General features: G+C 37.8%; 5 protein-coding genes across 7 annotated transcripts in view; 2 read left to right on the top strand and 3 right to left on the bottom strand.

Moving 5' to 3' along the window:
• Positions 1-4657, top strand: part of WDR38 (WD repeat domain 38) — a 22375-nt gene extending 17718 nt beyond the window's left edge. The window contains exons 6-9 of the mRNA XM_044659748.1: positions 2183-2311; positions 2403-2552; positions 3717-3764; positions 4248-4657. Of these exons, the coding sequence (XP_044515683.1) occupies positions 2183-2311; positions 2403-2552; positions 3717-3764; positions 4248-4526 (606 nt within the window). The 3' untranslated portion in view covers positions 4527-4657. The remainder of the gene's footprint in view (positions 1-2182; positions 2312-2402; positions 2553-3716; positions 3765-4247) is intronic.
• A 53-nt stretch (positions 4658-4710) lies between these two features.
• RPL35 (ribosomal protein L35) lies at positions 4711-8875 on the bottom strand. Its single transcript, XM_044661479.1, has 4 exons — positions 8817-8875; positions 7665-7801; positions 6975-7056; positions 4711-4898 (listed from the first exon to the last, which is right to left on the bottom strand). The coding sequence occupies exons 1-4, from the start codon at positions 8817-8819 to the stop codon at positions 4749-4751; spliced, it is 372 nt and encodes a 123-aa protein (XP_044517414.1). The 5' UTR covers positions 8820-8875; the 3' UTR covers positions 4711-4748.
• Positions 8876-12725: 3850 nt separating this feature from the next.
• Positions 12726-28267, top strand: ARPC5L (actin related protein 2/3 complex subunit 5 like). Of its 2 annotated transcripts, XM_044664247.1 has the most exons (5): positions 12726-13036; positions 14428-14431; positions 20649-20729; positions 22566-22742; positions 27395-28267. In XM_044664247.1, the coding sequence occupies exons 1-5, from the start codon at positions 12876-12878 to the stop codon at positions 27455-27457; spliced, it is 486 nt and encodes a 161-aa protein (XP_044520182.1). In that variant the 5' UTR covers positions 12726-12875; the 3' UTR covers positions 27458-28267. The 2 variants fall into 2 exon arrangements, with proteins under 2 accessions (XP_044520182.1, XP_044520181.1); XM_044664246.1 differs by lacking the exon at positions 14428-14431 and having other exon boundaries at positions 12726-13039; positions 20657-20729.
• Positions 28268-31721: 3454 nt separating this feature from the next.
• Positions 31722-96791, bottom strand: GOLGA1 (golgin A1). 2 transcript variants are annotated; one of them, XM_044664244.1, is made up of 23 exons: positions 96760-96791; positions 94343-94654; positions 91873-91963; positions 88084-88158; positions 86329-86426; positions 84241-84273; positions 80755-80883; positions 80476-80645; positions 79893-80004; positions 65595-65720; positions 64207-64302; positions 62699-62794; positions 62512-62607; positions 61435-61584; positions 60538-60633; positions 54015-54104; positions 52938-53040; positions 51092-51273; positions 36837-36995; positions 36258-36317; positions 35559-35729; positions 32781-32867; positions 31722-31956 (listed from the first exon to the last, which is right to left on the bottom strand). In XM_044664244.1, exons 2-23 carry the CDS (start codon positions 94475-94477, stop codon positions 31876-31878), a joined length of 2436 nt encoding a protein of 811 aa, XP_044520179.1. In that variant the 5' UTR covers positions 94478-94654; positions 96760-96791; the 3' UTR covers positions 31722-31875. The 2 variants fall into 2 exon arrangements, with proteins under 2 accessions (XP_044520179.1, XP_044520180.1); XM_044664245.1 differs by lacking the exons at positions 86329-86426; positions 88084-88158; positions 91873-91963; positions 94343-94654; positions 96760-96791 and adding an exon at positions 86002-86084.
• An 11724-nt stretch (positions 96792-108515) lies between these two features.
• Positions 108516-144179, bottom strand: part of SCAI (suppressor of cancer cell invasion) — a 109248-nt gene continuing 73584 nt past the window's right edge. The window contains exons 10-16 of the mRNA XM_044659747.1: positions 143327-143405; positions 140264-140363; positions 136799-136880; positions 116997-117069; positions 114902-115075; positions 114590-114690; positions 108516-108662 (exon numbers count right to left, since the gene is read on the bottom strand). Coding sequence (XP_044515682.1) covers positions 108516-108662; positions 114590-114690; positions 114902-115075; positions 116997-117069; positions 136799-136880; positions 140264-140363; positions 143327-143405 — 756 coding nt within the window. The remainder of the gene's footprint in view (positions 108663-114589; positions 114691-114901; positions 115076-116996; positions 117070-136798; positions 136881-140263; positions 140364-143326; positions 143406-144179) is intronic.

The following is a 144179-nucleotide window of genomic DNA, read 5'->3' as shown; positions in this document are numbered from 1 at the left end:
CTCAAGAGTAAAGGAGGCTTGAGTTCAAGTCCACTCTTTGACATAGACTGGCTATTTCACTCTGGGAAAATTACTTCAACTTCTCTATGCTCTAGCTTTTAAGTTATAAATTACAAAGAAGAGGAGTCAAGAGGATCTGGGTTCAAATCTGGCCTCAGGCACTTCTAGAGTGACCCTAGGCAAGTCACTTAACTCTGTTTGCCTAGCCATTGACTTTCTGTCTTAGAGTTGTTACTAGGATAGAAGGTAAGGGTTAAAAAAAATTACAAAGAGGGTCCTGATGAGGAAATCACAGGCTTAAGGTGCGATGTTTCAGTTCTTTGTTACACCAATCCTGCTATTTTAGTTTATGTGGGTCCTTCCTCTGTCTTTGCCTTCTTTGAGGTAGATACAAAGCAGGTATATTGCTGAGTCAGAGCATAGTAACTTTTTGAGTACAGAATGGCTGAACCAATTCCCAGCTCAATTAACAGTTCATTACTGGGCATGCCAATCAAAAAACTAGAAAGGGAACAAATTAAAAATCCCCAGTTGAAGACCGAATTAGAGATTATAAAAATTAAAAGAGAAATAAATAAAATTGAAAGTAAAAGAACTATTGAATTAATAAATAAGACTAGAAGCTGGTACTTTGAAAAAACAAATGAAAAATCAATTAACAGTTTATTAATGAGGCCTGCTACTACTCTACTCTGCCTTTCTCTGCCAACCCCTCATAGCATTTTCTTTTCTTGTCATCTTTGTCAACCTGAAAGGTATTGGGTAGAATCTTAATGATTTGAATGTGCATTTCTCTTGATTTGGAGCATTTCCCCTTATAGTGGTTGAAAGCTTGCATTTCTTCTTTTGCAAACTGCCTATTCCCATCTTTTGTTCATTTATCTTTTGGGGAATGACTCAAATATTTTCCCTAATTTCTCATATATCTTGAGTCTTTTTCAGAGAAATCTGCTAGCGGGTCACCCTTTCCAGTGGTTTCCCCTTTGAATTCTGCTTTGTTAAATGTGCAAAAGCTTTTTCATTTTTATGTAACCAAAATTACCTATTTTATCTATGATCTATGATCGTCTCTATCCCCAGAATTCTTTTGGCCACAGCTGTGAACTTTATTTCTTTTCCTTCTCTAATTTGCTTCTTTCATATTTAAATCCTGTATTTATTTGGTGTTTTTGGTGGTAGAGGGTGTGAAATGAGACTTTTCCCAGTTTGGGTCAAGCAAGGAGTTCCCCCCAATTTTCTTACCAGAGTTGGTAATCTTGTGATTTTATCGAACATTGGGGCACTGTTGGACTGCCTCTAAGTCTTATTTACCTCATCTGTTCCATTAGTCAAATTTTCTATTTCTTTTCAGATATGATTATAGTTTTTTCCTTTTCCTACATATTTAGCTCAAGACCTGGTACTACCCCCTTCTTCCTTCCAATCTCCCTTGAGATCCTTCACCTTTTGTTCCTTCAGATGAATTTTTGTCTGGTTCTAGTGGTCTTTAGGTTTGCTTTGGCAAACCAAAGTTTAATTGGTATGCCATTGTCTATAAATTCATTTAGATAGTAGTTGTTTCTATGTTACTACAGCCTAGCCATTAACAGTATCTCTTCAGTTGTTTTTCTTAATTTCTGCATTTTGAGATTTCATAGAATTCCTGGGTTGTGGAACATGAAGTACCTTAGCTAATGCAGTCTTTTACTAGGCTAGGGCTAGTATCCATTTTTCAGTGTGAACATGGTTGGATGTGACCAAATAACTATTTGAAGCCTGGCTATTTGTGATGGCCTCAAACTCTGACTTGGATCTCTTTCCATCCCACCTGCTATATTTTTGTCTCTAGGCAAGACAGCTAAGTTAGGCTGGCCACATGCTCTCCTGGAGTTTTCAGGAAGCCTCAAGTCATGCTAACAAGACGGTATAGCCTTAAAAAAGGTTCTTCTGCATTTCCTTCATCTCCTAACAGGGGGGTGGCTATCTTCCTGTGTTGCTATGGTGTGCTTCTGTGCAGGAAAAGAGCCGCTCTGGCACTGAGGGAAGGATTTGGAACAATTTTCACCCTGTCACTTTATGAAGCTCTAGCTCTTCTCTTTCCTAGTCACTGGCCAATGGCAGCCTCTGCCTCATTGAATGTTAAATCTCAGTAAACCCTTTGTCCAAAGCTCACATCACAGCTGCCCATTTCTTTTTGAGACAGGCAACTGGCTCCTGGGATTCCACAGTCAAAGTCTGGGATCTGAGAATACTGGATAACATTAAAAAAAAAACACTGGAAGGCCATCAAGGAAATGTCAGCTGTGTGTGTTTCTCCCCATCTGGGCTCCTGGTAAGCTGGGATTCTCTTCCTCCCTCTTAGGAAGGGAGGGAAAGGCACCTCAAGAAGGCCCACTGCCAAAGTACTTCCATTTGTCCCACAGGCCTCAGGTTCCTGGGACAAAACTATACGGATCTGGAATCCTGAGACAGGGAAGCTCCTCATTCAACTGTTAGGACATCTGACCTGGGTGAAGAGCATGGCTTTCTCTCCTGATGGGAATCAAATGGCTAGCTCGGAATACTCTGAGATGGTAATCCTGAACTCTTTTCTCAGCTCATAACACCTACAAATGGATGAAGCCCAGCACCTGGGGTTGACCTTGGTGACCCTATCCATAGGTCTCGGGTACTATAGCAAGTGCTGGTTTTGGAGACAGAGGAATTGAGTCCAATTCCTGGCTCTAGCTATTTGATCCTCAGGATTCAAACTGTAAAATAAGGGAGTTTGAACTAGATCAGAGCTATTAAGTACTCATGGGGCCCAAACCACATTAAAACATAATTATTTTATAAGATAAAAACGAAACAGATGTGGTTTTTCTTTAAGTCAATAAGTGGCCTTCTTCCCGAGTTTGGCATCACTAGGCTAATGACCTCAAAAAGCAACATCTACCAGGCAGCTGGGTAGCTCAGTGGATTGAGTCAGGCCTAGAGACAGGAAGTCCTAGGTTCAAATCCAGCCTCAGACACTTCCCAGCAATGTGACTCTGGGCAAATCACTTGACCTCCATTGCCCACCCTTACCACTCTTCCACTAAGGAGCCAATACACATAAGTTAAGGGTCTTAAAAAAAAAAAGCAACATCTACCCTAAAGCTACATATGACCCAACATAAATTGGGAAGGTAATGTACCAAGTTTGTTGCAAGGGAAAATCCTTTGGATCTACTGTGAATTGTGGAAAACAGGTAGCTACACACAACCGCCTAAATATGCCTTCCATCTTGTCTACCATCTCAACTGCTTTATTCCAGATTGTTGGCAAGTATGGATAATCAGGGCAGGCTGGCCCACTGTACTAAAGCTTTCAGGCTTCCTCTAGCCACAGAACATTTCAGGGTATCAAAGGTAAAGGAGATCTTAAGAAATATCTAGTCCAGTTGATTACAAAAATAGGTTCACAGAAAAGAAATGACCCAGGGTCACAGTTACTATATTAAACCAGACCCAAAGAACATTCCATTACCTTACTTCTCCATAAGAACTACATGTAGTTTGTCATAGACTTGGCCTATTACCTTAACTGACTTGTTCTTCAATGTTCAGATTACTATAATAAGCACCTAAACTTAAAAGTATGTACACCATATAATAAAAGTGCTTTATACATGATTTCACTTAGTCTTCCTGTAGGACTCTAAGCCAGTCCCCCGAGTTCAAAACATTCTGTTGATTTTCCCCCCCTTTTTAAATAGGTCAAAATCTGGGACTGCAAGACTGGAAAATGCACAGAGAGCCTGAGGGTAAGACACAAGGAAAGGGTAAAAAAAAAATATATGGTTTAAGTTTGCAATTAGATTATACATACTCGGCTAATCAGTTTCCTAGAACAGTGATGGGTAAACTTTTTAAAGAGGGGGCCAAAGGAAAGGAAATGCTCATCTGTCAGTCTGTTTCTAAGGCATCTCTTTTGAAGTTTCATTGTATTCATCAGATTAGGAATAATGTTGCAGCCAGATAGAACATTTCAGGGGGGGCCGTGGGCCGTAATTTGCCCACCACTGTCCTAGAGCACCAAAACACCATAGTAAAACAAGATAGTGGTATCTTTACAGAACGGTAGATCTAGAACTTTCAAGGTCATGTAGTTCAACACTCATACAGAAGAATGAATAAAATATGAGAACTGCCTTTGCCAGGATCACCCAGCTGCTTAGTGGTAGGGCTGGGATTTGAAGCCAAGCCTTCAGGCTCCTAGCCCAGTGCTTTCTCTTCTTTTTTGGCAGGGAGTCTTAGAAGTGGCCCATGTCTGCGCTTTCACCCCAGATGGGAGGTTGCTGGTTTCAGGGTCAGCTGATCACCGAATATTTGGAAGAGATGCAGCAGATCGAAAAGTATTTGGAGAATATTCCAGGCGCTATCAGTCAAGCCAGCTACCCATTCAGAAGTCAGCTCTAAACAGCTGCTTGAAGGCCACTAGAATACACAGTCCAGGTGTACGTATGCTGGAACCAGAAGCTTCAATGAAAAGAACTGTGATCCAGAGCCCCATTTCTACCTCATGATGAGAATGTGGAAAAGCTAAGACCCAAGCCAAGTGATAAGTTAAAAAGAAACATCACAGTTAACCTTAAATTCTGACTATCAAGATAAGTACCTTACACAGTAACCAATAAAGAATCAACACACTCCAACCTCAGCTTCTTAAAAAAGGATTCATTATCAGTCTTCCTTAGTACTACACACAGGTTATAAGAATTTGTCTTTTTATTGAGAACCTTAACAAATTAGGCTTTAACAGCAAATTTCCGAAGAGGGTACAGGCGTTCCTTCCTCTGCTGTTTTTTGGTCTTCAGGCTTTCCTCATGCTTATTTAGCCTGCGGCGCATGGCACGGGTCTTCTTGGGCCGAAGGTCCAGAGGCTTGTATTTCTTGCCCTGTGTTTTTGAGAAAATAAGACATGAGCCTCTGAAGGTACCCACAAGCCATCAACACATAAAACAATGAGAAGATAGACTCCAAAATTAGGTGACCAGAACTATAAGAACAATAGAAGGTCTAATGTAAAATCTGTTTTGCAAATGAGATCCAGGTCCTAGTAGCAGAACCAAGAGTTAAACAAAGGCATGCTGGCTTGAAGAGGTCAACTAGTCAAAGCCCTTGATAGGCAGATAGAGAATTTGAACCCAGGTCCTCTGACTCTAGTCAGATTAGAGAAAAGGGGCCTAGAAGTGACCTGAGTTCATATAGCTAACTAGAGCCAGAGGTTAGGGTCTAACAGAAAGCAAGAGTAAAGGGTCCCCTAATTCAGCTTTTCCTCTTAACACCAGGGCTTCTGCCAAGCACATTGGACTGGGCCATTCCTTTAATGTGCCCATTCCACATCTAAGAAGCTTAACCAAAAAACCTCATCCTAGAAGCTCTTTCTCTTCTAGCTCCCACATTTATCTGATGGGACTGGGAGCTTCATAAATCAATGGTATAACATGGCAGTCAAAACAAAAACCAAACAACCCCTACAGATGTCTGTCTTAGCCAAACCCAATGTAATGTACATTATTTTAGGAAGAATGTTAAAACTAGAGAACGCCCACATGGGACTAGTCAGATCCAATGACTGGCTTAAAGAGATGAAGACATAAATAACAACATAAATATTTGCTTGAAATGACAAAAGGATATTGTGAAGATGAAATTAATCTCTTCTGCGTGGTCTCAAAAGAACCTACCCCCAAATTATGCTAAGGGTACCAAGTTCAAAGGTTTGTAGTCTCAATAACAAACCCTAGCTCATTCCTCTCCCCTTAATCCCTTCCCTCCCTCCCTAGCCAACCAGTTAGTTGCGAAATTCAGTTCATTTTATTACTGTAATCACATATTGATATCCTTCCTACTCCCACTGCCATCAGGCTTCCAACACCTCTCCTTGATCCATCTTCCATGCATCTGACAAAATCATGTTCCCATGGCACACTCAAGAATCTTCAGTAGCTATCGGTTACTTCAAATTCCACAACTTATCATTTAGGACCTTCCACAATGTGGCTCCAGACTAATTTCCTATTATTTCATGCTCATTTTGGCCAAATTGAACAACTGGGCAACTGTTGTCCATCCAGATACTCCAAGCCTTCTACCCATTTAAGCAGTAGCAAGGATGCTGATTTTAGTCAAGGACCTGGGTTCACTTTCTGGCTCTGTCATTGAAAATTTATGTTACTTTGGCTAAGTCAGATGCTTGAGGCAATTAATAAACATTTACTCAAGTTAATTTGATTATAGACTAGATATAAGGGAGAAGACTGACTAAATATGTTCAAGAAGAGGCCAAAGAACCACCTGTTCTTCAGGTACGGATTGAGCTGGATCTGTCTTCCGACAGTGCCCCAGCTATGGTGCAAAAATGACCAGTCTTTGGGGGCAGCCAGGTAACTCAGTTAACTCAGGCCTGAAGACAGGAGGTCCTAGGTTTAAATATGGCCTGAGATACTTCCTAGTTGTGTGACCCTGGGCAAGTCACTTAATCTCCATTGCCTAACCCTTTACCATTCTTCTGCCTTGGAACCAACATATATAGCATTGATCCTAAGAAAGGTAAGGGTTTTTAAAGAAAACACCCCATCATAGGGAATTTATTACATGTGGGAGTTTATCCCATTTTTCTTACTGTTACCAAAACTTGCTTCCTTGGTATTACCTACTTACCTAGTAGTCTTATCTAGCAAACTGGCAGGAAACAAGGTTTCATAAGCACCCATGACTCCTCACTTTCCTTTTTCTAAAAGCTTTTTCAAGTCCCTTAGGCAAAGGACTGGAAAAAAAATGCAAAATGTACCTTCTGGAAAGCCCACTGAGTAATAAAAACACAGTTCATATGCTTTCCAGAAGGAGAATTCTGTAGCAAGATCAAATTCACACTTCCTCTGTAAGTCAGAGCAGTGCTGGGTGTGTGTCTTGCATTTCAAGTCGATTTTAACCACAAGATAGACTAAACTTCTCAAAACTCAACTTACCTTATAGAATTTCCTGAGGTTCTCTTTCTGTGTCTGGTTGATGACAGTCAGGACTCGGGCAATAGATTTCCGGACCACTCGGCTGTAAAAAAGATTTCAGTTTAGGAGGAAAGGAAAAACAGGATCATGGTGCATCCTACATACTTTCAGCTGCCAGCAACCTACCTCAATAAGTGCTCAATTATTTGTTGGCGGAATGTAATTTTACATAGTAAGTGCCAATCATAGAAACATGAACTGTTAGAACCTAAAACACAGACAGCAGAACATGGAAAAGGGTTGGAAGAAACCAGGTCAATGTAGTGGAAGAAATTGAAACCCAGAGTAGAAATGGTTTTGCTCAGGGCACATAGCTTTTTAGTGGCTGAAGCCAATAAAGAACAGATTTCTCAACCTGTTCATCAGATTTTAGAGGACAGCATCTAAAGATCATTTAAACCTCTTTATTTGAAGGAAAACGAAAGCCCTAAATGGGCCAAGTGATCTAGTGGCAAAAGCAAGATTCAACCACAGGTTTACTCCAATGCACTCTAAAAAGACTATGTTCTAGAGGCCCTTTCCAGCTCTAACAACTTATATTCCATAATTCAGGTCACAAGCTAGAGTTTCCAAAGCGTACTTTGAAAACTGGAAAACTAGCACACTACATCAATCAACAGCACTGTTTCTTTAGGAATGGAAGATACTCACATCTTAGATAGCTTGGATGCAGCTCCTCCAGTAACCTTGGCCACTCTCAATTGGGAAAGTTCCACTTTTAAGTCATCCAATTGTTTGAGTAGCTCCTCCTTCTTCTTCCCTCGAAGATCCCTGGCCTTGATTTTTGCCTAATGCCAGAAGTAGAAGAGGTAGGAATTTTAAGCAGCTCTCTGAGGGGATCAGACTAAAAGGTTTGAAGAAAAGCATTAGACTCACAATTAGGGGTAAGTGATTACATTTACTGGGGAAAAGAGAGGCCTCACTTCATATTATCTGTCGTTTGTGGTTATCCCACCATAAAGCTACAAAATAGGAATGCAACAGGAATAATCTCACTTCTTTTCCATTCCTATTTTACATACAGATGAAACCCAAGATCTCCCTCCATTTGTCATATAAGCTAAATTAATTAATGCTGCAATCATGCTTTGGACTTGGGTCTCCTCAGCCCAAATTCATGGCTCCATCAAAATAAAGAACACAACTCGGGTTTCCCCAAAAGGGCAAGAACACGTTAGCAGGAAAGGACTACGTAATTACTAACCGGGCATAAAAATGGGCATGATCACGTAAAGGTTAGAGGCAGCACGGCCCAACATTAACACAGCCTTGAATGTGAGTTCTGGTTCTGGCTCTGCCTCTTACTTGCGCTATGCTTGGTCAAATCCCTTAGTTTGTAGAAGCTTCCCGTAGGCTGCGGCCGGCACCTTGCCGCGAGAATCTCCCCACTCTCGTTCCTTGACCGAGATATGTCAGAGCGGAAGGGGCCATCAGGGCCCGGGTCGAGCTACCCGCCCCTCCTTTTTTCCGAGTAGGGAAACAAGGCCTAGACCAAGCCGCAACCTAACCCCCGAACCCCCAGGAGGCCGTCAGTGGCAGCCACCGGTTCCCAGAACGAGCCCAGTCGCTCGTTCTTCCTTTCCTGCCATCCACCCCGTGACCGGAACCGGCGCAGAGGCCAAAGAGCCCCGATGCCGCAGCTGAAGGCTCGTCAGGCGCCTGCGGATCCCCGGCCCGCGGCTCCAGAGCCTCCACCTCCCACCACTGGAGCCTGGAGGTCTGGGCAGGAGGGAACTCGGTGTGGCGCGGGCCGGGGAGCTCCAGGGCCCGAGGATGGCGACGGATTCCTACCGCAGAGCTCACCATGATCGCAGATCCAACACACCACCACCGGATCCAAAGAGAAAGAGGAAAGGGGTGGGGCTGACCCCGGGAACTACTACCGGGTTATGGGCGCGACCAAAGCACACCAAATTACGGGGGAGGGAGAGTGATATGTGCGGAAAATGGTACGGTCCGACCAGAAAAAGAGGAGGGAGCAGAAGGAGGGAGGGACCAGGCCGCAGGAAGGCACACCCACCCACAGTTAACGCCTGGGCTGCGGTAGAGCTGCTGACATTTTTTTAGTCCCAGTTTAGGAGCTTTCTCCAGGGAGTCCTCTTTGGTTCCCCACCCCCCATCATCGAATTTCTTTGAACAACTTGGATCTCACTTTGGAACATAACATAGTGGCACAGCAGGTGGAGCACCAGGCCTGGGGGCAGGAGGACCCAAGTTCAAATTTGACCTCAGACACCACCTCACTGTTAGACCCTGAGCAGGTCACTTAACCCCATTGCCTCGGCTTTAGCACTCTTTTGTTTTAGAACTGAGACTAAGACAAAAGATCAAGATCGATTTAAAAAAATCACCATAATATACAGTCTGTTTTTTACTTCTGGTCAATCAATCCTGCCTTTCCAGTAACTCTACATATTCCTGACCTGAACACACCTTGCAGTCTAGTCTTACTGGTCTAAGAATTATTCATTTCTAGTCTCCCTGCCTGAAATACAGGCCTGCAACAGCCCACACACTTTTCAAAATCCCTTCAAGATTAGTTCACACCTACTTTTTACATGGAATCATTGATGGATCTCAACAGTAGCTAAGGCACCATCACCCATAATGACCTTGTATTCATTTTGTATTTAAATATTTGTGCACATATACATATATACTTATATAGAGAAACTTACATATGTACATGTTGTCTCCCCCATTAGAATGTAGCTCCTTGAGGATAGGGACTGTTTCATTTTTGTCTGTATTTCCAGAGCTTAGCACAGTGCCTGAAACACAGTAGGTACTTAATAAGTGTTTGCTGACTGATTCATTTAGGGGAACAAGGATAGCTGTCTACCTTACTAGTGAGGCTCACAAGAAATAATAGTACAATAGCATCAAATTTAAAGCTGGAAAGAATCTTAGAAATAATCTAGTCTAATTACCTTTTTATAGATGTAGAAACTGAAGGCCAGGGAAGCTAAATGGGCAATGATCATGCAAACAGCAAGTAGGCAAACCAGGATTTCAAGATATGAACTAGACAATATGTGTGGAATTAAGGAACATTAAAATACAGAATGTTAAGCCATTGAATAAATATTAGGGATGGAAAGGCTCACAGGATATGGATATTAGAACACAGAATGTTAGAACTGGGAAGAACTTTAGAGACCCTTTACAACTTATCCCTTTATTTTTGAAGAGGAAAAAACAGGTTGAGTAAATGATAATAAATGAATTCAAATCTCAGTTTTTTGAAATCTCCCAGAAAGCTTCAAGCCAACAAAATTGTTGAGGATAAAATCCAGGATTTCTGACTCTCAGTTCAGTGTTCTATCCATTCCATTATAATGCCTCCTTGTAACTATAAAGTTTATCATACATAACTGTTTGGTGTAACAATATTTGCTTTAACTAGACTAATTTTAGTAGGAGAAGGGCCAAAGTTCAAGGAATTGGAAAGATCTTGGTCTTTCCTTTTTTCTCCCAAACCCACTATTTAGAGATGTGGAAAAGATAAAGCATGTTTTTTGAAACTCTCTGGCTGTATCCTCTTACAGCATCACCCTATGTCTGGAACCTGATTTAGAATGCCAGCTTCACTCCTTTCTCCCAATATAAAATTGGGCAAGTCACTTCTTTCTCTGAGTCCCAGTTTTCTCCTCTCTGAAATGAAGGGATTGGATTTAAAGTGTCTAAATTCCTTACTAGAAATGATCTTTTGATAATGCTTCATTCCTGGAAATTGTTTGGTTATATCTAGTTCACATACAGAACCTGTCAGCAATTAACATCTCTAATATGTAGTTACCAGTTGATGCTAAGCAACAGAGGTAAGGGCAGGGATTGTTTCTGTATCTGGTACAGTACCCAGCAGGCTGTGGGCGCTTCATGAATGTCAAGTGACAATAATAACTGTTCCTTCTACCGAGGATGTCAATCCCTAGCCCCTGAGATATGAATTGCTTAATGTGCTTTTTGGAGCTGGGGAATGGAAAGTGAATCCAACAACAGTAATGTAGCTCTATAACATTTTAAGATTCCCAAAATACTTTCTTCCTAACACTACAACACAGGTAGGCCAAGCTACCCATAGCCTTCCTGGAACATAAAAGAAGAAAAGTCAGTTGTTGATACCTTTGGGTCAGATCAAGTGGGGATTTGGGGGCTTTTATAATATTTCTCAGGTGTTACTCACATAGTCCTACCCTTCTCCCAACTCTCTTGTATTAATTTCTTTTTGCCTCCCACACATCTTGTAATATTACTAGATGATTATGACCTGAATTTCAATTTTGCCTCCTGGCAGGCTGAGCTGTTGTATGGACTGATGGAAAAGATCCTCCAGGGAAGTAGAAAACTTAAGATTCTAAGCTGGATCTACTTGTTAGTCAAAAAGGGAACTGGATTTGGAGTCCAAGGACCAGGTTTTATATCTCTACTTTTCCAGTTACTAGATTATTAACTTTGGTCTTTCATTGGGCAAGCCTTTTGTTTCACTGGGCCTCAGTTTCTTAGTCCTCATTAGAAGGGAATTTTTGACTAGGTAATCTCTAAGGTCTCAACCATCTCTAAATCCTACATGACCTTGAGCAGGCCATTTCTCTTCTTCCAGCACTTCTGGCCTTCTGTAAGGTTCATTTATTGGACTGGTACTATCTAACTATCTATTTATCTATCTCTCTATATATAGTGATCTGATTCATTAGTGTTGAAGGCAAGGCAAAGTGCTTGCCTCATGGAGTTCTAATCAAATGATCCATCAAAAGAGATTATTTATAAATCTCTTAGCAGTCAGATTCCATCAGGCATCTCATTATCCTTCAAGATAATATTAGCCTTGGCAATGGAACCGCATGGACCCACTGCCTCTGGGATCCCTCTGATTGAAGGGGAGAACTGACTCCCAAGTCAAGAATTCTCTCTCTTCAACTCTACTTCGTGGCTTCTCCTTATTTCAGGTCCATTGTAAACTCCTTCAGAACAAAGGCTGCATTTTGCCTCTTATTTATATCCCCAGTATTTAGCAAAGTGCCTAATAAATAAATGCTTAAGGAATGATTGAAGTCTTGCCCTTCTGCAGGAAGCCCTTTCCTCACCTCCCTCCTAGTAGTGCCTTCCCTATGGGATTATCTCCAATTTACCCTCTTTATGTTATTTTTCATAATTGTTTGGCTGTTGTCTTCCCCAAAAGGCAGCTTCTTGAGCAGAGGACTTTTTTTTTTTTTTTTTTTTTTTTTTTTTTTGCCTTGGCACAGTACCTGGTGCATAGAAAGCACTTAATCCATGTTTGCTGACTGACAGACTTCCTCTGCTAGTTGGGCAAAATCACTACAAATTTTCATACTACTAAATCTGGAAGGGACCTCAGAGATGCTCCAGGTTCCTTTTCTAGGCCTCGGGTTACTCATCTGCAGAAGGGAATCCTTTCGTACTTCCTCGGAGATGGAGAAAGTGCTCCGTAATTCGTGAAGCACGCACAATAAGGACATCAGTTTACAATGATAATTCACCACCTCGCCCCTCACACCCCTCACCCCATCCCAGCACCGCCGCCGCCACCGTCTCCACCTGGGAGAAAGAACCTGGGGGAAAGAACCTGGGGCCAGCCTCGCGAAAGAAAAGCAGCCTCCTTGCCTCCCCAGTCCAGCCCCGCCCCGCAGGTCCCGCCCCTTCGACGGATCCATATCCGCTTCCGGTACTTGCCGGAAACGGGCGTGCGTCGCGGCGCGGCGCGCGGCGCGGAGTCGTCTCCCGGACCGTTGCCGGGGCCGTTGCCGGGCTCCGAGCGCCGTCCCTGCGGGTTCTCGTTGCTCTGTCTCTCTCGCTCTCTCCCAGCGCTGCGCGGGGCGGAAGGCGGAGGCAGCCGCCACCATGGCCCGGAACACGCTGTCCTCGCGCTTCCGTAAGGTGGACATCGACGAGTTCGACGAGAACAAGTTTGTCGACGAGCAAGAAGAAGCAGCGGCCGCCGCGGTAGCAGAGCCGGGCCCAGACTCGGACCCGGACCCTGGGGAGGTGGACAGTCTGCTGCGGCAATATCCTTCCGCCACCCGCGCGGGCCCTGGGGAGGGAGAGGAGGAGGGGTTGCATGGACGAGGAGAGGGAACGAAGGAGAGATGGGGTACAGTGGTGTACACAGGAGGAGGGGAAAGGGAAGAGGGACCCCGGAAGGTAAAGGATGTCCGTCTTTAAATAACTAAGCTCCACCCTCAGCCAGCGACCCCTCCGACCCCAGTCACCCCTCAAAGCCTTCCAAGGCCGCCCCCCGTTTCGGACACCCTAAGCCACCCAACTCCATCCCTTAGGTTCTACGGTTCTGCGAGTCCCCTCTTCCTCTCCTTGTAATTCTTTCGTGCAGATTTAGCTTATCCCATACATTGTAGAGTCCGCTAAAGCTAGGGATGGTTTACTCGAGAACCCTCCCGTCAGGTGGTCAGCACCCCTTTTCCCCCCCTTTCCGGTAATTTACATCCCTTGGGGTAAAGAGATTGGAAGTCTCTGGGAACTTGTTCCCGAAGGGTTGGGACTCTGGATTCTCTTAAGCCATGATTTCCCATCCCACCGGCCAAGGACCGAATACTAATACAGGTGTGAGGGCTGGAGGGATGGGCCAAGTTTGGAAAAATGTGGAGAGGTTGGTTTTACCAGTTTAGAAATAGAAGGGATGGATGTCTTTAACCGTGTGCCTACCCCACCCTTCAGAGTGGAAATGTGGGGGGAAATGGGGCAGGAAATGGAGCCCTTCTCCGCCTCAGCCTGGGGAGTGCCCAAGGTGATCCAGTGCTGAGTAATAGATGGGGTCAGAGCAGTCCCGGATACAGATCTGCATTCATTAACCATGCTTCATACCCTCTTGCTGTGACACGGATCGAGCCTTGTTAAAAATAGGTGTGTAGTGGGGGAGGGGAAGTGAGGGGGGAGCAGTTTTAGAAGAGAAGATAGCCCCATAGATTTGAGATTTTGCCCCTGCCTGGAAATAGAAAGGAAAGCTTGAAGAGCAAGTGCTTATTTTCATTACCTTAAATTGTGGCTTTCATCCTCATTTCCCCAGAAATACTTTTTATCTATTGCCTATAATGTTTGGTTTCCAAAAATAGCTTCATCTCATTTTCTGTTAGTACATTTTTGCAATTTCAACAGCTATCTTTTACTTTTAGTGTTCTGTTTGGCATATCTTTTCTCCATATTGTTTCCCTCTGAGGTTGGAAGAAACAGTTTTAGCAGTTGTTTTTTTTTGTTTTGTTTTTTTTAAATAAGGCAGCTTTTCATAAAGGCCAGAAATAGGGTCCTTAAACTCTGGAAATGGTCTTATTTCTGATGATAGAAACAAAAATCTTTATATAAACAGGAGGGTTATCTCATTGTGTCCAGCTATTCATGATTCCAAAAAGAATATTCATCATATAATGATGGTTACAGTCAGCCATGTCTATCTGGTACAACTTTCAATATAATAGTTTGACATTTGTACCTTGCATCCTTCATTTACCCAAGGATCCTTTAATTGGTTGACCCCATCCCAGAAAATAGGGATTACTTCTGGGAGCAGTCTCAGGTAGGGGAAATTTGACACCCTGTTGTAGCTCCCATTTTTATGTCTAAAGTTTACAACAATTCTGGGAGGGCATTTCTGCATATGTATTTCTCCTTTGGTCTGTCTATAGCTTGATCGTACATTGCCTTCATTAAATCTGACTTGCTAAGAACATGAATATGACTTGTAGTTTGTATTATTAACATAGAGACAGGGCCTATGATCTCACTAGTGTAGGCAATTGTCAAGACATTCACTCCATTGGCTACACCTTCTCTGCCACTTAGTGTCTTAGAAAGTTGCCTTTAGCCCTAAGAGGTCAAGTGACTTGCCCAGGGTCACAGAGCACCCCTAAGAGTCAGGTCTTGTCTTCAAGGTGAGTTCCTTATCTACTGTGCCATGCTATCTTTAATTCTAATTGTATATGCTTTTCCCTTTAAAGAATTTTGAGATATAATGTAGTAAAAAGAACTCTGAACTTGAAGTAAAAAGATCTGTATTAGAATTCCATTTCTGCTTCTTATTGTCTTTGTGACCTTGGACAAGTCATTTAAGTTCTCAAATTTCTGTAAAATTTGGCTAATATATATTGGAATATAGCCTGCATTCCTCAAATGAAACTCTAAATCATAGGAAATTATATGATTTTTGAGCTAGCAGAGTCTGTTTTGGCTCAGGAACCCTTTATAATTTTTTTTTACCCTTATCTTCCATCTTAGAATCAATACTGCGATTAATATATAGTATTAATAATTTATATTAATATAAATCAATATAGCTAGGAAGTGTTTGAGGCAAGATTTGAACCTAGGACCTTGTATCTCTAGGCCTGGCTCTCAATTCACTGACCCACTGAGATGCCCCCCAACCCTACCTTGTAACTCTTAAACATTATTAAGGATCCCAAAGAGTTTGTTTCTGTGGGTTTTAGGTATTGATATTTACCATGTTAGAAATTAAAACTGATGATTTAAAAAATATTTGTTTATGTAAAGTAATAGTAAGCAAGTTACTGCATGTAAATATATTTTTCCAAAAGGAAAAAAAAATAGTGAGAAGAATGGCGTTATTTTATATATTTTTGCAAATCTCTTTAATGTGTAGTTTAAAAGAAGACAACTGAATTCTCCTTATGCATTTGATCTGTTACGTTGTTTTGGTTTAAGTAGGAAGAAAATCAAGTCACAACTATCTGGTTGGGAAAAAAGTATTTTAGTAGATAAATAATATATTAGTTAATATCATGAAAATAGTTTTGACCCTCTAGAAGAGCCTTGGAAACTTCTTGGGGTCCTCAGACCACACTTTGAAAACCAGTAGTCTAATCACATGTCTTCATTTTGCAGTGAAGCTAACAAACCCAGAGAGTAGTGTCTTAAAGTTTAATCTTAGGGAGTTAGGCGTGGAGGAGCACGGGTTTAAAGCAGACTCTGGTTTCTAAGTTCAACAGAGTTTATGTTAAATTTGTATTAAATTATGCTACTTTGGGTATTACCCTATATTCTAATGAATACTTAAAATTTTTTGCTTTTTTAGTCTGAATAGAAACATTCTTAGAAATGGGAACTTAAAAGACTGTATTCAAATCCTTGTACCAGCTAGAGCTCTGCTATCATATCAGTAGAGTGGAGGCAGAAGTGAAGGTTATTAACTATCACCTGAAAAAAGCTTTTCTATTGGGTTTTTTTTTTTCTATTGGATTAGACCTTTAGCAAGGTTGTGGTGTAGAATACATGATGTAGGAGTTAGAAGGGACCTTAGAGGCCAAATAGTCTGATCCTTATGGTAATAAGAATCCCTTCAACAACATCCTTGATAAGGAGTCATTCAGCTTTGGCTTGAAACCAGCAGTGAGAGGAAACGAATAGTCAAATGATTGTTTGGTTGTTACAGAGACTTTGTAACCATCAGTACAGATCGGATATGAGGTCTAATGACTGAACATAAAATAATTTGAATGTTTTGAACCTTTGCAAACACATAATATAGGTAGAGTTATACCTGTATTAACATAGATATAACAAATTGCAGCTGGGTAGCCCAGTGGAAGAAAGCCAGCCTGGAATTGGGAGGTCCTGGGTTCAAATGTGGCTTCAGACACTTGCTGGCTATGTGACTCTGGGCAAGTCACTTAACCCCAGTTGCCTAGCCCTTACCATTCTCCCTTAGAACTAATAATACCTAGTATTGATTTTAAAACAAAGTAAAGTTTTGTTTTTTTTTAATCATTGACAGGAACTATAGACATGATAGCAGACATTATAGTACATTCTGGAATGAATCAGGAATGAGGCAGGGGAATATAATAGTATGACATTAAATACCAACTAAACATTAGATAATTCAGGGACTTGGGGAGTGTTTTGGTTAGAGAAGCTGGAGAGAAAAGGGACCTATTGCAGACTTCTTGCCTGAGGTAGAGTGAACTTGTTTAGTGTAGTGGATAGAGCTAACCTAGGAGTCAGGATGATCTGGATTGAAGTCCTGCCTCTGATCCATAATGGCATTAGGACCCTGGGCAAGTTACTTAATTCCTTAAGGTCCCCAAGCAACATCCTTACAACTGTAAATTGTAGAACTGTTGCTGATCTGCTTTGGAACAGTTAGTTACTGAGGAAATCAGAGTTGTAGGTCAAAAAAAATGAGAAAGGGGTGAGTTCAGGGGACCAAGGAATAGGCTTTCTGGCAGCACCTGGCTCAGTCTGCCTTGGGGAGGGGCCAGAGAACTCTGATAGTGTATCCTTCACCCTGTTCAAATCACCTCAAAAGGCCTGGATTTCACACTTGGAACTTCAGGCCCAGTGTAGTAAAAAAGTGACTTCAGGATTCTTTCCAAATTTCTTTGTATTAGACATCCTAAGATCATATGTAGATTTACACCTAGAAGAGTCCTTGTGTACTAACTGTCTCATCTATAGTTGTGCAAACAGACCCAGAGACACTAAGTTAACCTAGAGTCACACTAATAGTAAGGGGCTGAAGTGGCATTCTAGCTTGATACTCTTATCACTGTTCCATCCTTAGCAACAAAGTATTTAGAACTGGAAGGGAACCGGATCTAATCTACCCCCAAACCAGTATTTTATAAATGAGAAAGCCGAGGCTCAGAAAACTTAGGAAGCTTGCTTAAGATCACATAGGTAATATTAGCTTATTCCTTATGTGGAATTATTCCTTACATATTCCTTATATATTATTCCTTATGGGATAGCTTGTATTCCATACTTACTGCCTTGCATTATAAAATACTAATGGTATTTTAATATTTCTTTCCTCTTACACTTATTACTCTGTGTGTTTAAGGTAGGGAGCTAGGGACTGCTTATACATGTTTTACATAGTAAAGAAAACTGAAATTCAGAAGAGTGAAGTGATTTGCTCAAGGTCACATGACCAATAAATGGAAGATGTGGGACTCAAGCAAAAGTAGTTTGACCTCCAGACTTCCTTTTCTTAAAATAACAATACCTAACATTAATGCGTACTACAGATATCTCATTTGATCTTTGTAGACCATCAGCTGCTGTCATATTAGAGATACAAGCTTGAAAATTCACATGTTTGATTGAATTCCATGATGTTTAAAGCATAAAGAGAATAAATGAGTGTCAAAACAGTATAGACTTAGAGTTAGATATGACTTGTATTTTTTTATTTTTGAGAAAAGTTCTTGATACATTTTGCTTTCTTGTGTCAGCTCAACAATGGGGAAAATGTTGTATTTAGAGTCAAGAAAACTTGGGTTCAGACAACATTCCCTGACACTTAACTGAGTAGCTATGGGCAAGCTATTTAACCTTTTTGAGCTGCTTTCCTTATCTATAAAATGAGGATATTAACTATAGTATCTACCTCACAGGGTTTTTTAAAGGCTTAAATGAGACAATGTACCTAAAGTGCTTTGTAAACCTTACATGACTTTAAATGTCAGATGTTATTGACAAGTCATACATTCCACATCAAAGCCTCTGAAAAAGTTAGTTTACCAGTTAACAGAAAATATGGATGTGTCCTTTAAATTTGATGGTAAGGGGGCAGCTGGGTAGCTCAGTGGAGTGAGAGTCAGGCCTAGAGACGGGAGGTCCTAGGTTCAAACCCGGCCTCAGCCACTTCCCACCTGTGTGACCCTGGGCAAGTCACTTGACCCCCATTGCCCACCCTTACCACTCTTCCACCTATGAGACAATACACCGAAGTATAAGGGTTAAAAAAAAAAATTTGATGGTAAGGCATTAACACTTAACATTGTATTTGCCTTAAGATTTCTTAGCCCCACATAGGGACTTTAATTACATTGTTGTATTCTTTTTGACCCTGCCACCCTGCTCTATATCTCTTCTGTCCACTCCTCACATTTTATACGTGAGGAACTAAGACTCTGAAATGGCAGATAATTTGCCCAAAGTAACAAAAACAGTAAGTGGTAACTGGAATAGAACCCAGATTTTCTGACCCAGATGTTTTCCCTACTAGACCACAGTGCTAACTAGATCATCTAGCCATAGGCATGAAAATAATTTTGAGTTGGGAAATACCTTTACCTGTAATAAGATTTATTCAAATGCCTTTAAGATATGCCCTAGCTAAAACTCATTTACAATAAAGTATAATTTAAACAAGAGGAGTTATTGATCATTTTGATAGAAGAGATAACACAGGGGAGGGGGATATGTTGGGGGTGGAAGGATGGAGAATTATGGAGGGGAAAATTAGACAAAAATAAGTTTAACATACTCATAGCATATTAGAACTGGGAAAGGATTCTAATCCAACTCCTTCATTTTATAGACAAGGAAAGAGACCCAGAGAAGAATGTCCATAAGACATCTCAGAATTTCAGTTGGAAGGGATGCCAGAGGTCATAACACTAATTAATACCTCTAGAATATGTGAGCCTTGCTTGAAAACCTTGTTGCAGGCCAACTCATTTGTTGACAGCTTTAATTTTGAGGAAGGTTTCTCTTCTGTTAAAACCATTACTCCTTCCCTTCCCACATACAGAACAAGTCTAATCCTTCTATGACGATTCTTCAAGTACTTCTAAATAGCCATTGTGTCCCTCCTAAGTTTTCTCTTAGCTTAGACATCCTCAAAGCCAGCAATCATTCCTCATTTGCAAGTTGACAGAATCAGGCTTTGAACTAGTTTCTGTTCTGACTCCAGATCAGCCTTCCCTCCTCTCTCCCCCCACTGTCCCATCTTGCTCTTCTTATCTAGTGTGTTTGGTGATCTGCCTAAAGAGCAGATAAATAGTTGTTTGAAGGGAGTTTTTGAGTGTCTTCAGTTAAGCAGAGAGTTGTATAAAAATTCAAGTGCTGCTTCATTAGATTTAGGAAGACTGCTTTATACATCTACCTCAGAGAATTCATTAATTTTGAAGTTTCATTGGTTTGAGCCATGGAGGGACTTGACTGAGCAGAAATTATGTATGTACTTGGTCTATATTTGGATTTCTTAAAGGCCACACCATGTTTTAAAGTAAGAAATTAAGACTAGCAAATGTAATGTAGCTAGAAATAAGTATTACCTTTGGGAATGTAACCTAAATTTCTTCTAATGTACTTTGTTCTGAATCCAGAACAATGTATGTGTATGGAATACTGTAATTGAGTTTGGGAGCAGGAAGGTTCTGATCTGCTATGAACTATTCACTAGATTAATTTTGAAATATTAATCAGTGCTTTGGGATTTCACCGGTTCAGGCTAGGCTTGGAGGAAGACAATGAAAGTTTATAGTTTAATCTTCATTTCTATGAGAGTTTGACTGAAAAAGCCTCTTTGAATATAAGTATGTATGCTTACTTTGGAAATAAAATTATTTTGTTGATGAAATTAAATTATCTGAGATACAAATTTGTAGGCAGGGAGACTAAGGGTGAATAAATAAGTAATTATTTTTTCTGAATAAGTAGTTCTTTTTATAGCACTTAAGACTTACAAATCACTTTCCTCACAACAGCACTGGAAAGAAGTCAGCTAGTATTGTTTCTAGGTGTTTTTCACAAATGAAGAAACAGGCTCAAAGGAGGTAATAAATTTGGCCCTACAGGATTAAATCAAACAAAAAACATTAACTATTCTGTCCCATCCGAGTGATCCTTGACTGGCAGTCATGCACAGGTGACATGCTCAGAGCATTTCATGCAGCTTTACGAAACTCTCCCGTCAATGCGAAGAATCAAGCAGTAAAGGTAAACAGGATAGTAATTTTGGAAATGGGGTTTGGGGTTCATATTTTCATAGCTTGGAACTTGAAAACTACCCCCCGGCCATCACACACCATCTCAAAAAAGAATTTCTGTGGGTTTGCTCAAAGAGTTAAAGTTTGTTTCAGAGTGGAGCTTCTGCCATTACTACAGATTCTTTTAGTCAGTTGTGAAAAAATTTTTTTATGTATCAGCAAAGGACAAGAAAATTGTAGGGCACAGACTGGAAAAAACATAGTTGATGTTAGAAGAGACTTGAGGGTATACAACAGGGATTCTTAATTTGTGGCTGTAAATTGTTTTAAAAATATTTTTGTAACTATTTCATTATATTTGGTGCCCTTTGGTTATCGTATCTTTATTTATTTATTTATTTAAGAAAATTATCCTGAGGAGGCCACAGACTTTACCAGGCAGCCAAAGGAGTCTATGATACAAAAAAAACCTTAAGAACTGGGACAGGGAACTTAAGGCATAGAATATTGGTGCTTAGAGGGACCATGAAATGTTGGTGCTAGAAAGGACCTCAGGAGCAGTATGTAGAATTTTGGCACTGAGAGGAGTCTCAAGCTTTAGGATTTCAGCTTTGGGAGGGGCTTGTGGTTGGATTTTGGCTAGCCCTAGAAGGAACCTGGAAAGGTTGGATGTTGATCAGGGAAAGGTCCTGAGGGCACAGGATGTTGGTCTTAGAAGAGCCTTAAAGAGGGTAGGATGTTAGAAATGTGAGAGAACAGAGAAGGTAGTTATCTAGGGAAATTAATCTAGTAGTGTGAAGGGAGCATATGAGTTAGCAATGGAAGAGATCTTAAAAGATCAAGGAAGAGGCTAAGGCTCTGAGAGGGAAAGTGACATGTTGAATGCCACACACCCGCTTAATGAGGAGACTAGATGCCAGGCCAGGTTTCCTGGCTCCAAGTTCAGTGCTATTTCTAAGACATGAGAGTGCCACCTAGATAATTTTGTGCATGACATACAGTATGGCACTTACAATCTTATGGGCAGGGTAATAATATCTTTAAGAGCTTTATAAAAAATGCTTTTAGATACCAATTATTCCAAAAAAAGCTTTCTGAGAATAGTTTTCATCCCTAAGATGCTACTACTATATACAATGTGATCTCCCAAAAGATAAGAATAGATTGGGATATCAGATTGCTCTTATTAATGCAGCCATAGGGCCCCATGTAAGACATAGGAATGCAAGAAAACCAAAAAGGGACCGCCTGCCTTTCTTTTGACTTCTGATAAAGTAAAGATGTACATTTTACTTCTCTGCCTTAGTTATTGTCAGTCAAATAATCTGAGGCTGCATCTAGACTGTATACTGAGAAGTGTTTAACTTTCAATAAATAACAGTGATAGTTCACACTGCTATAGTGCTTGTTTACAAAGTACTTTATGCTTATTACTTAATTTGATTTTCACAATAGCTCTGTGGGGAAGGTAGTACAAGATTTATCGTTATTTTACAGACAGGAAACTAAGGCAAAATGATTTGCCAAGGTCATATAGCTAGCAGCTGGTAGACTTTGGACTTCAACCTGGAGGTTTGGTTTGCAAATCCAGTGCTGATTCCCAGCACTAGACTGCTACTTTTAATCAGTGTGTTGGGAGAGTGAAAGCATTTGCTCCATTGTTTTAGGGATGGACATAAGTTTCTCAGGATTATCTTCTGATCCTGTAAGAAAAAAGGAGTCGTGTCTAAACACACTGAGAAGAATGGAGTCCCCGCCTGCTGTGTGTGTGGTCACCTTGTCATGTCTGCTGCTTGCCCTAGAAAGGCCCCTTGGATCTCACTACTCTTCTCTTTTGTTTTTGCAGGAACGGGCCCAAGGAGTGGTGCTGAAAGTGCTCACGAACTTTAAAAGCAGTGAGATAGAGCAGGCTGTACAATCATTAGACAGAAATGGCATTGACTTGTTAATGAAGTACATTTATAAAGGATTTGAAAAACCCACAGAGAATAGCAGTGCTGTGTTACTTCAGTGGCATGAGAAGGTATGTGTTTCTTCCTTCACAGGGGTCCGTTTACAAAGCAAGTGCCAGGTGCACAGCTGCTGTTTCCGCTCTATTTAAAGGTGTTTTGTTATTGCTTTTGTACTTCCTAAGCCCTCACTGAGGCCCACCATCTCCAAGATTTAGTAGATGTGGGTTTTTTGGTCATTCTTGTTTTTTTAACCCCATACCTTCTGGCTTAGAATCAATATTACATATCTGTTCCAAGGCAGAAGAGTGGTAAAGGCTAGGCAGTTGGGGCTGAGTGACTTGCCCAGAGTCATAAGAGCTAGGAAGTATCTGAGGCCAAGTTGATGGTTTTTATGATGGTTGTGGCTAGTGTTCTAGTGATGAGCCTGTCTCATTTAGCAGGGTGGATACCTTATATGATAGATAACTAGTCTGTCACTAGGTATGTTCCTTAAAGATTTCCCACTTTATATAAGACCTTCCAGAACTAGGACACTGTCTTTAAGAGCAGAAGACTTCAGGCTTTAATTAGGAATCAGAGGAAGACTTTAGTAGCAGTATTTTACAGGTGAGAAAATTAAGGGTCAAAGAAGATATTGTCCGAGGTCAAATACATAGCAGCAGAACTCTCCTTGAAGATAGGGAATGTATTTTGTTTCTTCAAATCCTTCTGGAAAAATTCCCAGGAACGTCTTTTTTTGAAGTGAGGCTCTCCCTTTAATGAGTTTAGTTGCATTCAATAATAAGGTGTTACAATATAATAAATACTACAGCTATACATATTAATGTGATTTTTATGTCTTGTTTCTATAGCACTTAATGATTTACAAGGTGCTTTCTTCTCATAATTCACACAGTATCCCTGAGAGATGCAGATCAAATGGCTTGAAGTTTTGAATAACATGTACTCTTTGGCATATAGGGATGGGAATAGCACACCCCAACTAGGAACATCTGGCAAGCTTTGCCCGTGGAGACCTGTGCACTGGGTCAGGTTGTATTTTAGGTACACGCAGCCCTTCCTGCTCTATTAACAGTAAAGTGTGGCATTTCAGTACCTATAGTAGCAAAATTTGTGAGGACCTTTACTTGCTCCCTTACAGACTGAATTATTTATAGAGGTGAGGATATAGCAAGTATTCTTTGGTTCATTTAAAAAGGTGGCCAATGTGACAGTTTTGAAGATAATTTCAAGAATAAGTGGTGGAGTCCTAATACTTTGCCATGTGGGCTATTCCTTTTAAGCTCAGTGTTATAGTTTTCCTTTCGAAGTAGTTAAACAGGTCAATCTATTGTCTAATTTAACCCTGTATCCAACTCGTTGCTGGCCTGGGATATTCATTGTGTGAGATAGTCTTTGCTATTTCTAGTACTATGATACTCTGAGATTTCTTTGTGACTCCACAGTACAGAATTAGGATGTATGTGTGTGTTTGCCTGTCAGTCTGGGTTTGGAAGGACGGTTTGGGGTAAGCAGATTTCTGGAGAGTCTTAAGGCATTTAGAAGTAGACTAGTTGGCATAGTGGAGCAGAATGATCGATGGGCATGAAATCAGATGACCTAGGGTCACTCGGGCTTTGCCCTTTATTAGCCATATAATGAGAGGCAAGTCACTGTACCTTTCTGGGCTGTGATTCCTTCATTGGTAAAATGAAGTTCTTGGATCAGATGATTCCTTTCAGCTTTGACATTCTATGAGTCTTTATTTGATAGCGAACTCACTCTCAGGGAAGGTGTTCAGATAGGGGCCTGAAGACAGCTTGGGGATGCTGCAAAAGGAATTCATATGTACTAGCTCATCCCAGTCAACAACAACAAAAATTTTTTAAGTACTTGCTGTGTGTAGGGCACTGATAGAGGTTACAGAAAATACCAAGTTTAGAGAAGATAGATGGAGTCAGCGTGGATAATGGTAATAATCAGTATCTGGACAAGCACTTGAGAGAAGTATACAACAAAGTGCTTTCTGAGGTCCTGGAAAGGTGGTTCAAAGAATAAGGCTTTTAAGGTGACAGTGGTATTTAGGATCCTAGATTTTGTTTTTGAAGGTTGGATAGAAGTTTGACAAGTGAAGAAAAGGGGGGGAGAGATTTCCTATAGTACAGGAAGGAAGGCATTGAGACAAGACATCACAGGACATGTTTAGGGAACAGAGTCCAGTTTGACCAGAGTGTAGATTGCAAAGAAAGTGGAAATGACAGAAGGCTAGAAGCGTAGTGTCGTCCCGGATCATGGAGGACTTTCAGAGTCAATGAAGAGGGGATTGCATTTCATTTTGTAGGTACTAGTAGGGATCCAATTAAAATTTTTGAGTAGATTAGTGACATGACTAGATTATGACCAAGGTTATTCATGCCACCTTCTGGAGGATAGATTGGTGAGAATGAAGAACAAAGCGACTTGTAAAGATACTATTGTAGTAGTACAGTAAATGTGGTACATTATATAGTACAGTAATACAACAATAAGGACTTGCATTAGGTGGGGGAGTGAGAATAGACCGAAAGAAACAAATACTGAGAGTTTTAGAGTTGGAATCAATTAGGACCTGGCGGTAACGGAAAGATGATGGAAACATGAACAACTCAGTTATGTGGATGGAAAACAAGGTGGAGGGTTAGGGATAAAGAGAATCAGATCAGCCTGGAATAGATTTCTTTTGGGATGCTACATAGGACATCTAAGGGGAGATATCTTTTCGATGGCTAAGTGTGCTGGTGTGGAACTGAGACATCAGGATTGGGGGATGCAGATTTCAGAATCTCTTGCTTAGATATGGTCATCGAAACCATGGCCTGAATGAGAATGCCATGGGAGAGTAACTAGAGAAGAAGACCAATGACATATTTGGGAACTACACGCAATGGTGGTAATGCAGGAAGAAGCTGGAAAACCAGTGAAAACAGCTCAGGAGCAGGAACAGTCCAGAGGAGATACGGTATATAGTCTCTGAAGCAAGAGAGGAGAAAAGTAGCCAATATGTGTATAAGGTATTGAGCTCTAAGGCCATCAGACATGTTCTAGAATGAAAAGAGGCCACTGGGTTTGCTAATTGGAAAATCATTGGTTCCATTGGAATGATGGGGACGGGGTTGAAGAGAGACATAAAAGAGACTTTTGTAAGCAGTTTACCTGTAATAATACCCTCTATTGCATCCAGCTTTTTTTCCTGTTTGGAATAGGCAATAGTTCTTTCTGTTACTTAATGAATGTGTGCTACACCTACCCCTCATCTAATGTGTTTCCATAAAACCATTCCAGTTAGGTGAAGCAGTTAATTATATACAAACAGTCCTCAGACTGGCACTATAAAGAAGAGTCATGTATGCTCAGAGGTTTTCACATACCCTCTTGGCCTCAAGGGCATAGCTTTGGTGAGTCTTAACAGATGTCTGATCTTTCTGTGCTTTGGCACATGAAATCTTAATGGAGTTTGGTTGTGGTGGTGGTGTTGGTTGAGGCAGCACTGTGTGGAGGGTGCTTGAAAATTGATTTTTCCCTCTTTAAGGAGTCAAGGCAAATTTATTTTAACCTAGAATCAATACTATTATTATCTACCATGGAAGCCTGCAAGTGTTTTTATGTGGCTGCCCACAAGGGGTCTCTGCATTCCTTATCAGAAGATTAATGGAGCATTTCTGCTCAGTATTATCCTATCATAATAGAAAGTTGCAGTAGGTAGGTAACTTACTTCCCCATCCCCAAGTTCTTACTATAGTGCATTCAGTTCAATATGATGTCCTGAGGAAAATCCCCTGGAGGATATCAGTAAATGACACTACTCCTCCAGGTTGTTGGAGTAGCCTCCTAAGCAGATCTTCCCAGCATTCTTTATCTTTTGTAATCAGTCTTTCAAGATATAGTGCTCTGATCATGGCACTCTCTTGCTCAGAAACCTTCAGTGACTCCCATTTGCCTATGAGATAGTCCAGACTCCAAAGCCAGACTTCTGACACCAACATATCTTTTCAGGCAAATTAGATCAGACTATTTCTGGATATACCCCCAGATTTAACTCAGAAGCCATTTTGGACATAGAAATCCCTTCTCATTATGGGCAGTTATTAACTAGGTCAGGGGTCGGCTACCTTTTTGGCCGTGAGATCCATAAATGCCACATTTTTTAAAATGTAATTTTGTGAGAGCCGTACAGTGCTCACAGTGCGCACTCCTGTAACAGCGCCTGAAAAAAATTGACTTTATGGCTCCTGCAGAAAGAGCCATACCTGCAGAAAGTTGCCAACCCCTGATTTAGGTGAACCCTGTAGGAGTAGGACATCCCCAATGAATGGTCATCCAAATTCTTATCTAAAAACAAACAATGGTGGGGGAGGGGGGAAGCATAACTAACTTTGTGAGGTGACCTTTTTATTCAGACAGGTAAGGCTTAATAAAGATTAGAACTTTCGCAGTTGGATATAGTGGGAAGAATACTATAAATAGGAAAGTAAGGGTTGAGTCCCAATAGTGATCCTGGCTAATGGAACTGTGCTTCTTTAAAAAAGGATTAAGACTTGTTCTCCTCTTGAGACAGTATTGCAAAGAAAAGAAAGTGCTCTGTCAATCCTCAAGTGCTATAGAAATGTGTTCATGTTAACTGAAGTTAATGAATTGGGGAGGGTGATGGGGTTTGTGGCTAAATGATCTAACCTGTACTATTGGTCTCCTTTTCTCACTCCAATAGGCATTAGCAGTGGGTGGTCTAGGTTCCATAATAAGAGTTCTCACAGCAAGAAAAACTGTTTAAAAAAAGACTATTTACTTGCATTGAGAAGACCAGAAGAGTTTGGGGGACCCAGGACAAGGAAGAAGGAATAATGGAATGACACTGGCCCATCTTCCCCAAAACTACAATGAATCTATTTCAGACCATTCATTTGTTGAAAATACTTTTTATTTTTGAGGTGGAGGGGGGGGAGGGGAATCCCATGTTCTGCTGCTGTCTTTTCTGAATCCTGCACATGATCTGACATTCTCCTTCGCCTGGGAGTAACAGAATTGCCGCCACTGCAATTGGATACTGGAGAGAGGAGGAGGAGGAGGATTCATTCTGCTGGTGGGTGCTCCTGGGCACTGCTGATGTAGAATGTTGGGATGCCTTTGGCAGGTGTAGAATTTTTGCTGCTTGGAAAGGGAGTGCTTGGTTGGTGTTCTATTTTCAAAGAATCTGAGGGTTTGTACAGAAATAGTCTTCCTAGAGGAGGGAGGCAGACTCTGGGGCTGATTTTTATTGTAAAGTGCCTGCTGGATCAATAAAACTCTTCACTCATTAGTATATTACTTTTTTGGTGTGTTTCAATCAGTAAAACAGGAGAGTGATGCTAACTGGGCAGGGGTTCCGAGTTGCTCAGGCTCTTAAGCCACATGGATGGATGGAGTTTGGGGGTCTGATCTACAAACAGCTCAGGCCATTAGCTCTGCATCAACTTACTTAGCTGGTGGATCACAAGAAGGCAAAAATGTTTGTTGTTTAAATATTTATTGTTTCATACAACTTCAAGTTTACCTTGTCTGTACATCTTGGATCTTAAGTTAATAAAGTACAAACCACATTTAATACTTTGTCCATATATTTTAAAAGTGTTTTTGTATGACTTTCTCAGGAGGGTGGTGTATGCTTACATCCGTCAGATGGGAATGGAGGTGATCAGTGTAGAATATCATGGAATTTCTTCCCATACACAGAGAATGTAATTTTGTTACTAACAGTCTGGTTTTCCTTTTGTTTAAAAAAAGAGAGAGAGAGAGAGAGAGATGGGGAGAGGCCAGTCTTTTAGGTAAGAAAATAAGATGGGGTAGGGGGCACAAACAGCATGGCAGTGTGCCAGATCAGTTTGAGACTGATTATACCACCTACTAGTTGTGTGACCTTGAACGAGTAAGTTTCATCAGTAAATTAAGGACGCTACTGATTAGACTCTGAGATCATGAGGGTGGTAAACAAGGAAAATTATAAATTAGTATTAGAAGAAATAAGCTGTTATTTAACTACTTTCTCAACACCAAGGGGTGGTGTTATTAAATAAAAATAAACTTCGTTCTGCACCATTATGAACTAAATTTTCTTTAATGAACAACTAGGGAGAAAATACAATTTTCTAATTATTGCCTTTCTCTTTGTCCAGTATCTTATAAAGCCACAATCATTTGTCAGCCTGGTGAAACTAGACTAGGTGTAGATGTCCTTATTTTATAGATGAACAAATTAAAGAACAGGGAGAGAAAGGGATAACTTTGGCTTGAACCCAGGTCTCCTTTCTTGCCTTTTGCACTATACCCAAACTGCTAACATGACCTGTTGAAAATATCTGGCATGTGTGTACATTTTTGAGTGTGAGAACTATTCTTAGTATGTGCTGGATGGAGATTTTGTAAATCGCCACTGAAGTTGAAAGTTTCTTGACTCATAAAGCTCTTCGAGAACTCAGTGTAATTAATTATATTGAGCAATAAAAATGAGCTGTGCTTAAAAACTGAATGACAGCCTGCAGAGCCACCCTTCAGTTATCATGTATGCACATACTACTGGTACCAGGAAGTTGTCTTTCTTTTCCTAAAAGGCCAGATGCACAGAGAGGTTGAAGTGGCCTGAGAAACTTAATAAGGCCAACCTTCTTTTACAGGTGAGGGAATTGAGGCTCAGATAGGATAAAGAATTTTGGGGAAAGTAGTAGAATCAGGATTTGGACTCTTGACTCCAAATGTCCAAGTACTTTATCAATGAAAGGGACTGCCATCAATCATCTAGTCTAGGCCAAATCTCATCCTAGAGCGAATGACTTTAAATGCCTTGTCCATGGTCACATAGCTACTAATAAATTGGCTTGGCTGAAACTGAATTGCAAACAAATCAAGATCCACCAGAGCCTAGATTTAAGAGCTTTAATTAAAAAAAAAAATTATTGCACCACAAATGAATTCAACAGTTTTACATAATACAGTGAATGTTTACAACATGAAGGGAAAGAAAGACCCAGAGCCAATGCTCAGATAAAGGATTATACATATGGAGCATATGTGTTACCACAGTAGTTTTGTTTTTTAAATACACGTCAAAGTGTGTCCAGTCAATCAATCACTCAGTATATTTACACCACTCTTGCTCTTAAGTTAAAAATCAACATGCAGGGAAGCCTTAATCAGTTTAGTTGTAAAATATTTAAGTACCCAGAGACTTAGTAGCTTCCAAAAACTGATATCTAATTAACCTGCACCAAGGGAGAGAGGTGGTGCGGTTGGGTGATTCAAGCAGCTCTATACCCTAAATCAGCAGGAAGGAGCAGGGCCTGTGTGACTCCTTTCTAGAGTGTGTTGGAGCCAAGTTTGTAGCTGCTCAGACCTGCCTGACATAACCTCCACCTTGGTAGTTCCTTTCTCTTCCCCCTGGGCAAATCTGTTGAACATCCCTATGCGAGAAGTAAAAAAACTTAGTTCTGTGCAGCGGGCCTCTTCCTCAGGAAAAAACAACAAAATTGCCTCTAAACATACCCAGGTCTAAACATATATTTCAGCTCACCGACCTGGCAAGAATGTCCGCCTTTTAGAGCTTTAACCCCCTTAGCTGAGGGGTGATGATGAATGATGCTGTCCCGTTCTTTGGGAACATCAGGCACTGCTGCACATGCTTAAGAACTTAGGACGAGCAATGCAAATACTTTACTGTGAAAACATCTTTTCTTGTTACTTAGCAAGAAGAAATAACCATTTGGTGAAACCAGCTTGAGAAAAATTGCATATGTGGTCCGATGACTGATTCTTAAGTCAGTGGTTAACCGTGGTGAGGCCTTAGGCAAGCTATACACTGTTGGGAGAGGATCTTTCCAAAAGAGTTTGAAGATCCTACTGTGCTGAATACATGCTGACTTTTCCTTAGAGGTCCCCAACATGCACAGCCAGAGCATTTCAAAGTAGCAGCATTTTATAAAGCCTTTATAAAGCCTATCTACATTACAGATGATCTGTAGTGTGTTCACACCTATTAGAGGCTTAGTGTTTCCACAAACAAGGCAATCGAGGCTGTGCTGCTGCAGTTTCTGCCATCTCCAACTGGGCCTGTGGACTGAGGGCAGCAGAAGGGGCAATGTATTGGGTCCTTACCATACCAAAGTTCGCTCAGAGTCTCGGCTGAGCATAGAATTGGGCGCAAATCCAGGGTTCTGCTATAAAGGAGATACTGATACTGATTTCTCAGAAGACTGTCCAGAGTGCTATGGAATTGGAGGGGGGAAGAGGGAGAATCTAGGGTGGAGGGAGGCATTTCCTTTTTACTCTCTGATTTTTCTCTAAGAAGACTGGTAAACTTGACTGCAAGACAGAAGAAATGCTTACAAGCAAATTTGGCTTTAAAAAGTATGCTTTAAAATGGTTTACCAGCAACCTGTACAAGACATATATGAGTTTAAAAAGGTAACTGAGTATATTCAGTACTGTATTAACACCTTTTGTAAGATTTTTTTTCTTTAAGAAAAGTAAAACGAGATCCTTCCAGACAGTTGCGTAGCCCTCATTGACTAATACTGGCCCCCTATCTTTGGACAGGCACACGTTCTAAAGTTAGGACATACCCAGCTTGAGGAGTTAGTGGGAGGGATTGAGGACATCTCAGTATTTTCCCTAGCCCAGGATCCAAACCACCAGAAGGGAAATGTCTTTATGAAACATGTGAGGAGACCACGTGGGGGTTTTAAGATATTCGGCAAGACACAACTTGGAGGAATCAGGTTGTCCTGTACCACTAATGTCAGTCACTTTCCTCCCTCCCAGCACTAGCTGTTCCACTGACATTTAGCCTCCTGGACAGACACTAACAGCTATGACTAAGTGCTAGCACTAGGGGTTAGAGGACTCCACTTGCAAACCCTCTGGGGCCCAAAGGAGGGATTTATAGCAGCATTGTGTGAAATTGGAGTTTCCCATTTAGCTACTTGCCATCCCACCCATGACCCCTTCCTTTTGGGGCTGGCCCAATCTCTAAAATTGGCCCAATTTTGTGGCTGTCAGTTTGCAATGACGGAAGTTCTAACCATTATTTGTCTTGTAAACAATGTTTCAAAGCTTGTACAAAATACTGCAATTACAGTGATAAAAAACCCACCCAGACTGGTGTGCTGTGTTCTTTTCATAGAAAAAGTGGCTACACATGGAATTTCCATTCTCAGGTTTCTTTTAAGACCATGGCACCCTGGGATTCGAGATGGATGGCCGAATGCTACCTCTGGGAGATGGCTTGGACCCAAACCACGACATCTATCATTTAAACAGAAGAGTGACAAAGGATTAGGATAATAAAGTCTATGGGGAGAAGGAGGGAATATTTCCCAAAGGCCATTCATCCTCTGCAGAGGAGAAAATAGCTATAGCAACTTATCACTGGCTCCTCTGGTCTGTATGGGCCTTTTGCTGCTCTAGCAGGACGATGAGTTAACTTAAGACGGCCATCAGACAGCTGGGAGGAATTGTAGATCGGCTACTTCAGCCAATGCTGGGCTGACAGGTTGAGACCTGAACCAAGGTCAGGGCACCTTTGGCCAAACTGTTGTTTGTGGCTCTAGGTAAAAAGCCCCTAAAAGCCTTGCCTTTTACATTTACAGGCCTAGATAATGTGTAATGTTTCTAGGTCTGGGTAATGATCTAGAACCAGACCAAGTTTCATTTCATCTGATGATTACAGAAGCAGATTTTGACAAAAACTCAGACATGCTCAATGATAAAAGCTGCTTTAATAGCTAAGTTCCCCATTGTTAGAGGGATTTTTTAGAAAAAAATTGTAAAAAAAATTGTTTGACCTTTACCTCCTTAGTATCAATTCTAAGACAGAAGAGTGGTAAGAGGTAGGTGATTGGGGTTAAGTGACCTCTCAGGGTCACCCAGCTAGGAAGTATCTAAGGCCAGATTCAATCCCAGAACCTCCCACCTCTAGGCCTATCTAGCTTTCCCCAAGATTCAGTCTTTAAAAAGAAACACAGCACCTCTCACTGGCTCGTTAGATCGCAAAAGGTTCATTTTTACCCCCATTCTCCTCTGAGCTTTTACTTTCCTTCACTGCTCTGAAGAACAAAAGAAACATCTACCTTATACTCCAAGGTCTCTTTGAGCATGTTTTCTTCCTCTTGTGAAAAATTCAGTAGCACAGACACGGCTTTAATGAGATGAAAAGCCTGAAACAGAAAAGATGTTGCTTGCTTTAAAGAATGCCTAGCACGGTGGCAGGTGGGAGGAGGGTGGGGTGAAGGAACTGCCTTGACGTTCCAGAATTGGGCAAGGGTCAAAGGGAGAACCCTGATGGGCTTGCAAAGAGCCAGTTTGTGGTGAAAATCTGGGTGGCTGCTCCAAGCCAGGAAAAGCTTGTAAGGTTTGTTTTTAACCTTTGCTGTCTTTACTGATGAGAGCAGTGAATGGCCATTATGTTAATGACACAAATGCTCCCACGGGTATTTTGGGCTTTCTTCACTGCTGATTTCCCCTCCACACCAAAGCACATGACCTGCACGAGTTGGTGTGACTAGAGAGATCTGTTCTCTGGTGGCCCACTTTTGGGTTGGGGGAATCTCTTGGGCCATCAAGAGGCCCACAGCTGTTTCCTTTTCACTCTGGAAGGATCTGCCTGAGCCACAGGCACACTGCTGCATGGCCTCTGTCACCCTGGGGACACAGCCATAATACAATGATGTATCAGACGGGGGAGAGGATGGTGGTGTAGCTATCATTATGACCACTTCTAACAAAGGCAGCTTAACATCCATATAGCCCTTGTCAGTTACAAAGCATTTTCACATACATCTTATTTGATTTCCACAAAGATTTCAGATAAATATTAATAATAAATTAATAATGTACTAATTATACATTATAATAATATATGATAATTATTATTATTAATCAACATTAATAATAAAAATTTTCAGATAAATATCAGTGTTCGAGGCACTGTAAGGCAAGCAGGGTGGTACAGTGAATAGACAGAATGCTGGGTCTGAAGTCAGGAAGACCTGAGTTCAAATCTGACTTTAGACAAGTCATTTAACCTCTATTTGTCTCTCTTGTAAAAAAATGGGAATGATAATTCTACCTATTTCTTAGAGTCATGAGGATTAAGTGAGAAAATCATTGTAAAGCACTAAGCACAGTGCCTGACACTGTATATAAATGATATACTATTATTATAAATAATAACTTATGATTATGACCAGTTTTTACTATACTGGCCTAAATACAAGGTACCTTTTAAATAAAGGTCAGATCCCTAAAACGATATCTCACAGAAAGCAAAAAAATAAGTATATACTGAAATGAAATGCGCACCAACTTCCCTTCAACTCTTTTTCCTGTGAAATTTTAAAGAGCGCTTCTTTCAAAACAAAGATGTTTTATTTCATGTTATCACCATTATCTTAATCTCTTACCCTTTCATTATTGTCAGGAGTTATTTATAAGCTTCTCTGGGGGAGGGGAGTCAATAAGGTAGATGTGGAAAAAACTATCATCTTCTACACAGCCCAACATGGCCTGAAGTGTATATTGTTATAAAAATCAAAGAATGTATACAGATAGATGGAGAGGGAGACAGGGTAAACTAAACTGGACACTACCACTGGTAATTGTGTGACAGCAGCGGAGTACAGATAGGTGGCTGAGGCTTGCCACCTAGCTAGATGATGTGACACCTCCCTCCTTTATAACAGTGCCCAGGCAGGATCCTTCAGGTCTATGGAAGGTATCCCTTCAGGTCCCACCTGGGGTTGATTGATAATGGATATGGGCTCTATTAGCTTGGTAACGGTTTATCTGACTGCGTATCTCCCTTTCCAGAGAAGCTATGAAATAGCCACTCCAGGAAGGTACTTGAAAGGCTTTATCTATAATCAGCAAAGATAGGGTATTGGGGATGGATAGAGGAATTGGGAAACCCTAACTAATTTGGTAATGCTAAACCCTCAGAGCTGTAGGCAGGTAATTGCTTCAGGATAGTTAGCTTCTCTGGCTCAGCCTGGCCACAGCCAAACCAGAGTAAGCAAGCTGCTGCTTGATGTCTTTCAGCTTCTTCTTCTTTCTGCTAGATGTTATGCCTAAACAGCCTTCAGGTATACCACCCCTTTCCACCCACTTTTTCTTCTCCTGCCCACTTCCCGGATCCCTCCTGGGCCTTGGGATACCTAGATAACTACAGATGATTTGATTTCCTAATATTTAGGGGCAGTAGAATCAGAGGAGTGATGGTGTGGGTACAGGTTGACAATGCTAGTCAGGTAAAAGACAGGAGGATCTTGCAAGGTTGAGCCAAGCAAGTCACCAATCCCCAAAAGACCAGGATCCACAGATCTCAAGTCCAAGGGAAGTGAAAGGAACCAAAAGCCAGGGCTGCCAGGGTATTTATACCCCCCTGGGCCAACCGCTTTCTCCCCTGTCCTCACGGCCCCTGGGAACATTCTAAGATCCAACAGACCTCACCCATCAATCAAGGGTGAGACTCTCTACTCCCAGAGTTTCAATATAACAATATATGGGTACATCTCTTCTATGCTTATCCCCCTTTATGAGTGAGAAAATTAAAGTTCAGAAAGACATGAAGTGATTTAGCCAAGGGCTCTGAAATGTGACAAAAGGACTCTGTAAACTTAATCTTAAATGCTATAAAAATAAGCTACTCTGATTAATGTGAGAAAAGAAAAGCAGAGTTTCCATTTAGAAAATCTGTTAAATGCTAGTCTGCCTCATTTCCTAAGCAGTAATTCAGCTATTAAACCTAAGGTCAGGAGAGAGACAGAAAGAAATGGAATGAGACGGGGACCTCACTGGGCAAACTCATACAGGGATAAAAATCTAGGGCACACTGAAACCAGTGTTTTTACCTCTGATTCCCGACAGGACATGAATTTTAAAACCACATGCTTGAGGTATTCAAAATTTATCTCTCGAGAATCATTTAAGTCTGAGTTATTGGTGACAGTTGTGGAAGCAGTAGGCACTTCAGGATTGGGTTTCTCCCGAACTTCAAAGATATCATTTTCAGGCCGAATTTTCTGAAAGAGAAAAAAAGAGAGAAGGGAAAAATACTGAAATATGCTACCTTCTTCTCTCCTAAGAAAAGTAGGTCAGATGTCTTAACATTTCTCAGACAGAATGGAAATATTCCAAGTTTTAAACCTTTCCTCCCATCCCTTCTCCCTACCTGCAGATAGGGTAAGGAAGTAAGTAGTTAGAGCAAATGGAAAGTTGATTCTTAAGATATCATAGGATTTAGAGCTGAAAAAAACCCTATCACTTTACAGGAGAGGAAACTGAGGAGCCTAAAAGGGGGAGTGACTGGCCCAAAGCCAGACAAGTTAGTAAAGGTAAAAGCTGGGATCAAACCTAGGTTCTCTGCCTTCACATCCAGGGTTCATTCCATATGCTGAAGCAAACATGACTGGTAGAAAGCGTGATAAGCAGGCAAGGTCTAGGGATGGGTTTTTTGTGGCTAAGGAGGAAGAAAGCACCAAAGAGAAACATTCGCACACCCCTCAGCCCCAACAGCCCAGTCTCAAAACTTCATCTGGATGATTGCTCACCAGTTCCTTCTGGAGGGTCTTCTTGAGTTCTAACATTCTCTGCTGCAGCTGCTTTATAGTCTGTGGAACAGATGTCACAGGGTCAGAGATCAGAGTTGGGTTGGACTTCTGAGACCGGCCAGCCTCAAGTCCTTTCCCTCTCCAATTCGTAGGACTGCCAAAGGGGCTGTCTGAAAGCACAGATCTCACCGTGTCACTCTCTTGCTCCATCCTGGCATTTTAGGCTCATTACACATTATTTCCCTCCATACACAATTGTCCCTCTTGTCTGTAATCTAGTTCCTTCTCACTGCCACTTTTTAGGATCCTGATGAAAGCAAAGCTCCAATTTCCCTCTACCTCATTCCCTTCCAAAAAATTTCCTTGTAATTAACTTCGTACATATTTTAATTTAATACTAATATAGACATTTTGCTATCCATAATAGACTCTAAGCTCCTGGAGGGCATGGACTGTCTCACTTATAATGATGTCCTTCCTTAGTTACTAGGCCAGTACCTGGTTCACCACTGACACTTTATAAAGTTGACTGGCTGAATGATTTGGGGGGCTGGTACCGTAAGAAGGGCCCCTTGTTACCTTGTTTTTCTCTATGATCTGCTGCTCCAAGTCTCGGTTTTCTTTTTGTAGTTGTACCATACCAACACAGTCTACTTCTCCATTCAGTGTCCTTTGGTCATTTGAGAGGGGGTATAAATCATCACTCAATTCCTTTGCTGGTTCTCCATAAACGATTACCTGTCAGAGTAGAGAAAGCACAGCTCAGAGCCTCTCTTGCTATTGGTCTTGAGCTTATTCTTAGGTAGAAAAGGCATAAAAATAAACCACAGAATTCCCCCCCCCCCCCCCCCGAGATAGGAATGTCTGCTTAAATTATAACTTGATTCAACACACAGTGGAATTCCAGTCGGAAATAACTGCCAATTCTTTGTGCAAAGACTCAGAGAGTTGGGATTTATTTCAAACAGGAAAAAAACCTAAGTGGGAAATTTTTTTCTATAGACCAGTCTCAAAGTAAGTGAGTAGAAATTCCAAATACAATCCAATAAGCATTTCCCAAGATTTATCTCAGGACACAATTGATTTCTGTTATTGTAATGTTAATCTGCCTAATTGTTAAAAAACCCTCACCTTCTGCCTTAGAATCAATGCTAGGTATCAGATCTAAGGCTGAAGCATGGTAAAGGCTAGGCAATTGGGATTAAGTGATTTACCCAGACAACCAGAAGTGTCTGAGGCCAGATCTAGACCTAGGACCTCCTGTCTCCAGGCCTGGCTCTCTATCTACTGTACTACCTCTAATGTTTTTTGTTGTTTGTTTGTTTGTTTTTTTAAACCTTTACCTTCCGTCTTGGAGTCAATACTGTGTATTGTGAGTGGTAAGGGCTAGGCAATGGGAGTCAAGTGACTTGCCCAGGTTCACACAGCTGGGAACTATCTGAGGTCAAATTTGAACCTAGGACTTCCGGTCTCTAGGCCTGGCTCTCAATCTACTGAGCTACCCAGCTGCCCCACCCCTAATGTTTTTAATAGTACTTATTTGCTAGCAATGCTCAGGTTTTCAAAGGTGATCTAGCTTTCTGTCCTCTTCCTATTTAACCTTGAGCCGAGATCACAGTCCATTTCAAGGACCTCTCCAAGCTACAGGAAGTGACAGATTCAGTGGATTAGCATCCAAATGCATGTTATCTATTCCATTCAATAAGACTTGCAAGCCATCTGCTACCTTAAAAATCAAGCCAACAATTATTCATTTAAGTACCTACTATGCAAAAGGCACTGGACTAGGGGCAGCTAGATGGCTCAGTGGATGGAAAGCCAGGCCTAGAGGCAAGAGGTCCTGGGTTCAAACATGGCCTCAGACATTTCCTAGCAAGGCGACCCCGGGCAAGTCACTTAACCCTCATTGCCTCACTCTTACTGCTCTTTTGCCTTGGAACCAATACTTAGTATCTATTCTAAGATAAAATATAAGAGTTTTAAAAAAGAAAAATAAAAAAAAATATTAAGGCACTGGATTGGATAATGGGGATATAAAGACAAAATTAAACAATCTCTGTCCTCAAGGAGCTTCCATATTATTTGGAGGATAGACATATATACAATTAAGTTTATATAGGATAATCTGAGAACAACATTAACAATTGGGGAGGTGATGAGGAAGGGCTTCCTGTAGGAGGTTGACCATAACCTGAGCCTTCAAGGAAGATCAGGATTCTGAGAAGCAGACCTGAGGAAAGAGCACATTCCAGGAATAGGCACAGACTGGGAAAAAACAGCAAAAAGTTAGGGACCACAAATAGGCCAATATGGATGGAATACAGAATAAATGAGAAGAAATACTGTAAATTCAGTCTAATAAGATTGGTTGGAGTCAGGTTTGGTGAAAGATTCTAACTGCTAAGCTGGGGAGTTAGTATTGTTTGCATTTTATCATAGAGGCAAGAGGAAGCCACTAGATTTTCTAGATCAGGAAAATGATGGGGCTAGCCTAGTGATGGGCAAACTTTTTAAAGAGGGGGCCAAAGGAAAGGAAATGCTCATCTGTCAGTCTGTTTCTAAGGCAACTCTTCCAAAGTTTCATTGTACTGTATCCTACTCATTGTATTCATCAGATTAGGAATAATGCTGCATGGCAGGATAGAACATTTCAGGGGGCCCGTATCTGGCCTGTGGGCCAGTTTGCCCATCTCTGCGCTAGACTCGTGCGTTAAGAAAGTCTATTTTGGACTGTGTGAAGGATGTAATGGAGAAGGAAGAGAATGAAAGCAGGAAGCCCAACTAGAACGCTATTGTAAGACTACAAATGAGAAGTAATGAAGACCTAAACTAAGACCTTATAAGTGCAGAAAAAGGTATAGTCACAAAGGATTTTAAGGAGATAGAATTGAAAAGATACTACAAATATTGAGAGTGAAGGAAAGAGACAGGACAAACATAATTTGGAAGTTATGAATGTAGGGAACAGGTAGAAAGGTAGAAAAATAGGAAAGGAAGAATTGTGGTTTGAGATGATGGAGGAAACAATGATTTGTGTTTTAGAGAAGAGTTTGGGATGCCTATGGGGCATCCAGATAGAGATCTTCACAGGCTGTCCATGCTGTAGGCCTGGGGCTCAGGAGTCAGCCTACAAAAATGGTCACTGAATCCAGCAAAGCTCATGAGATTGCTAAGATAGGGAGTGGATAATGATCCAGCAAAGGAGACTTAAGAATAGTCACAGAGGGAAGAGGAGAACCAGGGAAAAGCAGTATCCTGAAAGCCCAGGGAACAGAAAGTATCGAGGAGGAAGGAGTGTTCAATCATGTCAAATGATGGAGATGAGTTAGAAGAAAAGGCCTTCATACTGAGCATTTAAGAGACTGACGGCAATCTCACAGAGTGGTTTCAGTTGGTTGGTAAAAGAGAAAACTAGATTATGTAAGATTAAGAAATGGGTGGAAGAGAAGTATTATTTGGCTATGAGAGAGAGAGAAAGAGAGAGAGAGAGAGAGAGAGAGAGGAAAGATAGAAGTTGGTAGCCTGAAGATGTAATGGGGTCAAATGAAGATTTTTCAAATTAGAGGGTATACCAAAGTGTATTCTTGGCAGCATTTATTAAAGGCTTGTTGGGTATCAGGAATTGTACCAAGGATTGGAGATATAAATACAAGCAAAAAGTAAGACAATTCCTGTGCTTAAGGAATTTACATCCTAGTGGGGAAGGCCATATGGAAAAGGGAGCTGAAAGGGGAGTGGAGGGAGAGAGAAGACACTTCTCAAGGGAAGTGAGAGCATGGCCAGGAGAGAATATGATCAGCCTAGGCCATCCAAAAAGGAACTCCCCAATGGGAGAAGAGGTAGGTATAGTGTATTGCTAATGGTCTTATCCATGTGACAAATGGAATTAAATGACAGCACTAAGCACATATGTCCTAAAGACACAGAGAAGGAAGTAGGCCATGCAGCAAGAATAAAAGACAATAGAAGGATAGCCTGAGCGATGAAAGAGCACCTATGAAATATTAAGAGAACTATATCAAATCTTTCAACGCAATGGATAGATGCTCTATGGAAGATTTATGGGAAAATGTGAAAAAGAACTGTATAGGACAGTGATGGCAAACCTATGGCGCACATGTTAAAGATGGCTCACAGAAAACTCTTTGGGCATGCAGACTTGCCCCACCCCCCCTGCAATTTTGTTACTAGAAAGTAGTAGAGGGACTCAAGTGGAGCTGCTCCTTTCCCCCTCTCCACTGTGCCTGACATTTTTTCACACCCCTCCCACCCCTCTGCCCAGCAGCCCAATGGGAGCACACAGGGTAAGGTGGGTGGCTCACAGGTGGCAGAGCTGGAGAGGAGCAGAGAACTCAGCCATTCCCCTACCCCTCTCTACACTCACTGAGGACATTTCTTTTTATTTCCCCTACCCTTTCTCCCAGCAGCCCAATGGGAGCACTTTCTCTCTCCCCTGCCTGGAGTAAGGGGGAACAGGGTGTGCCTGGCAGTCGGTGGGGGGGGAAGACACTGCTCATGGTCTGGGGGGTGGGGACAGCACTAGATCTGGGAGGTGGGGGCAGGGCCCAGAATTCTAAAAGGTCCTCCATCATTGGTATATTGATATAGCATGAGGTGTGCATGGAATGGGATCTGCCTCAATGAAGAAAGCAGCCACACTGATACATTCATTACTCTTAGCTTAATTGCTTCCTCCTTCAAAAGGCTTTTCCTAGTTTCCCTAGTATAGTCCCTCCCACACCTTTTAAACACTGGGTGCTTATTTTGTGCACATTCCTTATTTCCTGAATTGTGAACATATTATATTACCTAGAAGAATGTAAGCTACTTAAGGGTAAGGACTTCTGTATCTCTGACACTTAGCACAGAGCTTGTTGCAAAACAGGAACTTAGAAATCAAATGCCAAAAATTGCTTTTACATGTAAGTGGGGGGAAAAAAGACAAAGTAGGAACTTAATACATATGTATGGATTGATAGATATGTCACTTGAGGTTACTGTTCTGTCATTTTTCAGTCAGGTTCAACTCTCTGTGACTCCATTTGGGTTTTCTTGGCTAAGAGACTGGAGTGGTTTGCCATTTCTTTTTCCAGTTTTTTTTTACAGATGGGAAACTAAGGAAAATGCTTAAGTGATTTCCCTTGGGTAACACAGCTAGTACGTGTCTAAGACTAGACTTGAGTTCAAAAGATGGGTCTTTCTGACTCCAGGCCTGGCACTCTATCTAGTGTGCCACCTAGTTGACCTCATCACTTGAAGTATTAAGCCATAATTATTTGATAGAAAATGTGAAAATACAAGCACACATTTCACAGAATCTTATGTTTGGAAGAGTCCTGATAGTTACCTAGACCAAACTGTATTAGAAAAAGAATCACCTTTACAAGAAACCTGACAATGCACCATCTGCCACTGATTTGAAGAATTCCGATGTACATGAATACTGCCAAAGGCAGTCCACTTCACTTCTGACAGTGCTAACTTTAAAAAGTTTTCCCTTGAAGTGGCAAAGTTGGGATTCTAATGCATTGCTGGTGGAGTTGTGAATTGATCCAACCATTCTGGAGGACAATTTGGAATCATGCCTAAAGGGCCTTAAAAGAATGCAAGCCCTTTGATCTAGCAATACCATTTCTGAGTTTATATCCCAAAGAGATAAAAAAAAATCTGGGCAAGGATCTATTTGTACAAAAATATTTATAGTTGTACCTTTTGTGGTAACAAAAAATTGAAAAATGAGGGGGTGTCCCTCAATTGGAGAATGGCTGAACAAACTGTGGTAACTAATGGTGATGGAATATTATTGTGCTATAAGGAATGATGAATTGGTGGATTTCTATATGAACTGGAAAGACCTCCATGAACTGATGCAGAATGAAATAAGCAGAACCAAGAGATCATTATACACATAAACTGTAACATTGTGGGATGATCAAAGGTAATTTACTTTGCTACTAATAGCAATGCAATGATTCAGTACAATTCTGTGGGACTTATGAAAAAGAATGCTATCCAAATCTAAAGAAAGAACTGTGGGAGAAGAAATGCAGTAGAAAACATATGACTTATCACTTGTTTATATGGGTATGTGATTTGGGGTTTTGGTTTTAAAGGATTACTCTATTACAAAAATGAATAAAATGGAAATGGGTTGAAGTGATTACACACACACACACACACACACACACACACACACACACACACACACACACACACACACCCAGTAGAATTGCTTATCAACTCCAGGATGGGAGAGGGATCAAAAACTTTATATACATAGCTTTTGATATTTTGATTTTGATTTTAATGCCTTTCCTTTTCAAAAATTTCAATTTTCTTCTATTTAATTTTTTATATATTTTTTTCTCTTCTTTTTCTTTTGAATTTACTTATACAACCCCATGATTCAACCATATATCTTGAGCTGATCTGGGTATTTCTTTCTAAATACCCATGCCAGGGGGGATTGTATTTTTATAAAATCCAAGATTTAATTGTACTTTTATTATATCCAGGATTTAATTTTTTATTTTGTTTGAGAAAAATTCTCAGGGAAAGAAACTTGCTGATTCCTTAATCCAGAGAATGAACTGTTTGCAGAGAGATGCCTGAAGAACCTACATTTAATCAAGAGATCCAGAATGAACTTTGGGTTGCAATTGATTGAACTAATGGGGTTTGGTGCATCAAGCGATCCAGAATGAACTTTGGGTACTAATGAATGGACTGATGGGTTTTGAACAGCTACTTTAATTGTACATATTATGCCAAAAGGGGACTGCCCCCAATTGGTTTCTTGTCAATGCACTTAGCAAAACATTGGTTTTGCTTTCTCTCTTTTCCATTTCCCTCTTATCTCTAACTATTGTAGTTAGAAGACCTTTGTGGGTGTAAAATGATCACTTGGGGTGACTAGGCACCCAAAATGATCATCAGGGGGGATTGTGTAAATAAAATTAGCTCTAGTCCATTCTATAGTCAAAACTCTACCTACCTGAGATGAGGTCACTCCCACCTCCCTTAGTGGGGAGGGGAGACGAGTTACCCACACGTGACAATAAGTAACAAATCAAGAACAAGGGACTGCCCTTTGGGCAGTCCAAATCAGTGTAGAGGCTGCCATTTGTCCATTTGAATTAGAGGTGGACCCACGGGAAGTGCTGAAAGACATTATCTCTTTAAGTATGTTGGTTACTTCCTTTGGTGGGAATTTCCGCCTTGAACTTGGTGCTGACGGATCTCTGAGGAGACTTCAGGCAGCTTCTACTCTGAATGATCACGTGGGTAAATTAGGCTGACTTCCATGGCCTACCTGGGCCGCTTCCAAACTCTGCCTTAAGTAGGCACTAGCCTATCTGGTTGCTGGGCCTTGTGGCTTGCAGCCTCATTTTATTTAGCCTTTTAACCTTCTCTCTTGTCCAGGCCTCCGCAGGCCTGGACTAACCTCTCCCTTTTTCTTTATTCCTATACCTTTACCTTCCTGATTGTAAATAAAGTGCCTTAACCAGATGCTGACTTAGGCCTGATTTAATTACGGAATCAACCTGAATTGTTGATCCCTGGCGGCCACACTTTAAATACATATCTATAAAATACCTAATTTTCCCTCCTACAGGGAGAAAACATGAATCATGGAATTATGGAAAAAATTTATCAAAACTAGATTTCTTTTTGTACCTTCTATTCATTACTTACAGTTTTGTGTTCTGGAGGTGAAACAGACTCTCTTTCTATTATTTACTTATTTTTCCAATCATTTAATTATTTATTTTGGGGGGAGCCTTAACTTCTGTATATTGGCTCATAGGTAGAAGAGTGGTAAGGGTAGACAATGGGGGTCAAGTGACTTGCCCAGGGTCACACAGCTGTGAAGTGTCTGAGGCCGGATTTGAACCTAGGATCTTCCTTCTCTAGGCCTGACTCTCAATCCACTGAGCTACCCAGCTGCCCCCAGAGACTCTCTTTTTAATATGATAGCCCTTCAAATACTTAAAAGCTCTTAATATGTCCTTCCTAAGCCTTCTCTTTTTCAGGCTAAACAGCACTAGTTCATTCAACCAATCCTCAAATGGCATGGCAATGAGGCCCATCACCCTCTTCTGGATACTCTCAAGCAAATCAATATACTTCATAAACTATAGGCCCCAAATTGAAAACAATACACCAAACATTTTCAAATCAAGACAGAATACAGGGACAGTTAGGGGCTCAGTTGAAAGAGAGATCCAAGTCTGGAAAGATCCTAGATTCAAATCTGGCCTCAGACACTTCCTAGTTGTGTGACCCTGGGCAAGTCACTTAACCCCAACTGCCTAACTGTTATCACTTTTCTGCCTTATAACCAATACTTGGTATCAATTCTAAGACAGTGTTTTAAAAATAAAAAGACAGAATATAGAAAGACTCACTACGTCTAAAAACTCAGGCCTCTCTTAATGCAGCTTAAGATAACATTTTTCTGTATGTAAGATTTTACCTTTATCTTATTAATGTGTCACTTTATTATATTTGTCCCAAGATTTTGGCTTAAGATCTTTTAGGATCTGATTCTAACAAGTGAAGATGGGATTAATCCTATCCTGCCTATTTTTAGATTAAATCACCCAAAGTGTAAACACTACCACTTAATCTTCAAGTGGGGGAGGTCTGTGACCCACAGGTGCAAGGGTGAGTGATGAATCAGAATTTACTGTCTGCCCCCGGGCAGTCCTAAGCAAAGCCTTTGTTGAGACTGGTACATGTAAAATAGAAGGAATGCACAGGAAGTGATGCAAAAGAAGCCCCTTTAAAAGGGAGTTACGACTTCCTTAGGGACAGTTCTTCATTCGTTAGAGTTGGAGACTCTGCTTACTGGACCTAAGACCCTGGACTTGGTGAGACTGTTCTTAAATCTCTTGAACTACCATGTGGTGAGTGAAAAAGACTGACTCTTCCTGGATTTTTCCTGAAGGGACTCTCCTTTTGAGAGAGACTTCGTGGCTGAAGCCTTTGCTTTGATTCATCCCTGGTCTCTCGGCTCAAGGCTGAGGCTTCTCTGGCTGAGGGATAATTAGCCATGCCTGGGTTGAGCCAGGGGCCAGAGCAAATTACTTAGTGTATTAGGTTAGATATCTTAATCTCTCCTCTCTCTGATTTTCTTACGTTCACTCTCTCTTCCTAATTGTAAATAAACCACCATAAAAGTCATTCTGACTTGAGTTTTTTTCATTTTGGAAATGAGTAATCAATTCCTGGTGACCAAAATTTTTAATATTTAGTCCAACCATAATTTTTTCCCTTTTACAATCATCCAAATTGGCTTTCCCATTTCTTGTCACTGACAATTTGGGGAGACATACCAACTCTGTCCTTATTTAAATCACTGAGAAAAATGTTAAAGAACACTCAGATCTCTTGGACATTCCACTGGAGCCTTTTCAAGATGACATCAAACTCCTAATAACTTTTTATTGGTTTATGGATTCAGAATTAGAAGGGATATTAAGAGATCTAGCCCAACTTCCATTTTACAGAAAAGGGAAATGGAGCACAGAGGGTTTAAGAGACTTGCCTAAAGTCAAACTTTAGTATTCCTCTGACCTATCAGACTAGTTATCCTGTAAAAAAGATTAGGCTAGTGTGGCATGGTTTGATTTTATTAATGCTTCCTTTCCCCCACATCACAGTCAACTTTAAATGTGCCCCAACAACCCCAATCACTCCCCCTCCCCAGGTCCACTATACTCTCCCTAGTAACAAAGAGAGAGGCAAAACTGATCAACAAAGTAACTGCATCTGACATCATGAGTCCCAATTCTGCCTTAGCCCCTATCTGTTATAGGAAAGAAGGAACTCTATATCTGCTTTCTGAGATCTAGAGTGAACATTACAATTAGTCTGATTTTAGTTCCTTTTTATTGTTTTCATTTATATTATTACAGTCACTATAGTGGCTCCTGGTTCTGCTTTCTTTGAGCTTACCATCAGTCTTCCCATATTTCTATGAATTTCTCCTATTTGTCCATTGCTTATGAAGCAATAATATAACATTTTATCATCAAACCACAATAATATTCAGTTGTTTCCCAAACTACAATGACCCATTCCACTTGCATTTTTTTTTTTGCTTACATAAAAAACTGCTATGAAAAGTTTACTCAGGGTAGGATCTTCCTTTCTTTTTAATCTCTTTGGGGGTCTATGTCCAGGAGTGGGATCACAGCATCACATGGGATATAAACAGGTAAATTTCCACAGAAATTTCTAATTGTTGTTCAGAGAAGCTAAACTAATTTAAAGCCCTATAGCAGATTATTAGTGTGTGTTTATAATCCCATAGTGCCTTCAATCAATCAATAACTACTTATTAAGAGCTACTCTGAGCAGGTACTGGGGGTACAAGTACAAAGAATAAAACAATCCCTACCCATGAGGAGTTTACGCTAATTTTTCATCACTTATTTATTTACCCCCCCCCCCCTTTTTTTTAAACCCTTAAATTCTGTGTATTGGCTCCTAAGTGGAAGAGTGGTAAGGGTGGGCAATGAGGGTCAAGTGACTTGCCCAGGGTCACACAGCTGGGAAGTGTCTGAGGCCAGATTTGAACCTAGAACCTCCCGTCTCTAGGCCTGACTTTCAATCCACTGAGCTACCCAGATGCCCCCTAATTTTTTAAAACATGTACATTTTTATTTGAACTGGTCCTAAGTCTGGGTGCAGGTAAGATTCCTCCTCTCCCCCAAGTACTGGAAGCAATATTACTGAACTCTCGAAGAAACTATAAAAAGCTTTCGTTCCCATTTATGTTGTGGGGTGGAGAGAGAAAAGAGGGGTCCATTATAACTCTGATAATTAAAAAAAACAAACAAGAAATATTAAGGCAGAAGATACAAAAAAGTTATTTTACAGGTTACATAATTTATGAATAAGCAATACTACTACCTCTTCTCTTCCCTTCTCTTATCTGGATCACTATAAATAGCAAGGAGCTAATGTTTTAATGGCAGAGACAAGTTCACATAAAAAGATATACAGAATAAATATAAAGTTAATATAAAGTAAATAATAATAATACAAATATATAGAAAAGAGTTCAAATTAAGGTAGTTTGGAAAGGAGGGCACTAGTGGTTTGGAGAATCAGGGAAGACTAGGCAGAAGCAGAGAAAAGTGTGGCAAGTGGGATGGCCTATGCAAAGGAAAAAAGATAGGAGGTTCATGTGTGAGGAGCTGAAAAAACACAGAATATTGGAGGTGGATTAATATCCAAAGAGGCAGGATAGATAAATTAGGGTCAGGTTGGGAAGGGCTTTAAAAGTTAAACAGAGGTTTATAGTTTATCCTAGAGGCAATAGGAAGCCACTAGAATTTGATTTCTAAGAGTCATATGGTCAGATTTCTGTTTAAAGAAAATTACTTTAGCAGGAGAATGTAAATGGACTGGAGTAGTGTTAAGACTTGAAACAGAGAGGCCAATGAAGAAGCTATTATAATAATCTATGCAAAAGGTGATAGCTGTAAAAGGAGGGCAGGAATCAGTTGTAAGAGAGGTGATATCAACTATTCCCATCTTTGATGGCATTCTCTTATTAATAGTGACTTGGCACAGTTTTTACACATAGTTGATAGTTGCCTTTCTTCTTTTGAAATTTCTTCATATTCTTTACCCATTTTGCTAAATGGATAATGGTTCTTGGGGCATGACCTGCTCGATAAAATCGGGCTGGCTCCTTTTCCAGATGTTCATGGTTTTTCTTATGTTTTCTGGATTTTATTCTCAGGAATCAAAGCTAAGCTTAATGGTCTATGATTTGCAGACTCTATTTTTCAGTTCCAAAGCATCTTTCCTGTTTTCTACAATCATTCGCAAATCATTGGTAGAGGCAGCTAGGGAGCATAGTGAATAGAATACCAGGTCTGGAGCTGGGAAAACCTGGGTTAAAATCTAGCCTCAGACACCCCCTCACTGTGTAACCCAGGGCAAGTCACTTAACCCCAATTGCCTAGCCCTTAATGCTACTCTTCTGTCTTACAGTAGATAAGGCAGTATCAATTCTAAGACAGATGGTGAGGGTTTAAAAAAAAATCACTGGCAGTGCCCATCTTGTTACATCCACCAGTTTTCTTAGAACACTTGATGTAGTTCATTTTGGCCTAGTGACATCAAGGTCAGCTAGGTATTCTGTTACTCTCCTTATTCATCATGGGTACCAAATCTCTTTTAGGCATTTTACATGTTTGTTTTTTTCACTCCAAATATCATTCTCCTTGGTAGAAAAAACAGGCAAAAAAGGTTAAGTAGCTTGGTCTTCTCTTTCACCAGTTATCATCTTCCTTTACATTCAATGAAGTAGTCCTATTACTCCTTTGATAAAATTTCCTGCCCAACAGGAAATTGTATATTCCTTATGGAAAAAAATCACTTTTACTCACATAAATCAACAGAAGTGGCTAGTGGTCATCAAGTTTGTTAAGGCTTGGGAGCTTCTCGATCATGTCCATGAGAGATCTCTATTTTCTATCAGGTTGAAAAAATAGCTAACTCTAGATTCATTTTTCTTCCCGGGACCCTTCCCAGAAGATGTCTCACCTGATGGTAACTGCTCAGTGGTTTCCCTTCTTCCTTTTCTCCTCTATTACTGTTTTCCATTCTCTAACCTACCAGGGAACAAGTCAGAACTCCCCTTGCTCCTCCAAATCTTTTTGTTTTTACAAGGAAATCATTTTTCCAGTTTTGGAAAAATATTCTAATCTCCCTCGTATCCAAGAGGATAGAAGTGATAATTGAACCCTTCACCATTTTGCCTAGAAAGGAAAACAAACTTGCACTTTAAGTATAGATGACAATTACCCAACCACAGCAAAAAGATCAAAGGGTGTGAGTTATATGTAGATTACTGGAAGCCTCCACGCACTCCATATTTTCTAAAAGCATGATCATGAGTCCACTGTTAATTCTACTTGCTGTTATCAAGATGTGTGTCTTTGGAATCTTATTGGGAATCTAAAATGCCATAATGGTTCTACTATGGCATAGAGGTAAGGGAAGTAGACAGGGTAATTTGCCAGATCATTTGGAGCCATCATCACCAAGCCTTACCTCAAATCTCAGAGTGTTAGCTCATTCTTTTCTAGGGACTATAGGGATTTAGTCAAGATTTGAGAGAAAGCGTATTTCTTTTAATCACGATTCAAATTATACACCACTTTTCTTCAGCTCTCCTTGTATTCTCCTATTCCCACAAAGCACACCAGAAGAAATTTGTTTCCTTTTCCTGCTAGGACCAGCCCCATCTTTCAGCCTCAACTGCTTTTGTTTTAACACCTCCATAACCATCTCAACTCTGGGGTGGTTCTTGGGGCATGTGTAGTTACTCCTACAGAGTTTTTATAAGAAGAATTAAATGAAGAGAATTAATTTCATTCCTTAAGCCACTACTCTACTTACTTAGAACGAATGAATGAAAAGTAACATTTTGGAGCTAGAAGGGCCTGGATAACCTAACTCCTTCATTTTACAGATGAGGAAACTGAGGCCCAGGGATGTAAAAGATCTTACCCAAAGTTACACAATTGAATAATGACAACTCTCAGACTAATTTTGAAGTCTCTCTACTGATAGCCGCCTCAAGCTCTTCACTAACCTTTGTCTCCCTACTCCTTGGCCAAATAAATGTGTTAAAGGATAATCAAACCTCTTAGTGACTGCCCTATCTCATACAAAGGTATTATTCATATAGATATTGAAAATGAAGGAATTTTCCCAACTAAGAAAAGAGTAGACAATAATGAATGTATGTGGAAGAGACTTGAATTAAAGGGACAATCAGTCTTTTATGGGGTAACTTTTAGGGTTCTAAAGGCTCTTGTTCTTTCTCCCATTGCCTTGGCCACATGCATGCTCTGATTCCTCTACAAAGCATTGGCAAAGACTACTGGGTCAACTGCATGTTTGTAGCAGGGAGGTAAGAAGCCTCCTGCATTGTGTCACTGCTTCTGCCTCAGCTCCGTCCCTGGGAATCCCTTTCTTTCCTCTCCAATTCAGTTGCAAAGGATATCTCTGTACAGTGGAAAGTGCACACCATATCTGGAGTCAAAGGACTTGGACTCTAATTTCAGTGGTTCTGTTTATTACCTGTTTCAACTTATGTAAGAGACTAGCTCTGTGGGACTCAGTTTTCTTATCTGTAAATATCTACAAAAAGAGGTAACTGGACTAGATCAGAGGTACCCAACCTATTAGCTGAAAAAGCTTGGAGTGGCAGGGAGCTACTAAAAAGGGTCTTTAAGTCTATATGTGTGCTAAGCATTATTTTTATTGACCTCCAACAAAACAATCACATAACATAATATAATAAGCCAATACACTTTCTATTGACTTAAAACACTGTAACATCTTGCTTGTATGAAATGATGCAAAATGAGGGCCAAGAGAACAATATATATGTCTACAATAATCCAAATGAAAAAACACTAAGAGACATCAGAATCGGCTTACATACAACAAGCAGTCTTGGTTGAAGAAGACTTATGAGAACACTTACCTCTTTTCTCAGCAGAAAGATAAAGAGAAATATAGTGTGGAATATTGTAAATGTTGTCAAACATAATTTTACTTATGTCCCTCTGATATAAGGGAGAGTTATGTGATTGGGCAGAATTTTATTGGGCAGTGACTATGTTACAAGCAAGAAAATATCAAAATGTTATCATTATATATTACTAATTTTCAAATGTAAATAGATAATAAAGAAAGGAACAAAATATAAATTTACAATACAGTCCCAAAATACACAAATATCAACCCTCCCTTGCTGAAGGGGAACATGTGTTTAAAGCACTTGTCAGAGTACTCACATTTGGCTCACCCTGGGCTTGAAGGGTTTCCTCCTCCTCCTCCTCTTCCTCCTCTTCATCTATCTGCAGCCTCAACACATTCATCTCTTTTCCTTCAGACTCATCCCTTTTGGCTTCTTTACACCTGCAGGCCTCCATGTCACTCTGCAACTGGTGCATTTGTAGCAGGACAATGTCATGCCCTGGACAAGAACACACAGAGACACCAACATAAATCATCTTATTTCTCTTAAAATACTGAAAACCATCCCAGTAGCAATTTTCTGGCACTGCATTTCCCAGACTCATTTGTCCACAGAATACTTTTAGCTTTGCTACACAAGAAAACAAATACCTATTCTAGGGTGGGTGGCTCTGAACTATAAAATATTCTGGGGATAAAAGAGTGAAAGCAATTCCAGAGCAAAATGAGAGAAAAATCTTATCTATTTTTATATGAAAAACTGTTGCACAAAACAAATGTTTTTGATAATAATTTCCTACCTAGTATTTGTTAATAGCATAGCTTTTCTTCCTAGACCAAGCTCAAAACATAAGAGGCGACTTTTTCTTTGCTAGCCTGCTCCATACCCAATTATCTCTTCTGAATCTGTTTTCATTTCGTTATTCCCAGAGCTACCATCTTAGTCCAGGCCTTCATTATTGTCCTTATGTACTATCATATGGACCTCCTGAAGTAGTTCTACACTGAACTACTTGCCCCGCCATCTCTGTGCCTTTAGTTAGCCACGTCTCCATGCCTGGCTGTCCTTTCAGAATCTTCCTTTTCCTCTTAGGCTCAGTTCAGGTTTCATTCATTCACAGAAGCTTTCCTCATTACCTTTATCTAAGAGAATTCTCTTCCTTTGAAGATTTTCTAGAAAACTTTGCATCTCTCCTGCCTCTACTATCATTCTATCTCATATTCTGCTTGTTTTCATACATATAATTTATTCACTGCAGAACATAAGCCCCTTTAAGCTAGGATCTGTCAAATTTTTTATTTCTTTGCATAGATAGTAATCTTGCATATAGGAGGCATATAAGAAACAGTTTTTTAATTGACTTGAGAAAGAAATAGATCTATTACTGAAACAAACTCTTCTGCCCATCACCCAAGGCTACCTATAGTCTGGTGCCACTCTACTTGTTCATCATTATTTCATATGACCCCTCACCTCACACTCAGTGCTCCAGCCACAGTGGAGGACCCTCTGATGCCTGCATTTTTCTGTCTCTACTTTTGCTCACACTGCTCCTTATGCTGAGACTACTTCCTCTGCTTACACCTTTTGCATCAGATGTCATTGCCTTGGGAAAGCAATCCCTGATTTTTCTGTCAGTAACAACATTTTTCTCTAGAATTCACATTGCTTTTAGTTTTGCACCTACCAAAGCATTTATCATGTAGAATTGTTATAGATTCTGTGTTGGTGTTTTAAAATTCCTACTAGGCCAGCAGCTCCAGGAGGCCAGGAATCATGTCTCAGCTAATCTATGCTTTGCCTAAAAGCTGGTGAATAACACAAGTTCTACATGTTCTTCCAAGGAGACTGGTAACATGTCTATTGTAGTGTATCACAAAATCCTTATACTCACATCATATGGAATTCTAAAGGTTCCCTTGACACAATCTGAAAAATGCAGGTTTTGAGCTTTCCCTATTTCTAGGATGTAGACTGAGGTAGTAACTATAGTAATTATCCAGAGTAATTTTGTGAATTATTTAATTGAGTTTATGTCTCCAGATGGAAGACTAAGGACTAAGCACTTTGTGTGAATCTGTACTTCAATGATGTTCCAATAAAGAAACAAACGTATAGAAAAGCACACTTCAGGCACAGAGGACAGAGTTGGTGAGTCCAACCTTTTTTCATTTGGACAATTTCCTCTTCTTTTTGGAGGATAGCTTCAGTTTTCTCACTGAGAGACAGTTCCTTCTCATTTATTAATGCTGTCAGGTCCACAACCTTGGTCAAGACATAAATCAACAGGTATCAAGAGTAGTAATTCTTACACTGAACCACCACTCTACAATTTCCCACTGTAACTATTCCAAAATATCCCCAGAAATTTCATTAGTACTTTACTTCAAATCTGACGGATTAATTCTTTTTCAACTGCAGATTCTGTGAAAATTATTTTTTACTCTCACTCTGGCCAACAAAGAAAGTCTGGCCAAATCTCTGAGCCAAAAAGAGGCTATCAACAGGAACTCAAACTAAGATACTTTAGTAATCCTAGCTTGAATTGCAGGGCATTAATTTTCAGGAATTCATTTCTCAAAGGCTTAATAATTCAGAGATCAATTGGCAACTGAATGTAGTTATTTTTACAAGACCATCACTGACCCTCCAATAAGGAAGAGCATGGGACCAGATGTGGAATTAATTGGTGACTTGTTAGGTAGTAATATGAGTATCTACTCATACTGAATGCCCCACTGAGGCAAGGAGGTAACTCTTATGTTCTTGAAAGCTATGCTAGTACAGAATAACTTAGCATAGCTCCTAATATAAATGGAAAAGCTTCAATCAAGAATAGGCCTTGGCCATTAGGTGGAAATGAACTTTTTGGACAACATTCCAACTGTCTACTAGGAGGGGCTCAACTGCAGGAATGAATGGAAGTAGTTGAGCTTACAAAGTCTTAGCTCATTTAGAATACTGAGATAATACTCACTGGAACATAATTTCCTTTGGTGACTAAATTTGATAATTGCAGGATATAGCATTTTTGGGACCTTCTTCCATATCCCTCTAACCTTGAGATAAGCAGCAAATAAATAACAAAGATCATATACTTAATGGAGCCAATTCCAAGAGCTAAAAATGCCTTAATTAGCCTATCTAAATTTGACAGACAAAAATGCTGCCAGGCCATTAATACTATGAATACTAAGATAGAAGCAGAGGCCTGAATAAGTAGCTACAACTGGACAAACCTGCTGCTGAAGATCTTCCCTTTGTTTCCGGGTTTCTTCCAGGGCCTTGGCAATTTCCACATTCACAGTTTCTCTCTGGCCCCATTCTTCCTACAATGAGATTTTAATGCTAAAATTCTAGTTCACATCCCTTTGACAATAACATTATCATATTACTACTAAACACAGCAACATAAGAAACGCCTCATTGGGTGAGATCAGTAGATCTCTGTATCAGTGTAGCTAAAAACCCCTCAATGGATGTTGAGTCAGAGGAGCAGGTTTGGATCCTAATATGACCTTTGGCAAGTCAATTCCTTTTGTAGGCCTCAGTTTCCTGTGGGTAAAATGAGGGATTGGACTAGATAACCTTGAGGGTCCCTGATCCTCAATTCTATTATCTAATGAGCTGTTACTAAAAGAAGCACTAATGAACCTTCTAAGGGTAAACCTTCTATAATCAAAGTAATTTTCCTTAAAAAAAAAAAAAAAATCTAACCACGTGACTCCAACTGAATCAACTCCAATAGTGCCCTATTGCCTCTATGATAGACTATAAACTAGTCTGTTTAGCTTCTAAAACCCCATCCAACCTGGCTCTAAGCTATCTTTCTAGTCTCTTTGCTCTCTGCAATCCTTTAGCACTCTGCAATCCCACCATGCAGACCTCCAATCAGTTCCCTGCACACAACACTTCATCTCCCATTCTGTGTCTTTGCACAGGCTGTCTAAATGTTAGGAATGCCCTCCTTCCTTACCTTAGCCTCAAAGTCTCTCTCTTCCTTTATGATGCAGCTTAAACATCATCTTTTGTCAAAAGCTTAACAAACACCAAATTTCCATATACAATACATTGTGGAAAGGAGGGAATTATACATGAAACTGCAAATCTCTATTCTATAAATTTAATAAATACAAATATATAAACTATCGAAGGGAAGGCAATAGTGGTTGGGGGAATAAGGAAAGCATTGATGCTTAATATATAAAGGAAGGAAGAGATGTGGGCAACTAGGTGGCTTCGTGGATAACCCTGGAGCAAGTCACTTAACCCAACCCCAACAGCCTTAGCCCTTATAGCTTCTTCTGCCTTGAAACTGAGACTTGGTATCAATTCTTTTTTTTTTTTTTTAAACCCTTAACTTCTGTGTATTGGCTCCTAGGTGGAAGAGTGGTAAGGGTGGGCAATGGGGGGTCAAGTGACTTGCCCAGGGTCACACAGCTGGGAAGTGTCTGAGGCTGGATTTGAACCTAGGACCTCCCGTCTCTAGGCCTGACTCTCAATCCAGCTGTCCCCGACTTGGTATCAATTCTAAGAAGGAAAGTAAGGGTTTAAAAAAAAAAAAGAAGAGATGCAAAGAGGTAGAGGTAATACATTCTAAACATGTGGTACAGCCAGTACAAACACGTGGAAAGAAGTGTTGGGTACACAGAACAATTAAAAGGTTAGTTTGGTCCTTGCTTTTCTTCTTAAATATATGATAAATTTAACATACAAAACTTCCAAAATGTATTCCTTCTGGCCTTTTTTGTTTGGGAAAGCTATCTTTACTCCTTCAATTCCTCCTTTGTCTCCTCCCCTTCCACAATTAAGAAAAGGAAAAAAATCTTTCTAACAAATATACCTTGTCAATAAAAATAAATTCTCACACTTATCATATCCAAAAATGTATGTCTCATTCTGCATATCCTCAGTTCATAATCTCTAGTCAGTAGATGGGTGATACTCAACACTGGTATTGAGAAATCATTGGTCCAAATGCCAACAATGCACCACCTCTTTTTGCCTCACACCTCATCATAGATCCCTTCTCTTCCTTTAAGATAAGGTCATTAAACTGATGAGTTTCAAAGTTGTTTTTCATTTTGTTATTGTACAAACTGCTCTACTGGTTCTACTCACTTCACTCTATATCAGTTAACAGAAGACTTCTCAGGCATCTTTGAAACCAACCCTTTCCTAATTTCTTATGGAGTAATATTCAATTATATTAACATACTATATTTATTCAGTCATTTTTCAAAGATGGGTTCCCCATTAGTTTCTAGTTCCTTTCCCATATCCAAAGAGCTGCTATAAATGTTCTTATAAATATGAGTCCTTTTCCTCTTCCTTTGTTCTCTCTGGAGCTGTTGTTTATCCTTTGCTTTTAAAGAGTACCACTGACATCACAGGGCTCCATAGTGTCTACTTCAATAACCTTCTTGATTGCTGGAACAAATTGTTCTCATTCCTTCATTCCAATGGGAGAAGTCTTCACATGCTTGGAGTAGACATCCCCCTAACTCACCAGTAGGTTTATGGTCCATCAGTTATCTCCAACTTGTTTTAGCCCATCTGCTGAGATGGTTTTATTGGGGTGTGCTCACAGCTTCTTAAAGCCACAGGTGAGAGTTGAGTGAAATATGGAAACCAAAGGTTAACGAGAAGCTCCACGCCAAAGGTACTAGTAATAATTGACCACTCAAATACCTTCTCTGGGATATAGGCCTAGTAATGATATCATTTAGTCAGAGTATGAAAGTTGAATTAATAAGCATTCATCAAGGGTTTACTTCATATCAGGCACTGTGCTTTGTATGGTTTAGTAACTTTGGGGGGGCATAGTTCCAAACTGATTCCCAGAATAGCTGGGATTGTATATGGAAATAATAGTGAATTAATGTGCCTGTTTTCCCATGGTCCCTTGAGCATATCATTTTGCCAGGAGCCCCTCAGAGAAATAAGAGTCTCCATCAGGGTCCATCGATGTAGATGTAAATGTAAATGTAAATGTAAATGGCAGAGCCTTACATTGATCCCTATTGTCTGAAAATCAGGCCATTGGATGGATGGATACCCAATCAGAGCCCTCTGTGTGACTCTCTTCTGATTAATACTTTTTATTATTAAAATTACTACAATCTATATTTTTAGGATAGCCTCAAGTTTTGTAGTATAGATATAAAATTTCTTTAGAGATCCATTTATAGAACTCCCATTATAGAATTCTCCTTAATACTCTATAATAAACCAGCATTTAATGAGTTATTAATTACACCCTCAGTGAAATAGCAGAAGCTGCTCTTTTCTGTCTCAGAGTTTGAAGGCCACAGCATGCAAAACAAAAATAGCTTTTTGACTCAATCCATTCTCATGCTGAATTTAACCCTATGAAACCAAAATATTCTCACACTTTGCTACTTTCCCACGTTAGACTTGTCCCCCCCAATTTGAGAGTTCTCTTAATCTAATCCATTTTTGGAATACGCTGAAGGTCTGTTATCAAAATAATAATTGGATTACCTAAGGTCTTGGTAGTCTTGAAATTTGTTTAGACTAAAACATAATCGATATGAGAAATTGAACTTTGCTTGCCAACTTTCCTGTAACTGTGGGTTCTTCTCTGTTTTGAATTTGAAATGTAAATTTCCCCAGCATTTGTGTGACTGTGAGAGAAAGGTATAAAAATAAAGATTCGAGGGAAGTCTGAGAGAACAGCTTCCGGAAAATCCACTGTGTTTCCAACTCTCTTCCTCCCTCTTGGCTAAACCATCACACCTCTCAAAATAACTGGAAACTGCTGGCTGGTTTCCTGTCATCTTTGCCAATCTGATGGGATTTGAGGTAGAATTTTCAAGTTGTTTCAGTTTACATTTATATAATTATTAGAGATTTGGAGCACTTTTCCTTTAATATAGCTATTGATAACTTGGATTTCTTCCTTCAAAAACTGCCTACTTATATCCTTTCATATTCAAAAATTTGAATAAGTTCCTTCTTCATCATAGAGAACTCTGTTGCAGAGGATTCTCCTTGGTTACCCATTTCCCTTCTAATTTTAAGTACTATGATAATTAGATTAAGTCTACACTGCCCATCTTTAGATTTAATCACCAAAGATGAGAACACCTCTAATTCTTGGAGGTCCATAACCCAAGTGTGCTAGAGTCAAAACTGACTGCCCCCTAGGCAGTACTATGAGAATCGTCTATTGTGATTGGACATGCAAATTAGGAGGGAGGAACAGGAAGTGACACATAAATGATCCCTTTAAAAGGAGAAGGTCCTCAGTCAGGGAAGGTCTTTGGTGGAAGACAGCATCTGGTGAGGACCTCTTCTGGATCATGGAGGACTGTTGGAATGCTCAGACTCTGGTGGGACCTCTGACTGCTTCCCTTTGAATTGTCACATGGTTAAGTTAGGCTGACTCTCTCTCTCTTCCCTTGGTTTTTCTGGAGGCTCTACCCTCAAGGAGGCCTCTCTTGCCTCTCTAATTGTAAAAGGCCTTGTGGCTAGAAGCCTTGTTTAATTAACCTCTGTGCCCCTCTGCTGGGCCACTAAATTCTTATCTGGTCCGGGCCAGAGTTTCTTTCTCTCAATTTCCCTACCTTCAACCTTCCTAATTGTAAATAAATCACCATAAAAGTCAATTTTGACTTGAGATTATTCCTTAATTGGGGAAATTTCCCCTGGCAACCACCTTTTAATATATTGAGCCCATAAAACCCTTATTTCCCCCCTTATAGTACATTTCTTTTGATTGTTTAAAACTTAAAATGTGTGTAATCAAAATTGTTCATTTTATCTTCTGCGATCCTCTCTATTCCTGCCTTAGCCATTGATCCGAAAGGTAATTTTGTACTCTTCTAAAATGTTTATGATGATACTTTTCATGTCTAGGTCATACATTCATCTGGAGTTTTTATTGCATGGTGTGGGTAATGAGTCAACATCTAATTTCTGCCAGACTACTTTCCATTTTTTTTTCAGCAGCTTTTGTCTGATAGTGAGCTCTTAGCCCAGTAGTGAGTTCTTAGCCCAGGAGCTATGGTCTTCTTAAACCTTGAGTACAAAGAAGCTGACCCAACCTTAAACAAGTTGTAAGAGGCAGAGCTGAGATTCAAGCATTGAACCTCTCTGATTACAAATCCATTGTTCTTTTCCACTGTACCACCCAGTACATTGTAAACATTTTCTTTATAAGCATAAAGAGCACTAACTCATTTGACCATACAGAAAGGAATAAAAATTTTGCCAGTTCCATTAACTTTAACTTTGTGATTCAAGCTAACTTGTTGCCAACCACTGATAGTTCAATTACTACAAAGCCCAGGAATGATCAGTTCATCACAACACACATTTCCCTGCTCAAAAACTGAGTATATTTTGGTGAAACCAATTCATGCCTTCAGGCAACATGCTCTAAAAGAAAGTATCCTTGCTCCATACTATTGAAGAGTTGAGGGCAAGGTTTAATAAGCTACATGTCTGACCAAAAATCTTTGATCCTCCTTGTCTTTGTTGTAGTACTCAATGAAAGTTGGACAGGATCATTGGGATTTTATAGGAAAATGGGAGAAGTTTATTCTTCTGCTCCAGTGCAATAAAATGGAAAGAGCATAAGAGTTAAATGACCTGGTTTTGAATCCTGTCACTTCTGCTTACTTTTTGTATGACTTTGCAGAGGTCATTATCCCTCTCTAAACTTCAGTTTCCTCCTCTGTAAATGAAGGAATTGGACTCAGTTTTGTAAATTCTTTTCAGCTCTAAATAAGAACATTATCTTCTTAGGGGAGAGTACCATTTGGGGAAATTACTGAATGTGCATAAGGAAAATACCACAAAAACTAAGAGACAATTATATTTCTTTTTGTCAGCAGTCCTATTGCTGAAATTATCCTAATTAGGAGAAATAACACAATGGTAACTTGATGAGATTATTTTAATTTAACTGAATTCAGTAAATAATTATTAATTGACTGTATGATAAGATGCTGGGCTGGGTACCAGGGATACAGCCATGGCTACTGCCATCAAGAAACTTATGTTCTATTGGAGGGACGTGATATGCATTTACACAATATAAATTAGAAAAGATTAAGTACACAGGAGAGGTCACACAGTGGCCCAGGAAATCTGGAGAGGGAAACACTGGGAAAGGATGAAAAAAGGCTTCATGGAGGAAGTATCTCTGTGCCTATAAAGCAGGTGGGAATAGGGGAGATGAAAGAGGCTATATCAGGAATGAGAAACTCTCTGAATAAAAGCACAGAGAAAGAAGAGGGTGGGATGGGATCAGAAGACATTCATTCCTTTGTTTTAGCAATATTAAAGGTGAATGTTATCCTGTATGTTACAGAAGCAGATTGTGCCAGTAAATAAGCTAAGGAGTAGGACCAATGTCTTATATGATTAAGCTATAGTCTGTACTATCTGATTTTTTTTTTGAGAATTACAAATCATATCTGGATAGGGCTTTAGTCCAAAGACTGTTAGACAGACAGGGCTTTAAAATATAGAACATCAGAATTTAAAAACATAAACTAGACTGTTAGAACCATGGGGACAACCTAGTTTAACTCCTTCTTCTTAACAATGAAGAGAATGAGGCTTAAATGACTTGCTCAGGGCCACAGAAGTAATAAGGGCTTGAACCACTGTCTTATGGCTCCAAGCCCAGGGTTCTTTCTACCTCTGTCCCTGACCCCCCCCCCCCCATTCTGATATCCTTTCAAAAGGATTCACATTGTTGGAAGCACTCTTCCTTAATTCTGTAAATACCTTTAATTTCTTCAACTCAAGTTTGTAGGTTAATAAAGAACTTTCACATTCATTTCTGTTTTCTTTAAGGTTTGCATTTTCTTCCTCTAGCAGTTGCTGAAAATTAGAAAGAACAGGTATTATAAGAAAAACACTTTAAAGGGTAACATTGTTTATCTGCACAATATTGAAATTATTAGTTTTGGGGTTTGTTGTTTTTTCAAACCCTTACCTTCTGTCTTAGAATCAATATTGTGTTTTGGTTCCAAGGCAGAAGAATGGTAAGGACTAGGCAATGGAGTTTAAGTGACTTGCCCAGGGTCACATAGCTAGGACATGTAAAGCTAGATTTGAACCTAGGACCTCCATCTCTAGGCTTGGCTCTCAATGCACTGACTTACCTAGTTGCCCCCAAATTATTAGTTTTTTAACTATGGTGACCTTCAAATCAGCATTTCACACACACACAAAAAAAAGTCACTAAAGGATTACTTCTAAGATCTAGCAGATGGAGGAAGGTCAAGAGCAAAGAAAAGGAACATTCCTAATTATGAACAGTAAATAGCTGGGAGACAAATTCAAGAAGAAAAGGGAATGGGGAGCAAAGACAGGGTGGAAAAGGGAAAAAGAGGGTGTCATGATCAGAGAGCATAAGAGTAAATGACTATCACATTTTGGACACAGAGAAAGGAAACTGACATATTATAATATGAAACACTTTAAATAAAACTCCTCCTCATTCTAAAAATTTACAAACTGCTATTTAAGACATCACAATTCAAAGAGTGACTTTCCTTAACTCCATGGAAACAATTCTAAAAGCTACATTTTGTCTGTCCTTGGCATGTTCAGCTTCCTGGTCTTAAAGAGAGAACCCCAGTGACATTATCCTTGTGTTGCACACTTTTCTCCACTTACTATCTGGTGACTCGCTGCCATCTTGTCAGATTCTCGCACTCTCTCAAGGGCAGCTATTTCAGCCTCCAGTCGGTTACCCTGCTCCACACACTGCTGTTCCAGGACAAGGATGTGCTGCTGCAATTTGTTACTTTCTTCTGCTAAACTAGACTGGTCGAAACCCCAAAGACAATTTGTTATTATCTAATCACTAAGTAGTTAGCATCTGTACAACAATTTAAAGATCTACAAAATAATTTTACTTATAAAGCAGGTACTAGAGCTATTATTTCTATTTTACAGATGAGGAAACTGAAGCTCAGAGACAGTGACTTTCCCATAGTAACATGGCTAGCAAATATAAGAGGTAGGATTCAAACCCAGCTTTTCCTGGACAATAAAGCTGGGGCTCCTTCCATTAGATCCATGCCACTTTTCTTCAAATCAAGTCCAGTGAAGCCATCCTCCACTGCCTCCTCATGGCATGCAAGAGATTCTGGGTCCTCTAAGGTTATAGTGTCTAAGACATGCCTGGTAATAGGTTGGTGTTGCTACCAACTTCAGATCATTTTTGCTGAGTGCAGAGAAGCTCATCATCATGAAATGAATTTTTTTTTTTGATCCTAGAAACTCATGGGGATTGCCTACTAATATGTGGAAAGGTTTTGATCTTTGCCAGTGGAACAGGCCCCCACGCTAATGAAATGACAGGTCCTTTGAAGTCTAAATAAATGTTGAGAAAAAAGGATTTTTAAAGGGATCCTTCCACAGGCCTTGGGTTACTAGCAATCTAGTCTCTCTATAGAGACAATTTATTATCACACTCACTCAATTCAATCCACCTTGCCACCTCTCAAAAAAAAAAAAAAAAAAAAAAGGGGGCATCCATAGAGACAAATATATGTCTTTCAGAAAAACTAAGTATTTGTCTAAATGACAGGTACAGCCACAGAGTAAGGCCAAGGATGATGCTTCCTAATTGACCCAAACTACAAAGTCCAACTCCTGAGACACAACGAAGCCTCCTCCTTGTCCTCCTCATGTTCTCCTGTACTGCCTCCCACCCAGGCAGCAGAGAAACCACCAGAAAACACTTACAAGCCTTTGAATCTGAGCATCTTTTTCAATCATTACTTCATTGCTCTTCCTCAGCTTCTCATCTGAAATCTGCAGCATTTCCTCAAGTTCTTTTACCTAAATGGGGAAAGAAATGAAATACTCTTCCCTATTCAACAAATGCAGACATCATAAGAAAAGAATGCCGCTGCACAGGCTTGACTTTCACCTGAGTAAGGCTGCTTTCTTGTAATCCTTTTATAAATTCTTCTTTCTCTTGAAGTAAAGCTTGGCTGTCAGTTACCTGACTGTTCAGTTTTGTGATCTAGAAATAAAAGAAGAGATATTTTCAGTTCTGAGAAGAAGAGGATGGAGAACCTCAAGCACAACAGCTATTCCCTCTAGCAGGAGGATCCCTCAAAGTGACTGGTGTGTACCATGGCTGACACAGGAAGCCAATAATCCCAAATATGCTTCCAAATACTAGCTGAGTGATTATGGGTCATGTAGCTTCCCCTTCCTGGGCCTCAAGTTTCTTCAATTTCTTCATCTAGTGCCTAAATAAGGCAGTTGTACTAGACTGATCTATAAGATCCCTTTAAGCCTAAAGAGACCAGATGGTACTATTCATTGAATCACTCATACCTCTGGTACTAAAAACAGTGAGATGGAAAAGCATTCCTAAATTTATAATTTTTTTTAAAAACCTTACCTTCCCAATTTGGAACTATGCCCATAGGGACTGCCCGCCCTTTGATCCAGCCATACCACTGCTGGGTTTATACCCCAAAGAGATAATAAGGAATAAGGCTTACACAAAAATATTTATAGACCCGCTTTTTGTGGTGGCAAAAAAATTGGAAAATGAAGGGATGCTCTTTGATTAGGGAATGGCTGAACAAATTATGGTATGGGTTGGTGATGGAATACCATTTCTGAAAGGAATGATGAACTGGAGGAATTCCATGTGAACTGGAATGACCTCCAGGAATTGATGCAGAGTGAAAGGAGCAGAGCCAGGAGAACCTTATACACAGAGATGGATATACTATGGCACAATCGAATATGATGGACTTTTCTACTAGCAGCAATGATCTAGGTCAATTCTGAAGGACTTATGAGAAAGAACACTATTCACATCCAGAGAAAGAACTGTGGGAGCAGAAACACAGAAGAAATACAACTGCTTGATCACATGGTTTGATAGGGACATGATTAGGGATGAAGACTCTAAACAATCACCCTAGTGCAAATAATATTAATAATATGGAAATAGGTTTTGATCAATGACACATGTAAAACCCAGTGGAATTGCCTGTTGGCTATGGGAGAGGGGTGAGAGGAAGGGAGGGAAAGAACATGATTCAAGTAACTTTGGGAAAATACCCTAAATTAATTAAATGAACTTAAAGAAAAAAAAAAAATAAAACTCTTACCTTCCATCTTAGAATCAATAGTGCATATTGGTTCTAAGGCAGAGAGTGGAAAGGGCTAGGCAATGGGGGTTAAGTGACTTGCCCAGGGTCACACATCTGGGAAGTGTCCGAGGCTAGATCTGAACGTAGGACTTCCTGTCTCTAGACCTAGCTCTCAATCTACTAAGCCACCCAGCTGCCCTCCTAAATTCATAACTCTAAGATATTTATAATTTCAGAATAAGTTTTTGTCACACAGACACACTGCCTCATAGACATAAAGCACTTACAATACAAACACAGAACACAGTGGAAATAGTACCTGGGTCTCCAGAAGGCTAACTGTTTCAGCTTGGCTGGTCCTAGCAGCCAACAACTGTTGCCTTGTTTCATCCAATTTCTGTTCTGCAACAGATTTCTGAAAGAATTGAAAAAGAGAAAATCATCACACATGCATTATTAGTTAAATAGTCACTCTCTCTGGCTTTCTACAAACCAGGCATAGCTAACCTGCAGTATAATCTTTTCTTAATAAAAGTCTGTGTCCATAGTTGTTTATCTTCACGCACAGGAGAACACAAAGGGGAGGAGGAACAAGGAAGAAAGAAGAGCATCCAAGTAGCACCGACTGGGCAGCTAAGGTGGTGCAGTGGATAGTGACAGGCCTGGAGTCAAAAGAAGAGCCGAGTTCAAATCCAAATTCAAACACTTTACTAGCTGTGTGAGCCTAGGCAAGTCACTTAACCCTATCTGCCTCAGTTTCCTCATCTGTAAAATGAGGTGGAGAAGGAAATGACAAATTATTCCACTATCTTTGCTAAGAAAACCTCTGGAGTCACAAAGAATCAGAAACAACTGAACAACAACAACTAAGTAATATAGACTGGTACGTATAGTCTATTTGTAAATAGCATGTCATCAAATTATAGTTATCTCTTATTAGTGGCAAGAAAAGTGCTTCAGTTCCTGGGAAAAGACTCTTATTTGAGGATAAGTGCAGGTATAATAAAATTATTATTTCTATGAGAACAGTAAGCTATAGATAAGGAGAACTTTCTTCCTTGATTGGCTGACTTTTAGTGTGTTTTTTTTAACTGTGAAATTCTATGATTATGTAATATCTGAATTCAAATTCAAAAACAAAAGAGGCACTTACAATTTCCACTGTACTAGAATGCTGGAGGAAACACTGATTTTAGATTTTGTGTAGTTTCTGTCTGCTCTCATGGTCATTAGATTCTTATAGGGGATATGAAAAGAACACCAGTAACTATAATATTCAATAGTATACAACAGTGTGATAGTTGGTAGAGAGCCAGCATTGGGTTAAAAAAGAAATGGTTTTAAGTTCTAACTGACAAGACACATACTGGCTCTCTGGCCAACTCTAGGTGCCCCCAGCAGTGCTACAACACTAGAAGCTGCAGAAAAGGTGCTGATAATAGATAAGAGTTCCCAATACCATGAAATCCCAGCTTGTCCAGTCCTAAGACGTGGGTTCACAAGGGATTTACAAAGTGCTACATGAAGGATAAGGGAACAAGCTTTTTACACAATGCAGATTTAAGAGACATCATAAAGATGACTTTAAAAGACTGAACTTAAAAGGATGGGGAAGTATTCAACAGAAGAAGCAGGAGGAAAAATCATATCTCACCACTGCTTCACTCTGACACTAACCAGGGGGAGAATGATGGAGATTAAGATTACCTCTTTGAGCAGCTCCTGTACATGTTCCTCCCCTGATAAGTTTCCTTCTAATCTCTTCTCCAAGGACAAAACCTTTTCCTGCAAATGTTCAATGAGTTTATCTCTCTCTTCAGCTTTGACAGCAGCCTGTTATGTTAAAAAAAAATGTTCAACCAAGCAAATCCTTCTCTCTCAACACCCAAAAGTTCCTCAGAATTCAATTAATTTCATACATCCCAAAAGGATTAACTCCTACTTCACACTAGACCAGGAAATCCTTCACTTGTCCTCATGCCCACAAAAAAAAAAGAGCTTCAGGACACATTCAGTCAATCATATCTTTCTCCCCACTTAAAGCAATCAGGGATCTCGGAAGAAGTAATGGAATTACCTGTCCTGGAAACTGGCCAGGATGCTGGATTGATGCTTCTATTCTTTAAAAGAATTAAATTGTTTTCATGAGTCAGAACCCATTTTAATCATACCAAGTCTATGCTGTTATAATCAAGATTAGTAGTACAGGAATTGTTGAGCCTATGTCCTGAGGTTTGTCTTCATTTAATTAAAAATACTTAAGTATTTAAGACTGCCCTAAAGCAGGGGTTGAGTTTTTTAAAAAGTGAACCATATCATTAGAAATCCATGTGTGTGCAGACTGCTCAAATATTCAAAATAGTTAAGTATATATTGACAATTATTCAAAAATTCACTTTTTTTTTGCAATAATCAGAGACCAACCCCCAAATCAATTTAGTGAAGTTTAATTGTATAGCTGAAACTCTAGTGCTAGTCACTGACCAGTCACCTCACTGAAGAGATTTTAGAAATGACCACAAAAGAATTATGAAGAACTGTGGGATGTACTTGGGGCATAACACAATGTGAACTCCAAGTTTATTTATGAGGGATGTTGTTGAAGGAATTCTTATTACACTATGTACTAGGTGGGATGACTTGAGGTCCCTTATAACTGTGATTCTGTGATCTCTGAAGGTGGCCCTCAGCTTTGATTACAGTAGTTTCATGAAAGTAAATATAATTAAATAGACCCAAAGAAACCCAAACACTGAGCAAAATTTAGTCATACAACTGGAAATGTCTGGTGTTTAGGCGCAACAGATCTATTAATTTCCATGTGTAAGGTAATTAAGTAAAATCTATTTTGCTAATCAACTCAAAAAAATAGAATATTGAATTAATAAGCCAAAATCCAAGACACTAAAAGATAGCTTTAGGACACACACTGTCAATAACATCTACAAGCGTGACTATCACTCCGTAATGGGCTAAGCCAGAGATGGTGAATCTATGGTACAAGTGCAAAATATGACACACAAAGAGTCACTATCTCCTCTTACTTCCTCTTTCCCACCTCCCCAATGACTAAAAATTTGTTACTAGAAAGACAGAGGGATTCAGGCAGAGCTGCTCCCTTCCCTCTCTCCACCATGCCTGATGACATTTTTTCACATCTCCCACCCCTCTGCCTAGCAGCCCAATGGAAGCACTTCATCCCTCCCCTGTCTGCGATAAGGGGTGGGGCTGGGAGCAAGCTAGAGGGGTGGACACAGCACTCTATCTCTAAAGGGTTCGCCATCACTGGTCTAAGCAAAGCAATTTTCCCAAAAAAGATTCAATTGTATAATTTCAGAATAGTTCCAACCAATAAAGTTCAAAATGCAAAAGCATTAAAAATCCCTCAATATTCTCATCTAATCTATGACCACATCATTTATTAACTTCAAAATATAAGGAAAGCCTAAATTAAATTTTAAATTTTTTTTAAAAGAAGAGAATGCTCCCATATATCATATTCACTTAGGTTGTTTTAGTTGGCTAAACAGGAAATAAGACTAGGAAAAATTCAAATCTTTCTCTGACTACAATCAATCACTAAGCCATCAATAGCTAAGCAAGGTTATCTAGTCTCACCCTGGCAATATCCTTCCAGTTTTCAGCTGCTATCAATTCAATTATATCCAACAAGAATTTATTAAATTTTGTTTTTGTGCAAAGCAAGTGTACAAAATACTGAGACCATAAGAATGAAATAAACGAATCCCTGCCTTTTGGGAATTTACAAAGGCTTGCAGAAGTGTGATGATGTCGTTGAGAAAAGAGGCTGGAATTGGGAATCTGGAGACACCCACTTCTGACAATTCCTAACTATGTAACCATGTACAATTCATTTAACCTCTTTGAAAGTCCATTTCTGGACATATATGTAAAATGGGAATAATAATATAAGCAAAACCTGCCCTTATAGGGTTGTTATAAGGGTCAAATGAGATGATATGCTACATCTTTAAAAAAAAAACCTACATATTGTCAATAACTATTCCTATTCTTACTGGTAGTAGCGAAGATATGAAATATATATTGAGGATAATTATATTGGTTATTTTAAATGTACATAAGAAGTCTAAATAAAATTGTAAATGAGCTGGAGATCATTTACAGTTGAAGAAAGTTGAACCTTACCAATAAGTTACTAAGTTACTCATATATGCTGTGTATGAGAGTAACATTGAACTTGTGATTCTGAACATCTGGTTCAAATCTCAGTTCTGACATTTGCTGGCTGTATTACCATGGAATGAAAAGTCAATTCACCTCCATGAGCTACTGTTTCCTCCTCAATAAAATGGGATTAATAAAAAACTATCTCAAATAGCTGTTTGCAGAACACAGTGATTAAAGCCTTCAAGGAGTTATAGATTTGTGAGCTATTACTATTGTTCTTAAAACAAGAGCCTTGCTACAACAATACTTAACTTGCAAACTCTAACAAAGGCCTTTTGTGAAAAATGAAATACTATAGGTGAAGGTAAGTATAGTGGGAGAAAAAAGCATGAAGAGTGTTATTATTCTGCTTCTTATTGGTTTTTTTTTAAACCTTTACTTTTTGTCTTAGTTGCAACCCTAAGACCAAAGGGCAAGGGCTAGGCAAATGGGGTTAAGTGATTTGCCCAGGGTCACACAGCTAGGAAGTATCTGAGACCAGATTTGAACACAGGTTCTCCCCACTCCAAGACTGGCATTCCATCCACTGTGCTACCTAGTTGCCCCTATTCTGCTATTTATTGCTTGTGTGACCTTGGACAAGTCATTTTATCTTTGTGGGGATCAATTTCCCTATCTTTCATTAAAGGTCTCAATTTAACTACCCTTCTCAGACCAAGATAAATCTAACCATTAAGAAAACAAGATAGAAGAATAAAAGTTTAGAAAAAGTTAACTATGAAGAATCTTGTATATGAAGATTACTAACTGGGAACAGAAAACAGTACTTCTATTTCTCAGCTTTGTATGACACCTTCACAAAAACTGACTGTGTATTAAGGCATAAAAGCTTCACAAATACAGAAAAGCAGAAATACTGAATGCATCCTTTGTGATAAAAATTATAATAAAGGGCCTTTGAAATAAATTAAAAATTGGAAACTGAATAATTTAATTCTAAAGAATGGGTGGATCAAAGAAAAAAATCATAAAAACAGTAATTTCATTAAAGATAATGACAACAATGAGACAACATAATTTGTGGGATGTAAACGCACAACTTGGGGGAAATTTATGTCTCTAATTGCTTAATGGAGCAGTTCAACAAACTGGGCATACAATAAAAAAAACCCTAGAAAAACAACAAATTAAAGTCCTCCCATTAAATACCAAAACAGAAATCCTGAAAATCAAAGGAGACATTAACAAAACTGAAAGTTTAAAAAAATGAACTAAAAATAAAACAAGGAATTGGTTTTTTGAAGAAACAATAATAAAAACAGATAAGACATTGGCTGATCTTTTAAAAAAGAAAATCAAATTATTATAAAAAATGAAAAAGATGAATTTATAACCAATGAAGAAGGAAAAATTTATTATTAGGCGCTATTTTGCCTAAGTATATACAAATAAAACTGGCAATCTAAATGAAATGGATGAATACTTATGAAATTATAAATTGCCCAGATGAACAAAATAGAGTGACTATTTAAATAACTCATTCTTAGGAAAAAGATATTGAACAAGCCATAAGCAGACTCCTTAAAAAAAAAAAAGCCAGGACCAAATGAGTTTATAAGCAAAATTTTCCAAACATTTAAAGAACAAATAATTCTAATACCATAAAATACCTAAAACAGAGAAAGAAAATTATAGATCAACTTCCCTAATGAATATTAATGTAAAAATAAAACACTAGCAATGGAACTACACAATATATCATGAAGATCATGCACTATGGGCAAACTAATTTATAACAGGAATGTAGGGTTGGTTCAATATTAGAAAAACTATAAGCATAAATGACCTCACATCAATGAAAAGAAAAATTTTGTGACTATTTCAAGAGATGCTGAAAAAGTTTTTTGACAAAATTCAATACTCATTCAACTAGGAAATAAGAATAAATGGAGCTTTCTTTAAAATGATGATTAGTATCTCTCTAAAACCAAGAACAAGTATTATTTGTAATAGAAATAAACTCAGTAAGATTGGCAAGTGAAATGGACCAGCATGATTGCCAGTTACTGAGTTGGAACACAGAATGCAGAGATGGCACTGAGCTGGCATGAGACCAAAAGTCAGTTGAGATGTGCTTACAAAAGGAAGAAAACTTAGAACATAAGGGTCTCAATTTTGAGATACTGGTGGGAGGGCAGGATCATCTCAGGATTGTCTCTTAGCTAGGTTACTGATATCTGGTAGGATTAGGTACCTAGACTGCTCATTGACTATTCTGGGTTAACAGTGCTATCAGCATCCAGCTTTAGTCATCATTCAATATCCATATACAAATCTACTAAATATCAACAAGAAGATCAACTATAAAATCAAAATCATCTTGAACTGAGATATACCATCAAACAATCAGAGTCCAGCCTCTGGCCTGGCCAGGCAATCTTGCCAGGCAGACTTCAGGATATCAGCTTCTTTAGGAATCTACTGAAGATTTAGCATAAATTCATTATATAGATAAGGTTTAGGATTCATCTTTAATCCCTCTTTCCTCACTATTCACCCCAGCCTTTCCTTTACCTTATTTATCATCATTAAACTAGTTAATATAAAAGAAACTGATACTGACCTGGTTAATTCTCAACATTCCAAGGGGAAGTCTGTCAGTTACCACTTCTCCTGGACATTACTAAAGACTAAAGATGTCTTACTGATCTTCTAGGTTTAAATTTAACATTTGCAGTCAGAAATAGAGTTTAGAATATCATAGTTTATTACTCTTGAATTCATTTTATATCTAATTACTAATTGTGGGAAACCAGTCACTCCCTCATTAGTCAGTGGTAATAGATGGAGACAAGTGAGCAACATACCCTGTCAACTGATTCATCACAAACCACATTCAGCTGCAGGGTCACTATAGCAGATTCAAAGTAAACTCATTTTACCATTCATATAGGAGAGGTTTCACCAATATCTCCTATTGCTCTACCACTCCAAAGGACATTTTTATTTTACATTGTCAACATTCCTATTCAATACAGTACTAAAAATGCTAACAGCAAAAAGACAAGGAAAAGAAATTGAAGAAATAAGTATAGGAAATGAGGAAACAATTATCATTTTTTACAGATGATATATATGAAGGTTTACTTAGAACCTTAAGAGTCAACTCTAACTAAAACTAACCGAAACAATGAACAACTTAAGCAAAGTTGCAGGATAGAAAATAAACCTATACAAATAATCCAGATTTTTTTTTTTTTATATTACCAACAAAACCCAGCAGGAAGAGACAGAGATTTCCATTTAAAAGAAAATGACACTGAAAATGTCTGGGAATCTACCTGCAAATCACTCTAAATAATTGGATAAATGCTATTTGATCTTGGCTATCAATATAATAAAAAAGACAGTACTACCTAAATTTAGTTATTCAATACCAGACCAATCAAAATACCAAAGAATTACTATAGGGAACTAGAAAAAAAAGTCAAAATTCATCAGGAGGAACAAAAGGTAAAGATCATCAAATCAATGAAACTGACTCAATTATTTGAACTGAATCAATGAAAAAAAATTGGAAGAAGACCTAGGCATTCCCTATCTCAAACTATCCTACATAGCTGAAACTACCAAAACAATTTGGTACTGATCAAGAAACAGAGGTTTTTCTGAAACTATTCCTTTTATCACTTATAGTAAATAATATTCCATCACATTCATATCCAAATATTTAATGAACATGACTAATGCAGAGATTTGTTTTATATTACTATACATATTTGCAATAGGTTTTGTTTTTCTTGCCTTCTCAATGAGAGGGAAGAGGGAAAGGGAGTGAATTGGAAATTGAAAATAAAATTTTATTCTAAAAATAAAATGAAGGGTTGAACTAGATAATTTCTAAAATCCCTTCTCTTCAGGTTCTAAATCTTGTGATGCAATGACTATGCCACACTGGCTTCTAGAAATCCTATGGATATTTCTACTTTCCTGAAGCGGCAAAGAATAAAAATAAGAAAGGAGTGGGCTGATACTTTAGGCACTTTTGGGCACAGCAGCAGTTAGGACATAGTAACAAAGAAGCTGGCATAATTGCTGGGAGACAGGGCTATGATTTCTGTAATGAAAGAGAACAGGAAGGAAGAATTTGATGAAAATTCTAGCTGTAGGTGAACAAGAGAATCAGCTGGACGCTTTGGATATTTCCTTTGCATTTGGCATTAATTTTTTTGTCCCTAAAAAGCTGTGTTTTTGGTCAGATCTGGGAGCTGGTATGTTTGAGCCTAGGGGAAAGGACTGAATAAGAAGAATTAGCCAGGGTGAGTAGCTGCTGGGTCCTACTCTAAGCCACTCCCCACCTTAAGGAAATAAAAGTGTAGGCTCTCTGGAGAAATCCAACACTTTGTAACTAGAATGTGCTGTAGCAATATATTACAGTTATTAACCTTCATTTCTATGTAGCTTTCACAAAGTTTAAATTCCTGATGTAGATATTATGGAGGGAACCCAGTTAGACTACAGATCCTAGGATCTAGACAGAGGCCTGAACAACTCACCTAATTTTAGTGCGAAGTGCTAATGCCAACCCCATTTTGTATAAGAGTGTCAAGCAAGTCAAAGGACTAAAGTGACTTGGTCAGTCATACAGTGAAGAAGTCAAAGCCCAAATATGGGCCCAGGCCTTCTGATTATAAATCCAATGTCCTTTCTACCCCAGGAGATTATCTGATCTTTTACTATTATTGCTGCTATTGTTATTATTAATATTATTTCAGTTTTGTCACTCCCTTTGCTATCCTAAACTTCCCTACCTTTTGATTCTGCTGTTCATTGTCAAGCTTCAAAGCCTCATGCTCAGCCTGCAACATGCCCAACCTCTTCTCAGAACAAGCTGCTGTAATCTGGGCCTACAATTTTGGGAAGGAGAATTAGTTTTCTGAATTCTGTATTTTTTAAAAAAATAGTTAGATCCCTTCCGGCTCTAAAATTCCAAGATCCTAACAGTGTAATAAATGCATAATTAAAAACATTGCAGATTCTATTACCTAAAATGTTACAGAATGAATGAAGTGACTGTCAAAATATTTTTGTTAGAGATATGAATACTATAGAAAATGTAGAAATAGGAATGACTTGGTAACACTTTAAGGTAAGAACACACAAAAAAACACCAGAGACATTAGTTTACTAATCGGAATAAATTAATCCTGTACCAAGAAATGTGCTGCATTTCCTTTCCATGCTTGCTAACTAAGCAAATCCGGTTCCAATGAGCATGTTTTAGACGATGATTTTCAGGGAGGTGGGTTTGGAGGTCAGCATAGAATGACCAGAAAAAATGAGTGAAGTCTAGGGAGTAATTCTTGTAGGCTCCACAAGAACATGACTTGCTTGCAAAAAAACAAAAACAAAAACATCAAAGAACCTGGGGGCGGGAGGTAGGCTGTGCCCTTCCTAATGTTTCTACCTGACTACATTCCCCATTCATCTCAATGGGTAGGAAGATTCAGCAGACATGAGAGCCCAGAGCAAAGCATACAAGGGCTCATTCACCTCCTCCTTGGGGACTGGTGTCAAAGCAAAGGGCTGGGTGCTCACATGTTTTTTTCTGGAGCAATAGAAAGGGGTGATAAGAAAGCTGAAGGGGAGACCACAGTAGCCTTGTCTGCCTTTGGGCAGAAGTGGCAAGGCCGGAAGAAATCATGAAAGTAATCTGGAAGTGATTCATGACTTAGATGTGATCACAGCAGCTGTGTGACTCTGGAGCCCTCCTTCACCTCCCTGAATCTTCTTCCTAATGCATACAAGAGGGATCACCATGTTTGTAGCACATACCTCATGGGGTTTTGTTAAGGCTCAAATAATAAATCTATAATAAAACACTTTGTCAGTCTTACCACATTACATAAATATAAGCTATTCCTACTGGTCCTCATCTGGTTCTCACCTTTTTTCATTGGAGTTCAAATAGAAATGATCTCAGAAAAGCTGCTATCTTGAAAGTATTCTTCAGAACTGTGTTGGTGAACCTATGGCATGCCTGCTGGAGCCTGCCAGAAAGGGCTATCCCTCTCCCCCTCTCCATCCACACCTGAGAACATTTCTCATATGACCTGCCCCTCTGCCCACCAGATCAATGGGAGCACTTCTTCCCTCCCCTATCTGGTGTAAGGGGGCTTGGGGACTCACAAATGGCAAGAGGGTTGCAGTATAGGCACTTGGTCTCTAGTGTCTAAAAGGTTCACCATAACTGCTACAGAGTATTCCTTTCTTAGTATTCTTGTGTATTCTACACACTTCTGTGTAGGTGAATAAATAACTGCTCTTTGCAAATGAATGAAAGGATTGAGATGTAAACTTCTTGTCTTTAGACTCAATGAAAGCAATTCAGGACAATCTTAGAAGCAGTCAGGACAACAGGAATTACATGTATTCCATCTTGTTCCTGCATCATTATCGCCTGGTGATTTCTGTTTTCAAAGCTTTCTTTGAATTAGCTTGGAGGTTATGCATATTTTTTTTTTTTAAATTTTAAACCCTTAACTTCTGTGTATTGACTTATAGGTGGAAGAGTGGTAAGGGTAGGCAATGGGGGTCAAGTGACTTGCCCAGGGTCACACAGCTGGGAAGTGTTTGAAGCCAGATTTGAACCTAGGACCTCTGGTCTCTAGGCCTGGCTCTCAATCCACTGAGCTACCCAGCTGCCCCTGTTATGCATATTTATTAACATTAAAAATATTTTTCTTCAAATTTTATGGATTAGTTATGTCTGTTATAGATCCATTATGTCAATAGTGGATAACAATTTTGAATCCAGTAACAGTACACCTCAGTTTAACTGGTGAAATTTCAAAGATTTTGTAAAGTCTGTGCTTATATAACAGGGATGTCATTTGTCAGTTTATGAAAAATAGCAAGCTTCTGCCACTAGGTCATATTTTGCTAAGTAGGTGAGAAGTTTTTATAGACTACAATGACATATTTCCTGGCAGAATATATTTTGATCAGTGTAAAAATGATTGTTTTTGTGATCCTATTCTCATCTTCATTCAATGAAGTTCAAATAGAAATGGGCCTGGAAAGGTCATCATATTGCTGTTACTCTTTTATGTCTAATATTCCAGAGACATTGAACAGGTAAACCGCTTTTTTAAAAACTGAATAAAAGTACTGGGATGTCATATTATTTTCCCCAGGCTCACTGCAAGGAATTTCAGGGTAACTGCAATATCAGAAAAGACAACAGGGAGGATACGTACTTCAAACTTGCTCCAACATGGTTGCAATTTCTTCCATTGGGTTTCTACATAATGAAAACTAATTCCATGCTGTTAAGATATTATGAGTATTTGGTATGACATTAAAAATGTTCTTAAATGCTTATGGATCAGCCTTTTGTCTGAGTAACTAAGAGCAAAAGCTTCCTTTGTCATAATACTCTGGTTTCATTACTATTTATCTCCAGATTTCTGAATTATATTTTGAGGCTTGCATTCATAATAGGGAAACTTCTCATCTATTAGTTTATGAGGGGGAGTAAGCTTCTAATGCAAAGCTCTGACCACCAAGTAGTATATCCCAGGATATTCAGTAGGAAGTCAATTTTTGCAGCTTGTGGTAATGTGGTAATTCATTATCATAAACCTGTTTCTGTAAATAAATCCCTGAGATTCATCAGCCATTTGTTAAATGCCTCTTGTTATACCATTGCTTGAATTCCTGTGGATGTTGCTGACGGTGGGCCTTTTGATTTCATTCTTGGATCGTAGCTATTTTATAGGCCCATTTGGGGATATAAATCATTTTGGATGTATTTGACAACATTGAGTGGCATGTCCCTATTATTAGCCTTTACCAATGCTCTTTGAAATGATGTCAGTTCCATCAATATTTTGGTTAAGTTTTTAACTTGTTAATCACCTCTCTGGAATATTTTTTCATTCATTTTCCTCTTTAATGATGAGGAAGTATTAACTGCTTTATGCCTAACTTGGGGTGATCATCCCCTGTGTTCTGTTCATATTGTGTGAGTTAATATTATCATCTTATTATCTTTGTTGAAAGGGTTGAGAGAAATAGCCCAGAATCAAGTCATCATCCTATTATTCTTCTTTTATATTTGATACTCTATAGACTTTGGAGAGATAGTCAAGATGATTGTTTTTTGTCACTGAATAAAGCACTGTCTTAGCTTAATCACTGAGAGCTTCCTTGGTACATTACTAGTGATAGGCAGAACAACATTAAGATCTCTTTGCAACTTCTGACACTATTCATATTATCTTCTGGATACTCTCTCCTCTCTAATTTCCCTGGACACTGTTCTCTCCTAGTTATTCTGTCAGATGATTTTATGGCTTCTTTTGTTGGATCTTCCATCAGGACATGTTCACTATAACCATGGGTGTTCACCAAGAGTCTATCTCTACACTATCTTGATGTTCTCATCACCGTCAATGGAAAAAATTATCATCTCTATGCAGATGATTGTCTAATGTACTTGTCCAGCCCTAACCTTTCTCCTGACTTCCATTTACACATTAATGATTAACTACTGGATATCACAAACTGAACATTAACTTACTCTCCAAACCCTGCCCTCATCCCAACTTCTCTATTACTGTTAAGAATATGCTCTTCTCACTAATCCCACATTTGAAATCTACTGCTAAGTCTTGTTTTTACCGTATCAACCTCTGCCCTATATGACCTTTTCTCCACTTATAAAACTGCTGCACTGGTACAGGCTGTCATCTTCTCATGCCAGGACTGTGCCAATAGTTTTTGTTTGTTTTCCCTGTCTCTCCATACCATCTTCCACTCAGTTGATAAATTGAGCTTCCTAAAGCGCAGGTATGTATCATCAACCTACTGAGTAAACTCTAGTGGATCCCTATTACCCCCAGAATTAAACATAAAATCCTCATTTGACTTTTAATGTCCTTTACAATCTAGCCTGTTCCTATTTTCCCAGTCTACTTTAGTCTCCTCCACATACTCTATGATCCAGTGACCTGGGCTTCCTTGTTGTTCCTTGGTCAAGACACTCCATCTCCCAAAACCATTTTTATTGACTATTCCCCATGCCCAGAATGCTTTCTCTTCCTCCTCCTTTTCACTTCTCCCTCCTGGTTTCCCTAGCTTCCTTTAAGACTCAACTCTCACCTTTGGCAAGAGTTTAATGCTTGTTTACTCAATAACTATTCTCCTGGTTATAATCCTTTTTGATCCTCGGTCAATATGTTATTTTCTTGTGTACATAGATTTTCTTTTAGTGATATAAGTTGTGAGTACTTTGTATTAAGTATATAAAAATATAACTGGAGTATATTTGGAGGACTTATTTTTGTTCTTAACTTCTGGTAACAGAATGTTTTCTATAAAGGAAGATCAGATCCAAAGGGCTATTAAAAAAAACAAAACAAAACTGTAGATACCCTTTGATTCAGTAATATCATTACTAGGTCTGTATCCCAAAGAGAATGAGAGAGAGAGAGAGAGAGATAAAGAAAAGGACCTATTTGCATAAAAATATTTATAACAGCTTTTTTTGTGGTGGCAAAGAATTAGAAATTTGAGGGGATGCCCATCAACTGGGGACTAGTTGAACAAGTGGTATATATCACAGTAATGGAATACTATTTATTGTGCTATTAGGAATGACAAGCAGGAGGATTTCAAAAATAAAACCTAGAAAGACTTACATGATCTGATGCAGAGTGAAGTATGCAGAACGAGAAGAACATCTTAATAGCAATATTGTATGATGAACAACTGTGAAGGACCTAGCTATTCTCAGGAATACAATGATCCAAGATAATCCCGAAGGACTCATGATGAAGAATGCCTTCCATCTCGAGAGAAAGAACTGATGGAGTCTAAATGCAGACTTAAGTATACTATCTTTCACTTTCTTCGATTTTTTTGTTTGAATTTTCTTCCACAAAATGACTAATATGGAAATATGTTTTACATGATTGCACATATATGGCTTACATTAGGTTACATACTGTCTCAGGGAGGGGAGAAGGAAAGGAGGGAAGGAGAGAATTTGGAGCTCAAATTTTTAAAAACAAAGTTTAAAAATTGCTTGTACATCTAATTGGGGGAAGAAAATAAAATATTTTTTAAAAGTTGGATCAGGTTTGCATGTGACAAGAAGCTGGCTAAATCTTTGCTAGTAATCACTGTGCCACTGTGATACATTTGAGTTGATACTTATGAATCATATCTAGCCTGTCCATATTCCAGCACTGTAGTAAAGCTAAAGTTTTAGTTTACTGCTACTATAACAATGATGACAACAATTACAACTACAACTAAAACTCCATCTACTACCACTAAGAGAAAAGGTAGCACACTGGATAGAGAGCTGGTCTTGGAATTCTTAAGTCAAAACAACCTGAATTCAAGTCCTATCTGACACGTCCTGTCTTTGTGACCCTGAGCAAGTCACAAACTTCTTAGTATCCTGTCAACTCTCTAAGTATCTAAGTTGCAGAAATAAAGACTTGTATTAGCAGAAAGTTTCCTCATCTAGATTTTTCTACACCAATAAAATCATAGCTGTAAACAAAAAATTTTTATTAAAATGGGTATAATTACATTTTTTCTACATTGTAGAAAAAAATTTGCAACCTTGAAACTGCTTTTTTTGTATTTGTCATTAATAGTAACTCAATTTTACAAAGCATTTTTAAAGGTTTATAAGGCCAAATCCCTAATTCTCAAAATTCAAATATTTCATTTCAGCCATTAATATTTCACCTGACTTAACTCACCTCAATTACTGTTGTAATTATTAGTTTCTATGCTACCTGAATGAACAATCAGCCTGGAGAATTCTGCATTCTAAAGCTGTCTACAGGCACCTTTGTTCACTATTTTGAATTCTAAAGATCAGGAAGTTTTCCTGTGCTCCATGTGAGAGGCAGCCAAGTTGCTTTTATTGACATGGCTTTTAGGCAAAAAAGCATCATTCAGGATATCTCTATTAGAACAATCACCATCATGCTACACTCTCCCTCTTCAATCTCTCTCAAGAAAACCATATTTAATTCTTTAACTAGTTTGATCACGTTCTCCCCAAACACCATGGTAGAGGGAAAAGAACACTGAGTTTAAAGGCAAGAGATAAGGGTTCAGGTCTGCATTTTCAATAGATGTGATTATGAACATTAGGTTCCTGATCCACCAAATGGGAAAAAAATAGACTCCCTAGCCCACAGGGCTGGTAAAAAGACTCTATGTAAACACAAAAATACAACATAATGAGTTCTTTTTATCATTCAAAACCAATATTGAATTTTTCACAAATTGCTGGTATAGGTACATACCATATAACAAAAGACCTAAAAAGCACTCTTACACTCACTGCTTCTCCAAGGTTAGCTATGGAACAAATCCATAAGGGACAACGAGGATAACCCCTCAGTTTCCCTGACTGCCAAAGCCCCACACTCTTACCTCTGTGCCTTTGTTCACAATGTTTCCTATTTCTTCCTCTCTACCTCAATGACAACTGAATTTCTCTCCATCCTTTTAAGTCCAACTTAAACACCACCTTCTAAGAAAGCCTTCTCTAATCTTTAATCTCTCCTGTAAATAATCTTCCCTCTGAGACCTCACAGAGCATCCTTACTGCACTTATTCTGTAATACTGCGTATTACAGAAAAAGTATGTTATCCTTGAACTCAAATGTAAGCCTCTCGAGAGCAGAAACTTTGTTTCATAATGACCTATATATCTCCCCGTCGTATAGCACAATACTTTATACACAGTAGATACATAATAATTAAATCTATTGTACTATATTTTATGAATTAGGGAAAGCCAGATTCTTTTCCACAACTCACCTTTTGCAAATCAATAGAAAGCTGCTGAATGAACATTTGTAATTCTTGTTCCCTCTGTTCCAAAGTAGTGATCTTATTTTCTGCACCTGTTTCTGCAGCTAACAAATGATCCCTTCATAGGAAAAGAAAACATACAGAGCATCCAATGAACACATCTGGATAATTCAGCTGAAATAGGTTCTGCAAGCAAAAAACCTCATGTCCAGCTAAAACACAATTAACAGAGAGACGATTCCTTCTGTTTTCCTTAAAGGAGAATATAAGAAGAGAGGGGGCCCAACTAAGCAGTTGTGAGAAATTCTGACCTAGCTTCAATAATAGACACCGATCAAATTATAAGCCATTTGCAGGGAAGGAGGGAGCTCTGCCTGTAGCTGTCCTGTGATCCCAGGCTGAACTAGAACTGCTGTCACAACACTTATGATCAAATGCTGAACAGGCAAGGTACAATGAATTCAGTCCCTTCAGAATGGATTGAATTCAAAGAATATTACAAGATGAAAGTGGGAAAAGAGCCTAGGCCAGACAAGTTCAGAATGGCATCAAAACTAATTCCCACCAACCTCCCAGACAAAGCAATAACCTCTGCTCTTCCAGTGCTGAATACTGTCTCTGCAAAATCTCCAGCTCACAGCTCAAATCTGAAGACCCCCGAACAGAGACCAAGAGCTCCTCTTGTGCACGACTCAATTCTCTGGTTCTCATCTCCAGTTCCTGTTCCATTTTTGCCAGACTTTCCTCCTTTTTCAAAAGCTAGCAAAATACAAAATAAAGAATGTACACAATGCCAACAAAAATAATAATAAAAGGCAGCTAAACTCAATTTAAGTGTGTCCTGGATGTAATTAACAAAGATGCTTACCATGTGCTTGACTTTGGCTAGCTCCTGTTGTTGGAATCCCTCTAATTCATCAATTTCATCCCTCTTTTGGAACAGATTCAAACTTTGGTTCTTCATGTCCTGCAACTGAGCTGTCAACAGCCTTTTATCCTATTTGAAAGAACAAGATACCATCCTAGGCACTAAGATGGAGGAACTGTTTTTGGTTGTTTTGTTTTTCTGCAAAAAGAATTTTTATCTAAAGAAAAGTCCCTATGGGAATATTTTATGTTAATAGCTTTATAATATTAACTGTTTTTTAATATTTTATGTTAACAACATTGATAATAATTATTACTGTGACCAAGACTGAATAATTAGCAATAATATTCAATTAATAAATAAATAGATTTTATAAAACCAACAGAAATGAGGTAGATGAGGACCAAGACTATTAGAAGCACTTAGGTAATTAAATTTGAACATCACCTTCAAATGGTTATTTCCTTTCTCAATTCACGACATCCTGAACTGGTTGACTGTAAATAACAAATTAAGACTGACTGCCTTTAAAAACTACACTATATACCACCTTACACTTATCAAATTGGCTAATATGACAGAAAAGGAAAACCATAAATATTGGAGGGGATATGGGAAATTTGGGGACAGTAATATACCCTGGGTGAAGTTGTGATCTGATTCAACCATTCTGGAGAGAAATTTGGAACTATGCCCCAAAGACTTTAAAACTGTGCTTAACCTTTGATCCAGCAATACCATTACTAGGTTTGTATCCCAAAAAGATTTGAAAAAAAATTGAGGGGGGAGGTCTATTTGTACAAAAATATTTATAGCAGCTCTTTTTGTGGTAGCAAAGAATTGGAAATTGAGGGGATATCCATCAACTAGAGGAAAGCTTAACAAGCTATGATATATTATTATAATGGAATATTGTGCTATAAGAAATGATGAGAAGGATAATTTCAGAAAAACCTAGAATAAACTGATGCAAAATGAAGTGAGCAGGGGGGGCAGCTGGGTAGCTCAGTGGAGTGAGAGTCAGGCCTAGAGACAGAAGGTCCTAGGTTCAAACCCGGCCTCAGCCACTTCCCAGCTGTGTGACCCTTGGCAAGTCACTTGACCCCCATTGCCCACCCTTACCAATCTTCCACCTATGAGACAATACACCGAAGTACAAGGGTTTAAAAAAAAAATGAAGTGAGCAGAGCCAGAAGAACACTGTACACAGTAACAGCAATATTATATGACGAACAATTGTCAATGGCCTAGTTATCCTTAGCAATACAGTGATCCAAGAGAGTCCTTAAGAACTTAGGATGAAAAATGCCTCTCTAGAGAAAGAATTGATAGAGTCTGAATACAGACCAAAACATAGTACTTTTCACTTTCTTTTTTCATATTTTTGTTTGTTCAAGTTCTCTTCCACAAAATAACTAGTATGGAAAGATGTTTTACAATAATTATTGCACATATATCAGACTGCTTGCCATCTCAGGATGGGGAAAAGGAGGGAAAGGAAAAGGAGGTTTGGGCTCAAATTTGGCTCAAAAAATTTTAAAAACTAGGTTAAAAACTATTTTTACATGTGATTGAGGAGGAAGACAAAATATTATTCAAAATAAAATAAAATGAAAATCATGCTACATTCAAGTGGAACTTAAAACTGACAGCAATTAGACACGAAATGGTATCAGTAAGCGAAAATTTATTGAACAAAAATTGCTGTAAAGGATAACAAATGTTATTGGTTATTTTTATCTCTAGTTTTAAAAAATATTAGTCATCTCCAAGATTTACTATTACTTATATTTACAGTGGTTTAAAAAGTCCTAGACAAGCATTTTCATTGTTCTACCTTAGCCCCAAAGACAATTTTTCTTAAAATCAAATGAAAGGAATACAGGTCAGATTTTATTTAACATAGCTTCCTCTATCTTAGGAATATAAAAATAAAGTCCACATCACTAACTTAACTCAGTAGTTTTTAATATTTTTAAGAACCATAGCTTGAGAAAATCTGATCTAAGAAACCTCTTTGCCTGAGGGGGCAATCATCAAAATTTGTGCAGTTTTATTGAGAATATAATTTGCAACTATGATGCACCAAACACTAGTACTTCATGCCATAGAAATTGAGACTCATTAAGAGAATTTTTGTGGGCAATGTTTTTACTCTCAAAAAATTAAATTATGCATTTAGCAAAAATACTGATTATGGGTGGCAATTTTAGGGTATGAAAATATTTAAGACTAATGGGAGGAAGGGAACTCTGGGGATTGATTTCTTCTCTTTTGCTCCAAAATATCTGGACAGGTTTTTATCTCAAGACATAAAGGCCTACATTAATAGGTTACTCCTTGTGCTCTAGGTCTATATTAGCTTAGGAAACATCATTTTAATGCATGAGTTATGCCTGGTAGGGGAAGACATAGGAGAAAACAATTTCAGAAAGCCATTAGCTTAAATGAGTTACATGAAAATTATATAGAATTTAAACATAATTTCTGATAAAAAGGAGTTGCTATGGATGGATTTTAGCTCTCATGCTAGAAGATAAGGGAACATTTCCATCTTTCATTATACTTTGAAGAGAAGTCATGTTCAGTGAGAATGAAGAATGAATTAACAGCAGAATATGTGAATAGCAGAGTGAAATAAGCAGAACCAGGAGAACATTGTACACAGTGACAGCAATACTGCAGAACTGTGAAAAACTTAGTTACTCTCAGCAATACAGTGATCCAGGACAATTCTGAAGGAACGCTTGACCACCTCCAGAGAAAGTACTGGAGTCGGAATGCAGATTAGAGCACGTGATTTTTCACTTTAGTTTATTTGAGTTTTTATTTGGGGTTTTAGTTTTATATGATTTATTCTCTTACAAAAATGAACAATATGAAAGTATGTTTTACATGATAATACACATGTACCAACCAGATCAAATTGCTTGCCAGCTCTGGGAAAGGGGAGGGAAGAAAGGGAGGAAGACAATTTGGATCATATCACTTTAGAAACTTATGTGGAAATTTGTTATTACATGTAACTGGTAAAATAAAATATCTTTATAAAGAAAAGAAAATGTGAATAGTTGATGTTACTGATTATCTGAAGTGAAAAATGCATTTTTTCTATCCTAGCTATGAAAGCAAACTTTGTTCCCATCAGAGAGTTAACAAGCAACTTCTTGAGGCTCACAGGAGACATTTCAGAGCCTGTCCAGAGCTACTAGAATGGTCAATTTTTCTGAATGTTAAGAGTTTCTTTTTTTAGCAGCTTAGTACCAACCTCAGAATGCTCTCAACTCCAGCTACTTCTCTAAGGATTCCTGATTTTAATTAGTAAAAAACAAGAATACAAAGAGATTTTCAAATTGGTTTTATCTCCTACTGTAGTGACTCTACTAATAATACTCATTTCTGTGGTTGTCGGAAGCCAAAAAACAGACTTCTCAAACCCAAAAAAGATAAGTATCTAATGCTGAGAAAAACAAAGTCAAAACTCACTTTTTCAAGTTGAGTCAACTTCTCTGCCCATTCCTAAAAAATACAAGAAAACCACAAAAATGACTATAGTTTTAAAGAACAGCAATAATAAGATTTTGAGAAAAAAATCCTGTTACAAAACATTTAAATTGGCTTAATGTTAAGAAAGCAACAAGTTCTAAATGAAATAACAAAATGAACTTATGAAAGTTTACAAAAGGACAGAGAATATAGATCTTTAGCAAGCTACTGACACCAAGCAAAGCTGTAACATTTAATTCTAGAAAGGCATATCTCACTTAACAATGGTTTGGTCAAAACATGAAATTTGGTGGAACATTATTGGTGGGAAGTGACAGTGCTTAGCCCTACAGGAATTATAATTATAATAATTTTAACAACATTACAAGAGAATTTCACATTGGGTTTGGTTATACAATAACCAATAATACTATTGCAATAATGCATTAGTCAAGGCAACGTCATCTAGAGTGTGCCCATAATATATCTCATCTAGCATAAGTCAAAGGAACAAAGGTCAGTCATATCAGCATTTCACATGCTAATGGAGACCAAAAATAGCTGAATTATCCCTGGAGATACTTCATATTAGCAATATCCATATAATATTTTTTATGTCCTCTTTTCACTTTCCCAAATGGCTAGCATTAGGAAGTAAAAGATTATATAGAGGCAGAGAGGTGGCAGAGTGGACAGAGAACTGACCTAGAGTCAGCAAGACCTGGGTTCAAATTCAGCCTCAGACACTTACTAGCTAACACTTAACCTGTCTGCCTCAGTTTCCTCATTTATTAAAAAGAGGATAATAATTGTACCTTACCTTCCAGGGTTGTTGTGAAGAGAAAATGAGATAATATTTGTAAAGCGCTCTGCAACCTTAAAGTACTATATGTTAGCTATTGCAGAGATGCAAACTTAAAAAAACTAACGAACACCTTAAAAACAGATTTCTTTTTTGTAGAGAAGTAAACTTAAAAAAAAAAAACCAAACAACCAATAGTAGCTATTATTAATATTCTGTCCCAATGGCCCATGATTCCAAATTTCCCATTTTACTCCAAAATATTACCTCCTCTAAAAAATATAGTTGCAACTTATTTACTCAGGTATCACTAATGGAGTATTCCCAAAAAAACTGTCCGGAAGACTAGAGCTGACCATTTTAATTGCCACTTTAATTTTTTTTTTAACCTGTTCTTGAAGAACTTAATTCTACTTCCTTAAAAAGAGTATACTGTGTGGCCATGGACAATTAACTGCCTTATCCACCCTTAAGCTTCAGCATTCTAATTTAAAGCAGAAATAATAATACCTGTAGTTCCTGCCCCTCAAGGTTATTATGAAGATCAGAATAAATAATAGAGACAAAGCACTTTGTAAAACTTTTTTAAAACTCAGTACAAAAAAAAATTCATAATTGAATCTTTCCTTGATGAATCCAAGTTGTCATTTACTTACTTACTTAATTACTATACTAGGTTATGATAAAATATTTTTTGTCTCTTCCTTTGCCACAAAGCAAATGGCTATTGCTCCTCTTGCCAGTGTATCTGCCTCATGTTCTTCCCTTTCTAGTGTACTGATATCATTAGAATGCTGTGTAAATTGAATTACTAATTTTTGAATGATGGCTCCAAGGTTTCTCCTAAAAAAGGGGAACTGCAGGCACTCTACTGCTTGGGTTTAATAGACCTATATAAACTGCTTACTTTCAAGTTTTAGGAGTACAAAAAAACAAAAACAAAAACATACTCATCTCACCAGCATAAATGAAAGTCTGACCTCCAGATAAGTGAGGATGCTACTAGGGTAGTATTTTCTTTCTCCACTCCATAAACCTGTAGCTGGAGATGGAAGAATCTCATTGGTCTTTTAGACCCTGGCACATATTTCACTGCTAAAATCACTTTTTTGTTGTTTTTTACTATTTCCCCAATCCCAAGTCTAAATGATAAGTCATATAATCTGCATAATAATCCTTTTTATTCTTTAACTACTATAAAAACATTTGTCAAAATCATGAAATATCACTAACCCAATTGTAATAAAACAAATCTTTTGGTTGTGCTTAAGTCACATATTCATTACCTGGTCCTTTTTTGCTAGTGCCAAAGCCATTCCTTCTGCCATTTTGGCTCTGTGGGCTTGATGTGTTTCATTCTGCTCTTGTAATTTTCTCATGGAAGCTGTTAACAGAGAGTTTTATTTAAAAAGTGAGACTATTTCAGGACCAACTTGTCTTAGACTGCACCAGAACTTACTTTAAGATATTCATTTACAAAAAGATGAGTACAACACAAAAAGGTCATAGAAAGAGGACAACTAGGTAATTCAGTGGATTGAGAGCCAGGCCTAGAGAAGGGAAGTCCTGGTTCAAATCTGGTCTCAGAAATTTCCTAGCTATGTGACCTTAGGCAAGTCACATAACATCCATTGCCTAGTCCTCACCGCTCTTTTGTCTTGGAACCAATACACAGTATTGATTCTAAGATGGTAGGTAATGGTTTAAAAAAAGTCATTTGAAAGCTGGAACTGAATTGGACTATGCTGATAATTTTATTTACAAACATGATCTCCTAGGCTTAGTAATGCTCAAGATAGGAAGGTATTTATTTCCTCCCCTGGTGGGCACAGGTGGTATATAATCAAGCATAAATTACACTAACATAACACACTACCATTATCTATACTGTATGCAGCACCTCTCTCCTACAGTGCCTAAAGAACTTTTTGAAAATTCTCTTTCATCAGTCTAGGCAAATTTCACATTATCTTGTTAGAGGGAAAGCCATATAGTACTCTGGATTTGGAATGTGAGGTCTTACATTTAAATGATTGCCAGATTGCCTGGGGTAAGTCATTTTTAGCCTCTTTTGAGGAATTTCATCTATTATCATTATTATAAATACTAGAAGCTTCTATGTTAGAAAGCAGGTCACCAGTGGAGCTAAGACTAAAACCCAGATCTCTCTCTCTCTCTTTTAAACTCTCACCTATCAATACTACATTTTGGTTCCAAGTCAGAGGAGAGGCAAGTACTAGGCAAATGAGATTAAGTGACTTCCCACAGTCATCCATCTAGGAAATATCTGAGGTCATATTTGAACCCAGAAACTTCCCATTTCTAGGCTTGGTTTTCAATATCCTAAGCTACTTAGCTGCCCCTAAACTCTAGCATGAAGAGATCTGAGTTTTAATCTCCTGTTACTGGATGGTCAATAACAACTGAGCTAAGTGAATAAACAACTTTAGATTTTAACACACCAATAAAACCGGCTCAGAGAAGACAACCTAAGAATTATTCCCATCTATTTAACATAAGTATAAATTGTACTTTTTGTCTATCAAAGTAAATATTTGTTTTTAAATGTTATACTAAATATATTGCTGGTTATATTACTCTTTCTTTTTTTTTAACCCTTACCTTCCATCTTAGAACTGTATCGATTCTAAGGTAGAAGAGGGGTAAGGGTTACTAGGTAATGGAGGTTAAGTAGCTTGCCCAGGGTCACACAGCTAGGAAGTGTCTGAGGCCAGAATCGAACCCAGGACCTCCTGTCTCTATGCCTGGGTCTCAATCCTCCCAGTTACATTATTTTCAAAGATTTCCATTTTTAAAGGGGAAAAAATCTAGAATATATTTTTTAAAAACTTAATCCTATTTTGAGTCAAAATATTTGTATAATCCAGTGAAATTGCTTGTTAACTCTGGGAAGGGGGAGAGAAGAAGGAAGGGAGACAACAAGAATCATGTAACCATGCAAAATAATTTTTAAATAATAATAAAATGCACCAAAATCCTATACCAATTGGGGGAGAGGGGGACATAAAAAGAATACGTACAATCTTGATGTTTTTCTAATGCAGTTTCAAGCTTCTCTTTTATCTTCTGCAAATTTCGCACCTGTTCAGCATATTCTTGAGAGATGAGGAATGAGAAGTACATATCAGGAATGGACAAATGTTAGAAAGGGAATTTTTTGAAAAGAATGCAAAATGATCCTAATTTTCTGAAATTGAAAATAATTTATTTTAAGAAAAACTAGAAAGACCCTCTGCTTAACAATGAGCAATACAAGCAAACAGTTCTACAACAAACAATTATGGTACAAAACAGTGAATGCAAATAGGAGATAATACTAAGTTCAAGAGATATACAAGGTCTAATTATCATGCTCTGTCACTAAATGCTTAATTTCAAAATTCATGGCCCCACTTCTTTTTTGACCACATAAATGAGATAGCTGGTAATTCATTAAATAACACATTTTCAGCGCACACTTTTACAGTCTTTCAAGGCAACTGCGCAAAACTACATGAGGGTAAGATTCAGGTTCAGCTAATAGCATGCCACTGTGATCTCAGAGTATGACTACTTAATATTGTAGGAATGTGAAACTCTTGGCTCAGAAGAATCTTATTAACACTTGCCATATCCAATGAAAAATGTAATATAAACCTAGATACTCAGAGAGTCTATTTCCCAGCCCCACAATAGAACCTGACTATCCTTCAATAGGTAAACTATTCCTATAAAATCTATGCTGAACATTTATTTTGCCTTTCCAATTTTCTAGAGGTTTATTTTTTTAAAGAGTAGAGCTGAAGTAGGAAGGAAATGGAATAGCATTATTTTGAATTTATTTATTCATTCATTCATTCATTCATTCATTTATTTTTAATGTAAATCTATAGTACAGTGGCTAGAGAGCCAGGATTTCAAATCAGGAAAACTCATCTTCCTGAGCTCAAATCCAGCCTCAGACACTTACTGGTTAAGTGACTCTAGGCAAGTCACTTCATCATGTTTGCCTCAGTTTCCTCATCTGTCAAATGAACTGGAAAAGGAAATGGAAAACCACTCTAGTACCTCTGTCAGAAAACCCCAAATGGGACCAGGAAGAGTTGGACATAACTGAAACAACTGAACAACAACAACAGTATAAAAGACAACTCTTCATTCCTTAGTAGTTAAAGACTAAAAATATTAATCACATACAGGTCAAAAACTTCAAGTGATAAGCTCCATTGCACTCAACTAGGATAGTCCTTTGACAACCGATTCATGATTTCTTTCCTGGGTCCACCCTGAGACCTTCCCAATTTGGCTAGATCCATCAGAGCTTGGGATCTGCTGCAACAGCTTTCTAAAATCTAGGGCTAATCACCTCTACTCTAAGATAAAGTATAAAAGGTAATCTTTAGTGGAGGATAGCCTTAGTAACAATGACACACATATAAATTCAATGGAAACATTTTACTGAGTTCAACAGTCTTGAACTCTAATCCTAATAAAAAGGGTATTAGGCGAATGCCATAAGGCTGAAAGCACAAAAAAGATTGTAAGAGGCCAAAGAAGATATTCCTAGTGCCCAAAGAAATAAATACTTTAATAGCTTCAGTCTACAGTTATCACAACATAAGATACTCCATTTGGAAGGAAGAAATTATGCCTTACCAGACTGGGAAAGCAAAAGGATTCCTAAAAAAATTCTTAACTTCCAAATAAACACTAATAACAGCTACTGCCTAGAGACAGATGTTGGAGTAAGAGAAATACTAGGGGAAACTAAAAGTAGGCCAAATGCCTTATTGGAAATCTGTTACAAAGCTTCATAATGCCATTGATGCTACATGAAAATACTCCCTGTTACCAAGGAATCTTTCTTGACTTCAAGATTTTAGTGAAGGAATTTTAATGAAGGAATTTCCTTTCTTTTCTTGTACAGAAGGTTTATCATTTCTTTTGCTTGCTCCACTGCCTTCATTTACTCTCTTCTTGGGAACTATCTTGGGCAAAAGGGCATATTTGTCTTACATGAACATTATATAATGCCATATACTTCTATGTCTATATGCTACTGTAACCAGTAAACTCAGGTTTTCAATCTTTAAAGTGTGATGAAGTAACTTTTTTTTAATCCTTACCTTCTATCTTAAAATCAATCTAAGCATCAGTTCCAAGGAAGAAAAGCCTACAGTCTAGGCCCATGCTAGAGAACCTATGGCATGCATGCTGAAGTGTGCAAGACAGGGCTGCTCCCTTCCCTCTCTCCATGTATGCCTGAGGACATTTTTCACATGAAGCCGAGCAGCCCAATGGGAGCGCTTCCTCCCTCCCTCCCCTGTCTGGGGTAAGGTGGGCGGGGGTGGGGTGGGGTGTGCAGCAGCAGTGGAAGGGCAGTTCACATGAGGCATAAGGGTTGCAGTTTGGGCATTGTTTCTAAAGGTTCACCACTGCTGGTCTAGGCTATGGGGGTTAAATGATTTGCCCGAGATCACAAGGTGAGGAAGTATCTGAAGGTTCATTTGAAACCAGGGCGTCCTAACTCGAGGCCTGGCTCTCTTTCCACTTAGCTAGGCTAGCTGCTCCAAAGATTAGTTGTAACTCTTGCTTTAACTTAAAAAGAAAAAAAAAATCAAGTCAGAGTACTGAATTTACAATTAATGGAATGCAAGGGTAGCAAATATATCCATTTTATTAAAAAAAGTCTACAGACAATAGAGAAAAAGAACTAAAAATTATGTCTCCACACTATCCCATCTCACATAAAAAAGTTACTATATATGTATATATTTCAAGTAGTACCTGATCTCTACAATGTTTGCTGTAGTACTGGAATAACAGAAGCTATCTGTCTTAAGCTCAATTGCTTAGAAAAAGAAAACTAACACTCCCAGCTTTAATAGAAAAAAATGTGAAAGAACTTGATGTTTACTTAATTTTATGAAAATCAGTGTTCATATTTAAAAATCAGGGAAAAGCGCACTATAGAGATTTTATTAAAGTTGCATCTTACATTGTCAATGATCCTTGATTTTACTGACTTGGGTGCTCCTTCAGCAAATGCATATTGTAATTCCTCCAAGCCTTATGAGATGATTTCATAAACTGTGTAGCCCAAAAAGTTCACCCCCAGGTGGGCAACATTTTAATGACTAGCTTCTTAGCACTGGTTGGTCTTCATCAGAAGACACACACACACTACAATGCTACTAGGCCTGAACTTAAATTAACAATATTACTTTAAATGTTTCTTGCTTTTGGATATTCCAATGCAAGTACTGCAATACAAATTACCTTTTAGTTGCTTCTGGGAGCAAAGAATAATGATTAGAATGAGAAAGTATTGACTTCCTAAATTCTCATACAAAAACCTTATACTCTATTGCATGAGTTTAGAAGCCCAGTATGGCTCAGCAAATAGAGGGTCACCATCTGATTCAGGAAAACCTGGATTCCTAACCTTTCTTCCACACATATTAACTATGTGACCCTGGACAAGTCATTTAACTTCTTAGTGCTCTAGGCAACTCTAAGACCATAAATTACTGGTGGCTTGTCAATATTCATCAGTGGAAGGGATTTTCTGCACCAGGAACATCTCCATACTTATGAAATCATAGCCTCGCTCCCCCAAAAGAAGGCAGGACTTTTGTGTGGTTAAAATGATCTGCCCTGAGAGAAGGATTTGTTTTTTAATGCTTTTGTTTTCTTTTCGAAAAGAAAGTATCAGATAAATTAAGCCTTGTAAAGACAAACCTCTAATCCAGGCATTATCCAAATTACAACATAGTTTAAATTGTCTTTTTAGGACACAGGGATGCTATATCTATATATAACGAACCTACCAGAAAGTTTGGCCTCTAGCTTCCTTATTTGTTCATTTCTTCTAAATAGCTGGGATGAAAGGTCTTCTCGAGAGCTGCTTCCATCAGAAGCCTGTCAAGTTATAAAGAACTATAAATAATTTCTGAGAAATGCTATACAAACATTTCTGGATAATCAAATGAGGAATAATTTCAAAGTAGTTTTGAGAAGAAAACAATCAGAAGTCAAACAGAGCCATACAGTTAACTGTGTGACTAGCAAAGTTTCTTGGTTTCTCTGGGCCTGTTCTGCCTAAATAGTGGCAACACCACTACCTGTATTCACCTAATATACAGATTTTAGAGAGTTTGTGGATAAATGATATAAGTTTGAAGGTCTCTTTCAGAAAGTCCCATAAGATATGAGCCTCCTTCTTAGAATATAGATTACCTAGAAAAAATCCATTGTAAACTCATAAACTAATAGAATGTTAGGGATAAATGGGAGGTCATCTAGTCTCAGACCTCTCACATGTGATTACTCAAAAGCTTACATTAAATTAGTGGCAGAGCCAAAATATTTATACAAGGTATAAAATATATTCATAGCACTAATCCTAAAAGTAAATTACTTCTTAATATACTTTCCTAAAGCATCCAATCCTAAAAGAAAGATGGTGACAAACAAAAGAATTACTTTACTTTAGATAAGGAGTAAAGACTAAGTTTACATCTAAAAAAACACCAATGATATTGTCAGAAATTCTTGAGGTTGAGTTAACCTTACTCTAATAACCCACAGTATTTTAACACATATACAGACAGGTATGTGAAACTTTATTGTTGTTAGTGAATAATTAATTTTGGATATATAATTAATAGGGTAAATAAGTGAGGTCAGAAACCCCAAAGAAAGCGATTTCCCCAAATAAGTTCTAAGTTTACAAAAAGCTTTATCACAAAAGCTTTAATCTTGATTTATTAGAAAAGTCTGTGTTTGCTGCAATCTAGCATCAAGGAAAAATAGGTCTTTTGCCAGAGCATTAGTACTGATAACTCTATATCCTCCTGCCTGATGCACAAATATACTTGTATTTCCTGTTATACCTGGTAGTCAATGCAAACTCAAATCTAGAAGCCTGCTGATGTATACCTACAATGTACAATAACAACCACTGCCTTGTAATTTGACGCAGGGTCCAGATGGCATAAAAATGGGAAGAGTCATCTGACTTGAAAGACCGCTTCAGTCAATCAACAAAGGAACTCTGTAAGCCACGATGGAATCACTTCCTCAAATGCACTGACTTCTTACTTTTTCAGTATTTCAAACTACAAATTAGTTTTAAGCCTAAAGAAATGTGCCCATTCCACCCTCTCCTCTAAAGTCACATCTGATAAGCTTGCCAATTCAATGAGAAAGAAGGCAGGACAGATAAACAGTCAAAACATCTAGTCTCTTATACCACAATACCTAGCACTTATAAAAGATAAACAATGATATTAAAAACATATACACCTAAGGAAATAATAGCCAGGAGCACACATTTTTCAGAATCCAAGAGGACTATGGAGAACTTTGGGAATCTCACGAGTTGGACAAGACCTCAGAAGCCCTCTAGTTCAAACACTAACTGACCAAAAAATCCCCTCTAAACCAGTGATGGGCAAACTTTTTAAAGAGGGGGCCAAATGAAAGGAAATGCTCATCTGTCAGTCTGTTTCTAAGGCAACTCTTTTGAAGTTTCATTGTATTGTATCCTATTCATTGTATTTGTCAGATTAGGAATAATGTTGAAGCAGCCATGGATAGAACATTTCAGGGGGCCGCATCTGGCCCATGGGCAATAGTTTGCCCATCACTGCTCTAAACCTTTCTGAACAAGATGTCCAATCTTTTAAATATGATCTTTTGTGATGAGGAGCCCATCACCTTCCTAGGCAGCCCATTCTATTTTTGGCTGTATAAGGAAGTTTTTCCTAATAGCAAATCTAAAAGAGGATGATTTGCTCAAAACTAAGAGGAAAAAGTCCCAAAATAAGAAAAGTGACACCTAAACTGTTTATGTGGCTAAACTACTAAATGCAATCAAATAATGAAAAATAAAATAAAGTCTTTTTCAAAACAATCCTCTGAGGCAGTGATGGCAAACCTATGGCACAGGTCCCAAAGATGGCACATAGAGCACTCTCTGTGTGCACACAGCCACCCTCCCCACCCTGCACAGAGTTCATTACTAGAAGGGCAGGGGAACTTGGGCAGAGCTTATCCCTTCCTCCTCTCCACTAAGCCCAAAGACATTCTTCACTTCACCTACCTCTCCACCTATCAGCCAAATGGGAGCAGACACACAGTCTGGGGGGGTGGGTGGAGATGGTACACGGCAGGGGCCCAGCACTCTGTCTCTAAAAGGTTTACCATCACTGCTTTAAGGTATCAAAGAAAAACATTTCCAAAACCATATCCATGGGTTATATTATTAAATAAATAGAAGAAGGAAGAGCTACTTACAAAGTCATCTCCTGAGTCAGCTCCTACAGAAGCAACTGACTCCTTACTGATAGACCTTGGGATACGTGTAGCTCCTCCTGGCCGTGGTGCAATGGCAGCCTCCTCTGCAATCTTCTTTTTAAGTTTGGCAAACATTTTCCGCAGTAGATTTCTGTGGACTTCTCCCCCCAAGCCCTACGAAGTCAAAGCAATGATGCTCTAAAATCTATTGTCCGGTCACTGAAGGGCCATCAAGAAGCTCCAGTAGTCAAAATTTCCATTTAAACCTGATGAACTTCCAAAACACTCCAAGGATTCAAAACATCACAACACCTACACAACGCAAAAAAAAGAGAGAGAAAATTCTAACTTGTGGACTTTTAGAGGATTGAAGGCAAAGTTGGATAAGTTTGAACTTCAGGCTCCAAAGTTTTAGATAGATAATTGATAGAACACAGTTAACAACATGAAATTAACATATATAAATGGTTGAAACTACTTAGGCATCCAAGAAAGCTGTAATACATTCATCATTTATTCAAACTGTTCAAGGCATATAAATCCAAAGATAACCATGTTTCCAAGTCAACCTAGACAGCCATCTGTAATTTAACTACAGATTCAGTTCAGTGGTGAAGGCAGGGAACAGAGAACTAAGCAATGATTTGAGGCATCTACAGCTCTGGATAGTTTTTAATTAGCTGTCCCTTCATTAAAGGCTGGTTTCCCAGAAGTAAGTAGGTAAGCAATATGATTCAGGCATCAGAGTTCCATATATATTTTCAGTCAATGGTGCCAACTGTGATTTTTTTTCTGAAGTAATCTGATAAATATTACCCCAAAGGACACTTTTACTTCCTGTGGCAGAAACGGTATATTCATACCAACACCTCAGATTCAAATCTCTACCCTCCCACTAATCTGTAGAACATTAATACTGAGTTCTAATCATCACCTGTCTTGTGTGTGAAGGATTATTATTGCCAAACTTTGTTCTGAGAACGACACAAATAAGATGATCTTTCTTACCACCCACTATTTACACTTGTGCAATTTGGCAAGACTCTTCAATCCTTTCCCTTCAACTATTTTGAATTACCCACTCACCTGGTAACTACCAGATTTAAAATCAGCTTTCTTGCTACTGCATTCTGTGCTGTATGAAGGCAAAGACAAAATACATTTGATGTTTCCTCTATCAACTTTAATTTATAGGAAACAAATAGAAACACAACATATTGTACCACTGCATCTCAGTTTTCTGCAAATATTCTGGTCTGCCTAGTGCTTTTGTTGATCAAAAAACATACCTGGCTTTACTCTTCACAGAATTAGAGAACTTGGGGGCTGGAATGGTCCATCAAGCCCAACAACCTCATTTTAGAAATAAAGAATCTGTGGCTTATGTCCAAGGCCAAATAGCTAGTAAGCACAAAATTCAGGACTCACTGCTAGATCTTACAATTGAAAATCCAGTGTTCTTTTTACTACACCACACTCTTGTCAGTTTCCAATTTTACTTCTCAAATTTTGAAGATTAAAGAGGAAAACACAAAAAAGAAGTAAGGAATAATCCACTGGCCAAGACTTACTTCCTAGTTTGTTCTGACCAAGTCACAAATATCACATAATAAGCTGATTATGGTCTGCCATTCTTTCCCAGGCTCACATTTAGAATGTCTGAGAACTGCAACCCTAAATAAAGTACAAAAGCCTGGAATCTAAACAGGAATACCCCAAGTAGGAATGAACCGCTGACATCTGGAATTCTGGAGCATTCCTCTTCATCATCTTTTCTTGCCTCTTCTATGAAGGAGCCTTACCTCCTATATTCATAAATTAAGGCTAGAAGAGACCTTTTAACCAAGCTAATCCAATCTCCCATTGTGCAGAGGAAGAAAGTGAGGCCAGGGAAGGAGGACTAGCTTTCCAACTGACAGTTAGTGGTAGAGTCTGGAGCTCAGAGGCCAGGTCTTCTGACAGCAGACCCTATTTTCAGTACAAGCCACTTCCTCGAGAGTTTAAGAACGAGCAGGGATCACTTTAGCACAGCCGAATGGGAAGAGCTGGACAGGCCCACCAGACCCTACCAAGCCCACCCCGCCTCCACCATTTAACAGATTGGGAGGCTAAGGCCCACTGGGGGGGGAGGGGAGGGAAGTGACTTGCCCAGAGTGACACCGGGGAGATGGTGGCGGGGCTGCGTCTGCCACCAAATTCTCCTGGCTCCCAGGGAGGGGCTCCTTCCAGAACCGCAGGCAGACCACCTCCCTCTCCGTCCCAGCGCGATGCAGGGACGGAGCGGGAAGCGGGGAGCTGGGGCGGCTCTGGAGGGCTCCTGATGCGCAGCTCGGGGTCCTCTGGGGGGGCTCCCTAAGCCCGCCCGCTTGCCGCAGACATCCGGCCTGACCCTGGGATCCTGCTCCGGGCCCGCGCACCTGTGGCTCGCACCTACTCGGCCCAAGCCCCAGTCTCCTAGGAGGAGACCAGGGGGGTGGCGGCTACCGCAACTTCCGGAACTCAGTCCCCAGCGCCCCAGCGGAGGCGTCAGCAGCACCTCTTAGGCGACCGCAGCCCCGGACCCGGAAACGCAGGAGGAGACACCGGAAGTGACTGTGAAGGTCCTGGAGCGCCTCGGAGGCTGTGCGCATGCGTTACAGCCTAGAGAAGTAGCTAACGGGGTCCCCTCTTTTCCCTTCGCTACCTTTTTTCTGGCTGAGTAGAGATGGAGTAGATTGCGGCGCGAGCCTGGCGAGGACTGTTAAACGAGAACGCTCCCAGTGGGGCTTCAACGCGCGTGCGCGGGCTGGCTGGGCCACGTCAGCGCACTGGAAGTCAGTGTCCTTGGTCTCGGGGGAGGTTACCGGGTGTTCCCAGTCACGTGTCTCACGAAAGAGGAAAAAAAAATGCATCAGGTGGAAAGTGTGCTAGGCTTTGAACGTAAAGGTGCTGGGCCTGAGTTTTCCCATGTGTAAAATGGATAACAGTAGGAAAAGCTCCGGCCTGGCACTCTTACACGGCCGGTTGAGGAGTGCATTGGTCTCGCCATCGGGGAAAATAATTGAAAATGATGCAAAAAGAATCACTCTCAATTGATATATTGGTTTTTTAGAACTAATTTTTTTTCTTATGGGCAGGGTTGGATATTTGGCGAGGGATGTGGGAAGAGAGATTTTTGAAAATGAAAGTGCTGTCAAAAGGCATAGGTGAAAATACATTGCAGTTAAATAGAAACATGTGACAAACTCAAAGGGGGGGCATATAAAATCGAATTAGTTGAAGCTAGCAGAACCAGGAAAAGTGTATCCTTGGCTACAATGATGTTAATAGAAAGAACAAAAACAAAACCCCTAGCATTATGCAATTATAATAAGAAAGCTTTCCAACCCAGCCATTAAAAGATGAAATACACCCCTCTTCCTTTATGGAAAGATAGAACAATAAGAAACAACCTGACTTGTCAGATTCAGTTAATTTTGCTAAAATTTTTTCTTTCTTTTTTTTTTTTTGTGCTGTATTACAAAGACTTTCCTTATAGGGAAAGGAAGTAGCATTTCTTCACAAGTGAAGGTGATATAAAAAACAATATATGAACAAAAAATTAACGATATCAAAATTTATAAATGCTGACACCACTGCCCTCCCCTTCCAAGCTCCATTGTTAGAGCCAAAGTGTTCTACTCCAAGACCTATTTGAGGTAGTAAGCTGGGCTTTTGGCATAGATAAAATCCTATCTATGTTAATGAACTCCACATTTCTCTCCCCTGCTGCATACAGAGAAGAACCAACTCAATTATTATTTACTAATATTTACCAACTATATTAGTGCATTGTGTTCAGAACTTTAAAAGCAAAGATAAAACGCAAAAGGGCCTACCTTCTGTTAACATTAATTCTGTGAAATAGGTGTTAATATTATCCCCATTTTACAAATAAGGAAATTGAGGCAGAGGGAGGTTAAGTGACTTGCTGACACTGGTCTAGCAGCTAGTAAGTACCAGAGGCAGTATTTTAACTCAGGTCTTCCTAAACTCAACATTCTAGTCACCACCCTATCTGGCCTCAGGGAGTCAACAATAGTACCACAACTTTCTGAGGCTGGGGGGAGTAAACAGGCCCCAAAGCTTACACATGAGTGAGCTTTGTAGATGGATTTCAATAGGCAGAGCTAATTGGATCCTAGTGTTTATATTGATATTTATAATATTTTATGTTTATCATGTGTGGGAAGAGTCTTAAATCATTGGTATGAGAGCTCCCAGTGAGAAAACTCCCTCTACCAATTCATTTTGGCAACTTTTTAGCAAAGTTATCAACTTCCTCTCTAGCTGCAGACTGGCAGCTGGTTTCTTAGTCTTATAGTGTTGCCTCGGGCACTGAATGAAAGGTTAAGTGATTTACCTACTGTCATACAGCTGTTATGTGGAGACACTTCAAGCTATAAAGTCAGCTCTTTAGCCACTGCACCTCAAAGGCTTTCTTTATCTTACTTTATGGGAGAAGGGGAAGAGAAGAAGCCAGGGCAACAGCTAACCTGTGTGACTAGGTTTTGAAGACTACAGCCACGAAGCTAGAAAGATTTTGGTTATCAGTCTAGCAAAAGATGGCATTTCTGTTATCATGGCACAAGCTAGCTAAGTGCTAAGAGTCTCATTAAAATAAGTCTGGCCACCAAGGAATGAATTTTGTTTGTCTATAGCAATTTATGGAACCATTTATCAATATGTGTGGGAAAGTGATTTGTCAATAGAGAGAGTAGAAATGAAATTATAGAACTTTTCAAGAATTTGAATTAAGTGAGAAGCCAAGAACCATGGTGTCTTCAACACTGACAAGGTACCAACACTTTAAGCAAATATGTTTATTTTTATATTGATAATACACATAATATACGTGTGGATCCCAGATACAAAATTCATGTACAATAGTTCACAAATGATGAAGGTAGTCACATTCCTAGAGAACATTTATTAATGAAAAATAGCTTTAGTACACTGACAGCAAAAATCAAACCCTCCATAATCTTGTTATTCAATGCAATATAAATAGTATGATACTTAGCTTTTTTCAAGCACCCTGACTATGACAGGTGCTTTTCAAAAGAACAAAATCCAAGAAAGACATGGTCCTGCTGCCATGAGCTCTGCAGAATCACAGTGTTTTACTTTTAAGTAAGTTCATTTACTGAAATACATAGGTGAAAGGAGTGAAGGATAGACTATGAAATAGCAATAGCAACAGACTAGAGCTTGAAAATTTTACCTGATGGGATGGAACAAACTGGAAACATTTGTTAAGGGTATGGCTTAAGCATTTCAGATGCATCAATAGACAAGGCCTATACAATATCACAAATGTAAAGTATCAGATTTTCATGTCAAATGTATGAACTAACAAAGCAACATTTTCTTAATTAGCTACTGATTGCAAATATTCCCTCAAAATTGAATCTACTGACAACACATTGTGAAATGACCGTATCCAGTTAACAGCCACCTCATAGGACTAAATTGATGGGCTTGGTTTTCAAGTCATTTTTTAAAAAAACGCATAATCCCATAAGTTTTAACACAAATGGGCAAACAAGACAATGCATCAAAGATTACAGAGACTGTGGATGCTAAGTAGGGTTCTTACACTTACAGTTAACATCATATGCACTACAGACTTGCAGCACTTAGAAAAGGAATGAAACATGTAAAATTTTTGTGCTTCAGTCTCTTCTGGAGAGCTCCTAAAAGATATACAGGTGTATAATCTTTATAACTTGTTTCACAATTCAGTATCATTTCAGTTATAGACAAGTATTTGCCACAGTTAAAAAAAAAAGGGCACTAATATCACTAGGAAATGAAGTTATCGTCATTCCCAAATGTAATTTTATGTATATAAACAAAAAAGTGTATTACTGCCTAATAACCACATGTTAAAAAAAAGTTCACAACAATTTCCATGAAAACAGATGCATCTATATTCTTAGTCATCACATGGCTAACTCGAACTTTAATGACAGTTTGAAGTGAATGAGGAAAAATCTCATTCATTTATTCTATGTAGGCTCTGTATTGTAAAGAACTGAACCTATTGTCAAATGGCCAATATTCAAGTCTCTTCTGTCACTTTTTATATTTGTGATCTAAATAAATATTGTCACAATTTTCTCCGAACCTGTTATCTCAAAAATATGGATATATTTGCCCTATTCACCTCAATAGGGTTTTTGTGAAGTTCAAATGAGCTGATATATGTGAAATTAGTTTGAAAACCATAAAGTACCATGCAAATATGAGGGATAATTAACAATGATGGAATTTACTGTAATCAATAGTTGAACCTATCCCTATTTCCTTAGAATATTAACTTCTAATTGATTGGACCCAATCACCAAGATGAAGGAAGATAACCCAAGTATGTGTGACAACTTGCTTCACTTTTGTTATATCTGCAATAGAAATGTAAAGATTTAGAGAAAGCCCTGGCAACATGGATACAGCTGGACTCAAGAGTAAGGAATAATTGGGTTTGAGACCTGTCTCTTCTATATTTTAAGTAACCTTGGGAAAGGTGTTAAATCTCTCTTTGCTCCAGGCAGATGCTCATCTACCCTGATGAAGTTCCCTTAAGAAAGCTCCTTTAAATGGTGAAAAAAGGAAAAAAAAGGTTTTCAGAGTTTATGTACTCTATTACCTAATGTCTTTTTTATCTCAGCTCTTAACAACTTTCAAAATTTCTGATTCTGTTTCCTCATATATAAAATGGACTTAATAACTACACTACTTACACCATTCGATTGTTGTGAGGAAAATGCTTCATAAATCTTGAAGTATTACAGGTAAAGATGTAAGTTAAATGGATTACTGTTAAATGGCAAGACCAATGGAAACAAAAAGCCCTTAGGAGAACCAAGGATGAGTTTGGGTGATTCTATAAAGAATACATTCAGATCAGTGTAAAAAGCCAGGGCAAGAGGAGTTCTAAAATATTACATTAGCGGCATAAATAAACAATTCTACTTAGTGATGCTATAATCAAGAGTGAAAATTATAAAGCTTTTGGAATCAGGAAAAAGAAAAATCCTCCTTTCTTGCTTCCTTGTCTCAGATTTCGCTTCCATCATTTCTCCTAAAACAGTCTAAAAGAAAATTATAGGCTGTCTTTCTGCAACTCCTTTAATGTGCTCTTAAGGAAGAAGAGGTAGAGGATCTAGTGGATGAATTTATTTATTTTAATATGATATTCTTTTCTATTCAGGATTATCTCCTCGGGGGTTATCAATTTGCATCTTAAATTGCTGGCATGTTATAGCAATATGCTTAAGAAGGTTTAAAATATATAGAACATAATATTGGCATTTCTTAAGTTTTCATACGCTGGGAAAGAGGAAGATTCAGAATAGCCTTAAAAATAAATGCAAAATAGTAATGTGATTAAACTAACTTTAAGATCTAACTTCCAGGAGCAACACTTCCATTTTTTCTTCATATGTTCATTTCTATCTCACTTTGAAAATGGTATAGTATCTTAAGGGGCCTAAATATAAATTTTCATTCATGAGCTTAGACACTGAAATCCCCAATGTCTTTTACTCTTTCTGTGTAAGGTCAGTTACTGATCTTAGGATACCGACCAGTTGTGTCTAGTAAAAGGAGATAAAATTCCCAACTTAAAATTAGTCCATATACCAAAAAATAGCTTTGAAGAACTGTATCTGGCATTTACAACAGATATGATATAATCATATCAATAGGAAAAACAGAATCTACTATGCAAACTTCTTAGGTTTTGAAAATATCATTACTTATCAAACTGACAAAATAACAAAAAACCCTCATATATGGAATTTTAAAATGATATTTCAATCAAGTGTTCAGGTAACATTGTCAAGTAGAAATGGAAAACTAATAAATTCAATTTCACACAACAATTAAGTGAAAAATAATCATAATAAAACAATAAACATATTTCATATATACATTTTAAACAAAATGTTTTTATAATACAGAAAATCAGTCCTACTTAATTTTAAACATTTTTAATTCTCTAAAGATATTTTCCCTTTACTTTTTCTTATTGCTCTTTTCTTTGCTACTCAGTAGGTGACTGATTTCACTTACACACACTGCCTTCCCCATCCTAAAACAGTTCTGTGTATTCAAATCCCAAGAGGCCAGGAAACATTGTGATTTTCAGGTTTTTAACTCAACTGTAGGAAGAACTGGTGAAAAGGAAATAATTTCCTCCCCCAGTATCTGAGAGGAAATTGAGAACATAGCACCTACATGTACAAAGTACCGATTTATCAAAGTATAGAAAACTATAATAAGGTAGGAAAGACTTGTTTTTCCATGGTATAGATTTCAAATCTGTGTTCTACTAAATGCAAAAAATAAGAATTGGCCTTATAACTTTTGGGACAAGGAATATATCACAATGGGAATTATCAACCTATCTACCCAATATTTTTTATAGCTGCTATCCTCAAACTAAAATCCATACTTAGGTGGATCATTTCCATGAAGCTAAATACTTTTTTGGTATCCAATTGCAATGAGTTGCTTTCTTACCGAAACAAAATGTGAATCAAACACTATAGACACCTGCACAAATTTGCAGGTTATTTCAAACTCTAAAATTCCTTCATTAAGGAAAAAAATTGCTAAGAATTTGAATATCCACTTTCGATTATATTCTACAACTGAATTTTTTTTTTAATTTTGGCTGTTCTGTTAGTAAGCAAAAAAAAAAAAAGGTCTTTTGGGTAACAAATTTTATTTCAATCAAGAAAAGGGAGTTAATTCGTGTTTTTTTTAAAATTATGACAAGTCTAATTTCTGCAGCGAAAGCACCCCAAATGCAAAACAAATATTGAGCATCTCTTGAACTATTCTATGCAAATATACATGCTATCTAAAGACGGTGGTATCTTCCAAATAATTCAACACTGTGTGCCTAATTATATTTCAAGGTCTAAAGTGAGTACAGCTCATAAAGTTATTCATTACTGTTGTTAGAGTCCTGTTTTCCTGTGTGGATGGCCCTTCTGCCTGCTTTTTTCTCTTCAGTTCCAGATGGTTATCAACTGCAGTATAAAGGATACCACATACCTAACACTAGGGGGACCCTGTTTCAACTCAGCTTTTCATCCAAAAGAAGGTTACTAAATGGCTTCACAGAAAAATCAACTTTTACGTGGATGCTTTCCAGTCACTGGAGACTGGTGTTGGTTTCACCTAAACATCTCTGACACCAATTTAAAATTGGTACTCAGTTGCTATTTTTGCTCTAATCAGAAGGATGTAGCATGAAAAATGTTAAGATGGGTACACCCAAATGCTACTGGTATAAAAAGAGTTAGCAAACACACTGCTTCAGAACAAGCAGAAACTGGTGAAAGTATAGCTCACCTACTTTAAGCACTTTTTCCCCTAGAGCTACCTCAATGAGAGCAGAAGCCTAAAGATAGCAAATGCTCTTTCCCCTTGCCTCACAAAGACACGCACAGCTAAAAACCAATCACAGGAATGAAGAAAAAAAATTAAATCCATTTTCAGATTTCAGTACAGTTGGGAAATAATTTCTCCTTTTTTTTAAAGGACCTTTCATATCCATCTATTCATCTTGGTTTATGAAGAAATCAAATTTTGTCTACACTCCCATAATTAGACTCTAATCAGTAACCTACTAAGTACAAAGTGATACCCTATTTCAGATCAAGAAATAAGAGACTAATATAGTACCAGCAAGTGCCCCTCTTATGATGTGGGTATTCATTTCACAAACCCAGATTTATCAAAAACTTAAAGGAGAATTTCTAATGATTTCCCAAACTGTGAAAGACTGGCTCTCTTGCCGAGATTGTCAGGTTCTGATTTTAATTCCCAAATTATTACCCAAACATAAGCCCCTCAAAATAGAGGCTCTTGAAAGGGATACAGCCACAGCCTTTATGAGAACAGCATGAATGATGCCATTCTGATGTCCTCAATGAACGAAAATAAATTCATGCCACAATAGCCATGTTGTATATAATATACACATACTATATCATTTCATCCTAATGTATTTACAAATATATACACATATACATACATACATGTACACACACAGATTGCATCAAGCATCACAAAAATATATATACGTATATACCATTACAAGAAAAAGCATTTAAAATAAATAAAGGCAACTATAGAACCACAGTCCCTCAAAAGGACATTGCTTATTTTCCCAATACATTAATGAGCACACGCATACACACACACACACACACACACACAAACACACACAACATGCCATACCCAACTAATAAGGAAAGCCCTAGTATCATTCAGATCAAAGTCAAAATGACTCTGGTTCACCCTAAATCTGCTGCTGGAGCACAGATAGGCACCAACTCAAGAGAAGTGCCATATATCTCCAGCTATCACTGTGTCTGCCTTCACTATGTTTTCAAATCCTGGAACTGAATGGGGCTACAAAGAGGAGGCATTTAAAAATTTCTGTTGAATTGAATGGAATACATCTCATTCTGATCAGCGTAGGCTATATGCAACTTTGGTGCTCATTTTCCCACAAAGAACCGTTAACACAATTTAACCCACTCTCTCAGGGCAATCAACCAGACAGAAAATAACCAACTCATAGTAAACGGGGCACAACTAGCAAGAGAGAACTGGTTGAGAAAGTTCCATTACTGATTTATCCATAGGACTTACTACAAACCAGATGTGCTCCTTCTATCAGTGCCATATGAATAGAGTATAATTTTAAATTATTTCAGGGAATTAAAACAGAAGAAAATGAGAAATGAAGCCTGTGAGAGAAAAAGTAATTGGGGCTCAGGACCACATGGGACTTTACATTTAGTCTTTAAATGCTTCTGTTTGGTAAAACTTATGGAAGGTACAAAAAGGTCACATGTACTGTGCTTTTTCAATTCTTAATTTCAAGTTCTTTCAAGTACCCCTTCCTTTTAGGAAATACACTTTAAGAAGGAACATAGCCCTGCTAAAAATAAGATTCATGTTATTTTAAGTATGTAATTTTAATCTTAAATTTAAAAAAAACCCCACATATGCTGAATCTTCAGTTTCTTAATTTCAGAAGTGTTTTTGAATAAGATCATGCTCTATCACTAACCACATTTTTTTATTTTAAGTGAGTAACCAAGCCTCTAGGGCCCAGTTTCTTTATTTGGAAAATGGGAATAATACATATTTATTTGCCTTGGAATTATAAGGATAAAAAAATGTGATTACAAATTAATTGAAAACACTATACAAATATCATTATTACTGTAATTATTAAAATTAGTAGTAACAAAACCATTGTGCTTGAAATTAGTTCTGTAGAGCCCTGATAGTATAGTTTCTAGTATGTTTCTATTCTTTTCATGATTCCTTTCAAGATTCATTAGAGATTAACTATTACCAAGATAAAACACAACTGCTACAAAGAAGCAAAGTCTACTCTAACCTACAGAGCAAAATTGTGCCTCAGTTTTTGTTGAAACAAACATGCCTAGATGAAGCAGTTCTTATTGCTTGGTTATTGACCCTGTCAGGATTTCTAGTGCAACAGGGGCTTAGATGACTTCTGGAGCGTGAAAGGTAGTATGTAGGCATTTAAATTACAAATATTTGCCTAGGAAATCACTCTCTTTTGAAATGAGTAATTAATGACTTAGAATTATATCACTGGAAGAGACCTCAGGGAGCACTTAGTCCAACTCCTTCATTTTAAAGAAGAGGAAACTAAGGCCTGGGAGAAGGGACTAAAGAGTCAACAGTATGAAATGGCAACCAAAAAAAATAAATAAAAAAGCATAATCTCTGGATTACATTTTAAAAAGTAGTGTACAGAATGATGTCTTCTGCCCTTGTCATGTACTGACACCACATTTCATGAAGGATATTGAGAAATTGACGTACAGCTAGAGGAGGGCAACTGCAATGGTGAGGGGGTATTAGACCACACCAGAAAAGGATCTAGGTCATGTTTAGCTTGGAGAAAAGACTTTTTAAAGAGCAACTTTATGGCTAATCTTCAACGGTTTAGTTTTGTTTTACCCAACTCTATAGGGCATAACTAGGAACTTTTCATGGAAGTTATACAAGCAGATTTAAGACTCATATAAAGGAATACTTTCTAAAAGTAAGTAGTCCAAAAGTAGAATGAGTCACCTCAGGAGGTCCTATGGCTCAGTGTTACCAGAGGTCTTTAAGTGAAGATCAGATCACTTCTTGTTGGGGAAGTTGAGGTGAAAATTATTTTTCAAGAATGGGTTGGACTAAATGATTTGAGGTCCAAATCAGATTTTATGATTTGCCTGAAAGTTAACCAAAGGCATGGACTTGGAAGTCCAGACTCCTGGATGTGAGTCTAATAATCTAAGTAGGCTGTCATTCAAACTTGCCAATATGGGAAATGTGCTAAAGGACATTTGTGTCTCAAAAGTTTGTTTTTTAAAAATCACTGAATTGAGTCCAAAGAACCAATGCCATCCTGTTTCTAGTTTCACAGTGCCAAGTGAAAAGCATTACAAAATGGAATTAACTACTGAAAAAAGGGGGAAAAGCCATCCTTTTGTGAGAAAGAAGAATCCAGGAAACACTAAAATTTTTCTTCAAAATAATTCATCTCTGTTCATTTTAAAATGCTAAAGCTTTATAACTATAACTTAATTCTTCGGTACTTCACAGAAGAAACAAGCAATTTAGAATAATATCTGAGAAACCTAAAATAGATTAACATAAACAAACTGTGGCCTGGATATAAACAAGGAGAAGAAAACCAATGGAAATTTTTCTTTAGGGCACAAGTAACAAAAATAATCATTTTATTTGTTTCTTTCTGGGCTGAGAGCAATGGCACTTGAGTCTATTCAGATAATGATATTAATCGGCATCTTGACTAAAGGATTTTCTGCCATATGATTACAGACTTAAAATATGTTGGAATCAAAAGAATGCAACAGGACAGCTCCATTCAACCCTAATGAGGACAAAAGGTAGATTCTTTCCTTGTAGATTCCAAGAGAAAAATGAAAAGGATAACATAAGGAAACCAAACGATCTTTAGCCAAAAGAAAAATGTGTGGACACAAAAGGTCCCATATATACCCAACACTGAAAATACCAAAACAATTTTCTCATATCAGATTTTTCTCCCTTCTTCTCAATCTCCAAAAATAACAATAACCCTGTCTTTGAAGGTATATAGATTTAGAGCTGGGCAAAATCATAATTAAAATATCAATCTTTTTCTACTTGCACCCTTATGGCTAGATGCCACAGATTAAAAAACTAGTTTATGAATTTGGTCCTACTAATTAAAGAGTTTAAATTCACATTTTTCTGTTGACATCAATGTACTGTGGAGCTATTAACCATGACATTTGCTAGACAGGGTTTGTTTTTCTGATTGAAGTATTTTAGATGTGGTTCTCAAATGACTAGCAATGTGGGAAGAGTTGGAAAATAAAACACAAATTCATACATGTGGTGACAGAACAAGATATGTATAACTCTAATACATTGTCATGTACCACCTCCATTTTTCAAGAAAAATTCAAATTCAGCAGCAAATCACTATCCATGGATTCTCAAAATCTGATGACACTTAAAAGAAAGTGAATGATTAAAAGAGACAAATTCATACAAATTCAAAGAATCAGCCTCTTTTCCCCCCTCTTTAACTAATAATATTAAGTTAAAACAAGTGTTGTGGAAGGGCTATGCTCTTGTTTTTTCTATTATTGGTCTAAGTTGATTGGGTTCATCTTTGAGAACAATTCTATATTTTTCCAAATCCAGACTTTTCAGGATAAAATATCACGGTTGGATTTTTCTCATCATACAAAAATAAATGATTTATTCTTCTCTGGGTGAGAGTGGTCACTGATTATGTGTTTAAATTTAGGACCAGTTTTTGGAGCTGGGACTCTTCAACCCCTAAATATCAACAATGACAACAATAACAAAAAAACTTTCAGGGTTATTCTAGCTTTTAAAAGATCACAAAGATTGGATTACAAAAATTACCCTATCTGTCAGAAGAATATTATTTTGAGTTGTCTGTAAAATGGTGGTCCTAAATTTAAAAATAAAAATTTAATGCCACTATGTATCATCACATTAAAAAACTGCACCATTTAAAATCTGTGGCTAATGAAACACAGTTTCAACAAGAGTTCAATTAATAGTCATCTATAGTATTCTCAAAGAACACATTTCGTACATCCAGGATAGACGCCAACTCCAAAATGTGCTTCTGAAGATGAGGGTTTTCAACTGTTTCATCCCTTGGCAGCTGTGGATATGTTTCTGGATAATTTCGGGTTTCCTGCTAGACAAAGGAGAGAAGTAAATTTTTATGGTTTAACCAAGAGAGATCATATTCAAAAAATAATTAAATAGAAATTACTTAATTTTAGGCTTAGGACAATAAAATGTATCTCATTTTTCATTATGTACAGATAAATGTTCCTGATACCTATTGCTTAGTCATGCATGCATTCATTCAATATGTTTTGTGCATCTACTATTTAAGATGGCATTGACAGAGAGACAAAGATGAACAAGGCAGGCTCCCTCCTGGAGGTGTTTATAATTAAGTGGGAGACATATGACAAGTGCCTAAATAATAATAATACACAGAAGAACATGATTAAGTGCCATTAAGAGCAGATTCAAGTGCTACAAAGGTTCATAAGAAAAGAGAACAGTTGAATATCAGAAAATGAAGGGAATGTATTTGAGCAAGTTCTTGAAGGATGGGGAAGATTTGAACATAGTAGTTTAGAAGTGCTATAGTAAATGTAAGTAGCAGGTGGTAAGGCTGGAAACTAGAGACTTAGATTCCAAATAAAGGAGTGTAAGTTTTATTTTGTAGGCAATAGCAAGACACTAGGTTTCTGGAGAAGGAAAATGACATAATCAGAACTTTCCTTTAAAGGATTTAAACCAGAAGAAGCATGTAAAATGAAATGAAAAACCAATCATGAAGCTACTACAATATTTTATAGTATATAGTACTCAAACTTGATAAAAAGTTTGGACTAGCAAGTTTTGAGAATAGATGATATTGCCCAGAAGAAGAATATGCAGAGAAAAGAGAGAAGGGCTGACAGTACTACCTTAAGGAAAGCCCCATTTATATGTCCTAAAAAGCCAGTGACTAGGATAGGAAGGATAAAGAACAAGGAACTATGAGAATAAATTGAACAAGTTTTTAAAATATAACGTGACTAATATGAACCTTGCCAATTCACACAGAACTATGTTTTATTGAGTCAAAATTACTTTGTAGGCAGTAAACCTATTCTCTCATACAGTTTTTCAGTTCTTCTACTAATATTGCTATATAACAACTTGTTACACAGAAATTTCACAGGCCAAAAATAGGATAAATACCCTACAAAGAACAATCAAGAGCTTATTGACAGTTCTTATTGACAGTTTTTAATGCATTAAAGAGAACTAGACAGAGAATTAGTAGAATAACTTTATGACTATAGAAAAGCTATTCTATGGGATCAAAAGGCAGTTGCAGTTTGGTTGAATGGATTTCACAAAACATTTTTGTCAAGAAATATATTAGAGATATTCCAACTATTAATACCTCAGTACTTCAAAAGATATAGTGTACCTAAAACCAGACCACCCTGAAGGCCACCTACTCTACCTATTTGTAGATAGTCTTTTCTACAAATGACACTAACTTCTTTTAGAATTTCAAATACCAAGAAAATGCAAGATAAGATGCAGAAAAATCTTTTGAGGCTGTGTGAATGGTCAGGAAAATAGCAAATAAAGATTTATGGAGGTCAAATATAAATACTTTCACATTGATAAAAATAATTGTAATTAAAGTCAAAATAATGAAGCATTAGATATCAGTAGTAACCCAAGAAAGGGATCTGGAAGACACTAGGTTATTTCCTGAAGATATAAATCCAACTATTTGCTTAGGCCAAAAAGATTTTATCTTGTTGGAAACAAAAAGTTGTGAGTGAGGGGGCAGCTGGATGGCTCAGTGGATTGAGAGCCAGGCCTAGAGACAGGAGGTCCTAGGTTCAAATCCAGCCTCAGACACTTCCCAGCTGTGTGACCGTGGCCAAGTCACTTAACCCCCATTGCCTAGCCCTATAACAAATTAAAAAAAAAAGTTGTGAGTGATACTTAATAATTTGTATATCTGGACCTGAGATTTCATCTCTATAAGAAGTAACCCATGTGGAAATCCCCTCCACTAATGATCACTCCTAAATGATAATTTTAGAGAGTTGCCTAAAGCTCTGAGGGATTAAGAGACTTGCTGGAGGTCATGAAGCTAGTTTGTGTCAGAGGAAGGAATTCTTGACCCTAATGTTGGCCTTCTATCTACTGTTGTACATTGCCTCTCCAAAAGGGTACTAGAAATAAATAGAAAATTAACTTCTTATAGAAAACTATAGTCTAATCTCAATACCTCAAGAATGCTAGAATTAGAGAATGGAAACCAAAAGACTAAGGAAATAATAATACTGCTATATGAGGTTAGAATAAAATGTTCAATATTTCTCTATTTAAGCATAAAAAACTATGAACAATATGGGTAAGATAACTACAATTATTGTTCAACAAACCTGAAAGAAATGGTAAATCTTTGAAGCCTGAAAAAGAAGTTTAGGGTAAATGAAAGGATAGAGTTCACAAACTAGACAGTAAATTTATCGAACCAATTACTATTAAAAGTAGTGAAACATTAAAAATGCAAAAATCTAGCAAAGTAGCAGAGCCAAGATGGTCTATACTCAAAATAGAGCTAAAAAATGTAGCAGACAGAATTCTGATGGGAAAATCAAGAAAAAAAAGCACAGTGATTCATTTTACTAGTTCAGCTCAGCAGAGGGAGACATACAGGAACGTTTGAAGATACTGGGAATGGGGTCAGGCCAAGATCACACAACACATGGAGCACCCTGTTATCCAGGGAGAGGCTGCACACCAGGGCGAGAAGAAATCCCAGACCCTAGCAGAGTACTGTGACACACTACCCAGTTCTGAGCCACAGATCTATTAGAGTACGGAGAAAGAGATCTGCACAAAGAGGTGGTAGCATTACTAGGTAGGAAGGCCCTATGTGGTATACTGTGAAAGAGAAAGTTGAAAAGCAAGCAACAAATGGTATGGATCAGACTCCAGCAGCAGAGCTGGATCTTATTTCTAGTGTCTAGCCTAGACTGCTCCAGAATAACAAGGCAAGAATTCCTGATCAAAAGAGAGCATACATTTCAATCACTCTGAACCAGTAGTTTTTCAGGACTAACAAAGCCTGAATTCAACAGCAGTCTACTCTAGTTCAGATCCAAACCCAAGCCAGGAGCCAGCAGAGCTCAAACTAGTGGTGGTGGGTCAGGAGAGTGGTGGGGAGGAGCAGGGCACTTATCAGACTTTACCCTCAGTAAAATTTAAGAACACTGAAAGCTTGCAGCTCCCCCAGACTATCCTTGAGATCCTAGAATAACACAATACTCGGTAACTTAAGAAAATAACAATAGGACCAGCACAGGCCTTTCCTCCAGAAATGCCAGAGCCAAATTCAGATTATTAAATCACAAGTCACAAAGTAGGCTGGAAGAATGGGAAAACAAAAAAAGAATACTCCCATAAAAAGCTATTATGGTGGCAGGAATGCTCAAGACACAAACTCAAAACATGAAAATGACTTCAAAACTTCCACAAGCAAAGCCTCAGAGAAAAACACAGCTTGGGCACAAACTCAACTAGAATTCTTAGAGGTGATGAAGCCAAGAGTTAAAAAAAAATTTTAAAGTGTCCTTATGACACAAGAGCACTTGAAGAAAAAGCTGGAAAAGAAATGAAAGCTATAGAGAAGAAAATTAGAAAAGGAATTATTCCATGAAATTTAGAATAGACTAAATAGAAGTCAGTGACTCCATGAGACCACCCAAAATATTAAAACAAAACCTAAAGAAAATGTAAGGTATCTCAAAGCAAATACAACTGACTTGGAAAGCAAACTAAGGAGATAAAAAAATCAAGAATCATTTGGAATATCATAGCCAAAATCCAGAGTGTCCTGGTCAAATAAAAAATATTGCAGGCAGAAAGAAAGATTTCAAGGACAAAGGAGTCCCAGTCAAGATCACACAATATTTAGCATCTACCACTCGAAAGAGAACTTGGAAGAATATTTAAGAAGGCAAAGGATATGGGCTTACAGTCAAGAACTGACTCAGAAAACCAGTATAATAATACCATTTTTATTTGTGAGGGTTGGGGAGAATGGACTTTTTACTGAAATAGAGGACTTCTAAGCAATCCCGATGAAAAAACCAGAGCAGCAGAAAAACTTTGAAGTTCAAACAATGGAGCAAAGAGAAACATAATAAGGTAAACATGAATGAATAACGATAAAGGACTAAACAAAGATACACTCCTTGCATTCAAATGAGGTGAAATGATACATGTGTTCTCTCAGGACCCTATAATCATAGAGGGATACCATTTAGACCTGGTAGTGGCTCTGTTATGTCTTCATGATCTTAATAAAAGAATGGAAAGTGAGAGGAAAAGGATGACTGGGGAGGGTGAGGTAATAAAGGAAAATTATCTTACATAGTGTACAAAAGCAGATATTTATACAAAAAAAAAAGAGGAAGGGGAGTGAAATGTAATAGGCACTTGAATCTTATTCTCATCTTAACAGTTCAAAAAAGGGAAAAATACACACATATAATTGGGTACAGAAATTAATTTCACTTAACAGAGAAACAGAAAGGAAAGAGGAAAAGAGGGGAGGAAGCATTAGAAGTAAAGCAGATTAGCTCTAAAGAAAAACAAATTCTAAGGATGTTCAAAATATTCATTTTGAGTTGGGAAATAATGAAAATCTGACAGATTGACTGTAAATTAGGGACTTGAAGGACAAGTAATAGTATATAAATGTGATGGAATACTTTACATATATATATGTGAATATAAGGAATATAAATATGATGAACTCTTATCAGCATAATAATCAACCGTGATTTCAAAAGACTAATAATAAAGGGTACTATTACATCTTGATAGAGAGATGAAGGGCCTAGAATGCAGAATAAGGCAAATATTTTTTGAGACATGGTCATCATAAAAATTAGTTTTGATTTACTAATTCATGTTTGTAATGGATTTTGTTTTTCTTGTGTGAGAAGGCAGATTTTGGCTGATTAAAACAATTTTTTTTTCAAAGAAAGTTTTACTATTACCCATCTTGGAATTACTAGCTACACACTTACACACACACACACAGACACGTGTATCCTGGTATCTTAATTATAAATTTATATGGTAACTTTTTTATGCAAATAAACTCTAGAAAAATGCATATTTGTGGCAGAGTGTTTGGTAGTGGAGGCTGGAAGGAAAAGAGAAAACATATTTTAGAATCAGGGACCCAGTTATAGTACCAGGGGCAGGAACAAAGGGAAGGATAATTAGGTATTGGATGTGGCAAATTTTTGAACCCAGAGAACCTATGCAGATGTAGGAACCATTAAGAATCAGAATGGTTTGAGACCTTGAAGTTAGAATTCAGTGATCAAAGAAAATTTAGCAAGTGGCAAAACCCATGGAGCTATAGGAAAGTTCCATAGACAGAGTGCAAGGAGATACTGATATCCAGACCAATTCTTATATCCTTGTAACAACTCCTGAATTTAAAAAAAAAAATTTTAATTTTTTTAAAGCACTTATGACAATTCTGAAGGATTTATGATAAAGAATGCTATTCACCGCCAGAGAAAGAACTGATAGATTCTGAATACTGATCAAAACATACCATTTTTTGTTTTATTTGTGTTTTTATTTGGAGGTTTTGGTTTTACATAAGTACTCTCTCACAACATGACCGAAATGGAAACATTTTATTTGCTTACCATCTCAGGGAAGAGGGAGGGAAGTGTAATGGGGAATATAAACCCTTGTATTGATTTGGACCCTAAATATAATAAATATCCACTAAAACAAATGAATATCAAGAAAATACTTACTTGCAAACTCTGATTTTAGGTCATTTATAAGCATTACAGAGAATCAAATTTAAAATTAAATGTGAAAATCATGGTAGTCATCCTAAATACTATCCATTTCAAATGATCATTTATTTGCCCAAGTCATCCAACTATTTTCCACAGAGCTTAATTTCATCCTAAGATTAGCACATAAATTTTATATACCTAATCTTATTAAAGCGGATCCCAAGTGATTATTTTTGCTACATACCCGAAAAATCTTGTGCATCCTCATGGTAGCTGAACAGAAGACAAATCTGGTGAGAAGTAAGCGAAGAAATTCATCCCCAAAAAACTGGAGAAAAGCCTGATCTAAAAAGAATAAAAAGGTGATTTTGGAAGAAAGTTTGACTAGGGAGAAAAAAAAAACTTCCCAAAAAAAGGGAAAGGAGGAGAGGGGGAACACACTTCTAATTTTTCTGTTTCTAAATTGTATTAAATGGCCTTTTTAAAGTTAAATAGGCTAAGTATCATGAGATCAAACCACAATTCCAAACTCTGCTAAATTCTTTCAAGCAAGTACCTATAGAACGTGAGTGGGTCAGCAGCTGGGCAATATCTCGATTGATTTTTCGAAGGTATTCTTGACATTTTTCCCACAGACCTCTACGCATGCTTGACAATCCAGAGACAAACAGGAAGGCCATTAAAGGATTGTTCAGAAAGAGAGTGAAGAGGCTGCCACGTTGAGACTGATCTGCAATAAGAAATAGGTTGCATTGAGAGAGAATGAACCAGGCAGATTCATTAAATTCTCCATAATTCCAGGCTGTATTGTCCAAATGGTCTCAAGCCTTTCATTCAAGATAATGGAGACCACTTGCACACGTGAAAAACAAAATAGGCCCTTGAGTAAATTCTCTATGTCAGGTTTGTACATATTTATCAATCTTAAACTATATGATCTGTATATCTTCCTTTCAAAGCTTTGGCATTTAAAATTTGCCTTTCTTATCAAATGGCTATACAAGCCATTTTATTTTTAAAAGATACCACTTAATAGTATTTATATACCTATTTCCATTAATGTTGAAAATCTTTTTGTGGGCTGTCTTCTCTCAATACAAATTTATTTGCTTGGAAAAGTGTGTGATTTTTAAAGAAAAGTGTTGTGGCAAAAGCATTGGATTTAGAGTCAGAGGACCTCTGTTTAAAACCTGGTTCTATTATTTCTATGACCTTGGGAAAAAAACTTCATGCCTGTTAACCTTGGTTTTCTTATATGTATAGAATGAAAGGGTTAAGAGATGATCTCTAAACTCTTTGGAAGCTTTAAAATGCTCTGATTCTATGAACTCAAACTGTAGATTACTTTTTAAAAATTCTAACAAAGTTAAATCTTAGGAGAGTTATTTGAACCAAAATATTACTGAGGTAAAAAGAAACAGGGTAACAGGTCCCCAGCAGGAGACTTTCACCATTGTTTTAAGGTAAGTTCTATCATTTAATAGAATGTATAATTTGATGCTTAGACAAATATATTGAATGTTACTGCTACATGTTTTTTCTAATAAAGAGTAGAACTTACCTTAAAACAACGGTGAAAAGTCTCCAGCTTCTCTCAGGCATTCAAATGCTGACCACCACTTCCTGTGTCAAACTATGTCAGCAGACTGGACTTCTGGCTGGGAAGTAGCAGTAAATTGCCATCTCTCACTGAGAGACACCAACACTATTCACAGTTAGGGAGACAGTGAAACAGTGAAGGTCCTGCTAAAACAGTTCTCAATATCTATCTGTGATACTAAGATTTGTTTAGTGCTCATCTTACCTCATGCTAGAATTAAGGAGTGGAGAACAAGACCTCCTAAACCCTGGGTGGTGTTAGATTGTATACAACTGGTAGATATATTTCAATGTCTCCAACTTTTACTCAGCCCTATGATAAATGGGTAAAACACTCAGCAAGAGGTTTTCTTTACAACAAAAATGTAAAAAGAATTGTATAAAAAATTTTTTTAAGTTCTGTCATCCTTAACTTAGGAGCCAAGTAAACTTCTTCAAGCCAAAATGAAGTTTAGTAGTTTAAATGGTGCTTCAAGTATACTGGAAAATCTCAGTAGAGATGGAAGAGATTATAATTGTTGAACATATCAACTGAGAGACTATCTCATTTTCCTTTTTGTCTAAATGTTTGCTGAGAAAAAATTCAATGCAGTGTAGTTTTATGGGAAATTGGTATAAAAAAACAAAAAGGCATCAATAAAATTTAAATTCAAAATTTATACGAGGGAGTCGTTAAATTAAAATGAATCCCTTGAATTTTTAAATAAAAACACTATCAACATGAAAATATCCAGAATAGCAGAAGACAAAATAATCTAATTATAGTGGCTATTTTGCCTAATAATATTCCATGTGTGGTATTTTTTGAAAGAGAGCAAGGATACTGAAACTGGGGTATTGCCTGGACCCTCTGAACCAAATAGTCTACTTTAAGCAAAGAGATAAAATTTACCAGACATTGCTAAACCAATTCCAGTATGACATATGCCACATATATGTTCTTCATCAAGGAGTGTTATACATGACCATTAGAGAGGAAAATCAAGTTAAGAATATAAAGCAAAAAAAGAAACAGTTTAAATTAGACCTAAGTATATCAGTACAAAACATACCTTGTAGTGCTTTAGGATATGTTGTTGGAGAAAGCAAGCAGACCAGAGGTTGTCCAAATAAGTTTGTGAAGTTCTGTAACATATAACAATTTTTAAAAAGGATTAAGACTCTGGCCAAAATTAGTATTTTAATAATATGACCAATGAACAAATTAGTTTCTCACTGATTACTCATAAACACATATAGCACATCAGAAACTTGGACAGTAACAATGGAAAGATAAAAAAATTTTAATTAACTAGGAGGGTATCCTGTACATTAAAAATAAAAGAATCTTACCTATGATTGCATTAGGTTAAGAAGTTTCTGATGAAATATATCTACTAATGCACATTAACACTTTCTTTGCAATTTATTTCCACAGAAAGTTGGCTAGGGCACTAAAGTTTAGAGGACTTGGCCAGAATATGTCAGAGGCAAGACTTGAACTCTGGGCTTCATGACTCTAAGGCTTGATCTATGCCAGGCTATCTATGCCAGTTTGCCTCTTGTCCTGAACATATTGGTCCTTAGATATAAGATCATAGATTTAGAGTTGAAAAGTCCAACCCCTTCATTTTATAAAGAAATTGATAACAAGGAACACTGAGTTATAAACCAAGGTCACAGAGATAATGAATCTTAGAGAAAGGACCTAAGACAAACTAGGATTTGAACCAAATTCCTCTTGATCTAAATCCAAGCATCCTTTCTACTATATCACACCACCTCCTATTATTAAATGTTCTCTGATATAATTATGACCTAAATGCTCTGAGAACCAGAAATCAAGAAAAAAAAGTTGCAAATGTAGCAGCAATAAAAATCCAAAAAATTGATTAAGAGAATCAGCTACATACACTCAGATTACAATTTAAAGTTAAGAAATTATGGAAGTGAAGGGCTCCATGCGATTCAAAGGATTACCCAGATAGGGTAGATAGCCTATGAGAGGGAGCACAGAATCTTCTTTTACTCACTCCTGGTCTACTGTCTATGTATAAGGATGAGTGAAGAGGAAGGTATTCCTGAGAAGATTTCATTACTGTCAGGGGTACTTCAAAAGAATCATGATTTTTTATGTATGGAGGCAGCACTCTATTGCTTAATATGGTCTGCAACCACACCACACTTTACCAGATAAGTACTATGCCCAGTGATCTGGTGGCTGACCTGTTGATGAACATTTCTTAACCTGGCAAACTCTAAGTCTTTCTAGCCTGAAGGGATCTGCAAGAAACTGTGTTCTGCTGTACTAACAACCTTGGATCATGTCTAAGACATGATACGGTAGTGATGGAATTGAGTAGAAATGGTCAGTGAAACCTTAGAGAACCTTGGACTATAGGCAATGGAGCTAACAGAATATTGGGAGGATGATAGAATGGAACCTCTTCTCTTCAAAAGCAAACATCTGAATGTGTCCCGTCTGTATGTCTGTGGGTAGTGTTTTAGATATAAAATATAGTATAATTAAAATTATATAAAATTATATATGATGATGTTCCTATACCTATAAAGATCAGTATATAATTTACAGTCTTCAAGAAGCAATTGAGTTTAAGTCATTTATCCATGGTCACACAGTTATTGTGTCAAATAGAGGATCTGAATCCAAGATTTACTAACTCCAAGTCCAACACTTAACCATTACATATTCTATATAGCAGTGATGACAAACTTATGACATGGGTGCCAAAGATGGCACACAGAGTACTCTCAGTGGCCATGTGACTGCCCTCCCCACCCTAGAGTTCCTTACTAGAAAGGCAGAAGGACTCAGGTGGAGCTGTTCCCCTCCCCCTCTCCACCAGGCCTGATGACATTTTTTCACATGCCCTGCCCCTCTGTCTAGCAGCCAATGGGAGTACACAGAGAGTAAGGTGGTCTGCTCACAGGCAGCAGAGCTAGAGGGAAGCAGAGCTTTGGGACCACTCCTTTCTTCCTCTCTATACTCCTAGAGGACATACCTCATTTTACCAGCCCCTCCACCCAAAAGAAGTCCTTTCTCCATCCCCTATGTGAGGTAAGAGGGAATGGGGGAGGCAGGGCATGTCTGACACTCATTGGCGGGGCACTACATTCAGTCTCTGGGGGGTGGGCATGGCACTCCATCTCTAAAAGGTTCGCTATCACTGCTAGTTAGTCTCTCTTAATAACCAAAACACATTAGGAATAGTACAGTGGCTTCCATTAAATAAAACAGAGGCAATTTGTCTTTTTGATATTAAGTGTCACTCTCTAATGTCCTGGACAGCATGCCCAGGGGTGATTCTAAAAGCAGGGAGCCCTTATTCTAAAATATCACATTTATCAGCTATTCCAACATTATAGCTTCACTCCATTGAGTTGTAAAGGCTTTTCATATACAATAGCTTTTAATATGCAAATACAGTTGAGAAGGGCCAGCCCAGAAGGAGTTATCAGCTAATGCCTAAATTACCAATAAACATTTGGGTAAAGATTAAATGGTATCAAGAGAAGAGCAGAAACTAACAAGTAGCAGGCTAATTCAGGGAGAAAAGAAAAGAATGCAGATTGAAGAGTTAAAGCAAAGCAGAAAAACTGTGCCTACACAAGTTTTCTTAAGGCCAATTCTATATTACACTAAAAATCATGGAGCCTGCTACCTTTTAATAAATAAATAAATAAATGCTTACTAAACATCTACTTTGTTGACAAGCAAAAATGCTAGGTGCTGGAGTTACAAATACAGAAAATTCAGCCTTACTCTCAAGAGAGCTTCCATTGTCAAACAAAAACCATTCATACTGTACTCTGGGTACATTTTAAGTACAAGTCTGGCAGAAACAATTTCACATTATTCAAAATCCAAGGTTTGCTCTGAGTAAGGTCTGAATTGGTATAGTACTCCCCCTCCCATATCCTTGGACATATCTCTACCCCGAAACAATTTGAAGTAATATTTAGAGGCATCCTAAAGGAAAAAAAGTCACAACATGCTAAAATTCAGTTTTAAGTTAACATTCCAAAATGATAGTCACTAAGATAGTCTTTAGGGAATCTTTAGCTTCAATTACTTAATTCCTACCTTGACCTCTACCAAAAAGGACTGAAAAGACTTCTTTACAGAGCCCAATACTTAACTTTCTGAATGGACCACAGTTTGATCATAGTATCATCCCTTCAGGGTATAGGGGAAGCAATAACTTTTATTAGAGGAGATATTTATCCTTCTACCTTGACTTTTGTTTTTGACCTCTTATATGATTTCCTTAAGGGAAAAGTCTGAGAAGAGTTTTAAGTTGGAGAAAATATTATTTCTTCATGTTTGCAGTTGAACTAAAATGAAGGTTTTAATATGATTCAATACATTCTAACAGGAGAAACCAATATTTATATACAAATATATACCTATATTATATGTATAATTGTGTATGTGTGTATATGTACACACATATGAGTAGGGAATGGACCTATGATTTCATTGTTATGATGAACTCCTAAAGAGTAAACTCTCTTTAAAGGTCAGGCCCTTCTTGGGGATTTATCTCAGAGATAACTGGAATAAATTTAGAAGTTTAGAGATCTGCTTAGCACAGTCATGTCAAAATAAAACAGAAACATGGTCCACTACCTATACATAAGAATTCCTTAAGGTTGCATGTTGACTTAAAAAAACATATATTAATGTTATTGAAGTTCGTTGTATTTTTATTTATGCTGTTAAATATTTCCCAGTTACATTTTAATATGGTTTCAGCTATACTCCAGAGACAGAGAAGGGCCCACCAAGCAATGTCATGAAAACCAAAAAGGGAAGAGAGAACAAGTAGAGTAGAAGGAAGCAATACAACTGAGGTACCTTCCACAAAACTTCAGATTTAGAAAATGCAGCAGATTGAATTCAAATGGAAAAATCCAGAAAAAGTCACTGCAAGTCATTTGTCTATCCCAGACTGGCACAGGGAGACAAAAAGGAAGAGATGAAGATAACAGCTAGCACTATAACCTCACTCCCATTTGAACTAGTTATAGGAAGGAAGAATACATACTTACACACAGAAATACATATACTTAAATATAGAAATACATTTCACTCAACAGAAAAATAGGAAAGAAAGGGAAGGAGGAAGAAGAATTACAGGGAGAATGAATTAAGAGTGAGATTAGTCCTAAGCAAAACCAACTATCTATATCTCTTTTTGAAGTAGCAAAGAATGGGAATGGATGAACCAATTATCGTATATAAAGGTAATGGAATATTACTGTGCTGTAAGAAAGGATGGAGAGGATTTCAGAGAAACTTGGGAAAACTTGTATAAACTGATACAAAATAAAGTGGATAGAAGCAGGAGAATATACAATGACAACAATGGTAAAGGCAGTGACTCTGAAAGAATTGAGAACTCTTATGGTAATGATCAACCACAATTCCAAAGGACTGATAAGGAAACATGTTTTCTACCTCCTGTTAGTGAGGTGAAGGACTCAGAGAGCAAAATGAAATTTTTTTTTGGCTATATCCAAGATGGAAATTTTTTTTGACTGACTACATGTATTTATTTGTAATGGTTTTTGTTTTTTTCCTCTTTTGTTCTCAACATAGAGGGTTGGGGTTAGACAGTGAGAAGGCCCTTTGTTTTGCTGATTGGACAAAATATATCACAATTTTTAAAAAAGAGGAAGTGAAAATAACAAGGAGGAAAAGATAATCCACAGGTACAAATGCAACAAGTCAAGAATTACTGAGAAAGCATTTTGAAATGACTTATGAGGCTGGCTCACAAAGGGTTGAAGAGTGAGAAGAAAGCAAGCAACAGCCACATTTCAGTAGAACTGAAATACCTGAGAGTTTGGCTAAGAAGTTTGACTTAAAGTTACTGGGGACATTTACACATGCAGGCAAGACTCTGGGTAAAAAAGAAAACAGTATAGAGGAAGAGGCAAAGAAGAGGAAGAGAGGGGATTATTGGGAAGTAAGTCTGTTAAAACAGATGTTCAAAGGTCTATATAAATGGATAGAAGGAGAGTCACCTTTTCAGAGATTGAAACAAAGGAGGCTAATGTTCAAAGGTTTAGAGATACAGAAAGAAAAAAGAGGGAGTTCCCAGAAAACTGCTATCCATTTTCTTAGTAAAAGTAAGAAGTGAGGTCCTCAGTTATGAGGGTTGGAGTTAGGGTGGTAGAGAAAGTTTATAAAAAGAAGAGAAGAAGGAACAGTTAGATGGCTCAGGGGAGAGAAAGCCAGACCTAGAGATGGGAAGTCCTAGGTTTAATCCTGGCCTCAGACATTTCTTAGCTGTGTGTTCTTGTCTTACTCCAGTAAGGGACTTGTTGAGATTAAGTAACATAATTTTATAGTGAATCCAAGCTGGCTGACTGGTTGCATCATATTTTTCAGTTCCTTGATAAAGTATGAGCTGTGATGGGACTAGGAAAAAAAGAAATCAAGAGTAGAGGACAATTTAGTATTGACCTAGGAGTGAAACTGGGAAGGTAGAAAAGAAAAACCAAAGCAAAGGTGATGAATTAGGGAATAGTACTGAGGAATGAAGGGATGAAGGAAGTGGGGGGAAAGTACCACAGTGAGGAGGGATTAGAATCTCATCTGTAGGGGCAGCTGGGTGGCTCAGTGGATTGAGAGCCAGACCTAGAGACAGAAGGTCCTAGGTTCAAATCCGGCCTCAGACACTTCCCAGCTGTGTGACCCTGGGCAAGTCACTTGACCCCCATTGCCTACCCTTACCAATCTTCCACCTATAAGTCAATACACAGAAGTTAAGGGTTTAAAAAAAAATTAAAAAAAAATCTCATCTGTACTATTTTTCATTGGTTCTGCTTCTTACTGTGTGGAAGCCAGGGCAAGTCATTCAATCTTTTTAGACCTCAGTTTTCCCATTTGCAAAATGAGAGGATTGGACTAAATGATCTCTAAGATATCTTCCAGCTTGATCTATGAACCTATGACTATTAGCTGCAGAATGCAAAATGAGTTTGTTGTTACTACTACTACTACTACTACTACTACTACTACTACTACTACTACTACTACTACTACTACTACTACTACTACTAACAACAACAACAACAACAACAACAACAACAACAACAACAACAACAGCTCTGATTTCCATAGTATTTCAAGGCTGATAAAAGATCTTCATTACAATTCAAAGAGGGAAGTAGTAAAAGTATCATTATATCCTTTTTGCAAATGAATACATTTGGGCATAGAGATTAAGTGATTTTACTTAATATTATTTTCCTAGAAAGGTAGAATTGTTTTGGAACTCAGTCCTTCTGATTGTCCAAGTCAGTCAATAAACATTTCTTAAGCACCTATGCGCCTGACACTGCTAAGCACTGAGAATACCAAGAAAAGCAAAAGGCAATCCCTGCTCTGTTAAGATGATTCAGTCTAGTGGAGACAGAAGGAGACAATGTGCAAAGAACTATGTACAAACAAGGTAAGTTGGAAATAAACAACAGAGGGAAGACAATAGAATTAAGGAGAATCAGGAAAGGCTTCCTGCAGAGGGTAGAATTTTTCTAGCCCTTGAAAGAAGCCAAGGAAGCTAGGAGGCAGAGATGAGGAAGAAGAGCATTCAGGACAGAAGGGACAGTCAGAGAAAATGCCCTGAGTTGAGATGAAGGATCATGTGTGAGCAACAGCAAGGAGGCCAGTGACACTAGTCTGAAAAGTACATGGGGATCATGGGGCATGTAAAATGATTGGGATCTCCTTAATGCTGCAATGTCTCTAAATACTCAAGTTTATATTGCTGCTTTTCCCTCACAATAACTTTGTGAGAAGCAACCAACTGGGAAGGTGCGAATCATCATTTTATCAATAATGAAGCTGCAGATCAGGGAAGTTAAGTGATTTGCTGAGCCTTCCAATTAATAAATGGACTGGAACCTATTATCACATCTTCTCACTCCAAAATCTAGAACTCATTTGACTACAATATCTTCTTTTCCCCTTTGACATCTGATAGCACTAAATAGGATCATAGAGCCACAGAAGGAGGAAACCTTACCATCTGGCCAATCTCTTTTTCTAGGGATGAGGAAACTTAGTCCCAAAGAGGTTAAGTGCCTTGCTCATAGTAACTCATAGAGTTACTAAGTAGTAAAGCCAGAATTCTAACTGAGATCCTTTGCCTCAAAATGTAGCCCTCTCAGCTTCCTTTCAGCAAAGTAGAGCATGAAAGGGAAAAAAATGGCCAGCAGGTGGCGAGCTGCATCAGTGTACTGTTCATAATGACCAGTGGTGGAGGATCAGGTGACAACAGCTGATGCAGGTGATGGATATACTTGAACCTGATAATGATTCGTTGATGGGAAGCAGAATAAATTTGGGTTTTGATAGAGTAGTCCTGGCTGCAGGAAAACAGGTGACAGGTAGTTGATGATATACCAGGCAAATGGGGCAGAGTCCAACAACAGTAGTAAACAGGATCACAGAGGTGCCCAGAGGAAGAGGAGGAAGATAAAGCAGGTATTAGTGATTCAAGTTTTATGGCTAGGGTGAGTAAATCCAAAACCAGACCAGGGTCAGAAGAAAATAGTTGGGGATTTCTCAAGTAAGTTGCACCAGAGCCTTAAAATCAAGTACTGAAGGACCCTTGGAAATCATTTTGGCTATATGAACACAGGTTGCATTAGCCTTAAGGGGAGATCTACAGATTCTGAGTCAAAAGGTAGGGAATATATACAGAAGGGGGTAAGATTTCCTAGATCTTTTCCATCCCTAAGAAAATATAGGGGATACAAAAGGCCCATGTGGTGTGGTGAGAATTTGAAAAGAAAACAAAAATCCTCTAAACTGACATAATGCATCCAGAAATCTAATTACTCCCTAAAAGGCAGGTCTAGGAATTCAGAAACTTGGATAATGTCCTGACTCCTAACACTGACACAATAATAGGCACATTCCTTCCATGTTCTTCTCTTGCTTTAGGAACTAGTTTGATGAATTCATTTTCTTGTACAGGGATGCTCTCCACATATATAGATAAAAACCCCTTTTCAAATTCTCACTGAAGTAATCATCTAAGCTCATCTTGAAGATTTATAATGAAGAACTTATTTCCTCCAGAAGTGGCCCCTCCTTCTGTTTAATTCCAATTATTGGAAAGTTTCAAGGGGCTCAAATGTGACTCCTCAACTTCTATCTGTTGTTCCTAGTTCTGTTCTGGAGTCAAACAGAATGTATCTCAACTGTCTTCCATTTGTCTCCTTCTGTTTTAACTTAGGGCCATGCTACTTCTTCATATTCATCTATCTTTTGTATGTGTAGTTTGAAAATTAAAAAGTTCCAGTAATCACTTAAATTTATTTTAGGATCAATCATTTTGATTATTTAAAAATTTTTCTCACAGTTTCATTTTTGAGAGCCTCCTACTCTTCTTAAGGCATCTTCACTTTGAGAGTCTCTAGCCAGGGAATAAAATTCAACTATTCTTTGATTTTTTTGATATGTTAGTCTGGTTACTTTAAAGCCTAGGATTTATGACTAACTATGCCAAGCATTTTTTTCCTTTTCTATTATAAGCCACTCCCACTTTTTTAATACCTTGTCTCCTGTCTTAGAATCAATACTGTGTTTTGGTTCCAAGGCAGAAGAGCGGTAAGGGCTAGGTTATGGAGGTTAAGTGACTTGCCCAGGGTCACACAATTAGGAAATGTTATTGTAATCACTTCTAAGATTCCAAGGAGTCCCAATCATTTTCACTTCACTAACTCATTTCACCTTGATCAGAACTGATCAGAATGAAATACAGAGAAGCAATTTCAGTCACTGGTTTCTCTATCTTCTATGAGATGAAATTGTTATGAAAAATAAGTCAGGAATTTATAAGATGCATTGCTTTTAACAAAATGGAAGTACTCTGCTTAAAGACTCCAACTCACCCACTGCCAGTATACCTTGCTTATACAACTTTGGTGTCTACTTGTCACCCAATTCTCACTTGTGGCTCTAAGAAGCTGTAGCATGTCAAGTAGTCACACTTGAATAAAACCATCTAGCCAGATGGGCTGAACCAGGTTAAGGAAGGTAACTGATGGGCTACAAACCTGTTCGGTGAGTTAGGGGGATATCTACTGCAAGCATGTGAAGATTTCTCCAGGTAGAATGGAGTGGCTATGAAGATAGCTGAAGTAGGTGCTATGGAGCACCTAGAGCTTGGTCAGACATCAAAGATGGCAGGGTCATCCACTGACCACTGCCAGTTGCCCTGAATTGTTTTGCCATTGGACTTCATTGATTCCAGAAGAAAGTGTGAGGCTGACAACTTTGTGCCATCCTGCCTCACTTAAATCCAATTCATATGCAAGTTAAGATCTCAACCTGTGATGTCCCACTGGCCCTCCAAAAAATGAAGGTCAAACAGGAACAACAATCTTGCCTCTCCAACATTATATATTTTGAGAGGAAATTTTCTGTCTTCTGGAAATGTACTCAAAGGAAATAAAACTCGGATTGTTTCTTCTCACATATAAACATGACAGCATTCTTCTATACCACTATATTTACCAAAGCATACTTGACTATTAAAGAATACAATTCAAACAACTCAACTCATTGAATAAGAAAAATTATATTCTTGGTCTATATAGTTTCTGAAGTCCTTTCCAACTGGAGGGCAAGCCAGAAAAGAATCTTAAAAAGGAGCAGTCAGGAAAGCAATGAATGTCATCAAAAACAAGAACATGTATCTAGGAGAAAGGGAAGGTGGATGGCAAGCTTCATTGGCATCAAGTAGGAGTAGGGATGAGAAAAGGCCATTGATTTAGCCATTAAAGGATTACTGTTGGCCTTGAGAGCATTTTCCATTGTGAGGTGAAGTCAGATTACAAGGGGCTGAGAAATGAGGGTTAGTGAGGAATTGGAATCAAAAAGTACAGAAGACTCTTTGTCAAAATTTGGCCCCAAAGGAAGGAGTCGTGGGATGATAATGATATCACTGGGTCAACTGAAGGTATTTCAAGGATAAGGCATATTTGTAACCAAGAGGGACAGAGATGATTAGAAGAGAAAAAGTAAGGAAGGGAACTGGGTCAAGCTCTTAGAAGAAGGGCAGGAATAGATAATCAAGCACAAAAAGATATGCTGGCCTTGGTAGAGTTTGGAAGGGATACCTCATCCTTAAAACAGCAGAAAAATCACTTTATCAGGGATCCCTACTGTCCAGGGGCCTATGATGACTATAGCGGGGCTATGCTTCCACAAGGAGATCACTCCAAACACAGAAAACTTGAGCCAAAGCAAAACCACAGCATCTCAAAATGATGTATCCAGAACATACCCCAGATATGTGGCAAGTACTCAGCCTCTAATGAATCTGAATTACCAGAAGCCCAGGCCCAAATGTAAGTAATTTTACTAACTAGTTCATTCATATAAGTTAACTAATATAATTAAAATTTACTAATATAACTAAATGCAAATAATATAATATTAATCATCTCCAGAAGATACTTGTTCTAATGCAATAAGGTAGCCCAATGGATAGAGCCTTGGGCAAGTGACTTAGCCTCTGTTTAACTCAGTTTCCTAAACTGTAAAATTGGAATAACAGCACCTACTTTGCAGAGATATTGTAAGGATGAAATCCGTGGCTCTTAGTAGGTACTACATAAATACTTATTCCTATTCTTCTGCTTGAGTTTATGATCCACAAAAAGTAGTTATTCAAGTCTTATAAGAAGACCTGCAGAGGATAACCTATCTGTGACAGGAGCAAAAAAAGGTGTTTTAATCTATACCTCTATGCAAATTAGGCTATTTTCCTTAAAAATATTAAGATGGTGGCAGCTGAGTAGCTCAGTGGATTGAGAACCAGGCCTAGAGACGGGAGGTCCTAGGTTGGAATATGACCTCAGACACTTCCCAGCTGTGTGACCCTGGGCAAGTCACTTGACCCCCATAGCCTACCCTTACCACTCTTCTGCCTTGGAGCCAATACACAGTATTGACTCCAAGACGGAAGTTAAGGGTTTATTTAAAAAAAAATATATATATATATATATACACATATATATATATGTATACATATATATATATGTATGTATACATATATATAAAGATGTTCTTTGAGAATAGGTTGATTCAGGGAATTAAAGGTTGTTGATGTCAGTTCCTTATTGCCTGAGTACAAAGTAATCATGAGGAGCTAAAGGAATGTCAACTGAAGGCTTAAAGTGTGGATCACAATGGGTGATGCAGGCAAAGGAGTTTCAGTCAGCTAAATCAATTGAGGTGTCCTCAATGCTTACATATCCTCATCCTGCTCTAAGTAAACCTTTTTGTTAACTGGTGAATGGTTTATGATGAACATTTATGAATGACTTAGCTATTCATAGCAATACAGTGATCCAAGAAAATCCTCAAGGAGTTATGATGAAAATGCCATCTGCCTTGAAAAAAAGAACTGATGGAATCTGAATGCAGGCTGAGACATACTATAAATCACTTTATTTCATAACTTTTCTTTCATATATTTGAATTCTCTGTCACAAAAGGACTAATATAGAAAGATGTCTCACACTATTATACATGCAAAATCTATATTAGATTGCTTACCGTATCAGGGAGGGGGAGGGAAGGAAGGGCACGAACTTGGCTTAAACTTTTAAAAAAATGAAGGTTAAAAATTGTTTTTTCATGTAATTGAGTTAAAAAATGAAAATGTTAGAAAAAATTAAAAATAAGAGATGTGATCAGATATCTTAAATTATATGAAGTTAAAAGACTTTCACAAGAACAAAATTAAAGCAATTAGGATAAAGGAAACCACTGATTGGGAAAAGTGTTTGCATCAATTATCTCTAATAAAGGTTTGCTATTCAAGATATATACACAACTAACAAAAATGGTAAGAAGAAAAGCCATTTCCCAATAGGCAAGTGGTAAAGGATAAGAGGAAACAGTTTTCAGTGAAGAATCTCAAGTTTTTAACAACCGTAATAAAGAAGTCTCCAAGTTACTAATAACAAGCAAAATACAAATTTGACACCCAATAAGTTGGCAAAGATGATAAGAGTTGAGAAATGCTAAAGAAGCTAAGTGTCAGAATGGATAGTGCTAGATCTGGTATTAGGAAGACCTGAGTTCAAATTCTGTCTCAAAACTTACTAGTTGTATGACCCCGGGCAAGTCATTTAATCTCTGTCTTTCTAAATTTCATCTGTATAATGGGAACAATAATGACACCTATCTCCCAAGATGTTGTGAGGGTAAAATGAGATTTTTTTAAAGTACTTTGCAAACTTAGAGGTGCTTATATAAATGCTATTTAATATTATTATTATGATATTAAATACTGGAGAGGACATAGAAATTCTTGGTGGGGCTGTGAATTAATATTGTCCTATTTGAGAAAGTAACTTGGAATTATATTAAGAAAGTGATGTATAGGTCCATTTTCTTTGACCTAGACATCCTATTCCTAGGCATTTACCCTAAGGATATCAAATGCAGGGGGGAAAAGCTCCACACATGTCAAATTATTTATAGCGGCATTTTTGTGTATGTGGTAGCAAAGAGCTGGAAATAAATTAAATGTCTATTAAATTGAGAAATGGCCAAACACATTCAGTAAATGAATATAATGATGCCATAAGAAATTATTAAAATTACAAATATAGAAAAATGTGGTATTATTTATATGAAGGAAGACAAAAATGAAGTAAGAGAATCAGGAAAATAACATACTCAATGATTTCAACAATGGAAATGGAAATAACAAATCAAAAGAAACTTTGAAATTATAATAACAAAGCCTGACTCCACCCAAAAAAGTATGTGAATGCACCATTTTCTAGTCTTTGCAATGGAGGAAGGATATCTTGGGTGTGGAACTACCTTAGTTCAGCTGGACTTAAATAATATCAGATACTTTTGCTAAACTATTTCCCTACCCCACCTTTGCATGCTGGGAAAGCAGGTAATATAAAAACAAAAGAAATAAATACAAATTTTTAAAAGATTTCTATCTGTAATACTCACATGCATAGTAATACAAATTTAGCAATAAAAAGTAAAACTATACAAATAACACTGAAAGCTTATATTGAGAGTATGGTTATTTCCTGAAACTAGCATAATAATGGGGTAACTATTTTTCATATTGCATTAAGAGCTGTTTTGGAGGACTGCTCTGTGTAGCTCAATGGATTGAGAGCCTGGCCTAAAAATGGGAGGTCCTGGATTCAAATCTGGTTTCAGTCATTTCCCAGACTTGTGACCAAGACAAGCCACTTAACCTCCATTGCCTAGCTCTTACCACTTTTCTGCTTTGGTACCAATGTACCGTATTGATTCAAAGATGGAAGGTAGGTAATGATTTTTTAAAAAAGTTGGTCTGGATCAACTCTGAGGTACTACCTCATACCCATCAAATTGGTCAACATGACAGAAAAGGAAAATAAATGTTGGAGGTGATGTGGTAAATTTGGGACCCTTATACACTGTTGGTGGACTTGTGATCTGATCCAACTAACCTGGATAACAATTTGGAACAGTGCCTAAAGGGCTCTAAAACTGCATACCTTTTGGTCTTTCAATACCATTATGATGGTAAAGAATTAGAAATTGAGAGAATATTCATCAAATAGGGAATGGCTAAACAAGTTTTGGTATATGATTATGATGGAATACTATTGTGCTGTAAGAAATGACAAGCAGGATGATTTTGGAAAAAACTGGAAAGATTTACATAGACTAATACAAAGCGTAGTGAATAGAACCTGAAGAACATTGTACACAATGAAAACAATATTTTTTGATGAAAAACTGTGAATAACCTAGTTATTCTCCACAATTGCAATAATCCAGAGACTCATGTTGAAAAATACCATCTATCTTCCAAGAAGGAACTGATGTAGTCTGAATGCAGACTGAAACACACTATATTTCACTTTCTTTCTTCTTCTTTTCATTTTGTTTGAGATCTCTTCCACAAAATGATTAATATGGATAAATATTTTACGTGATTGAACAAGTAAAATTTATATGAGAGTGCTTACTATTTTCAGAGGTGAAGAGTATGGAAAGGAGAGCAGGAGGAGGGTGGGAAGGAAGAAGGGAATTTGGAACTCAAATTTTTAAAGGAAATGAATGTTAAGAATTGTTTTTAAATATAATTGGGGAAAAATAAAATATTTTACAAAAGAGTTAGTTTGGGTAATCTTGTGCTTTAGAGTAAAAAAATATGCTTTGGTAAATTCAATGGCATAAAGAAATGCCATTTTTACAAGTATGAAAATGTGAGATATTTCTTTTGGGATACATGTCTATTAAACTTCGTGTCTGTCCTGCAGGCAGCAATATCATGAAGTGCAACCAAGGAAAACCTTAAATACCTGCTTTCAAACAAGAATGGCTTCCATTTTAAGATTTGCTCATTTGTCAATGGGAGATACATTTAAAAACATTGTCAGGTGTAATGCAGGTTTGCAGCAAAAGCTCTTGTTTTTGCAAGCCAACTGTAGCAGCCCTGGCAGTTGGAAGGAATAGAATGTTGACCCTGGCACCATGGCAAAACCGTTGGAGCCTGGGGGTATAAATATTCCTGCAGAACCAACTGAGAGGCCTTTTGCTTTTGGGGCATTTTGGGTTTTGCCTGATTTCCCTTGACCTCTCCCTCGATATCCTGCTATTCCCTGGATTTCCCATTCCCCATGGGAAGAGGATATTTTGGTGGGTGGAGATCATGGGAACTAGCTTCTGTAGGCAGGCAGGAACAACTTAAATCAAGCCATCACTAAATCTAATAATCTGCTGAACCTTATTACCTCAGGGCAGTGAAATTATCCCTGATTGAGGGAGCCAGCCTCCCTCAGTCTGACCCTCTCTTCTGTGACCCTTCCCCAGCACCAGCTTCTCCCCTAGTAGCAGTTGCCAGACCTCAACCCCTTTTTCCCTCAGCTTACCCCTGGCAATAATAAACCCCTTTGGCATTTATACAAAGAGCTTCTAATGAATTATTGTACTGATTACTAGGGCAAAGGCTGAAGAGGGAAGACTAACTTTCCTTTTATTTCTTGAGGGCTAAACAGGCATCCATCTTGGGCAGGAAGTGGCCAGAATTCCTCTTCCTGTACCCTGGAATTTGTTCTCCAGAAGGGAGGGGCTCTTTACTCCTCCCCCTCAAGGGAGCTTAGAAAACAGCAGGAGGCTGAATAAAACCTTCAGCCAGAACCATACAATCTCTGGCTGAGCCAATTCATCTTATATTGTAGAGATAGCCTCCCTGCCTAAAAGACCCAGCTTATACCACCCTGTGCCCTCAAGTACTAGCCTCATTTGATTAGCAGCCCTTCTCATATATACTTTCTTTTTATTCCATAACACAGGCAAACAATGTGTTGGTAGGAGATAAAGATTAACCATTGTTTAATTGCACATTTCCAAAAACCAAAATTATCAGAAAGGTAGTTTTCTACTTTATTTTCTCAGCAAATTACTAGAGAAGTACTACAAACATACATTGCTGTATGTAAGAACACTGCCTTTGCATTATATCACATACATTAAAATCTGTTTAACTTGGATTGCTATAAGCCAATGACATAATTTATTATAAAAGCAGAATCCTTTGGGTGAATAGATTTTGTTTCATTTCTTTACCTATGGCTTCTCACAAAGATAACAAGAAGCTATAGTATTCATTAAAAAAAAAAAAAAGACCATGTTTCTTTGTACTATGGCAGTTAGCCTGGTTCAGAAAACAATACAAATCATATTCAAACCCAAATTCCAAACAAAACTTTAAAACATTCACAGAAAGCTAATTTAACATATGGACAGAAGAGGGCAGAACATAATTTCTTAAATTACATTTAATTAAAGTAGTATAGATCATACTCAACTCCTGCCCTCCTTTTCCCAAAAACCTAACAAAATAATATTCAGGGAAAAGACATCATATGTTTACATTACTTTGCACTAATGTAATTCAAGGTATGCATTCTAGTGGACTGTGTCTGCTTAATTAGCTTGCCATAAATTAAATGTTAAAACGATAAGAGCAGCCTAGTTTAATTAACCTAACATAGATACAAAAGTTTTGTAGAGTATTATGAAATGAAACGCATTATTACAAAAAAAAGTAGCAAACATTATTAATGCCCTGGAAATAAAAAAGGATCACAAAGGATTAAAGGCAACACAAACACCCCTAGGAGGATATATTGTATCTATTATTTTTAAATACCCCCTACCCTCTATATTAGAATCTCTATTAAGTATCTATATTACCAAGTATAAGATTTGAACTTGTATCAATTCTAAGACAGAAGGTACAGGTTGAAAAAAAAGTGGATGGAATCATCACAGGCCTCATTTTCAATTGGACAAAATGAACTAATTTGGTGCTTTAAGAATTAAAAGGGGAGGAGAGGCAGCTATAGGTGGCTCAGTAGATTGAGAGCCAGGTCAGGAATTCTTGGATTCAAATCTGGCCTCAGACACTTCCTAGCTGAGTGACCCTTGGGCAAGTCATTTAATCTCCATTACCTCATCCTTACCAGTCTTCTGATTCTAAGACAGAAGGTAAGAGTTAAAAAAGGGAAAAATCTACATAGTCAACTGAAGAGGGCAGCTGGGTGGCTCAGTGGATTGAGAGTCATTGAGAGTCAGGCCCAAGAGACGGAAGGTCCTAGGTTCAAATCTGGCCTCAGACACTTCCTAGCTGTGTGACCCTGGGCAAGTCACTTAACCCCAACTGGCTAGCCCTTACTACTATTCTGCTTTAGAACTAATATACAGTATTGATTCCAAGATGGAAGGAAGGTAAGGGTTTAAAAAAAAATATATATATATATATATATGTATGTATATATGTATGTGTGTGTGTGTTTATATCAACTGGAAAACAGTAGGAAGGGGAAATTTTTCCTTCTTTACAGGTTCTATAAATTTCCAGCTTTGGAGATACTCAAGAACAGGGCAAAGTCAGTGTGGCAATGGCTGCAGGGCAAAGGACCCAAGCCTGCCTCTGATGCTTTCAAAAGTCAAGGTTAAATGAGTTGGTGAGTCATTTAACTTTCCTAATTCTCAGTTTACTCATTCATAAAATAGGGAAGTTGGACTGGATGGCCTTCAAAGTTCCTTCCAGCTCTAGATGTTTGATCCTATGTATCTCAAAGCCATCAGTCCATAAGTTACATAGCTGTGACACAATAACATTCAATTATATAACATCTGTTGTATATTTCAGTCTTCTTAAATCACCTCTTGCCATTAAAAGTTTTAACTTTTTAGTAGTTTTCCTGAAAGTCAGAAATTATGAGCAGGCTGCAGCTGTCTGCAATGATGAGCCAAATGCTTTAAAAAATGAAGCTGTGTAGATAATTATGTCTATTTTGACAAAGATCCAAGTCATTTCTTGGCAAGGATCCATCTTTCTCACTATATTTCAGTTCTTCAAAGGAGGTTCTTCTTTCAAAAGGAAAGAAAAGAAGACAAAACAAACCCCCTCCATAAAAGAATAGTTCAGAATATTTCATTTTCCTCCCAATAAATAGTCTACTGCTACAAATGGCATTACTTAAACACGTAGCAAGCTACTACCTAACAAGAATGTTGAATAGAGCAGGTTAGAAAATGTTGAAAACACAGGTCAAATAATTTCATGAAATCTCTTTTTTCTGAAATGATCCTTAGTCTTCATTAGATATCCTCTAAGTCATGTTTCTATCTAATTAGGAAATATGCTCTACAACATACCTGATACATCAACATTCAGCATCTGCTTAAATATATGGGGATGGATAATTCATCACCTCAACTTAAGTCCCTAAGTTTTGAATACTTTTTTTATACATGAACTGCTTACTATCAAGCTACATCTTCCCCAAACTGCATCTTTATAATTTATTTTTAACTGAAGTCAAGAATATTTTTCCCATTCTTCTTTGTATATGGAAATGCACATGTGTATTACTATGTAAGCTCCTAATAGAGAAAAAAATTTTAAATAAAGTACTAGAGATACAAAGACTCCAATTAGCTAATGCAACAGTTCACTAGTACTACTACTCATAATAATATCTAGCAGTTATATAACACTTTATGGTTTACAAAGTTCCTTACATATATCTAATTTGGTCTTTACAACAACCTTGTAAGGCTGATACTATTATTATCTCCTTTTTATAGCTAGTAACTGAGGCAGGATTTGAACTCAGGCCTTTCTGACTTACAAAATCCAACCCTACAACACTTAGCTGTTTTAAAACAAAATAAAAGAATGTTTGTGCATTAGAAGATCATTTTTCAATTTGTGCATAGGCATAGTCTATTTTTTCATTACATAAATTCAACTTAGTTCTTTGTTTTGATTCTTTTTAAAATACTGTCTCAAAAGAAACTACCAGCCTTCTTTTTCTACTCTTTAAAAATAAAACAAAATCAGAAAGAAAAAAAAACCCAGAGTAATTACAACTCCAAATCTAAAAACAAACAAATAGATATAGCTATTTCTTGGCAACTCAAATGTCTGAAATTTAATTAACCAGAACAGACGATCAGGGCATGTACTTAAATTGCTTAGCATGGAATCACTGTTAAAATTCACAGTTCAATCCTAAAAGGTAAAACTAAACATAGAAACCAGATGGGAAACATATATTTAGGTTCGGAACTCTTGGTCAACAGATGTCCCTATTGCTCTCTAGAAATAAACCTGAAATTTCAAATTCCTCTGATTTAGTCATAAATACAAGAATACACAATGGAAAGTAGTTAGAAATGGCAGCTCTGCTTACCCTACATATTTTTTAGCATAATTATGTTCACTAATTAAATAATCCCATAGAGATATAACGGACTCCTGAGTTTTTCTTGGCATTTTTTTGTGAATTACCTGGTTTGATACCTAATAATTATTCAATTTAAAGTGTTCAATTGCGGGCATTTTTATGAAAAACCAAAACTTTTATTTATTTATAAAAAACTAAAACTTTGATTTCACAATGTATAACAAAGGATGACATTTTAGTAAGCTGTGCCACACTTTTCCTCTGTTTTTATAATAATTGATAAATTGCTGCATGGTTCACAAGCCACTTTAGGCCCATTATTTCATTTGATTTTCATAATCATAGGAGAAAGGGTAAGCCAAATATTAATATTCTGTTTTATAGATAAGGAAACAAAGCATCAAAGAATTTTAATGATTATTCTAGGACAAATGACCAATATGCTCACAAAACCTTGGAAATGGAAGAAAATTTAAAAGACTGCCTAATCCAACTTCCTCATTTACACATTAGGAAACTAAGGCCCAGACCAGTTATGTGATTTGTGTAATATGAGCTAGCATTTTCACTCAAAGTCTGTGACTGAATAAAAACCTCAAAAGTGTACATATCTAGTCAATCATTTATATGCCAGGACTATACTTTGAACAGATTATATGGCAAAAATATGGCATAGTAAATTCATTCAAAACTAAATAACTCGGTGTATAGGGAGGTAAAAAATTTTGAAAAGAAAAAAAGGAAAAAAGGTGTCTTCAAAAACCCCCCTCCACAAAAGCAGATATCCTAGGATATATAACATACATGAACCTCCCACCAGAGACCTTGGAAATCTTGATTTTTTTTTCTGCAGGATTTATTACTTTCCACAGAGCGTCCATTCATGCAGTTTTCTTCTTGTTTCTATTCATAGCACCAGATCCTTACTAGCATGCACAACCTCAAAAGAAAAGAAAGACTAAATACAAACTGTGTAAAGGAAATAAAATAAAATAAAGCAAGACACAAAACACACAGTAAAAAGAAAGGAGTCCTGGGCCTAGTATTTTATAACTAACATGCTATCACTAGAACTTGATTGACTCACCTTATAAGCAACACTATTGGATGAATCAACAATGATAAACAGGGGTTTTCTGGTAAAAGGGTAGAGATCTCCAGGATGAAGGCTGGGAATAGAAATAGAGAACTCAGTAAGTCCAACCATCCAGGTCAAGTATAACAAACCTTGTTCTCTTTTTTCCCTCTTGAATAACTTTTCCTTCATTTTTAGTTAATGCATATGGAAAATACTTTTAAAAATTGTTTTTCAGTTTTAAAAAATTATTTGTTATAATAAACATATGTCAAAGATGATTTATCTATTATAATTTTTACATTTTCACTTCCACATTTTCTCTCTCTCTCCCCATCTCCTTCCCATTGAGAAAGAAACATGATGCCCATTATACATATACAGTCATGCAAAACATATTTCTGTTTTACCCATGTTCCAAGTTGGTGGGGGAGACAAGAAAAATAAAGGAGAAAAAATACTTCTACCTGCATACTAAGTCTATCAGTTCTCTATATGGAATTGGAGAGCAATTTATATCATAAGTTGTTTGGATTTGTGGTAGATCACTGTGTTAATCAGAGTTACTAAGTTTTTCACAGTTGATTTTCCTTATGATATGTAATTACGGGGTAGATTGTTCTCCTGGTACTGTTTACTTCATTTTGCATCAGTACAGACAACTGATGGGCATCCCCTTAGTTTCCAATTCTTTGCCACCACAAGAAGAGCTGCTTTATATACGTTTTGTACAAAAGGTTCTTTTCCTTTTTCTTTGATCTCTTGGGATGCTATCTAGTAGATGTATTGCTAAATCGAAGGATATGCAATTTCATCACTCTTTGGGCACAGTTAGAAACTGTATTCCAGAATGGCTGGACTAATTCACAGCTCAATCAACACTGTATCAGTGTACCTATTCCCAAATCCCCTCCTGCATTTGTCATTTTCCTTTTCTGTCATGTTAGTTGAGATAGTGGGTACAGGGTGATACTTCAAAGTGTAATTAGCATTTCTTAAATTACCAGTGATTGAGAGCATTTTTTTCAAATGACTCTTGATAGCTTTGATTCCTTCCTCTGAAAACTACCTGTTCGTATCCTTTGATCATCTATTAACTGGGGAATGCCTCCTATATTTATTAATTTTGTTCAATTCCTTCTTTGTTTCAAAAATTAAACCTTTATACGAAAAGCATGCGGCAAAAATATTTTCCTCATTTTTCTACTGTTCTTCTAATTTTAGTTGTCTGGGCTTCATTTATGCAAAACCTTTTAATTTCATGTAATAAAAATTATCCATTTTATCTCTTGTGAACCTTTCTATTTTTTATTTGGTCATGAACTCTTCCCCATCCATAGATCTGACAAGTAATTTCTTTCATGCTCTACTAACTTACTTATATCACCCTTTATGTCTAGATCATATAGCCATGTTAAGCTTATTTTAGTATGTTGTGTGAGATGTTGATTTATGCCAGACTACCTTCCGGTTTGCCCAGTAATTTTTATCAAATGGTGAATTCTTCTCTTAATAGCTGAGATCTTTGGGTTTATCAGTACTAATGAATTATGCTTATTTGCTTCTGTATATTGCATACCTATTCTATTTCATTGATCAACTTCTCTATTTCTCACTCAGTACCAAATTATTTTGATAATTACAGCTTTGTAATGTAGTTTGAGATGTGGGACTGCTAGGCCTCCTTCTTTCACATTTTTGTTGTTGATTCCCTTGATAATTTTGTTCCTCCAATGAATTCTGTTATTATTTTTTCTAGTTCTATAAAGTAATTCTTTGGTAGTTCTATAGGAAAAGAATTAAAAGTTAAATTAGGTAAACAGAAGTCTTGAGAAGCTATTGCTTGATTAGGGTCACCCAATTAGTATCTAAAGTGAGATAAGAAACAAGGCTTCTAGATTCCAAAGGCAGAAACCTTCCTACTGAAAGAGAAAGAGCTAAAACACTATAAATCTGAGAAAAGGTATCTGTTTCTATCTTGTTTTTCATTAAGTGGTTTCCAAGAGCCTATCTTGACATAAGGGAAAAGGATCACAAAACTCATCAGCACAACTTAAATTATTAAGTTCTTTAAACCTTAAAATCTATACATATTTCCAAGATGCTGGATACATAAATAGGTATTTCCATTTTACTCTCTCTGGGTAATAGTAATTATAAATTAATAGAATATTATTATTAGAAATGGTCTTAAGAGATTATCTGATCCACCTTTTTCATTGTTCAAATAAGGAAACTAAAGCAAGACTATGAATTGCCCTGTCAAACACCTAGTTAGTGGAATTCATTCATTTAAAGCACTGTTTTTGAATTGTGAAATAGAATTAAGATACAATTCTTACCCTTAAGCTTTCAGTCTCTCAAGGTGGGATATTGCATATATAAAAGTCAGAATAATGGCATAAAATAACTAGAAAGCAGAGTATAAATTAAAAGGACGAAAGATGGAAGGTGTTATGGAAGACCTGAGGAATCAAAATATTTTAACCAAAGGGATCAGGGAAAAAAGAACTAAGAAAAGACTCAAGGTCTCCTGATTACTGGGTCTGTGTCCATTCCATTAAATCATGCTATCTCTCCTCTCTCTAGAGGACAGCTTGACTTTTGGATAATAGAATATTTGTGTTCTCATGCCAATACCATTAAGTTCCATCTTCCTAACTATTAAATATAGGTTTGTCCTTTTACTATTCACCTTCAAGCCATCAGAAGGAAAACAAAGGACAAAAAAACATCATTGTGATGAGGAATCTTTAGCAGATGAAATTCTACTTACGATTCTAGTTATTTCAATTACCAGAGCTCTCAGATTCAGAAATCTTACTCATGTTAAGATCAATCAATATGAGCAAAGGAATTCTTTCTTCCTTGAGTAATCAACAAAGAGCCTTTAGCTACTGGCACTAATAGCTCTGTCATTCAATGACTTGTTATTCTGCCTAACTAAGCCTCAGTTTCCTCACCAGTAAAATGAATGCTCTGCAGACTACTCATATTTTATATTGTAGTTACTGCCATTCTATGCTCTTAGGTTCCTGTGCTCTAACATTTCATATTCAAATATTCCTTCTTAGCTACAAAACCCTAAGATTTCTAGGTTAATTTTGGATTTTAATAAAGGCTCATTAGTTATATTCTGCTGCATCTCTGTATTATTAGAAAGCTTCTGTTTCAACTGGAAAAACAAAACAGGTGGGGGGGGGGATGCAGTGGATAGCATTCTGGGCCTAGATGAGGTTGCACCTGGCCACAGACACAGCTGTGTGACTCCAAGCCACTTATTTGACCTCTATTTACCTCAAAGTTCTCAAACTGTAAAATGGGGAGAACAGCACCTATCTCCCAGGGTGGTTTTGAGGATCAAATGGGATAAAAATTATTAAGTGCTTAGGAAAGTGCTTTGCACATAGTAGGAGCTATGGAAATGTTCCCTGCACACCCCAAAGAAATGGCTAGAAGCTAGATCAGCTCTCTTACCAGTGCATTTCTTTATGGGTCTGATTTCGTTTGTGGATGGCATCTCCATTTATGATATCTCGATTACTGTTAGTGAGAACTCCTCCAAAATCGTACGGGCCTGTAAATTATAAGGGAAGAAAAATTAACATTAATTGCAATGTAACATTTATCTTAGGTTTAAAGAAAGGCTAACAGGTTAACTAACATTATCAATAGGCAAGAAAGAGAAGTACACATTTTTAAGTTATATAATACAATGAAATATCTAAACAATTCATGTCGTGTTTATTTTAACATTATTTAGGGGATTTTTGTGGGTCGTATTTTTATTTGCTTTTTTAAAATATTGAACAAATTAGATTTTAATCTGGTATAGGCAGCACTGAATGTTGTGGACCCCATACAGGCCCATGGACAACCAAGTTTGACAATTCTACTCTAGACTACTCTCTATAACCATGACTATAAGGACTTTCTTCAGCTGGGAATTCCTTATAACAGTGAAATTCTAAGCCAAGTATTTATCTAGAGTTTTTTTTTTCCAAATTATTTGTTTGTTTCTAATATAGGATATGATGAGAAACAATGTAAAGCTTAACATATGACATTATTGGGAGTAACAAAGGTGATGGAGAACTTGAGTCATTATAATTAAACTTCCAAGAAAAAAAATCACTAACATTTCATATGATTAAAATTAACAGGTGGCAAACGTTAATGAAACAATAAAGAGAACTGAAATTTCCCTTAATAATACAAAGAGCCACTGAAAATTTCACCTATTTTTAGTTTTGCTCTAATAGCAAATATTACTGAACTATCTTAGAAGTTTGTAAAGTCTGGTAGTGACAATATTTCAGTATCAAGAAAACAATAGCAGATTTCAGTGCTTTGAGCATGACAGAATGCTGAGAGTCACATACAGCCTTCTGTTCAAATCCTTCATCAAAACCACCCTGGCTTTGTGATTCTAGTCAAATCACTTAACCTCTCAGTACTCTAGTCTAGTGGGTCAAACACTAATCCTGCAGGCCACATGTACTGACTTGAAAAAATACAGACAAATATTACCTATATTTTATTATATTTTATTTATTTTGCTAAACATTTTCCAGTTCCATTTTTAAAATGGTTTGAGCCCTGCAGTTTGTGATACTGACATTTTTGTTAGAGCAAATTCTCTAGGACTTTATTGGAAACTTATATCTCTAAAGAGAAGTTCTCTGTATATCAATTTAATCTTTAGTCCCTATTCTCTGCTCCTTTCTAAAGTCACATTTTAGTATTTTAGTATTATGAAGTTTTATTTTTTAATCAAAACTCAGCTAACATGAGACAATGTGGCATGATAGAAAAATATGCCATTTAAATTGCCTTTGGTACCTTCAAGCCATGCAACTTTGGGCATATCACTTCCCCATCGCAAAATGAGGATGATCATGTTTACATGCTCTATTAAGGTTATTCTTTTAAAAAATGCTTTATAAATCATCATTATTATTTTTGTTATTCTGCATATTCTGAGAATTATGTAAAACCAATGGAAATCCTTCAACACACTGCAGGATTAGAGGAAAGACTTGAATAAAAATTGCACAAAATAATAAAATAGGGAAGAGGGGTATACAATCTGCATCAATGGAGAGAGTAACCAAGCCAGTGAAAACAAGGATCCAGAACAAGATGTTTACTATAATCAGCCATCCATCTAAAGTTAAGTTTCCAGGACAGCTTATGAAGCATGAAAGAGAATATGGTCATTTTACTATAAAAAGGTAGAAAGTGGGCAAATTAATAAAGGTTCAATATCCTAAGCATTTGTCAATCACACATTGATCAAAGCATAGATCCTAGGTCACTCATCCACAGAGGCTTTCAAAAGTAGCTACTAGAAACAGTAACAATAAACACATGGTGGGACGAACAAAATCCTTTTCTTTGATGAAAAATTTACTTCAACTTTTCAGATTTAAGAATAAGAGGTAAACAACAGGGAAGAACCCAAAGTCGAATTGGTTTGCCTAGTTACAGGAAACATATATCAGCAAATGTCGATGCAAAATAAGACATGCAATGTCAAATTGAAATTTTTCTTCCCCACTTCCCCACAAAAAAAATCACTGCAACAAAAAACTACATAGATTTTTTTTAAAAAACATTTTAAGAGGGTCTTACGCTCATGCAAGGAAGAGGAAAAGAGCATGCTTTATATAAAGGAATGCGAGTTTCAACAGAGATGAGTTGAAAAAAAGTATTAAGAAATAAGATAGAATTTCTTTCCACCTAAGAAACTGTTTTAATTACTTAAATCAGCTTATCTAAATATTCTGACCATTCCATTCCTACCGTTTTTCAGTTTTACAAGAAGCACCCCAATATTCAACTTGTTTTAAATAAAGAGAGATGTAAGGAAGGACAGAATCAACAAAATCATGACAAGGGCTTGAACTTTCACAATAATAAAAGAATAATCATTTCTACAAAGATTTTCAACCACATTGCAGCCACAGATCCAACCATGTAGTCAATTACAGGATCAGGGAACATGATCATGAAAGAGAAAATCATGTTATGAAGTCCAGATCAGCAAACAAAATGAGCTTTTGGGGGTCTTCAAAATCAACAGGGTTCAGATGATACTCAGGCAAAAACTGAGGCATGCTCTTAATGTATGATCAATAGGTTCACAGAAGCACATAATTTAGAGCTAGTCTGGGCTTTAGAGATGATGATCTTATCCAATTTCATTTTATAGAAGGAAAATGAGGGCCAGGAAGATAAAGAAATTAGATGAAGATCACAGCTAGTAAGCAATAGAGAATGAATTCAAATCTATAGGTCTTTGGACTCAGTCCAGGGCTCTTTCATGTGACTAATAGATTTCTATGTATATTGTTTAAACAAGTAAAATTCATTGGGAATCTACACAAACATTACATTCAAAAGACAAACTGGGACTTTAAATTGGATGCCTCTTGAGAAAGGAGTTTTAAGACAGTCAGGAGGCCACAGGCCATCATCTTGCAGAATAGAAAGAGAATTCAAGCCCTGCTCATGACAGGGAGCATTCCTTTATTGTACCTTCACTATCAGAACGACCTGTGGGGAAAACTCCAGTGGCCGAAAGGTAAATCAGGAGCACACTGTTTGCTGGCAGCTCCTGGAATTTAAGATATACACATACATAAAACAATAAACGAGGAGAAATACTCTTTTTTAAAAAACCTGCAATTCATGACATATTAGAGAGAAACAAATTCCCCTCCCACAATGTGGTGACAACCAGAGCCAAATTTAAAATCCTATTCTATTTTCCAGTAGAAATTTTAGTTTTGTTGGCTTAGTTAGAGAATCAGACTATTAGAGGTGTAAGGGACTTAGCAATCTTCTAGTCTAATTTTCTCATTTTATGGATAAAAAAAATCAAGGCTTAGAAAAATAAGTGTCTAGCTCAAGGTTGCATAACTATTAAATGGCAGAGCTAGACTAAAGCCCAGATCTTCTGACTCAAGTCTAACATCCTTACCATTAAACCACACATCTGCTCTAGAATTTCTACTTGCTCTGTAACTGTCTACACCAGTGATGGGCAAACTACTGCAAGCGGGCCAGATGTGGCCCCCTGAAATGTTCTATCTGGCCACTTGACATTATTCCTAATCTGATGAATACAATGAGTAGGATATAATACAGTGAAACTTCTAAAGAGCTGCCTTAGAAATAGACTGACAGATGAGCATTTCCTTTCCTTTGGCCCCCTCTTTAAAAAGTTTGCCCATCACTGGTCTACACAGAAATAATCAAGAAGCTAACCATTACTAATGAGTATCATCACAAGCTATAAAAATTGTCTTTAGACACTAACAATCCAAGTAATGAGTTTTTATTACATATATAAATTCAGATTTGGAGGCAGTTAGGAGGCACAGAAGAT

The sequence above is a fragment of the Gracilinanus agilis genome, chromosome 2 (assembly GCF_016433145.1).
Source record: "Gracilinanus agilis isolate LMUSP501 chromosome 2, AgileGrace, whole genome shotgun sequence".
Taxonomy (NCBI): domain Eukaryota; kingdom Metazoa; phylum Chordata; class Mammalia; order Didelphimorphia; family Didelphidae; genus Gracilinanus; species Gracilinanus agilis.
The sequence above is the reverse complement of the archived record's forward strand: the minus strand, read 5'-3'. Positions and strand labels throughout refer to the sequence as shown.

Coding starts and splice junctions, on each gene's coding strand:
- ARPC5L (XM_044664247.1), top strand. CDS start 12,876: ATGGCCCGGAACACGCTGTCCTCGCGCTTCCGTAAGGTGGACATCGAC. Junction 20,730..22,565: donor CGAAGAATCAAGCAGTAAAG/GTAAACAGGATA, acceptor TTGTTTTTGCAG/GAACGGGCCCAAGGAGTGGT. Junction 22,743..27,394: donor TACTTCAGTGGCATGAGAAG/GTATGTGTTTCT, acceptor TCACTCCAATAG/GCATTAGCAGTGGGTGGTCT.
- RPL35 (XM_044661479.1), bottom strand. Junction 7,057..7,664: donor GCATCCAAGCTATCTAAGAT/GTGAGTATCTTC, acceptor TCTTTTTTACAG/CCGAGTGGTCCGGAAATCTA. Junction 4,899..6,974: donor ACCTCAGGAAATTCTATAAG/GTAAGTTGAGTT, acceptor TCAAAAACACAG/GGCAAGAAATACAAGCCTCT.
- GOLGA1 (XM_044664244.1), bottom strand. CDS start 94,477: ATGTTTGCCAAACTTAAAAAGAAGATTGCAGAGGAGGCTGCCATTGCA. Junction 91,964..94,342: donor CTGACTCAGGAGATGACTTT/GTAAGTAGCTCT, acceptor ATAACTTGACAG/GCTTCTGATGGAAGCAGCTC. Junction 80,005..80,475: donor TCAGCACTGGAAGAGCAGAG/GTTATTGCTTTG, acceptor TTTCCTATGAAG/GGATCATTTGTTAGCTGCAG.